Raw genomic sequence first — 144,179 nt, 5'->3', positions numbered from 1 at the left:
GAATGCGCGATAATGCGAATGATAAATTAGGATTCAATCCGTCAAGTCTGCAATTATGAACTCGTTGGGAATTTCAATTAAACGATTTTATGTCTAAAGAAAGGGGAAGCCTGTGGTGAACCCATTTCTTTATATTAGGTCACTCTGTGAAAAATGAAATAGCATGCTAAGTTTCCGCAATCAAAAGTCGTAAAGCTTTTGTTTTGCCCTTTTTCACACTACTTGGTCATGTGCTATAATGTGAATGATAAATTAGAATTCAATCCGTCAAGTCTGCGAATGCGAAATCGTTAGGAATTTCAATTAAACGATTTTATGTCTAAAGAAAAGGGAAGCCCTGTGGTGAAGCCATTGTTTTATATTAGGTCACTATGTGAAAAATAAAATTGCATACTGAGTTTACTCAATCAAAAGTCGTAAAGTTTTTGTTTTGCCCTTTTTCACACTACTTGTTCACAGTTCGACATAATTGATCGCGAGGCGTGGACATCGGTATATATATTGTGATTTAGTACTGTTTGGAAGTATAGTGTTTGTTTAAAACTGGAAAAGGAATGTCTGGTACTAGTTGCGCAGGTATCCCTATTAACCGTTAACTGTTATTTAGAAGAATAAGTATAGGTGTATTAAATAAAAAATCTTATTAAATTCTAAGCAAATATTGAGCATCGGTGGTAGAGTAGTGTATTTTTTGGTACTTTGTTTTAATTAATATGTTTCAGATTTTTGGTTCAAGTAAGGCACTGCGAATAATATTAATGCAATCAGTGTACCTCAAATGTATATTATATTACTTACTTTTTTTATGAACGTTTCGTTTTGCGGTATTATAATCCTTGTTACGTAGTTTTGAACGACAAATTTAGCGTGAGAAATTCTCATAAGAGTTTGTTTTATTGAATCAAAGTTGATGGAAGAAACACACGATCGGAGTAACATTTCATTTTAATTTGAAGTCGTCGATTGTTAATAAATCTTGTTGAATCTCTATTCAATTGTAAATTTACCAAAAATGTTATCATTACAGTTGGTTGAAAACCTCTCTATCTATTATAACGGAAAAGAGTAAGTGAAGTACATATTTTGGGCAGTCATAGTTTGTTTAATTGAAATAATATATTTTGAATATATTTTAAAAAGTAAAACCAGCTATGAGTAAGAACAATTTGTGCTGCGAGTGAGTTTCATTTAAACTTGAATGAACGTTTTAAGATTTTGTAGTAAGTGATCTAATCTATATTTTGAATATAACTAAGTAATGCAACCAGGGATGAATAATAACAATTCTTGCTGCGAGTGAGTTTCATTCAAATTACAAATAAATGGAATCTTTTCCTTACATATGTACAGATTTGAGAAAAACTTAGAAAGAAAATTGGACGTTTTGAAATTTCAATAATCCGTTAGTAGTAAAGCAAACAAGTGTTGATTTTGTTCATTGTATTCAGTAGTAAAATCGACACAAGGCTGTAAGCCATGACATATGATATTTGAAATATTAATTATAATCTATTATATAAAATGGAAGTTTGGCATGGAATATTCGGAATAAGCAGTTAAACCCGTTAATGTCGGCTATAATTTATTGTCAATACGCAGATAGTGTTTTCGAATATGATAAACTGTTAAATAAAAGAATTATAAAGTGATCAAACTAAATGAGAACGTCGGCGCTGGAATGTGTGTAATCTATTTAATATTCTTATTAAGGCATAAAAGAATATTAGGAGGTCGCGATATTCGATAACATACTGCTATACATACGTCGATCTTTCATTGCAAGTCAATGAAGTATTTTCTTTACATATGTACAGATTTGAAAAATATTTAGAAAATAAATTGAGCGTTTTAAAATTTAATAAACCGTTAGTATGAAATTCAACATGTGTTTATTGCGTTCATTGTCTTTAGTGATGAAGTTTAACAAGATAACTGAATTTTTACCCGTACCCAAAGCTTTTAAAAACTTTGGAAAATCCACTCAAGTCTGTCAGTCATAAATATACGAACCGTAAGAAATGTAAATATGAATGACATATTTGGTATAATTGCAATTAGTAGTTTTTTTGATTCCAAAGTAATTCTTACTTTGCTCGCGAAACTTTGCGTAAATTCAAAGTAACGACAATGTTATAATGCGATCATCGGATTTATTAAATAAGTGAACGTAATAAACAGATGCCCATCCACCAACGATCACTAACTAAACTCGGGGTGAAATCAGTTAATGAGATTTACATGCTGGAAATACATGATAACAATTGCATAATATATCCGATCATGACGTCTTCGGAGTGCTATAAGTACTTCAAGTAGGCGATGATTTGAACCCGTCAATGTATGCTACTATTTATATCCACGACGCAGATCTGAGGCATAGTTGAAATGTAAAAATAAGCAGTTTTAGTGTGTATTATTAATTTAAAACAGGATGAACATATTTGTCGTTTCTCTTGCTTCCGACCTCGGTAAGACGAAACTTTGCAGAAACACATTAGTTTTAGTGTGCACATAAATTCTGAATTTAATTAACAGAAAATTTCAATAATATGTTGTTTAATTGGATTGAAATCAGTTTAGTATACACCTGATCGAAGCATCTTTATGTGTATCTTAAAATAAGTTTTATGAAGGTTGAAAGTATAACTAAAATAATGGTATTGTATGGCATTCTCAAAAAATGTTCTAATTTGATTTGGCGATTTTGAACTCCTTTAGCTATTTCGGACGGAAGCAGCTATGAAATGGAAAAATTGTAGGAAGTCATAGCATGTGTAAGCAAGAAAATATTTTTACATTACGAATATGAAATCATCACGGTAGCAACATATACTCGTATAAGGAAAATTAAACGAAATCCTAACAAAATTGCGGTTGAAAAGGTCTAAGGGACGAAAAGTGGGCGTTGGGAGTGATATATCAACTATTTTTATACTCATTCAGTAAAACAGTTAAACAGTACTTTTAATATCTTGGGATAACAGCGTTGTTAGCGTTGTAGTCTACATGAGCTTCATTTACTAGACTTTGTTACATTGTTTTTCATTTCATGTTCGGGGATGCAGGCGGTGTTTTTGAGTACTAATTATATTTTATCGTAATTAGACGCAACCGCAGGTGACATTGCACACAACAGAGTTAAAGAAATATGGCTAATGATTGAACATTTGTAAAATGTACTGATTGAGATTTGAACGCCGATACTTTTGTAATGGGGATATTTTGCTTAAAATAATTTTAAGTGCTGAAAGATGAAATAAATTTTTGAAGAATTCAGGAGCGCAAAAACACGAAAATAATATATTTATGTTTGGCAGTTTATTTATGGTATTTTGGAATAGTAATCTTTCATTTGAGTGATCTTCGAGACGAATAGCTACGAACGCAATTATATTATTACGCTAATGCATTTCAACTGCCCGCATCGTCATTAGATTGAACTTTTATGCGAATGCGTTTTGTTGATAAATGACGCAGGGCAAACCGCATTCAAATACTCACAACAAACATGTATTATAATGTGGCTTAGCCTAAGCCCTGATCTTGATATGAAGCTCCGTCTATAAGACGACACTAACCCGCTAGCATAGGGACAGTGACGTCGCAATAAGTTCATTGATGATATGTATGCAGAAGGATAGAATGTTTGTTTTATTCAGATTTGAAGGCGACATATAATCGATTATCCGTTCTGGGATTGTTTAATATTTTGAATTTTTCACACGTCGAAAACTAACACACAACTAAGCGAGCAATAACTGGCGTGATTGGCATATAAAGTCTAATATTGATAGTAAGATGTATCATTACCATTGTTGAACGTGCAACATTCAATATATTTGTGATGTTTGTTAATTTACAATATTCCATATATGAATAGGGTAAGTTGACAATAATGGAGTTGGCAACATATGTAGTAGGAGCAGATATTAATTCGGTAGGAATGTAAATTCGTCGCATAATAAAATGGCGGTGTCATTTTGCGTAGACTTTTCTGCAATGATATAGGGATTGAAGAAATATTAAGGAAATGTTAGGAAGAAACGTATTTGATTGAAAAATGAAATGCGTACATATAGATCTAGCATTAGGATACGGTTTCAGAGTTGTTTTGATTTAACAGCATTTTGAAAACGCGGTTTCATATAAATAAGGGTTTTGATTTTTTAAAGATATCTTAACAAGTTATGGTGCTGTTAATATTTTTGTTAATTGAAATCTCTTCATTTTGTGGTGTGATAATATGTTATTTTTAATTCATCGATGTAATGTCTCCAGGAGGACATCGTATTAAAACTCGTAGTGAAGTTTGTTCGTATGTTCTAGGTATGCATAAATTTGAATGAGGGAATGAAATAATTTAGCTATAAAATGTTGTCAACCCGCTTTTAAGAAATAAAACCGAATGATGTTAGTAATGTACGACATAAAAGAAATGCATTAAAAATGAACTGAAGTTTTGTAGGTGTCGCACATATTAAAATAATAATAAAAATGTGCATGTTACACCTATAAAAAAAACTAAAGCGCTACATGTCGCGTTCAAACTGAAATAGTTTAATATTATTATAATGACTGGTTTCAGTTAAGAGAAAACGTAAGATTTTCTTGAAAAATCAGAATTAACATATTGTGACACAAAGGAAATAGTGTGTATGTTTACTTATAAATTGATTAGGTTTATTGTATGATATGCGTTAGAAAATATTTAGAATACCCTAGTTAATTAGATGAAGTTGGTCAAAAATATAATTAAATGTTTGCGATATTGACGCTTCATTGAAAGAAAAAGTGAAAGTTTGGCGTGGGAATCAAAAAGTTTTAATTGCGTCACGGGAATGCGCGATAATGCAAATGATAAATTAGGATTCAATCCGTCAAGTCTGCAATTATGAAATAGTTAGGAATTTAAATTAAACGATTTTATGTAGATTTTTCTTCAATTAAAATGGAAGCCATGTGATGAAGCCATTGTTTTATATTAGGTCACTCTGTGAAATATGAAATAGCATGCTGAGGTTACTCATCAAAAGTCGTAAAGTTTTTGTTTAGCCCTTTTTCACACTACTTGTTCACGCGCGATAATGTGAATGATAAATTAGGATTCAATCCGTCAAGTCTGCAATTATGAAATCGTTTCAAATAATATTTCAATTTATCTTAGTTTACATAAGTTGTCGCAAGTCAATCCATTCAATTTCAAAGATAGGTAAATTATAAAAATTGAAGAAGCCACTTGTTTAGCGAAATATTTCAATGAATTTTTCGTCAACTTATCGACTAATATAAAGCAATGTTTCAATGAATTAACGACCGACCTATTCGTTTATATTTAATGAACGTGTTTTTTGAAATGGAAAGATTTTATAATAATCCAATCAAAATTATGCTAAACTCTTGTCACGATCTCATGTAAGCACGTGTTTGCAATACATTGGCTTAATCGGATAGCAAGAACGTGAAAGGCGATACGATAACTAAAATTTTGACAATTTCAACTTGATCTGCAAAAGGTAACCGACGGCAGAAGCATGGAAATGTATATATAATGTAGGCGAAGAGATACAACACCATGATCAACAAGGTGAAATGGTAAACAGCGAATAAATACATCTTTTGAGTATTGATCTGGATATCAGTGCTGATTGCACTCAATTTTGCCGTGCTCGTCTCTGTCTTCAAAGTCGTTTGTTAACTTATACTATTTTTTCAATAGATTTTCGTAGAAAACCTAAACAACTTACCTAACTATGTCTGTACTAATTAGAGAATTGGACGTTAATGACTTTGAGCACTTGCAGCGTATAGTTGAAAACGATTATGAAGAAAAAGTGATTGAGGAGATTGAAAATTGCCAAGTGGTTATGGAAGAAGGTTTCAAAATGATAGGAGAACTTCTTCATACAAAGAAACCAAATAGAGCTGCAATGACAACCAATGTTCAAACGAAGAATCTTGGCAAAAGATCGAATCACGGTAACATAACGGTAAATTACTACCGAATGATGTACATCAGATTTGGCACAAGAATGTCAGTGTTAATGGTAGAAGCTAAGATGGAGGCTATTGTTCTGCGATTGGAAAACAGGCTCCAAATGGGACAACATGTAACAGTGATCGATCCAACATGTCGGAGCGAATGGCGAGGTCTGCCCGTCATTAAGACAATACATCCTATCGTACCTGCAACAGCTCCTCGGGTCCCAAATATTATGAAACTGCCAGAAGGGTTACTGGAAACGACCACAATGCAATCATTCTGTTTTGAAGTGGACCACATAAGAGTGGTACACGCCAATTTTGTGGAAAGCTGCGATCACAGGTATTGCGACGGACGTTACGGAATTGAATGTCCAGCCAGTACCGTTGACATGAAAATGTGTGTTGTAAGAATTGGGATTGACATTCCGGGACTTGACGTGGAATGGGAGCCTTACAGTAGCAGAACGATCGCTCTTGCCGTTTTCGATCAGTCATTCCTGAAGGTGACTCCAAGTAGATTGAATTATATTGAAATGTTGCGGTTTTTGAAGAATGCATTGCGACTACACAAAAGATTCCGTGTATTAGGTTGGTTCAGGCCGGGAAAAAGTGGATCCGACACTCTGACAAGCAGTTTCAAACTGCACATAAGCGAACTTAAAATACTTGGTGCCAAATTGCCACGGTGGGGAAGCGGAGACCTTGTGTTGTCGGAGGGCCATAATGCGCCTCCCAAAAGAGCACGAACCAATGAACAATCTAGTTCTAGTTCTTTGAAAATGTACCATGCTTTATTTCTCATTTAAAAATTTTATTTTCTCCGTGTGATTTGTGTCGAATCTACGTATGCCAGCATAATACAACTTATACAAATTTGTACTCGCATTACTTATATATAAAATAGAAGTGGTTTTATGTGCAAAAAGAGCTTTCGTTATTGATGTGTAATTCGTGACAGTGGACTGGTCTTTTCGTTTTGTGCTAGTGGCGTTTTGAAGTCCTGAGTGAGTAATATTTACAGGTTATTTCCATTGCGACTCTCATTAAGGTACATCCGAGATTCAAAAAAATTTGAAGTGTCTGACAAGCCAGTTTGACAGCGTTTAAGCATTTCAAGCTATCATTTTTTAATAAGTCTAGAAAATTAAAAATTCGAGTCATACACTGAAAACGCGTTCCATGTTTGGCCTATACAAGGTAATTGAAGTGAAGATCACGACAAAAAATGTTCGTCACGGTGGAGTGAACACGGGCCCTAAAATTGCTAGAAGTCGATATCCATCAAGAATTGTCAGTTTATGATGTGTTATTTAAACTACTTAATGAACTAAAGTGGCTGGGGGCCACGCGCCGGACGAATTTCCGCCATTCGTCCGGCGCAACGACCCTGGTGCTTCCATCAAACTCATAATGAAACATCCGCTTGTTTATACTCATATCTCTTCCTTACATTTCCCCTCGCGGGTAGCGTAGCGACCTTCCCCTGGATGTTGCAGCACCGTTTGTCACACAAACGCGCCGTCAGGCGCGAACATGCGATCGTTGTCGGTGCACGTGTAACGTGCGTAGTGTAGTTGGGTTGTACGTTAGCGAAACGGGTGCCGCAGCGACTATTGAGATAACCGCAAGTCGTAGAGACTCGCCCGAGGTGTCTAAAGAGAGCTGACGGTCCCCCCAGAAACAGAGAAATTTTTCAGAACGATCCCGCCACGGGAAGGGCCCGAAAAACGGCCCGAAAGCCCAAAAGTGCCTTTCTCTTTCAATGCGTAGGTCACATGACGTTCCATATAAGGTAATCCTCTGATTTCTTGCCGTTTCCAGGGGTTACCGGGCCGCACAAGGCGAGAGGGACTTTACTAAAATTATTTTGAATATTTTCAAGGCGGGGGGGTTTCCCCTCCCCGCCCCAGATAGCGAAAACGGGATTTCTTAGTTTTTAAAACCTGGCAACACCATTTCGGCAGTCTGGTATGTGTCGTTATCGGAAATAAGGGTTCCGGTGTAGGCAGAGGGCTCATACTTGGAAAACGTGTATAACTAAACTAATTAACCACTCAAAAAAAATTTGAGACGGATCCGGCCACCTTGTGGTCAAATATTGAAATCGCTAAATTTCGGCTTCTGCGATAGATAGAGTCTTCAAAATCGGTCAGTGGAAAGCTTCGGTGATACTCTTTCTTAGTTTGGGGACTCCACCACACCCGTGCTCCCACTAGTGGACAAATCGCGAAAATCTATATCTCGAGTTCTGCGATAGATAGAGTCCTCAAACTCGGTCAGTAAGAAGCTTTGGTAGTACTCTTCCTTAGTTTCAAGTCTCTACCGCACCCGAGCTCCCACTAGTGATCAAATCGCAAAAATCTGTATCTCGAGTTCTGTAGTTAGTAGAACCTGTAAACCTTGCCGACACGTTGTACTAACAACACTCATTCTTAATTTCATGAATTGGAGTCCTCAACACGCCCCCTAGTGGTAAAACGCCTATAGATCGATTAAACTTGATAAACATTTCAAATTTGGGGGGCTTGCGCCGATCGAATTTCCGCGATTCGATCGGCGCGACTTGAGGCGGTGATAGAGACGCGAGTGCTACGTTTTTAAGCAAGCGTCAAGCGTTTTATATTTGCGCCTTAGCGCTTTTCCCCCTCGTTGGGAGGCCAAAGGCCGCACCTGTGATCACCACTGGATGTTGCAGCACGGTTTGTCAAACCGACCGCGCCGTGAGGCGCGAATAGGTGATAGATTTCGGTGCACGTGTAACGTGCTATGTGGTTGGGAAGTGACTTTCGAAAGTCGGGGTCAGCGAGTATTTTGGAGAAAACCGCAAGTCCTAGAGACACGCCCGAGGTGTCTGTAGAGAGCTGACGGTCCCCCCATGAGCAGAGAAATTTTTCAGAACGATCCCGCCACGGGAAGGGCCCGAAAAACGGCCCGAAAGACCGAAAGTGCCTTTCTCTTTCACTACGTTGGTCACATGACGATCCATATAAGGTAATCCTTTGATTTCTTGCCGTTTCCCGGGGTTACCGGGCCGCGCGAGGCGACAGGGACCTTGCTAAAATTATTTCGAATATTTTCAAGGCGGGGGGGTTTCCCCTCCCCGCCCCAGATAACGAGAAAGGGATTTCTTAGTTTTTAAAACCTGGCAACACCATTTCGGCAGTCTGGTCTGTGTCGTTATCGGAAATAAGGGTTCCCGTGTAGGCAGAGGGCTCATACTTGGAAAACGTGTATAACTAAACTAATTACCCACTCAAAAAAAATCTGGGACGGATCCGGCCACCTTGTGGTCAAATATTGAAATCGCTAAATTCCGGCTTCTGCAATAGATGGAGTCTTCAAAGTCGGTCAGTGGAAAGCTTTTGTGTTACTCTTTCTTAGTTTGGAGACTCTACCGCACCAGAGCTCCCACTAGTGGTCAAATCGCGAAAATATATATCTCGAATTCTGCGATAGATAGAGTGTTCAAACTCGGTCAGTGGAAAGCTTTGGTGGTACTCTTTCTTAGTTTGAAGTCTCTACCGCACACGTGCTCCCACTAGTGATCATTACGCAAAAATCTGTATCTGGAGTTCTGTAGTTAGTAGAACCTGTAAACCTGGACGACACGTTGTACTAACGACACTTATTCTTTATTTCATGAACTAGAGTCCTCAACGCCCCCTAGTGGTAAAACGCCCATAGATCGATTAAACGTGGTGAACAATTCAAATTTGGGGGGCGTGCGCCGATCGAATTTCCGCGATTCGATCGGCGCCACTCACGGCGGTGATAGAGACGCGAATGCTACGTTTTTGAAGAAGCGTCGAGCTTTACAAATGTGCGCGAGAGCGCATTTCCCTCTCGTTGGGAGGCCAAAGGCCGCACCTTTGACACCACTGGATGTTGCAGCACGGTTTGTCAAACCGACAGCGCCGTGAGGCGCGAATAGGTGATAGATTTCGGTGCACGTGTAACGTGCTTTGTGGTTGGGAAGTACCTTTCGAAAGTCGGGGTCGGCGAGCCTAATAGAGAAAACCGCAAGTCCTAGAGACACGCCCGAGGTGTCTGAAGAGAGCTGACGGTCCCCCCATGAGCAGAGAAATTTTTCAGAACGATCCCCCCACGGGAAGGGCCCGAAAAACGGCCCGAAAGACCGAAAGTGCCTTTCTCTTTCACTACGTTGGTCACATGACGTTCCATATAAGGTAATCCTTTGATTTCTTGCCGTTTCTCGGGGTTTCCGGGCCGCGCGAGGCGACAGGGACCTCGCTAAAATTATTTCGAATTTTTTCGAGGCGGGGGGGTTTCCCCTCCCCGCCCCAGATAACGAGAAAGGGATTTCTTAGTTTTTAAAACCTGGCAACACCATTTCGGCAGTCTGGTCTGTGTCGTTATCGGAAATAAGGGTTCCCGTGTAGGCAGAGGGCTCATACTTGGAAAACGTGTATAACTAAACTAATTAACTACTCAAAAAAAATCTGGGACGGATCCGGCCACCTTGTGGTCAAATATTGAAATCGCTAAATCCCGGCTTCTGCGATAGATAGAGTCTTCAAAGTCGGTCAGTGGAAAGCTCTAGTGTTACTCTTTGTTAGTTTGGAGACTCTACCGCACCAGAGCTCCCACTAGTGGTCAAATCGCGAAAATATATATCTCGAGTTCTGCGATAGATAGAGTGTTCAATCTCGGTCAGTTGAAAGCTATGGTGGTACTCTTTCTTAGTTTGAAGTCTCTACCGCACACGTGCTCCCACTAGTGGTCAAATCGCAAAAATCTGTATCTCGAGTTCTGTAGTTAGTAGAACCTGTAAACCTGGACGACACGTTGTACTAACGACACTTATTCTTTATTTCATGAACTAGAGTCCTCAACGCCCCCTAGTGGTAAAACGCCTATAGATCGATTAAACGTGGTGAACAATTCAAATTTGGGGGGCGTGCGCCGATCGAATTTCCGCGATTCGATCGGCGCCACTCACGGCGGTGATAGAGACGCGAGTGCTACGTTTTTAAAGAAGCGTCGAGCTTTACAAATGTGCGCGAGAGCACTTTTCCCTCTCGTTGGGAGGCCAAAGGCCGCACCTTTGACACCACTGGATGGTTAGGCAACCCGAGAGCACTGAAAGGGCGTATGCACAGTATAGAATCAAATTTCGTTGCACGAAAGTCAATAGCTACAGCTAACTACTCTAAGCGACCGTGAATCACTATTATCTGAAGAACCACAGGGCCGACCCGGACGAAACTTTGCATGTAGCGGGGGCTAGTTACCAAACGAACACAGAAAATTTTTGGGAGCGATCGGGCCAAAGGAAGTGGGCCAAAACGGGATTTTAGTGGCCCGGAGCTGCTGATTGGTCAATCGGCTGTCTGTCAAGTCACGCGAGAGTGAGTTTGGGGTTTAGAGGCCGTTTAGCTCCGTTTCCGGGGTCGGAAAGCGTTTGCCCGAGTATTGGGAATTTTTCCAAGTATAATTGGGGGTGGGGGCAGTGCCACCGCCCCCCCAGTGGTGAGAAAACGTGTGGAAAGCCACGCCCACTTAGGTAATATCGTTTTGGGGCTATTAGGAGCACTTGGAATTGGTTTTTGGGTAAAGTGATGCATAAATATCGAAGGGACTAATTAATAGAATATATTACCACCTGAACTTTGGGAATTCCCCCTCCCAATCGCCCTCCAGTGGCGTAAGAAGGTTGCGCACCTAAAAACGAAGCTATCGAGAAATAAAATAGATAGGTATGTTGGGAAAATTTAGTTTAATGCTTTTTTCAAGAAATTTTTTTTCTCTCACTCCCCAGTCATGGTCTAGTGATTTTGGCTTATTGCAGGCCTCTGAAAGGATCTGTTGAGAAAGTAAAGGCATGGGCATGTTTAGAAAAATTATTTGAATCTATTTTGGAGAAAATTTTATTTCTCCATCTCCTCAGTCACGCTCCAGTGATTTTACGTTATATCTGGAGAATGGTAGAAGGTAAAGGTGCCATATTCGGGTCATACAAGGTAGTTGAGGTCTAGTTTATGTCAAAAAAATTTCGTCACGGTTGAGTGATCACAGACCTCAAAATTTGAAAAATTCGACTCCGGTTAGGGGTGATCAGTTTAGTACGTGGTATTTGAACTTCTTAAAGAACTGAAGGGGTCGGGGGCAGAGCGCCGGACGAATTTCCGCCATTCGTCCGGCGCAACGACCCGGGCCCTTCAACAAACTTCAAACAAACATCTGCTTCTTAATTTACTAAAAATATTTCTATACATTTACCCTCGCGGGTAGCGTAGCGACCTCCCCTGGATGTTGCCGCACCCTGTTGTCAAACAGACGCGCCGTGAGGCGCGAATAGGTGATAGATTTCGGTGCACGTGTAACGTGCTATGTGGTTGGGAAGTGACTTTCGAAAGTCGGGGTCAGCGAGTATTCTGGAGAAAACCGCAAGTCCTAGAGACACGCCCGAGGTGTCTGAAGAGAGCTGACGGTCCCCCCATGAGCAGAGAAATTTTTCAGAACGATCCCGCCACGGGAAGGGCCCGAAAAACGGCCCGAAAGACCGAAAGTGCCTTTCTCTTTCATTACGTTGGTCACATGACGTTCCATATAAGGTAATCCTTTGATTTCTTGCCGTTTCCCGGGGTTACCGGGCCGCGCGAGGCGACAGGGACCTTGCTAAAATTATTTCGAATATTTTCGAGGCGGGGGGGTTTCCCCTCCCCGCCCCAGATAACGAGAAAGGGATTTCTTAAGTTTTAAAACCTGGCAACACCATTTCGGCAGTCTGGTCTGTGTCGTTATCGGAAATAAGGGTTCCCGTGTAGGCAGAGGGCTCATACTTGGAAAACGTGTATAACTAAACTAATTACCCACTCAAAAAAAATCTGGGACGGATCCGGCCACCTTGTGGTCAAATATTGAAATCGCTAAATTCCGGCTTCTGCGATAGATGGAGTCTTCAAAGTCGGTCAGTGGAAAGCTTTTATGTTACTCTTTGTTAGTTTGGAGACTCTACCGCACCAGAGCTCCCACTAGTGGTCAAATCGCGAAAATATATATCTCGAGTTCTGCGATAGATAGAGTGTTCAAACTCGGTCAGTTGAAAGCTATGGTGGTACTCTTCCTTAGTTTGAAGTCTCTACCGCACACGTTCTCCCACTAGTGGTCAAATCGCAAAAATCTGTATCTCGAGTTCTGTAGTTAGTAGAACCTGTAAACCTGGACGACACGTTGTACTAACGACACTTATTCTTTATTTCATGAACTAGAGTCCTCAACGCCCCCTAGTGGTAAAACGCCTATAGATCGATTAAACGTGGTGAACAATTCAAATTTGGGGGGCGTGCGCCGATCGAATTTCCGCGATTCGATCGGCGCCACTCACGGCGGTGATAGAGACGCGAGTGCTACGTTTTTAAAGAAGCGTCGAGCTTTACAAATGTGCGCGAGAGCGCTTTTCCCTCTCGTTGGGAGGCCAAAGGCCGCACCTTTGACACCACTGGATGTTGCCGCACCCTGTTGTCAAACAGACGCGCCGTGAGGCGCGAATAGGTGATAGATTTCGGTGCACGTGTAACGTGCTATGTGGTTGGGAAGTGACTTTCGAAAGTCGGGGTCAGCGAGTATTTTGGAGAAAACCGCAAGTCCTAGAGACACGCCCGAGGTGTCTGAAGAGAGCTGACGGTCCCCCCATGAGCAGAGAAATTTTTCAGAACGATCCCGCCACGGGAAGGGCCCGAAAAACGGCCCGAAAGACCGAAAGTGCCTTTCTCTTTCACTACGTTGGTCACATGACGTTCCATATAAGGTAATCCTTTGATTTCTTGCCGTTTCCCGGGGTTACCGGGCCGCGCGAGGCGACAGGGACCTTGCTAAAATTATTTCGAATATTTTCAAGGCGGGGGGGTTTCCCCTCCCCGCCCCAGATAACGAGAAAGGGATTTCTTAGTTTTTAAAACCTGGCAACACCATTTCGGCAATCTGGTCTGTGTCGTTATCGGAAATAAGGGTTCCCGTGTAGGCAGAGGGCTCATACTTGGAAAACGTGTATAACTAAACTAATTACCCACTCAAAAAAAATCTGGGACGGATCCGGCCACCTTGTGGTCAAATATTGAAATCGCTAAATTCCGGCTTCTGCAATAGATGGAGTCTTCAAAGTCGGTCAGTGGAAAGCTTTTGTGTTACTCTTTCTTAGTTTGGAGACTCTACCGCACCAGAGCTCCCACTAGTGGTCAAATCGCGAAAATATATATCTCGAATTCTGCGATAGATAGAGTGTTCAAACTCGGTCAGTGGAAAGCTTTGGTGGTACTCTTTCTTAGTTTGAAGTCTCTACCGCACACGTGCTCCCACTAGTGGTCATTACGCAAAAATCTGTATCTGGAGTTCTGTAGTTAGTAGAACCTGTAAACCTGGACGACACGTTGTACTAACGACACTTATTCTTTATTTCATGAACTAGAGTCCTCAACGCCCCCTAGTGGTAAAACGCCTATAGATCGATTAAACATGGTGAACAATTCAAATTTGGGGGGCGTGCGCCGATCGAATTTCCGCGATTCGATCGGCGCCACTCACGGCGGTGATAGAGACGCGAATGCTACGTTTTTAAAGAAGCGTCGAGCTTTACAAATGTGCGCGAGAGCGCATTTTCCTCTCGTTGGGAGGCCAAAGGCCGCACCTTTGACACCACTGGATGGTCCGGCAAGGCGAGCACTGAAGGTGCGTCAGCATTTTATTGTCGGGTAACGTTGCGCTTTTAGCGTGAGTATTGGTAGTTTCGAGTATATCTACAGCTCGGGGGTAGAACGAGCATTTCCCAGACAACTGCCGGGCCGATCGGGCCGAAACTTTGCACGGGTGCGGGGACCGTTACCAAAACGACCCAGAAAATTTTACAGACCGATCGGGTCGGAGGAAGGGGGTCAAAACGGGGGTTGAAAATCGGGGCGCGGTCACCTGTCAATATGTCGATCAATCAAGTCGCTCAGTTTGAATTCGAGTCCGTTTCGCGGCGTTTCCGGGACGGGGGAGCGTCGGTCCGAGCCCTGGCAATTTTTTCGGGTACTTTGGGCGGCGGGGGCTGGCCCCCCCGCCCTCTGCGGTGGTTAAACGTGTGCTAGACCCCGCCCACTCGAGTTTCGTTTGTTTTCGGCCGTTCGTAGGCTTTTGAACGGGTTTTCGATCAAAGTGTCACTTATTTCTCGGAGAGGATACTTGAATGAAAGTATTATCGCCGTCGAACAGGGAATTACCCCTCTCGGTCGCACGCCAGAGTCTTCGAAAGTTTTGCATATGAAAACACCACAAACGTTAGGATAGAATAGATCGATGGGTATATAAACGGAAAGCGCTTTGCGCGCAATCATTTTTATTTGTTGTCACTTTGCGAGTTTGGAAGTATACTGTGAGTCGGGCGTAAAACGAGCATTTCCAAGACAACTGTCGGGACGATCGGGCCGAAACTTTGCAAGGGTGCAGGGACCTTTACCAAAACGACCCAGAAAATTTTTCAGAGCGATCGCGTTTGGGGAAAGGGGTCGGAACGGGCTTTTAGTGGCCCGAATCGGTTATTGGCCAATCGAGCTGTCAGTCAAGGCGTGTTCGAAGCCTCGCCCATTCGGCGATGGGAGATGAAAGTATATATGTGAGTCGGGCGTAAAACGAGCATTTCCCAGACAACTGCCGGGCCGATCGGGCCGAAACTTTGCACGGGTGCAGGGACCTTTACCAAAACGACTCAGAAAATTTTTCAGAAAGATCGCGTTTTGGGAAAGGGTTCAAAACGGGCTTTTAGTGGCCCGAATCGGTTATTGGCCAATCGAGCTGTCAGTCAAGGCGTGTTTGAGGCCTCGCCCATTCGGCGATGGTATATGAAAGTATATACTGTGAGTCGGGCGTAGAACGAGCATTTCCCAGACAACTGCCGGGCCGATCGGGCCGAAACTTCGCACGGGTGCAGGGACCTTTACCAAAACGACCGAGAAAATTTTTCAGATCGATCCGATCGCAGAAAGGGGGTCAAAACGGGGGTTCTGTGGGACGGAGAGAGGTTGCAAGTTAATCAGGTCGTCAATCAAGTCACACACCACAAACGGTGGGATAAAAGTATATTGCTATTATATAAACGAAAAAGTAATATACTTATAGTGAAGAGGTCGGAGGTGGGTACCTCTGAAGAGCGTCAACAGAGTTGACGAGGCAGGTTGTCAGGCAACAGCGAGTACTTCGTGCATAAGGTTTTTTATTTCGTGAAATTTTGCGCGTCGAGCGTTAATGGTACAATTCTGAGGTATACTGTGAGTCGGGCGTAGAACGAGCATTTCCCAGACAACTGCCTGGCCGATCGGGCTGAAACTTTGCAAGGATGCAGGGACCTTTAACATATCGACCCAGAAAATTTTTCAGAGCGATCGCGTTTAGGGAAAGGGGTCAAAACGGGCTTTTAGTGGCCCGAATCGGTTATTGGCCAATCGAGCTGTCAGTCAAGGCGTGTTTGAAGCCTCGCCCATTCGGCGATGGTATATGAAAGTATATACTGTGAGTCGGGCGTAGAACGAGCATTTCCCAGACAACTGGCGGGCCGATCGGGCTGAAACTTTGCACGGGTACAGGGACCTTTACCAACACGACCGAGAAAATTTTTCAGAGCGATCACGTTGGGGGAAAGGGGTCAAAACGTGGGTTTTGTGGGACGGAGAGAGGTTGCAAGTTAATCAGGCCGTCAATCAAGTCACACACCACAAACGGTGGGATAAAAGTATATTGCTATTATATTAACGAAAAAGAAATATACTCTTAGTGAAGACGTCGGAGGTGGGTACCTCTGAAGAGCGTCAACCGAGATGATGACGCAGGCAGGCTGTCAGGCAACGGTGATCACTTCGTTCATAATATTTTTTATTTCGTGAAATTTTGCTCGTCGAGCGTTAGTGGTACAATTCTGAAGTATACTGTGAGTCTGGCGTAGAACGAGCATTTCCCAAACAACTGACGGGCCGATAAGGCCGAAACTTTGCACGAGTGCGGAGGATGTTACCAAAACGACCCAGAAAATTTTTAAGAGCGATCGTATCGCAGGAAAGGGGTCATAACTGGGGTTTTGTGGGACTGAGAGGGTTGCAAGGTAATCAAGCCGTCAATCAAGTCACACACCACAAACGTTAGGTTAGAAGAAATCGCTAGTATATGTACCAAAAGAAACAATGTTGCTATTGAGCAGCTCGGAAGTGGGTACCTCCAAATTATGTGAGTTGGCGCACTTGGACGGGGGGCCCCACGCCGGACGAATCTCCGCCATTCGTCCGGCGTGACGACGTGCCACTCGAAATAACCACCTCGACAGCACTACTTCGTTAAAAACAATTTCAAACAGACCCTCTCCTTTTCCCTCGCGGGTAGCGTAGCGACCTCTTCTGGATGGTCAGGCAACCTGAGAGCACTGAAAGTGCGTATGCACAGTATGGATCAGAATTCGTTGCACGAAAGACTAAAGCTGGAAGTACATTAACAGCCGCCGCTGGTAAACACCATTTCCCAGAAAACTGGCGGGCCAATCGGGCCGAAACTTGGCATGTAGCGGGAGGTAGTTACCAAACGAACACAGAAAATTTTTGGGAGCGATCGGGCCAAAGGAAGTGGGCCAAAACGGGATTTTAGGGGCCCAAGGCTGCTGATTGGTCAATCGGCTGTCCATCAAGTCACGCAAGAGTGAGTTTGGGGTTTAGAGGCCGTTTAGCTCCGTTTCCGGGGCCAGAAAGCGTTTGGCCGAGTATTGGGAATTTTTCCAAGTATAATTGGGGGTGGGGGCAGTGCCACCACCCCCCCAGTGGTGAGAAAACGTGTGGAAAGCCACGCCCACTTAGGTAATATGGTTTTTGGGCTATTAGGAGCACTTGGAATTGGTTTTGGGGCAAAGTGATGCCTAAATATCAAAGGGACTAATTAATAGAATATATTACCACCCGAACTTTGGGGATTCCCCTTCCCCGTAACGGTCCAGTGAGTTCGGAATGTTGCGCTTATGATTTGAGATATTTAGAAAAAAAAATACATAGGTAGGTTGAGAAAATTTAGTTTAATACTTTTTTAGGAAAATTTTTTTGCTCCCATGCCTCCGTCACGGTCTAGTGACTTTGGCCTTTTGCCGGCTTCTGGGAGGTCTTATCAATAATCTAAAGGCATGGGCATGATCAGAAAAGTTATTCCAATCACGTATCAGCGGAATTTTTTTTCTAGTAGCCTTCAGTCACGGTCCAGTGATTTTCTGCCATATCTCGAGAACGGTAATAGATGGGGGTCTCATATTTGGGGTGTACAAGGTAGTTGGAGTGAAGTTTATGCCTAAAAAATTTCGTCACGGTCCAGTGATCACGGACCTTAAAATTGATGAAAATCGACATCCATCGAGAGCGATCAGTTTATGACGTGTTATTTAAACTACTTAATGAACTAAAGTCGCTGGGGGCTACGCGCCGGACGAATTTCCGCCATTCGTCCGGCGCAACGACCCTGGTGCATCCAACAAACTCATAATGGAACATCCGCTCTTTCATACTCAAATCTCTTTCTTACATTTCCCCTCGCGGGTAGCGAAGCGACCGACCCTGGATGGTCAGGCAAGGAAAAGCACTGAAAGTGCGTATGCACAGTATATATCAAAATTCGTTGCACGAAAGTTAATAGCTAAACTATAACCTCTGAGCGTATATGATTAAGCATTTCCCAGACAACTGGCGGGCCAATCCGGGCGAAACTTGGCATGTAGCTGGGGGCTGTTACCAAACGAACACAGAAAATTTTTGGGAACGATCGGGCCAAGGGAAGTGTGCCAAAACGGACATTTAGTGGCCCTGGTGTGGCTACCTGTCAATCAAGCTGTCCTTCAAGTCACGCAAGAGTGATTTTGGGGTTTAGAGGCCGTTTAGCTCCGTTACCGGGGCCAGAAAGCGTTTGCCCGAGTATTGGGAATTTATCCAAGTAATATTGGGGGTGGGGGCACCGCCACCGCCCCCTCAGTGGTGAGAAAACGTGTGGAAAGCCACGCCCACTTAGGTAATATGGTTTTTGGGCGATTAGGAGCACTTGGAATCGGTTTTCGGGCAAAGTGATGCCTAAATATCAAAGGGACTAATTAATAGAATATATTACCACCCGAACTTTGGGGATTCCCCTTCCCCGTAACGGTCCAGTGAGTTCGGAATGTTGCGCTTAAGATTTGAGATATTGAGAAAAAAAAATACATAGGTAGGTTGAGAAAATTTAGTTTAATACTTTTTTCAAGAAATTTTTTTGCTCCCGTGCCTCCGTCACGGTCTAGTGATTTTGGCCTTTTGCCGGCTTCAGAGAGGTCTTATCAAGAATCTAAAGGCATGGGCATGATCAGAAAAATCATTCCAATCACGTATCAGCGAAATTTTTTTTCTAGTACCCTTCAGTCACGGTCCAGTGATTTTCTTCCCTATCTCGAGAACGGTAATAGATGGGGGTCTCATATTTGGGGTGTACAAGGTAGTTGGAGTGAAGTTTATGCCTAAAAAAATTCGTCACGGTCGAGTGATCACGGACCTTAAAATTGATAAAAATCGACATCCATCAAGAGTGATCAGTTTATGACTTGTTATTTAAACTACTGAATGAACTAAAGTGGCTGGGGGCTACGCGCCGGACGAATTCCCGCCATTCGTCCGGCGCAACGACTCTGGCGAATCCAACAAACTCATAATGAAACATACGCTCATTTATACTCAAATATCTTCCTTACATTTCCCCTCGCGGGTAGCGCAGCGACCGTCCCTGGATGTTGTAGCACCCTGTTGTCAAACCGACGCGCCGTGAGGCGCGAATAGGTGATAGATTTCGGTGCACGTGTAACGTGCTATGTGGTTGGGAAGTGACTTGCGAAAGTCGGGGTAAATAAGGCTAATAGAGAAAACCGCAAGTGCTAGAGACACGCCCGAGGTGTCTGAAGAGAGCTGACGGTCCCCCCATGAGCAGAGAAATTTTTCAGAACGATCCCGCCACGGGAAGGGCCCGAAAAACGGCCCGAAAGACCGAAAGTGCCTTTCTCTTTCACTACGTTGGTCACATGACGTTCCATATAAGGTAATCCTTTGATTTCCTGCCGTTTCCCGGGGTTTCCGGGCCGCGCGAGGCGACAGGGACCTCGCTAAAATTATTTCGAATATTTTCGAGGCGGGGGGGTTTCCCCTCCCCGCCCCAGATAACGAGAAAGGGATTTCTTAGTTTTTAAAACCTGGCAACACCGTTTCGGCAGTCTGATCTGTGTCGTTATCGGAAATAAGGGTTCCCGTGTAGGCAGAGGGCTCATACTTGGAAAACGTGTATAACTAAACTAATTAACCACTCAAAAAAAATCTGGGACGGATCCGGCCACCTTGTGGTCAAATATTGAAATCGCTAAATTCCGGCTTCTGCGATAGATAGAGTCTTCAAAGTCGGTCAGTGGAAAGCTCTAGTGTTACTCTTTCTTAGTTTGGGGACCCAAACGCACCCGAGCTCCCACTAGTGGTCAAATCGCAAAAATCTATATCTCGAGTTCTGCGATAGATAGAGTGTTCAAACTCGGTCAGTGAGAAGCTTTGGTGGTACTCTTTCTTAGTTTGGAGTCTCTACCCCACACGTGTTCCCACTAGTGGTCAAATCGAAAAAATCTGTATCTCGAGTTCTGTAGTTAGTAGAATCTGTAAACCTGGCCGACAGGTTGTACCAACAACACTCATTCTTTATATCATGAACTGGAGTCCTAAACACGCCCCCTAGTGGTAAAACGCCTATAGTTCGATTAAACTTGGTAAACAATGCAAATTTGGGGGGCGTGCGCCGATCGAATTTCCGCGATTCGATCGGCGCGACCTACGGCGGTGATAGAGACGCGAGTGCTACGTTGTTAAAGAAGCGTCGAGCGTTATAAATTAGCGCTTTTCCCTCTCGTTGGGAGGCCGAAGGCCGCACCTTTGACCACCACTGGATGTTGCAGCACGGTTTGTCAAACCGACCGCGCCGTGAGGCGCGAATAGGTGATAGATTTCGGTGCACGTGTAACGTGCTATGTGGTTGGGAAGTGACTTTCGAAAGTCGGGGTCAGCGAGTATTTTGGAGAAAACCGCAAGTCCTAGAGACACGCCCGAGGTGTCTGAAGAGAGCTGACGGTCCCCCCATGAGCAGAGAAATTTTTCAGAACGATCCCGCCACGGGAAGTGCCCGAAAAACGGCCCGAAAGACCGAAAGTGCCTTTCTCTTTCACTACGTTGGTCACATGACAATCCATATAAGGTAATCCTTTGATTTCTTGCCGTTTCCCGGGGTTACCAGGCCGCGCGAGGCGACAGGGACCTTGCTAAAATTATTTCGAACATTTTCAAGGCGGGGGGGTTTCCCCTCCCCGCCCCAGATAACGAGAAAGGGATTTCTTAGTTTTTAAAACCTGGCAACACCATTTCGGCAGTCTGGTCTGTGTCGTTATCGGAAATAGGGGTTCCCGTGTAGGCAGAGGGCTCATACTTGGAAAACGTGTATAACTAAACTAATTACCCACTCAAAAAAAATCTGGGACTGATCCGGCCACCTTGTGGTCAAATATTGAAATCGCTAAATTCCGGCTTCTGCAATAGATGGAGTCTTCAAAGTCGGTCAGTGGAAAGCTTTTGTGTTACTCTTTCTTAGTTTGGAGACTCTACCGCACCAGAGCTCCCACTAGTGGTCAAATCGCAAAAATATATATCTCGAATTCTGCGATAGATAGAGTGTTCAAACTCGGTCAGTGGAAAGCTTTGGTGATACTCTTTCTTAGTTTGAAGTCTCTACCGCACACGTGCTCCCACTAGTGGTCATTACGCAAAAATCTGTATATGGAGTTCTGTAGTTAGTAGAACCTGTAAACCTGGACGACACGTTGTACTAACGACACTTATTCTTTATTTCATGAACTAGAGTCCTCAACGCCCCCTAGTGGTAAAACGCCTATAGATCGATTAAACGTGGTGAACAATTCAAATTTGGGGGGCGTGCGCCGATCGAATTTCCGCGATTCGATCGGCGCCACTCACGGCGGTGATAGAGACGCGAATGCTACGTTTTTAAAGAAGCGTCGAGCTTTACAAATGTGCGCGAGAGCGCTTTTCCCTCTCGTTGGGAGGCCAAAGGCCGCACCTTTGACACCACTGGATGTTGCCGCACCCTGTTGTCAAACAGACGCGCCGTGAGGCGCGAATAGGTGATAGATTTCGGTGCACGTGTAACGTGCTATGTGGTTGGGAAGTGACTTTCGAAAGTCGGGGTCAGCGAGTATTCTGGAGAAAACCGCAAGTCCTAGAGACACGCCCGAGGTGTCTGAAGAGAGCTGACGGTCCCCCCATGAGCAGAGAAATTTTTCAGAACGATCCCGCCACGGGAAGGGCCCGAAAAACGGCCCGAAAGAACGAAAGTGCCTTTCTCTTTCACTACGTTGGTCACATGACGTTCCATATAAGGTAATCCTTTGATTTCTTGCCGTTTCCCGGGGTTACCGGGCCGCGCGAGGCGACAGGGACCTGGCTAAAATTATTTCGAATATTTTCGAGGCGGGGGGGTTTCCCCTCCCCGCCCCAGATAACGAGAAAGGGATTTCTTAAGTTTTAAAACCTGGCAACACCATTTCGGCAGTCTGGTCTGTGTCGTTATCGGAAATAAGGGTTCCCGTGTAGGCAGAGGGCTCATACTTGGAAAACGTGTATAACTAAACTAATTACCCACTCAAAAAAAATCTGGGACGGATCCGGCCACCTTGTGGTCAAATATTGAAATCGCTAAATTCCGGCTTCTGCGATAGATGGAGTCTTCAAAGTCGGTCAGTGGAAAGCTTTTATGTTACTCTTTGTTAGTTTGGAGACTCTACCGCACCAGAGCTCCCACTAGTGGTCAAATCGCGAAAATATATATCTCGAGTTCTGCGATAGATAGAGTGTTCAAACTCGGTCAGTTGAAAGCTATGGTGGTACTCTTTCTTAGTTTGAAGTCTCTACCGCACACGTGCTCCCACTAGTGGTAAAATCGCAAAAATCTGTATCTCGAGTTCTGTAGTTAGTAGAACCTGTAAACCTGGACGACACGTTGTACTAACGACACTTATTCTTTATTTCATGAACTAGAGTCCTCAACGCCCCCTAGTGGTAAAACGCCTATAGATCGAATAAACGTGGTGAACAATTCAAATTTGGGGGGCGTGCGCCGATCGAATTTCCGCGATTCGATCGGCGCCACTCACGGCGGTGATAGAGACGCGAGTGCTACGTTTTTAAAGAAGCGTCGAGCTTTACAAATGTGCGCGAGAGCGCTTTTCCCTCTCGTTGGGAGGCCAAAGGCCGCACCTTTGACACCACTGGATGTTGCCGCACCCTGTTGTCAAACAGACGCGCCGTGAGGCGCGAATAGGTGATAGATTTCGGTGCACGTGTAACGTGCTATGTGGTTGGGAAGTGACTTTCGAAAGTCGGGGTCAGCGAGTATTCTGGAGAAAACCGCAAGTCCTAGAGACACGCCCGAGGTGTCTGAAGAGAGCTGACGGTCCCCCCATGAGCAGAGAAATTTTTCAGAACGATCCCGCCACGGGAAGGGCCCGAAAAACGGCCCGAAAGACCGAAAGTGCCTTTCTCTTTCATTACGTTGGTCACATGACGTTCCATATAAGGTAATCCTTTGATTTCTTGCCGTTTCCCGGGGTTACCGGGCCGCGCGAGGCGACAGGGACCTCGCTAAAATTATTTCGAATATTTTCGAGGCGGGGGGGTTTCCCCTCCCCGCCCCAGATAACGAGAAAGGGATTTCTTAAGTTTTAAAACCTGGCAACACCATTTCGGCAGTCTGGTCTGTGTCGTTATCGGAAATAAGGGTTCCCGTGTAGGCAGAGGGCTCATACTTGGAAAACGTGTATAACTAAACTAATTACCCACTCAAAAAAAATCTGGGACGGATCCGGCCACCTTGTGGTCAAATATTGAAATCGCTAAATTCCGGCTTCTGCGATAGATGGAGTCTTCAAAGTCGGTCAGTGGAAAGCTTTTATGTTACTCTTTGTTAGTTTGGAGACTCTACCGCACCAGAGCTCCCACTAGTGGTCAAATCGCGAAAATATATATCTCGAGTTCTGCGATAGATAGAGTGTTCAAACTCGGTCAGTTGAAAGCTATGGTGGTACTCTTCCTTAGTTTGAAGTCTCTACCGCACACGTTCTCCCACTAGTGGTCAAATCGCAAAAATCTGTATCTCGAGTTCTGTAGTTAGTAGAACCTGTAAACCTGGACGACACGTTGTACTAACGACACTTATTCTTTATTTCATGAACTAGAGTCCTCAACGCCCCCTAGTGGTAAAACGCCTATAGATCGATTAAACGTGGTGAACAATTCAAATTTGGGGGGCGTGCGCCGATCGAATTTCCGCGATTCGATCGGCGCCACTCACGGCGGTGATAGAGACGCGAGTGCTACGTTTTTAAAGAAGCGTCGAGCTTTACAAATGTGCGCGAGAGCGCTTTTCCCTCTCGTTGGGAGGCCAAAGGCCGCACCTTTGACACCACTGGATGTTGCCGCACCCTGTTGTCAAACAGACGCGCCGTGAGGCGCGAATAGGTGATAGATTTCGGTGCACGTGTAACGTGCTATGTGGTTGGGAAGTACCTTTCGAAAGTCGGGGTCGGCGAGCCTAATAGAGAAAACCGCAAGTCCTAGAGACACGCCCGAGGTGTCTGAAGAGAGCTGACGGTCCCCCCATGAGCAGAGAAATTTTTCAGAACGATCCCGCCACGGGAAGGGCCCGAAAAACGGCCCGAAAGACCGAAAGTGCCTTTCTCTTTCACTACGTTGGTCACATGACGTTCCATATAAGGTAATCCTTTGATTTCTTGCCGTTTCCCGGGGTTACCGGGCCGCGCGAGGCGACAGGGACCTCGCTAAAATTATTTCGAATATTTTCGAGGCGGGGGGGTTTCCCCTCCCCGCCCCAGATAACAAGAAAGGGATTTCTTAGTTTTTAAAACCTGGCAACACCATTTCGGCAGTATGGTCTGTGTCGTTATCGGAAATGAGGGTTCCCGTGTAGGCAGAGGGCTCATACTTGGAAAACGTGTATAACTAAACTAATTAACCACTCAAAAAAAATCTGGGACCGATCCGGCCACCTTGTGGTCAAATATTGAAATCGCTAAATTTCGGCTTATGCGATAGATGGAGTCTTCAAAGTCGGTCAGTGGAAAGCTTTTGTGTTACTCTTTCTTAGTTTGGAGACTCTACCGCACCCGTGCTCCCACTAGTGGTCAAATCGCAAAAATCTATATCTCGAGTTCTGTGATAGATAGAATCTCCAAACTCGGTCAGTGGAAAGCTTTGGTGGTACTCTTTCTTAGTTTGAAGTCTCTACCGCACACGTGCTCCCACTAGTGGTCAAATCGCAAAAATCTGTATCTCGAGTTCTGTAGTTAGTAGAACCTGTAAACCTGGCCGACACGTTGTACTAACGACACTCTTTATTTATTTCATGAACTAGAGTCCTCAACACGCCCCCTAGTGGTGAAACGCCTGTAGATCGATTAAACTTGGTAAACATTTCAAATTTGGGGGGCGTGCGCCGATCGAATTTCTGCGATTCGATCGGCGCGACTTACGGCGGTGATAGACACGCGAGTGCTACGTTTTTAAAAAAGCGTCGAGCGTTATAAATGTGCGCTTTAGCGCTTTTCCCTCTCGTTGGGAGGCCGAAGGCCGCACCTTTGACCACCACTGGATGTTGTAGCACCCTGTTGTCAAACCGACGCGCCGTGAGGCGCGAATAGGTGATAGATTTCGGTGCACGTGTAACGTGCTATGTGGTTGGGAAGTGACTTGCGAAAGTCGGGGTAAATAAGGCTAATAGAGAAAACCGCAAGTCCTAGAGACACGCCCGAGGTGTCTGAAGAGAGCTGACGGTCCCCCCATTACCGAGAAAATTTTTCAGAACGATCCCGCCACGGGAAGGGCCCGAAAAACGGCCCGAAAGACCGAAAGTGCCTTTCTCTTTCACTACGTTGGTCACATGACGTTCCATATAAGGTAATCCTTTGATTTCTTGCCGTTTCCCGGGGTTTCCGGGCCGCGCGAGGCGACAGGGACCTCGCTAAAATTATTTCGAATTTTTTCGAGGCGGGGGGGTTTCCCCTCCCCGCCCCAGATAACGAGAAAGGGATTTCTTAGTTTTTAAAACCTGGCAACACCATTTCGGCAGTCTGGTCTGTGTCGTTATCGGAAATAAGGGTTCCCGTGTAGGCAGAGGGCTCATACTTGGAAAACGTGTATAACTAAACTAATTAACTACTCAAAAAAAATCTGGGACGGATCCGGCCACCTTGTGGTCAAATATTGAAATCGCTAACTTCCGGCTTCTGCGATAGGTAGAGTCTTCAAAGTCGGTCAGTGGAAAGCTCTAGTGTTACTCTTTCTTAGTTTGGGGACCCAAACGCACCCGAGCTCCCACTAGTGGTCAAATCGCAAAAATCTATATCTCGAGTTCTGCGATAGATAGAGTGTTCAATCTCGGTCAGTAAGAAGCTTTTGTGGTACTCTTTCTTAGTTTGAAGTCTCCACCCCACACGTGTTCCCACTAGTGGTCAAATCGAAAAAATCTGTATCTCCAGTTCTGTAGTTAGTAGAACCTGTAAACCTGGCCGACACGTTGTACTAACGACACTCTTTCTTTATTTCATGAACTAGAGTCCCCCACACGCCCCCTAGTGGTAAAACGCCTATATGTCGAATAAACTTGATAAACATTTCAAATTTGGGGGGCGTGCGCCGATCGAATTTCCGCGATTCGATCGGCGCAACTTACGGCGGTGATAGAGACGCGAGTGCTACGTTTTTAAACAAGCGTCAAGCTTTACAAATGTTCGCGAGAGCGCATTTCCCTCTCGTTGGGAGGCCGAAGGCCGCACCTTTGACACCACTGGATGGTCAGGCAACATAGAGCACTAAAAGTGCGAATGCAAAGTTGAAGTCAGAATTCGTTGCACGAAAGTCATTGGTACGAAGTATCTTAGGTGAGAGCACTTGAATTACCATTTCCCAGAGAACTGGCGGGCCGATCCTGACGAAATTTGACATGAAGCGGGGGGTAGTTACCAAACTAACACAGAAAATTTTTGGGAGCGATCGGGCCAAAGGAAGTGGGCCAAAACGGGATTTTAGTGGCCCGGAGCTGCTTATTGGTCAATCGACTGTCAGTCAAGTCACGCAAGAGTGAGTTTGGGGTTTAGAGGCCGTTTGCCTCTGTTTCCGGGGCCAGAAAGTGTTTGCCCGAGTATTGGAAATTTTTCCAAGTATTTTTGGGGGTGGGGGCACCGCCACCGCCCCCTCAGTGGTGAGAAAACGTGTGGAAAGCCACGCCCACTTAGGTAATATGGTTTTTGGGCGATTAGGAGCACTTGGAATCGGTTTTCGGGCAAAGTGATGCCTAAATATCAAAGGGACTAATTAATAGAATATATTACCACCCGAACTTTGGGGATTCCCCTTCCCCGTAACGGCCCAGTGAGTTCGGAATGTTGCGCTTAAGATTTGAGATATTGAGAAAAAAAAATACATAGGTAGGTTGAGAAAATTTAGTTTAATACTTTTTTAAGAAAATTTTTTTGCTCCCATGCCTCCGTCACGGTCTAGTGATTTTGGCCTTTTGCCGGCTTCTGGAAGGTCTTATCAATAATCTAAAGGCATGGGCATGATCAGAAAAATTATTCCAATCGCGTATCAGCGGAATTTTTTTTCTAGTAGCCTTCAGTCACGGTCCAGTGATTTTCTGCCATATCTCGAGAACGGTAATAGTTGGGGGTCTCATATTTGGGGTGTACAAGGTAGTTGGAGTGAAGTTTATGCCTAAAAAATTTCGTCACGGTCGAGTGATCACGGACCTTAAAATTGATAAAAATCGACATTCATCAAGAGTGATCAGTTTATGACGTGTTGTTTAAACTACTTAATGAACCAAAGTGGCTGGGGGCTACGCGCCGGACGAATTTCCGCCATTCGTCCGGCGCAACGACCCTGATGCATCCAACAAACTCATAATGAAACATATGCTCCTTTATACTCAAATCTCTTTCTTACATTTCCCCTCGCGGGTAGCGCAGCGACCGTCCCTGGATGTTCTCCCGCCCACGTCTCGTGATGGGTGGCGATAGCCACAACAAAAAACAAAAGCCAGCGGCCAGAGATATTAATGGAAGGTCTATTACACGAAGCGTTTCATCAGGGTATGTTACGGAGAACCGCAAGTCCTAGAGACAAGCGGGTGGTATCAAAAGATAGCTGAGGGTCCCAATATACCAAAGAAAATTTTTCAGAAAAATCGGGCCAGAGGAAGTGGGCCAAATCGAGATTTTAGTGGCCCAAAAGTGTGGATGTGCGACATTGCCATTTCTAGGCTGTCAATCAGGTCACGCAACAGTGATTTTGGGGTTTAGAAGCCGTTTAGCTGCGTTTCCGGGCCGGGAAACGGTTTGCCCGGGTATTGGGAATTTTTCCAAACATGTTTGGGGGTGGGGGAAGTGCCCCCACCCCCCCAGTGACGAGAAAACGTGTAGAAAGCCACGCCCACTTAGGTAATATGGTTTTTGGACGATTAGGAGTCTTTGGAATCGGTTTTGGGGCAAAGTGACGCATATTTATGGAAGGGACTAATTAATAGAATATATTACCACCGCAACTTTGGGGATTCCCCTTCCCCGTAACGGTCCAGTGAGCTCGGAATGTTGCGCTTAAGATTTGAGATATTGAGAAAAAAAAATACATAGGTAGGTTGAGAAAGTTTAGTTTAATACTTTTTTCAAGGAATTTTTTTGCTCCCGGGCCTCCGTCACGGTCTAGTGATTTTGGCCTTTTGTCGGCTAATGAAAGGTTTTATAGAGAATCTAAAGGCATGGGCATGATCAGAAAAATTATTCCAATCACGTATCAGCGGAATTTTTTTTCCCGTAGGCTTCAGTTACGGTCCAGTGATTTTAGGCCATATCTCGAGAACGGTAATAGACAGGGGTCTCGTATTTGGGTTATAGAAGGTAGTTGGAGTGTAGTTTATGCCTATAAAATTTCGTCACGGTCGAGTGATCACAGACCCTAAAATTGATAAAAACAGACTAAAATTCAGAAATCAAAAATCGACATTGCGACAAACTATCTAATTAGCATAACAACCCTAATACTTTTTTGTCGCACTGTCGAAAATTCAACAACTAAAAATCGACATTGCGACAAACTATATAATTTGCATAACAACCCTAATCTGGTATGAAAAATTGACAATGTGACATTCTTAGACGGAAAATTCGACATTGCTACAAAATTGTCGCAATGTCGAAATTTCAATCAGGAAAGATAGAATTTTGGACAATGCGACCTATTTTGGTATGAACCGTCCATACGGATAAAACTGTTTATGTCAGGGGGGGCCGATGGCGTCGGTCGGATCACGCCGCGATCCGTCCGACGCAACAGATGGCGGCCCGAGCGTCGTAGACACAACCGTCATGGTCCCAACCGACCGTTTGTGCGCCCGCGGCCCCCCTCGTCGTGTGCCGCAGGCAGACGTTTTTTTCTGGATGGTCAGGCAAACTTGTAGCACTTTAGTGCGAAAGCACAGTAATGGTCGAAAGCCTTTGCTCGTAGAGCAAAAATAATGTGACGAAGTCTAGTGGCTAAGGCCCTATGAATTACCATTTCCCAGAAAACTGGCGGGCCGATCGGGACGAAACTTGGCATGTAGCGGGAGGTGGTTACCAAACGAACACAGAAAATTTTTGGGAGCGATCGGGCCAAAGGAAGTGGGCCAAAACGGGATTTTAGTGGCCCGGAGCTGCTTATTGGTCAATCAGCTGTCAGTCAAGTCACGCAAGAGTGAGTTTGGGGTTTAGAGGCCGTTTGACTCTGTTTCCGGGGCCAGAAAGCGTTTGCCCGAGTATTGGGAATTTTTTCAAGTATTTTTGGCGGTGGGGGCCGTGCCCCCACGCCTCTGTGGTGAGAAAACTCGTGCAAAGCCACGCCCACTAAGGTTCTATTGTTTTTAGGCAATTCTGAGGCATGTGAATGGGATTTCGGGCAAAGTATTGCCTAATTCTCGAAGAATATAACTAATTGTAATTTTCTTTACCCAATAATCGGTGCTTCCCCCTCCCAATCGCCCTCCAGTGGCGTAAGAAGGTTGCGTACCTAAAATTGAAGCTAGCGAGAAATAAAATAGATAGGCATGGTTGGAAAAATTAGTTTAACATTTTTTGGAAGAAATTATTTTTCTCCTACTCCCCAGTCACGCTTTAGTGATTTTGGCTTATTGCAGGCTTCTGAAGGGACTTATTAAGAAAGTAAAGGCATGGGCATGTTTAGAAAAATTATTTGAAGCCGTTTTAGAAGAAATTTTTTTTCTCCAGTACCTCAGTCACGCTCCAGTGATTTTACGTTATATCTCGAGAATGGTATAAGGTAGAGATGTCATATTTGGGTCATACAAGGTAGTTGAGGTCTAGTTTGTGTCAAAAAAATTTCGTCACGGTTGAGTGATCACGGACCTTAAAATTGGAAAAATGCGACTCCGGTTAGGGGTGATCAGTTGATTACGTGGTATTTGTACTTTTTAATGGACTAGAGGTGTCGGGGGCAGAGCGCCGGACGAATTTCCGTCATTCGTCCGGCGCAACGACCCGGGTCCTTCAACAAACTTCAAACAAACATCTGCTTCTTAATTTACTAAAAATATTTCTATACATTTCCCCTCGCGGGTAGCGTAGCGACCTCCCCTGGATGGTTAGGCAACCCGAGAGCACTGAAAGGGCGTATGCACAGTATAGAATCAAATTTCGTTGCACGAAAGTCAATAGCTACAGCTAACTACTCTAAGCGACCGTGAATCACTATTATCTGAAGAACCACAGGGCCGACCCGGACGAAACTTTGCATGTAGCGGGGGCTAGTTACCAAACGAACACAGAAAATTTTTGGGAGCGATCGGGCCAAAGGAAGTGGGCCAAAACGGGATTTTAGTGGCCCGGAGCTGCTGATTGGTCAATCGGCTGTCTGTCAAGTCACGCGAGAGTGAGTTTGGGGTTTAGAGGCCGTTTAGCTCCGTTTCCGGGGTCGGAAAGCGTTTGCCCGAGTATTGGGAATTTTTCCAAGTATAATTGGGGGTGGGGGCAGTGCCACCGCCCCCCCAGTGGTGAGAAAACGTGTGGAAAGCCACGCCCACTTAGGTAATATCGTTTTGGGGCTATTAGGAGCACTTGGAATTGGTTTTTGGGTAAAGTGATGCATAAATATCGAAGGGACTAATTAATAGAATATATTACCACCTGAACTTTGGGAATTCCCCCTCCCAATCGCCCTCCAGTGGCGTAAGAAGGTTGCGCACCTAAAAACGAAGCTATCGAGAAATAAAATAGATAGGTATGTTGGGAAAATTTAGTTTAATGCTTTTTTCAAGAAATTTTTTTTCTCTCACTCCCCAGTCATGGTCTAGTGATTTTGGCTTATTGCAGGCCTCTGAAAGGATCTGTTGAGAAAGTAAAGGCATGGGCATGTTTAGAAAAATTATTTGAATCTATTTTGGAGAAAATTTTATTTCTCCATCTCCTCAGTCACGCTCCAGTGATTTTACGTTATATCTGGAGAATGGTAGAAGGTAAAGGTGCCATATTCGGGTCATACAAGGTAGTTGAGGTCTAGTTTATGTCAAAAAAATTTCGTCACGGTTGAGTGATCACAGACCTCAAAATTTGAAAAATTCGACTCCGGTTAGGGGTGATCAGTTTAGTACGTGGTATTTGAACTTCTTAAAGAACTGAAGGGGTCGGGGGCAGAGCGCCGGACGAATTTCCGCCATTCGTCCGGCGCAACGACCCGGGCCCTTCAACAAACTTCAAACAAACATCTGCTTCTTAATTTACTAAAAATATTTCTATACATTTACCCTCGCGGGTAGCGTAGCGACCTCCCCTGGATGGTCCGGCAAGGCGAGCACTGAAGGTGCGTCAGCATTTTATTGTCGGAGAACGTTGCGCTTTTAGCGTGAGTATTGGTAGTTTCGAGTATATCTACAGCTCGGGGGTAGAACGAGCATTTCCCAGACAACTGCCGGGCCGATCGGGCCGAAACTTTGCACGGGTGCGGGGACCGTTACCAAAACGACCCAGAAAATTTTACAGACCGATCGGGTCGGAGGAAGGGGGTCAAAACGGGGGTTGAAAATCGGGGCGCGGTCACCTGTCAATATGTCGATCAATCAAGTCGCTCAGTTTGAATTCGAGACCGTTTCGCGGCGTTTCCGGGACGGGGGAGCGACGGTCCGAGCCCTGGCAATTTTTTCGGGTACTTTGGGCGGCGGGGGCTGGCCCCCCCGCCCTCTGCGGTGGTTAAACGTGTGCCAGACCCCGCCCACTCGAGTTTCGTTTGTTTTCGGCCGTTCGTAGGCTTTTGAACGGGTTTTCGATCGAAGTGTCACTTATTTCTCGAAGAGGATACTTGAATGAAAGTATTGTCGCCGTCGAACAGGGAATTACCCCTCTCGGTCGCACGCCAGAGTCTTCGAAAGTTTTGCGTACGAAAACACCACAAACGTTAGGATAGAATAGATCGATGGGTATATAAACGAAAAGCGCTTTGCGCGCAATCATTTTTATATTTTGTCACTTTGCGAGTTTGGAAGTATACTGTGAGTCGGGCGTAAAACGAGCATTTCCCAGACAACTGCCGGGCCGATCGGGCCGAAACTTTGCACGAGTGCGGGAACCGTTACCAAAACGACCCAGAAAATTTTACAGAGCGATCGCGTTTCGGGAAAGGGGTCAAAACGGGCTTTTAGTGGCCCGAATCGGTTATTGGCCAATCGAGCTGTCAGTCAAGGCGTGTTCGAAGCCTCGCCCATTCGGCGATGGGAGATGAAAGTATATATGTGAGTCGGGCGTAGAACGAGCATTTCCCAGACAACTGCCGGGCCGATCCGGCTGAAAATTTGCACGGGCGCGGGGATCTTTACCAAAACGACCCAGAAAATTTTTCAGAGCGATCGCCTTTGTGGAAAGGGGTCAAAACGGGCTTTTAGTGGCCCGAATCGGTTATTGGCCAATCGAGCTGTCAGTCAAGGCGTGTTTGAAGCCTCGCCCATTCGGCGATGGTATATGAAAGTATATACTGTGAGTCGGGCGTAGAACGAGCATTTCCCAGACAACTGCCGGGCCGATCGGGCCGAAACTTTGCACGGGTGCAGGGATCTTTACCAAAACGACCCAGAAAATTTTGCAGAGAGATCGCGTTTTGGGAAAGGGTACAAAACGGGCTTTTAGTGGCCCGAATCGGTTATTGGCCAATCGAGCTGTCAGTCAAGGCGTGTTTGAGGCCTCGCCCATTCGGCGATGGTATATGGAAGTATGCACTGTGAGTCGGGCGTAGAACGAGCATTTCCCAGACAACTGCCGGGCCGATCGGGCCGAAACTTCGCACGGGTGCAGGGACCTTTACCAAAACGACCGAGAAAATTTTTCAGATCTATCCGATCGCAGAAAGGGGGTCAAAACGGGGGTTCTGTGGGACGGAGAGAGGTTGCAAGTTAATCAGGTCGTCAATCAAGTCACACACCACAAACGGTGGGATAAAAGTATATTGCTATTATATAAACGAAAAAGAAATATACCTATAGTGAAGAGGTCGGAGGTAGGTACCTCTGAAGAGCGTCAACCGAGTTGACGAGGCAGGTTGTCAGGCAACAGCAAGTACTTCGTGCATAAGGTTTTTTATTTCGTGAAATTTTGCGCGTCGAGCGGTAATGGTACAATTCTGAGGTATACTGTGAGTCGGGCGTAGAACGAGCATTTCCCAGACAACTGCCGGGCCGATCGGGCTGAAACTTTGCAAGGATGCAGGGACCTTTAACATATCGACCCAGAAAAATTTTCAGAGCGATCGCGTTTATAGTGGCCCGAATCGGTTATTGGCCAATCGAGCTGTCAGTCAAGGCGTGTTCGAAGCCTCGCCCATTCGGCGATGGGAGATGAAAGTATATATGTGAGTCGGGCGTAGAACGAGCATTTCCCAGACAACTGCCGGGCCGATCGGGCTGAAACTTTGCACGGGTGCAGGGACCTTTACCAAAACGAACCAGAAAATTTTTCAGATCGATCGGAACGCAGGAAGGGGAATAAAACGGGGGTTTTGTGGGACGGAAAGAGGTTGCAAGGTAATCAAGCCGTCAATCAATTCACACACCACAAACGTTAGGTTAGAATAAATCGCTAGGATATAAACCAAAAGAAACAATGTTGCTATTGAGCAACTCGGAAGTGGGTACCTCCAAATTATGCGAGTTGGCGCACACCGACGGGGGGCCCTACGCCGGACGAATCTCCGTCATTCGTCCGGCGTGACGACGTGCCACTCGAAATAACCACCTCGACAGCACTACTTCGTTAACAACAATTTCAAACAGACATCCCCTTTTCCCTCGCGGGTAGCGTAGCGACCTCCCCTGGATGTTCTCCCGCCCACGTCTCGTGATGGGTGGCGATAGCCACAACAAAAAACAAAAGCCAGCGGCCAGAGATATTAATGGAAGGTCTATTACACGAAGCGTTTCATCGGGGTATGTTACGGAGAACCGCAAGTCCTAGAGACAAGCGGGTGGTGTCAAAAGATAGCTGAGGGTCCCAATATACCAAAGAAAATTTTTCAGAAAAATCGGGCCAGAGGAAGTGGGCCAAATCGAGATTTTAGTGGCCCAAAAGTGAGGATGTGCGACATTGCTATTTCTAGGCTGTCAATCAGGTCACGCAACAGTGATTTTGGGGTTTAGAAGCCGTTTAGCTGCGTTTCCGGGCCGGGAAACGGTTTGCCCGGGTATTGGGAATTTTTCCAAACATGTTTGGGGGTGGGGGAAGTGCCCCCACCCCCCCAGTGACGAGAAAACGTGTAGAAAGCCACGCCCACTTAGGTAATATGGTTTTTGGGCGATTAGGAGCACTTGGAATCGGTTTTTGGGCAAAGTGATGTTTAAATATGGAAGGGACTAATTAATAGAATATATTACCACCCGAACTTTGGGGATTCCCCTTCCCCGTAACGGTCCAGTGAGCTCGGAATGTTGCGCTTAAGATTTGAGATATTGAGGAAAAAAAATACATAGGCAGGTTGAGAAAATTTAGTTTAATACTTTTTTCAAGGAATTTTTTTGCTCCCGGGCCTCCGTCACGGTCTAGTGATTTTGGCCTTTTGCCGGCTAATGAAGGGTTTTATCGAGAATCTAAAGGCATGGGCATGGTCAGAAAAATTATTCCAATCACGTATCAGCGGAATTTTTTTTCCCGAAGGCTTCAGTTACGGTCCAGTGATTTTAGGCCATATCTCGAGAACGGTAATAGATAGGGGTCTCGTATTTGGGTTATACAAGGTAGTTGGAGTGTAGTTTATGCCTATAAAATTTCGTCACGGTCGAGTGATCACAGACCCTAAAATTGATAAAAATAGACTCCAGTCCATACAGACAGTACTGTTTATGTTAGGGGGGGTCAATGGCGTCGGTCGGATCATGCCGCGATCCGTCCGACGCAACGAATGGCGGCCAGAGCGTCACGGACATACCCGGCTTGGGCCGAACCGACCGTTTGTGCGCCCGCGGCCCCCCTCGTCGTGTGCCGCAGGCAGACGTTTTTTTCTGGATGCTGTTCCGCCCACGTCAGTGCATATGGCAACGATAGTTGCAACAGAAATCGAAAGCCGGCGGCCAAGTGTGTGATATGTGGGTAATATAGGCGACGGCTCTAGTAGTGAGTGTTTTCGGAGAACCGCAAATGGTAGAGACACGCCCGAGGTGTCAAAAGATGGGGGACAGGGGGAAACTAACAAAGAAAATTTTTCGGAACGATCGGGCTAGGGCAAGTGGGCCAAAACTGGCTTTTAGTGGCCCAAAGCTGCTGATTGGTCAATGGGCTGTCAGTCAAGTCACGCAAGAGTGATTTTGGGGTTTAGAAGCCGTTTGGCTGCGTTTCCGGGCCGGGAAACGGTTCGCCCGGGCATTGGGAATTTTTCCAAACATGTTTGGGGGTGGGGGAAGTGCCCCCGCCCCCCCAGTGGTGAGAAAACGTGTGGAAAGCCACGCCCACTTGGGTAATATGGTTTTTGGACGATTAGGAGTCTTTGGAATCGGTTTTCGGGCAAAGTGATGCATATTTATGGAAGGGACTAATTAATAGAATATATTACCACCTCAACTTTGGGGATTCCCCTTCCCCGTAACGGTCCAGTGAGTTCGGAATGTTGCGCTTAAGATTTGAGATATTGAGGAAAAAAAATACATAGGTAGGTTGAGAAAGTTTAGTTTAATACTTTTTTCAAGAAAATTTTTTGCTCCCGTGCCTCCGTCACGGTCTAGTGATTTTGGCCTTTTGCCGGCTTCTGAGAGGTCATATCAAGAATCTAAAGGCATGGGCATGATCAGAAAAATTATTCCAATCACGTATCAGCAAAATTTTTTTTCTATTAGCCTTCAGTCACGGTCCAGTGATTTTAGGCCATATCTCGAGAACGGTAATAGATAGGGGTCTCGTATTTGGGGTATACGAGGTAGTTGGAGGAGAGTTTATGCCTATAAAATTTCGTCATGGTCGAGTGATCACGGACCTTAAAATTGATAAAAATATACTCCAGTCCGTACCGTTGAAACTCTTTATGTTAGGGGGGGGCGATGGCGTCGGTCGGATCATGCCGCGATCCGTCCGACGCAACGGATGGCGGCCCGAGCGTCGTAGACAAAACCGGCCTGAGCCCAACCAACCATTTGTGCGCCCGCGGCCCCCCTCGTCGTGTGCCGCAGGCAGACGTTTATTCTGGATGGTCAGGCAAGGAAAAGCACTTTAGTGCGTATGCACAGTATATATCAAAATTCGTTGCACGAAAGTTAATAGCTAAACTATAACCTCTGAGCGTATATGATTAAGCATTTCCCAGACAACTGGCGGGCCAATCCGGGCGAAACTTGGCATGTAGCTGGGGGCTGTTACCAAACGAACACAGAAAATTTTTGGGAACGATCGGGCCAAGGGAAGTGTGCCAAAACGGGCATTTAGTGGCCCTGGCGTGGCTACCTGTCAATCAAGCTGTCCTTCAAGTCACGCAAGAGTGATTTTGGGGTTTAGAGGCCGTTTAGCTCCGTTACCGGGGCCAGAAAGCGTTTGCCCGAGTATTGGGAATTTATCCAAGTGATATTGGGGGTGGGGGCACCGCCACCGCCCCCTCAGTGGTGAGAAAACGTGTGGAAAGCCACGCCCACTTAAGTAATATGGTTTTTGGGCGATTAGGAGCACTTGGAATCGGTTTTCGGGCAAAGTGATGCCTAAATATCAAAGGGACTAATTAATAGAATATATTACCACCCGAACTTTGGGGATTCCCCTTCCCCGTAACGGTCCAGTGAGTTCGGAATGTTGCGCTTAAGATTTGAGATATTGAGAAAAAAAAATACATAGGTAGGTTGAGAAAATTTAGTTTAATACTTTTTTCAAGAAATTTTTTTGCTCCCGTGCCTCCGTCACGGTCTAGTGATTTTGGCCTTTTGCCGGCTTCAGAGAGGTCTTATCAAGAATCTAAAGGCATGGGCATGATCAGAAAAATCATTCCAATCACGTATCAGCGAAATTTTTTTTCTAGTAGGCTTCAGTCACGGTCCAGTGATTTTCTGCCCTATCTCGAGAACGGTAATAGATGGGGGTCTCATATTTGGGGTGTACAAGGTAGTTGGAGTGAAGTTTATGCCTAAAAAATTTCGTCACGGTCGAGTGATCACGGACCTTAAAATTGGTAAAAATCGACATCCATCAAGAGTGATCAATTTATGACTTGTTATTTAAACTACTGAATGAACTAAAGTGGCTGGGGGCTACGCGCCGGACGAATTCCCGCCATTCGTCCGGCGCAACGACTCTGGTGAATCCAACAAACTCATAATGAAACATACGCTCATTTATACTCAAATATCTTCCTTACATTTCCCCTCGCGGGTAGCGCAGCGACCGTCCCTGGATGTTGCCGCACCCTGTTGTCAAACAGACGCGCCGTGAGGCGCGAATAGGTGATAGATTTCGGTGCACGTGTAACGTGCTATGTGGTTGGGAAGTGACTTTCGAAAGTCGGGGTCAGCGAGTATTCTGGAGAAAACCGCAAGTCCTAGAGACACGCCCGAGGTGTCTGAAGAGAGCTGACGGTCCCCCCATGAGCAGAGAAATTTTTCAGAACGATCCCGCCACGGGAAGGGCCCGAAAAACGGCCCGAAAGACCGAAAGTGCCTTTCTCTTTCATTACGTTGGTCACATGACGTTCCATATAAGGTAATCCTTTGATTTCTTGCCGTTTCCCGGGGTTACCGGGCCGCGCGAGGCGACAGGGACCTTGCTAAAATTATTTCGAATATTTTCGAGGCGGGGGGGTTTCCCCTCCCCGCCCCAGATAACGAGAAAGGGATTTCTTAAGTTTTAAAACCTGGCAACACCATTTCGGCAGTCTGGTCTGTGTCGTTATCGGAAATAAGGGTTCCCGTGTAGGCAGAGGGCTCATACTTGGAAAACGTGTATAACTAAACTAATTACCCACTCAAAAAAAATCTGGGACGGATCCGGCCACCTTGTGGTCAAATATTGAAATCGCTAAATTCCGGCTTCTGCGATAGATGGAGTCTTCAAAGTCGGTCAGTGGAAAGCTTTTATGTTACTCTTTGTTAGTTTGGAGACTCTACCGCACCAGAGCTCCCACTAGTGGTCAAATCGCGAAAATATATATCTCGAGTTCTGCGATAGATAGAGTGTTCAAACTCGGTCAGTTGAAAGCTATGGTGGTACTCTTCCTTAGTTTGAAGTCTCTACCGCACACGTTCTCCCACTAGTGGTCAAATCGCAAAAATCTGTATCTCGAGTTCTGTAGTTAGTAGAACCTGTAAACCTGGACGACACGTTGTACTAACGACACTTATTCTTTATTTCATGAACTAGAGTCCTCAACGCCCCCTAGTGGTAAAACGCCTATAGATCGATTAAACGTGGTGAACAATTCAAATTTGGGGGGCGTGCGCCGATCGAATTTCCGCGATTCGATCGGCGCCACTCACGGCGGTGATAGAGACGCGAGTGCTACGTTTTTAAAGAAGCGTCGAGCTTTACAAATGTGCGCGAGAGCGCTTTTCCCTCTCGTTGGGAGGCCAAAGGCCGCACCTTTGACACCACTGGATGTTGCAGCACGGTTTGTCAAACCCCCCGCGCCGTGAGGCGCGTACATGCGATCGTTTTCGGTGCACGTGTAACGTGCGTAGTGTGGTTGGGTTGTAACTTTACCGAGAGGGGTGCAGCGAGCATTATGGAGATAACCGCAAGTCGTAGAGACGCGCCCGAGGTGTCTAAAGAGAGCTGACGGTCCCCCCAGAAACAGAGAAATTTTTCAGAACGATCCCGCCACGGGAAGGGCCCGAAAAACGGCCCGAAAGCCAAAAAGTGCCTTTCTCCTTCCATACGTCGGTCACATGACGTTCCATATAAGGTAATCCTTTGATTTTTTGCCGTTTCCCGGGGTTACCGGTCCGCGCAAGGCGATAGGGACCTTGCTAAAATTATTTTGAATATTTTCAAGGCGGGGGGGTTTCCCCTCCCCGCCCCAGATGAGAAGGAAGGGATTTCTTAGTTTTTAAAACCTGGCAACACCGTTTCGGCAGTCTGGTCTGTGTCGTTATCGGAAATAAGGGTTCCCGTGTAGGCAGAGGGCTCATACTTGGAAAACGTGTATAACTAAACTAATTAACCACTCAAAAAAAATCTGGGACTGATCCGGCCACCTTGTGGTCAAACGTTGAAATCGCTAAATTTCGGCTTCTGCGATAGATGGAGTCTTCAAAGTCGGTCAGTGGAAAGCTTTTGTGTTACTCTTTCTTAGTTTGAAGACTCTACCGCACCCGAGCTCCCACTAGTGGTCAAATCGCAAAAATCTATATCTCGAGTTCTGCGATAGATAGAGTCTTCAAACTCGGTCAGTGGAAAGCTTTGGTGGTACTCTTTCTTAGTTTGAAGTTTCTACCGCACACGTGCTCCCACTAGTGGTCAAATCGCAAAAATCTGAAAAGTGGTATTATGCCTGTAGATCGATTAAAGTTGGTAAACATTTCAAATTTGGGGGGCGTGCGCCGATCGAATTTCCGCTATTCGATCGGCGCGACTTACGGCGGTGATAGACACGCGAGTGCTACGTTTTTAAAAAAGCGTCGAGCGTTATAAATGTGCGCTTTAGCGCTTTTCCCTCTCGTTGGGAGGCCGAAGGCCGCACCTTTGACCACCACTGGATGGTCAGGCAACCTGAGAGCACTGAAAGTGCGTATGCACAGTATAGATCAGAATTCGTTGCACGAAAGACTAAAGCTGGAAGTACATTAACAGCCGCCGCTGGTAAACACCATTTCCCAGAAAACTGGCGGGCCAATCGGGCCGAAACTTGGCATGTAGCGGGAGGTAGTTACCAAACAAACACAGAAAATTTTTGGGAGCGATCGGGCCAAAGGAAGTGGGCCAAAACGGGATTTTAGGGGTCCAAGGCTGCTGATTGGTCAATCGGCTGTCCATCAAGTCACGCAAGAGTGAGTTTGGGGTTTAGAGGCCGTTCAGCTCTGTTTCCGGGGTCAGAAAGCGTTTGCCCGAGTATTGGGAATTTTTCCAAGTATAATTGGGGGTGGGGGCAGTGCCACCACCCCCCCAGTGGTGAGAAAACGTGTGGAAAGCCACGCCCACTTAGGTAATATGGTTTTTGGGCGATTAGGAGCACTTGGAATCGGTTTTCGGGCAAAGTGATGCCTACATATCAAAGGGACTAATTAATAGAATATATAACCACCCGAACTTTGGGGATTCCCCTTCCCCGTAACGGTCCAGTGAGTTCGGAATGTTGCGCTTAAGATTTGAGATATTGAGAAAAAAAAATACATAGGTAGGTTGAGAAAATTTAGTTTAATACTTTTTTAAGAAAATTTTTTTGCTCCCATGTCTCCGTCACGGTCTAGTGATTTTGGCCTTTTGCCGGCTTCTGGAAGGTCTTATCAATAATCTAAAGGCATGGGCATGATCAGAAAAATTATTCCAATCACGTATCAGCGGAATTTTTTTTCTAGTAGCCTTCAGTCACGGTCCAGTGATTTTCTGCCATATCTCGAGAACGGTAATAGATGGGGGTCTCATATTTGGGGTGTACAAGGTAGTTGGAGTGAAGTTTATGCCTAAAAAATTTCGTCACGGTCGAGTGATCACGGACCTTAAAATTGATAAAAATCGACATCCATAGAGAGCGATCAGTTTATGACGTGTTATTTAAACTACTTAATGAACTAAAGTGGCTGGGGGCTACGCGCCGGACGAATTTCCGCCATTCGTCCGGCGCAACGACCCTGGTGCATCCAACAAACTCATAATGAAACATCCGCTCTTTTATACTCAAATCTCTTTCTTACATTTCCCCTCGCGGGTAGCGAAGCGACCGACCCTGGATGGTCAGGCAAGGAAAAGCACTTTAGTGCGTATGCACAATATATATCAAAATTCGTTGCACGAAAGTTAATAGCTAAACTATAACCTCTGAGCGTATATGATTAAGCATTTCCCAGACAACTGGCGGGCCAATCCGGGCGAAACTTGGCATGTAGCTGGGGGCTGTTACCAAACGAACACAGAAAATTTTTGGGAACGATCGGGCCAAGGGAAGTGTGCCAAAACGGGCATTTAGTGGCCCTGGCGTGGCTACCTGTCAATCAAGCTGTCCTTCAAGTCACGCAAGAGTGATTTTGGGGTTTAGAGGCCGTTTAGCTCCGTTACCGGGGCCAGAAAGCGTTTGCCCGAGTATTGGGAATTTATCCAAGTAATATTTGGGGTGGGGGCACCGCCACCGCCCCCTCAGTGGTGAGAAAACGTGTGGAAAGCCACGCCCACTTAGGTAATATGGTTTTTGGGCGATTAGGAGCACTTGGAATCGGTTTTCGGGCAAAGTGATGCCTAAATATCAAAGGGACTAATTAATAGAATATATTACCACCCGAACTTTGGGGATTCCCCTTCCCCGTAACGGTCCAGTGAGTTCGGAATGTTGCGCTTAAGATTTGAGATATTGAAAAAAAAAAATACTTAGGTAGGTTGAGAAAATTTAGTTTAATACTTTTTTAAGAAAATTTTTTCGCTCCCATGCCTCCGTCACGGTCTAGTGATTTTGGCCTTTTGCCGGCTGCTGGAAGGTCTTATCAATAATCTAAAGGCATGGGCATGATCAGAAAAATTATTCCAATCACGTATCAGCGGAATTTTTTTTCTAGTAGCCTTCAGTCACGGTCCAGTGATTTTCTGCCCTATCTCGAGAACGGTAATAGATGGGAGTCTCATATTTGGGGTGTACAAGGTGGTTGGAGTGAAGTTTATGCCTAAAAAAATTCGTCACGGTAGAGTGATCACAGACCTTAAAATTGATAAAAATCGACATCCATCAAGAGTGATCAGTTTATGACATGTTATTTAAACTACTGAATGAACTAAAGTGGCTGGGGGCTACGCGCCGGACGAATTCCCGCCATTCGTCCGGCGCAACGACTCTGGTGAATCCAACAAACTCATAATGAAACATACGCTCATTTATACTCAAATATCTTCCTTACATTTCCCCTCGCGGGTAGCGCAGCGACCGTCCCTGGATGAGCTGATGTAGAATGATGCGGTCGGGTTTACTAAACAATAGGTATAATGAACAAACCACTGGCTGTCCTAATCTCGACGTGGTAGTCAATCGTCTACGTACTTCCTCCCAGATTTAGATATTCGATTGATGCGTAATGATATATCACGGAAAAACAAATTTTTATGGATTCGATTGAACATAAATAGTAATATGCCAATAAATTCTGCTGATAAAGGATTAGCCAATAAGCTGATGTAGATGCAGAATAATGCGGTCGGGTTAATGAACTATAGGAATGCTGGTTTAAATTCTATTAGTTTCGTTAATGAGATATGTATGAGCAGAAATTATTGTATTTTGAAACCATATTTCAATAATATATGAAATCTTCGTAAAAAACTAGCGTGCACTACAAACAAAGAATTAGCAAAACTTTACCAAAGAGGCAATAAGAATGTAGATCGATTCCCAACTCATGTATATATAAATATTCGAAAACAATTGCAACTGTCATAGTGAGATAATTAAGTTCTGAATATAGTACTGCTTTGCTGATAATAACTCTTAGTATATATATACATTCTTATTAGATAATTTTTAACAAATGGAGATCAATTACTCAATTTTATGTTTAATTCTTCTCCGATGTTTGCCTATAATTGGGCCTACCATATTTCTGAAGCAAAATAAACGGGACGGCGCGGATTGAACAAGCCAACTTTGATTCGATTCCAGGGGCTTGGTGATAGTTTCAATGTTTTTCATACCTTTGTGGGTAGATTACGGACATCAAAATGAGCTGTAAATCCTATTAAAATATCTTCTATTGGTCTTCGCTTCGAATATTGAAATTGTTCAACTCATTATAAAACTTGCACTTTGTTTCCGGCATTTTCATGATACAACGACAGAACAGATGAGTGTTGAATAGCATGGCCAACTTTGGTTCGATTCCAGGGGCTTAGTAATAGTTTGAACGTTTTCCATAGTATTGTGGGTAGATAACGGGCATTAAAAATGAACTGTAAATCGTATCAAAATATCACAACTATGACAACAATTTTTCTCGCTATCTTAACTAGTTAGTGAAGTGTGACGCAAATCAGTGGCTGCCTCCGTTAAAACAAAAATTTCTGTTATAGATTCAAATGGAAAAATTATTTATGTCTGCTATACTGCAAAACCGGGACATTTAAGTCCATCACCGGAATAGCGTAAAAACATGCTAAAACCAGGACGACTGTCCCGGTAGGGTAAGCTTACCTATAATACATTGACTTATCGGGAGTCGGTATTTGTTTGCGTAACCTCAAAGAAACGCTGTGAAGATTTAACAGGAAAAAGAAATATTTGTAGTTGTTGAGGTTCGAACATAAAGCAAGAGCAAACAAAGGGGAAAAGGGTAATAATGGGTGTACAATGATTGGTTACACGCCAGCGCACGATGCACTGCATTAAAGTTGCAAAATGTACGACAAAACTGTAAACAAAGTACGTTTACAACGTAACATGTCACCGTGACATCGTGTTCAATCGAAAACAATAAACATGCGCACGGTACAATTAGGACTGGGCATTTCAAATCGAATGGTAAATTATTCGAATCGGGTCAGAGCAAAATTTCGAATCGCCGCCATCTTCTTTTTTTTTCGCAAATGGTTGAGGTGAATTTGACAATATTTTTCACCGAAGCCATATTTGTAAACGCAATTCTGACATATGACTTCTGTGGTGATTTATTGATAAAATCGTGTTTTGTTATTCTGTGGGAACGTTCAATCTGTCTGAGTGATGTATGTTTTCAGTAATTTGTGTGTTTACAGGACCAATTACAATTACACATTTCTAATTGACTCCCATGTATTCGAAATTCAATTCGAAAAAAATATTCGATTCGATTCTGAAATCATCAGGTATTCGGAAATGCCCAGCCCTGAGTACAATACTTATAATTAAAAAAAGAAACAAAGTCGGGTATTTGTACCACATATATTGGGCTTTATGTATACGCGATGTTTGTACAATAATGTATATTACTTTTGATGTTTGTATATATTCAAGTTTTTCAGTTTATCGCTTATGTTCAATGAAGTGAAGTAAATAATAAAGACGATTAGAATAAGTCCCAGTAGTTGCTGCCTAGTTTCGTGCTCAATTCAGAATTTTGCAAAATGTCCGAAGAAGAAATACCCAGTGAACGGCGACGCGTACTTGACGAGAGAGACATCTCTGGCAAGATGCACGCTAAAGTGTTATACAACAAAATATTTTTACATTGCGCTCGACCAGTAGACTTGAACCGCAGACAGCTGATCATTCCGAAAATAATAAAGAATATTTCAAGGATTCCATGTTTGGTACACATATAACTTGTACCAGATTCCGCCATGGTCTTGATTTTGTTTACTTTCTATAGACAAAAAAAACAAAACATATCTTCAATTTTCCCTTTTCATTTCCAAAACCAATAAGCCACTCGAAAGCAACGAACTACGTATGTTGAAAACGTGTTTTGAAAACCTTCTTGTTTTCATGCTTCTTGTTCCAAAGCTCCCACACCATTTCAAAATTAAAAATGACCAATAAAAACTATTATGCAATACTTGCATAATGCGTTTGTTATTACATTTCGCAACTTAGTTCACGAGTCAATTGTCTACGTACTTCCTTCAAACCTAGATGAGCTGATGTAGAATGATGCGGTCGGGTTTACTAAACAATAGGTATAATGAACAAACCACTGGCTGTCCTAATCTCGACGTGGTAGTCAATCGTCTACGTACTTCCTCCCAGATTTAGATATTCGATTGATGCGTAATGATATATCACGGAAAAACAAATTTTTATGGATTCGATTGAACATAAATAGTAATATGCCAATAAATTCTGCTGATAAAGGATTAGCCAATAAGCTGATGTAGATGCAGAATAATGCGGTCGGGTTAATAAACTATAGGAATGCTGGTTTAAATTCTATTAGTTTCGTTAATGAGATATGTATGAGCAGAAATTATTGTATTTTGAAACCATATTTCAATAATATATGAAATCTTCGTAAAAAACTAGCGTGCACTACAAACAAAGAATTAGCAAAACTTTACCAAAGAGGCAATAAGAATGTAGATCGATTCCCAACTCATGTATATATAAATATTCGAAAACAATTGCAACTGTCATAGTGAGATAATTAAGTTCTGAATATAGTACTGCTTTGCTGATAATAACTCTTAGTATATATATACATTCTTATTAGATAATTTTTAACAAATGGAGATCAATTACTCAATTTTATGTTTAATTCTTCTCCGATGTTTGCCTATAATTGGGCCTACCATATTTCTGAAGCAAAATAAACGGGACGGCGCGGATTGAACAAGCCAACTTTGATTCGATTCCAGGGGCTTGGTGATAGTTTCAATGTTTTTCATACCTTTGTGGGTAGATTACGGACATCAAAATGAGCTGTAAATCCTATTAAAATATCTTCTATTGGTCTTCGCTTCGAATATTGAAATTGTTCAACTCATTATAAAACTTGCACTTTGTTTCCGGCATTTTCATGATACAACGACAGAACAGATGAGTGTTGAATAGCATGGCCAACTTTGGTTCGATTCCAGGGGCTTAGTAATAGTTTGAACGTTTTCCATAGTATTGTGGGTAGATAACGGGCATTAAAAATGAACTGTAAATCGTATCAAAATATCACAACTATGACAACAATTTTTCTCGCTATCTTAACTAGTTAGTGAAGTGTGACGCAAATCAGTGGCTGCCTCCGTTAAAACAAAAATTTCTGTTATAGATTCAAATGGAAAATTTATTTATGTCTGCTATACTGCAAAACCGGGACATTTAAGTCCATCACCGGAATAGCGTAAAAACATGCTAAAACCAGGACGACTGTCCCGGTAGGGTAAGCTTACCTATAATACATTGACTTATCGGGAGTCGGTATTTGTTTGCGTAACCTCAAAGAAACGCTGTGAAGATTTAACAGGAAAAAGAAATATTTGTAGTTGTTGAGGTTCGAACATAAAGCAAGAGCAAACAAAGGGGAAAAGGGTAATAATGGGTGTACAATGATTGGTTACACGCCAGCGCACGATGCACTGCATTAAAGTTGCAAAATGTACGACAAAACTGTAAACAAAGTACGTTTACAACGTAACATGTCACCGTGACATCGTGTTCAATCGAAAACAATAAACATGCGCACGGTACAATTAGGACTGGGCATTTCAAATCGAATGGTAAATTATTCGAATCGGGTCAGAGCAAAATTTCGAATCGCCGCCATCTTCTTTTTTTTTCGCAAATGGTTGAGGTGAATTTGACAATATTTTTCACCGAAGCCATATTTGTAAACGCAATTCTGACATATGACTTCTGTGGTGATTTATTGATAAAATCGTGTTTTGTTATTCTGTGGAAACGTTCAATCTGTCTGAGTGATGTATGTTTTCAGTAATTTGTGTGTTTACAGGACCAATTACAATTACACATTTCTAATTGACTCCCATGTATTCGAAATTCAATTCGAAAAAAATATTCGATTCGATTCTGAAATCATCAGGTATTCGGAAATGCCCAGCCCTGAGTACAATACTTATAATTAAAAAAAGAAACAAAGTCGGGTATTTGTACCACATATATTGGGCTTTATGTATACGCGATGTTTGTACAATAATGTATATTACTTTTTGATGTTTGTATATATTCAAGTTTTTCAGTTTATCGCTTATGTTCAATGAAGTGAAGTAAATAATAAAGACGATTAGAATAAGTCCCAGTAGTTGCTGCCTAGTTTCGTGCTCAATTCAGAATTTTGCAAAATGTCCGAAGAAGAAATACCCAGTGAACGGCGACGCGTACTTGACGAGAGAGACATCTCTGGCAAGATGCACGCTAAAGTGTTATACAACAAAATATTTTTACATTGCGCTCGACCAGTAGACTTGAACCGCTACGGATATCCAAGACCAGATGAACAACACCCTGAAAGAGCTAAATTCAGCAAACTTTCATCAGTTCAACCTTTCAACGATTCAGACAACAAGACATGCGTAAGGTGCGAAAAATCTTTTCTACTGACTGAATCAATAGAAAACACCTCCGACAAGAAATGCGTTTATCACAAGCGGCGTTCGTATCAGGGAAAGCCACATGATTGCTGTGGCAAGCGAAAGGGTTCAAGAGGTTGTCGTACTGCTGATAACCATGTACACAATGATAACTTGAGAGATCCTTCCAACTATATCGCAACCATCAAAAAAACGATTCCTGCTGATGGAAGTCCTGGCATATATTCAATTGATGGAGAAATGTCGTACACTGTCAAAGGGAGAGAACTTACCAAATTCACGGTTGTTGATCATAATGGTATAGTAATTTACAACGAATTTTTGAAACCAGAAAGCCAAATTATTGATTACAATACAGAATTCAGTGGAATCACAAAATCAGATATTGATGGTACAACAACGACATTGAAAGACGTTCAAAATTTTTGCTTAGAGAAGTTTTCGTCAGATACAATCTTGATTGGACACGCTGTTGAATGCAACCTTATCGCCTTGAGACTGATTCACGATACTATCGTAGATACAGCTATAGTATTTCCACACCCGAGAGGACTCCCACACAAGAGAGCATTGCGAACCTTAGCCATGAATCGACTTGGGCGCCACATTCAGAGCGGTACTCACAACAGCAAAGAGGGTGCAGTGGCATGTATGGATATTATTTTACGACATGTGAAATGAAGAATAAGGAGATCGCAAATGTTTAGGATGAACGTATCAACGTCTTGTCATCCGCCAATCTAATTTCAGAATTCAAAAGTGATTTCACGTTGCTAATTTTTCTATAACTCGTAAAATCAGAATATCTTAAAAAAAATAAAATATAACATATATATATATTCCTGCTGAGTGATTTCTCAGCATATTTTCTGCTTTTCAAATGTTAGGCTATATATGAATAAAATTTAATTGAGAAATATATCCCGACTAATAACAAAGTATATTATTTTCTCTGTGTAACGAAGATTTCTGGGGCGTCCGCAGTTACTCTTCTCGACTCAATAAAACTCGTAGTGTCATTCTGTAGGTAACAAGCTAAAACAATGGAGGCAACTAGACAAAAGATGTAGGCGAAGCTCGGCCAGTGATATTCTGCAGCATTAAGGTCTTCGTTCTCATCATCATTATAATTGAAGTAAATTTGCAGAAATATAAAAATTGTAGAAACACTCCAACAAATAATATAAATAAGCCATCACGGCAAAAGTTCGACCCGATGAACATGCTTGGGATGATTCGCATTGATAGCCTTCAAGAGCCAAAAGAGAAAACGTAACAGTTCTGAGGAAGAAAACAGCACCTGTTGCCGTATCTGTATACAATATATATAACTTTTTAGTGGCGTGAATATATATACCTATATAATTAAATGAGTTATGCACAACTTTATAATATGAGATCAATATAAAAAAATTGGATTGTATTGAAATAATTCTTACATTTAGGGCTGGAAGAATGTTCTCTATGCGTGTAGATTTCTGCAAAAGTACAGCGTGGCGGTTATGAATCGCTGCAATTTTGACCTTCCGTACAATGATAGACAGAAAGCAACATACTGGCAGATATGCAGAGCGTAAAAGTACAAAAGAACAGCAGGAGTCAATTTTCTGGAATAAACGTTTCAGTTTCAATAAATGTAGAAGTATAAAACAATATCAAACGTTCAGAAAACACAACTTTCTAGTAGTTTATCTGAAATTCCGCATCCCAAATCAGAACTTCGCTACACTCCAACTTTACGTCCATTAGCGTCATCTCATGGATCAGAGGCACGGTCGCATATATCGACTTTTTGATCTGAAAATTCTAACACAGCCCGTGTCACACTCAATGATGTGCAATTTACTCCCAAGAAGAATCGTATGCGAGTAAAATGTTAAAAGGCGTGGTTTGTGTGATTCGAGGATTCCAGTAAATCAACCATCATTTAGGAGTAGTCTTGCACAAACTCGCAATACCATTGTAATTACAGATCCTCCAAATAAAGGGACCGTATCTATTCAAGAAACACAATAACTTTTAGTGTAGATGACATTGATAAGTTATTATTGAATTAATTTATTTACTGTGTAATACATTTGTACCTTCTTCGTATTGGCCATACTCAAATATGGTTATAAACTAAATACACTCGATATCTGGAATGATAACAATGAATTGGATTGATAGTTCGAAAGAATCTGCTACAAAAATCGAGTCCAGACTGTTTTTCCCGCTTCTAATCTGCAATTAGAATTTCGTTCTATCTTCCATTTTTTTAATCCAAAAATGATGTACGGCAACAGTTCAGCAATAAACTATAAACATGCACTTTTGTTGTGCAAATATACTTGACATTCAATTTTTTTTAATTGCATCATAATGTTAATCTGGAAGAACCTGAACACGGAAGACCTAACTAATTCATGTGCAATGTCTAAAAGCATCGCATTGCAACAGTTTCCGAAAGATTCAATCAGTAAATAGGTTTTACTAAAGAACATTATACAAAAAGCCAGATTATTTTTCTCCTGAATATTGTGTCATGTAAATATTATTTTATCATATCGACATACAGATTCAAATGATATTGTAGCCTAACCAGACAATGAGAAAGTCAGCCCGTCCCGCTCTCTGACTCAATTTTATATAAACAAGTAGGCAGGTCAATCTTAACTACAGTTTCTTTAATTCTATTCGTCCCGTCACCATGACAAAGTAATCAATCGAGAACAATAAACACCCGAACAGTACAATACAAATCATTGAAAGATGAACAAAGTCGGGTATTTGTACTATTATATTGGTCTTTATATATACGCGATGTTTATGCAATATTGTATATTACTTTCCGATGTTTGTATATATTCAAGTGTTTCAGTTTACCGTATATGTTCAGTGAAGAGCGGCAAATAATAAAGACGTATAGAATAAGTCCCAGTAGTTGCTGCCTAGTTTCGTGCTTAATACAGAAATTTGCAAAATGTCAGAAGAAGAAATACCCAGTTAACGGCGACGCGTACTCGACCAGAAGGACATCTCCAGCAAGGTGAACGCTAAAGTGTTATACAACAAAATATTATTACATCGCGGCCAGTGTCTTGGACCGCTACGGATATCCAAGACCAGATGAACAACACCCTGAGAAGGCTAAATTTAGCAATCTTTCGTCAGTTCAACCTTTTAACGATTCAGACAATAAGACATGCGTAAGGTGCGAAAATTCTTTTCTACTGACTGAATCAATATAAAAACACCTCCGACAAGAAATGCGTTCATCACAAGCGGCGTTCGTATCAGGGAAAGCCACATGATTGCTGTGGCAGGCGAAGGGGTTCAAGAGGTTGTCGTACTGCTGATAACCATGTACACAATGATAACTTGCGAGATCCTTTCAACTATATCGCAACCATCAAAAAAACGATTCCTGATGATGGAAGTTCTGGCATATATTCAATTGATGGAGAAATGTCGTACACTGTCAAAGGGAGAGAACTTACTAAATTCACGGTTGTTGATCATAATGGTATAGTAATTTACAACGAATTTGTAAACCCAGGATGCCAAATTATTGATTACAATACAGAATTCAGTGGAATCACAAAATCAGATATTGATGGTACAACAACGACATTGAAAGACGTTCAAAATTTTTGCTTAGAGAAGTTTTCGTCAGATACAATCTTGATTGGACACGCTGTTGAATGCAACCTTATTGCCTTGAGTCTGATTCACGATACTATCGTAGATACAGCTATAGTATTTTCATACCCGAGAGAACTCCCACACAAGAGAGCATTGCGAACCTTAGCCATGAATCGTCTTGGGCGCCACATTCAGAGCGGTACTCACAACAGCAAAGAGGGTGCAGTGGCATGTATGGATATTATTTTACGACATGTGAAATGAAGAATAAGGAGATCGCAAATGTTCAGGATGAACGTATCAACGTCTTGTCATCCGCCAATCTCATGTCAGAAGTCAAAAGTGACTTCACGTTGCTAATTTTTCTATAACTCGTAAAATCTAAAGTTCTTAAAAAAAATAAAATATAACATATATATATATTCCTGTTGAGTGATTTCTTAGCATATTTTCTGCTTCTCAAATGTATAGACTATATAAGAATAAAATTTAATTGAGAAATATATTCCGACTAATAACAAAGTATATTATTTTCTCTGTGTAACAAAGATTTCTGGGGCGTGGCATCGTTTGGCTATTCGTTTCAGTCGCCTCTCTAACTCAAAACCTTTTTGCTGTGGCAACATATCTACTTTAGTCTCAATATTACTAGAAAACCATTATTTTGTGTTCAAAAACTTAACGAACATTATACAATTTCCAGGACGACTTTTCCCAACGGCACTACGAACAAGGCTATGTGCAGCCAATAATACCTAAAAAGAAACTACTTTTAAAGGCGGATGTTTTCACGGTTTGCCATTACCGACCCAATTCCTTTCCTCCTGAGTGAGTAAGTGGGTGCGGAAGCACTCCGACTTTAACCTCAAAAGTGGCACAAAAGTATCAAAAATTGCTGGCTTCTACTGACTTTTTATCCGCCTTCTTAGTCATTTCATCAAGTCCTAGCTTTTAGAATACTGTTTTATACTATAATGTTGATCATATGTAAATTGTATTGCGCGATGCTGGTCGTTTAACTATCGATTAGATGGTTAGCTTCCAAGTGTTCCAACAATCAAGTTACTAAAACTGGCCAATGTGTATTTAGATATCTGAACCTTAGGCGTCGCTGCTTGATAATCAGATTTGGTTCCCCGCAGCTTCCCTTTCTTCAGTGAAATGTGTATTTATAATTATTCTTCGTAATATTGCTTGTTAATTTTTTTTACTGGATGGAAAAAATAAACTCGACTCTGACTTCTAAAAAAAATACATGAAAAATCAATGTGTGTCGAATTTATATATATATATTCACCATATTAAACTTTTATTATAAAATATTAATAAAAACAATATTATAAGACACTACTTAATTATACAATATTTCAAATCATTTATGTGTACTATAGATTGTAGAATATAAACAAACAACAGTTTGGCCACTGTTATTCCATATATTGAACGTTTCTTTGCTGTGCCCAGTTAGTCTCCCACATTTTCGTTACTTCGTTTCAGTAAAACTGCTTGTACTAAATAAGCTGTGGAAGTAATAAATCCGAATACATCCGCAGTTACTCTTCTCGACCCACTCCAACTCGTGGTGTCACTCTGGAGGTTACAAGCTAAAACTATGGAGGCAATAAGACAAAAGATGAAGGCGAAGCTCGACCAGTGATATTCTGCAGCATTAAGGTCTTCGTTCTCATCATCATCGTATTTGAAATAAATTTGCAGAATTGTGAAAATTGTAGAAACACTCCAACAAATAATATAAGCCACCAAGGCAAAAGTTCGACCCGACGTACATGCCTGGGATGATTTGCATTGATAGCCTCCATTAGCCAAAAGAGAAAACGTAACAATACCGAGGACGAAAACACCACCTGTTGCCATATCTGTATACAATAGAACTTTTTGGCGTTATTATATATATATATATATATATATAATTGAATGTTATGCACAATTTAATTAAATTATGAGATCAATATAAAAATTGCATTTGAATTAAAATGATTCTTACATTTAGGCTTCGGAGAATTTTTTTTATGCATGTATATTTCTACAAAGTACAACCCGGCAGTTACGAATCCGAACCAAATTGCTGCGTTTCTTTCTCCGCAATCAGGACCTTTCGCACAAGTATAGACAGAAAGCAACATAGTAGCAGACATGCAGAACGTAAATAGTATAAGCGAACAACAGAAGTCATCTTTCTGAAAAAAAAATGGATTTGGTAAATTAAACTAGTAGTGTAATAATTTGTTTGCCACGTAGCTTTGAAATTGTTCATTTTTTGAATAACTGAATCTAAAAAAATGATAATAAATCAGAAATGAACCAATATTGCCATAATCTGAAAGATTGCAAATAGTGGCGCAACACATTTTTTCACTCAGCAATTCCTTATTTTGCAAGAAAGCAGCGAATTCTCTTAATAAAAACAAAACCATATAAATTCATTTTTTACTTCGTGTGGTCGGCAATACAACCCACTTTTTGCAAAGGTGGCCATTTTTAATTGGAGTTGAAAAAATATATTATTCTCGCATATATATGAGTGTAAAATCGATAAAACCCATAACTCAATGAGGTCTTGAGCTTGCTGTCTTTGATTTGGTTAAAATTAAATAGACGCTCAGCATCTGGTCAATAAAACATACATAGCCATACCCTGAGAAGACTTCCAATATCATCCACGCACGTCATGGTGCTGTAAATAGTGAGCGATATTATCCACGAAATCAGAAAAGCAGCAAAAGGCCACCCAAGCGGACCTCGGAAACCAGACGAAGCAACAAGTGAGAAGCTGATTATTCCAAAAATAATCACAAACATTTTGAGAAGTCCATGTTTGTTACACATATAGTCTGTACCAGATTCCGCCATGGTATTAGGTTTTTTACTTTTTATAAGAAAAGAAAAAAAAAACAATAAATATTTTTCAAATTTTCCTTTCATTTCTAAGACCAATAAGCCACTCGAGAGCAACAGACTACATCTTAAAAAATGTGTTTTATTAACCTCCCTGTTGTTTTGCCTTATACTTTAAAGCAGGGCTACTCAACACTATTTTTACCGGGGATCCATATACAAAACTTGAAAATTATTTGGGTCCGGTCTTTCAAGAAACTATATTTCGGCATTCTTAAACGCGCACTTCCTCGGCCGGCTAATGGTTTTTAGCAAATCAAGGTTGTTTATTATGGTGATATAGTTCTTTTCATATATATTCAAAACCATAAAAGTCATTTTATAAAAGAAAACTTGAAAAGTGGGGCTAGCTAATGATCCAAAATAAAGTATTAGGTGCGGTCCGAATCCAATACTCGAAGGATCCGGAGGTCCGCTTGAGTAGCCCTGCTTTAAAGCGCCCACAGTATTTCATCATCAATATTGTTAACAACGTTCTAGACCAGAGGCGTGCAACATACGGCCCGCGGTACCTATTTACTTCATACTTCGTAGCCTATTAATTTAACTTTAACCTGAATTAACTTTTTCTGAATTGTAACGGCATTATTGACTACATCACACTGCAATTTAATTCCGTCTACAGCAGTGGTTCTCAACCTTTTTGTCTCTGCCCTTCTGGTGCTCTCAAAGCGGTCGCGGACCCCTCAAAAGTTTTTTATTTGAAATTTAGTTTATAGCTTAAACAGCAACCTAATGTTCCATACAGATTCAACCAAGTCAAAAACTAGAATTCGGTTGGAAACCGAAGACTTATCGATCGAAGGTTAGGGGATCCCCCAAAACAGTGGTCTTACTCCATAGTGACACCGTGTGTCCCATCATTAATTAATTAATAACTCGCTAATTATACGACATAATCTATCCAAAATCGATAGGCTTCTGATCCGAGATAAGATGAATCCACATGCAAAATTTGGAGCAGATTGAAAATCTCACTTTCGTGAGATATCGCGTGCATCTAACACACAGACATACAGACAAACAGACAGACAAATACCCATCAACATACTTACCGATCAAGATCGATAAGTAACAAGATCGATAAGTAATAACACTAAACTAGTGGACATTTTCATTTATTTTGTCAAATCGAATACACTTAATAGGATTTCTGCTGTTGTATATCAAAAGCAAGTCTTGAAATACGTGGTCTTGTTTTTGATAACGATAGACGCATATCGTCGTCGACGTTTAGTTGGTTACGAGCCTTGGATTTGATATGAACGAGAGCAGAAAATCCACTTTCACAAAGGTATGTGAAGGCGAATGGAACAATAACACGTAATGCTTCAATTGATACTTTTGGGTACGACGGCAAAATGGCGCACCAAAACTGAGAAAGTGATCACTGTATCTGCGTTCTCGTTTTATCATTGTCATGTAATAACTCGTATTTGTCACAATAGGTCTACGGGAGATAAATAAATCAAAATAGTTTTTGTAGGCTATTGTCACATTGTCATAGGCAGTAAATGTTCGATCGTATCACAAAAAAACGATATTAAACTGCAAACAATTCCCTAAAATCTAAATTTAATCGCGGACCCCTGGAAATGCTTCGCGGACCACCGGGGGTCCGCGGACCCCCGGTTGAGAACCACTGGTCTACAGTACTGTGACGACCCCCTATTGTTGCAGCATAATGTGCATTGTATGAAAACTGCCTTGTTCTGGAAGTGGTACGTGATCTTACTTTATGGTTGCAAGTTATTATACAAAAAAGTTCAAATGTCTACCAGTAAGAAAAGTTGATTATGAAAGGCGCAAGTTCAACAATGAGTGGTGTGTGAAATACTTCATTGTGCAACAGAATCAAGATGTAATTTGCCTGATTTGCCAAAGCGCTATAGCAGTAATGAAGGAGTACAATATCAAGCGACACTATTGTAGAAAACACTCTGCTAGCTACGACAGCATTGTGGGTCAATCACGAGTTGACAAAATGCAGCAATTGAAAAAATCTTTGAGCAAACAGCAAGAGGTATTTCATGGTTACAAGAAGGACACGAGGACAAGAAGCAATTGTGGAAAAAGGAAAGCCGTATATCGATGGTAAATTCATTAAGAATTGTTTGGGTATATTCATCAAAAGTGTATTCACAGAGAAGAAAAATTTAGTGGAGCAAATAAGTCTGCCTCGTTTTACAGTGACTCGACAAATAGACGATCTATCGGAAAACATCGAGGTTTCTCTAAAAGACAGGATAAGCAAATGCTCCGCTTTTAATATCGCTTTGGATTGTTGCATGAGTTGTTCGTTGTCTGGCCCCCGGTATCACTATACTTGTAGTTTGTGGCCCATTGCGCTAAACAGTGGCACGTCCCTGTTCTAGACCCTGAGTGAACAACAAAATGATAAATCCCTGAAGATAAAACCAAACGTGCTTTTGCTATTACAGTTCGCAACTGAGTTCACGAGTCAATTATCTACGTACTTCTTTCCAGATTTAGATATTCGATTGATGCGTAACCACAACATACAATAACATACCACAAAAAACAAGTTCATGTGGATTCGATTGAATATAGATAGTAATATATATGTCAACAAATTTTGATAAAGGATCAACCGGTAAGCGGATATAGATGCAAAATAATGCGGCCGGGTTAATAAACCAAGTGAAATGGTATAAATTCTATCTATTCTATACTCTATTTATATGAGCAGAGTTTAGTATATTTTGAAACAATATTCCAGTAGTGTATTTAATGAAATATTTGTAGGAAAAGTAGCGTGCACTACTAACAAAGAATTAGCAAAACTTTACCAATGAGGCAATAACAACATAGATCCACTCCTAACTGATGCATAAATATTCAAAAACATCTTTATCTGTTACAGGGAGATCTTTGAATCCTGACTAAAGTAGGCTACTTCTTTGCTTTACCGAAAATAACTCATAGTTCATACATTCTTAATATGTAATTTTTAACAAATGCAAGTCAATTACTCAAAACTGCTCAGCAAAAATACAATTAAGATATAATATGTGATAGGCCTTTAAATACAATATTTACTTTTGATGTTTAAGTCTTCCTCGATGTTTGCCTATAATACGTGGGCTTATCAGGAGTCGGTATTTGTTTGCGTAGCTATAATGAAAGGCTGTGAAGATTTAACAGGGAAGAGAAATATTTGTAGTTGAAGAGGTTCGCACATAAAACAAGATCGCAAGGCTGAAATGAATTTACACAAAGGTCACGTACATCGGTACCCGTACGCGGGGCGTTCCAAATTTTCTGCTGCCCGGAGCGACTTTCTAACAATAATGATGACATGCAGCCCGCGTGTTGGAGAACCCTGGTCTAGCCCAGCGGTTCCCAACCTTTCTACCTTGGCGGACCGGTAAAATTAGATTAAATGTATTCGCGGACCGGCAAAAATTTAAATGGCCGGAACAGAAAAGAATAACATATATTTGCGTAATATAATGCAATGTCAGGCACTCAATATGCTTCTAGACAAAAAAAACACACTTAAAAACATTTCACACAGAGAAAAACTATAAAATAATGTGCCGACCAGAAACTAAGAATGGGTGAAACCTAAAACGAGAATATCGGTCGGAGACCGAAGACTTATCGATCTTAGATCGGTAATTAGTTAATAACTCGCTAATTATACGACATAATTAACCCAAAGTCTATAGGCTTCTGGTCCGAGGTAAGATGCATGCACATGCAAAATTTGGAGCACATTCAACAACGCGTTCGTGAGATATCGCGTTCATCTAACAGACACACAGACAGACAGACATACAGACAAATACCTATCAATATACTTACCGATCTTAAGATCGATAAGTAATAATACCATATATTTGCGTAATGAAATGCAGTGCTGGGCACCCATTATGCGTAAGAAAGGCACGCATAGAATATCTCAAATTACAAACATGTACAAACACAATTAACTCATGTGAGAATTTTGCTGATGTTTCGTTTCCAATATAAGATTGCAAACGACGCCTCGAAGAAGTTTTTGCAACACGGAGATCTGCAGCCGCGTGCAGCCGACCGGCAATGGTCCGCGGACCGGCGGTTGGGAACCACTGGTCGAGACTATGTTCAGATAGACTATAGTGGTTTCTGGATTTTCAATGGCAGTAGTTACACAATAGTAATGTTAGTTTATACATATTAGAATTGACACACCAAGCCAATATTTGAAATCTACCCAACACCAGATTCCATTTGAGATTCCGATATAATACAATCTGATTCATTAAAAAAATAGTTCAGCTGCATTGCATAATGACGAGATTTTCATATTTATGCGTTGAATTCATACATGCGAATCCACCCTTTATCATATTTCAATTTCTGTTGACAATATACCAAGATAAGAGGGCTTATAATATTAACACGAAGGTCAAATAAATACCGTAATGTAAGCAACATTTTATCCGTATATTAAAGTGAATTGTACCAAAACTCAGGTTACACAAAATTGGGGACCGCGGGTGCCAGTTCTTCTTGTCCGAGACGTCAATACCGAAGTTTCTGGTATACCAGCGATCAATCACCGGGGAAGAACTTCTTTTGTAGCATTTTTTAATGACTTTTAGTGCTTTTTTACCGTCCCAATACTGAAATCTAAATATAAGCATGTAATAATCAACCTAAAATAAAACTGATCTGATATATATACAACCTGCAAACACATGAAATATGAGGCCTCTCGGTAAAAGTTATTAACTTGTCATCTGTAAGTATCCATATTTTGAATTATATATAGGCCTATATATTGGTCCATTTTTGCGAAAGAACGATTTTCACAACAACAGCCCCCAAAACATCAACGAGAACAACAATAATTTTGTGATTCGGAAGCAGAACACCTATTGTCATGAAAATATGTGCGTTCATTGGGAAGCTTGTGGCCAACGAGGTTTTGTGCTAAAATCAACTGCTGTCCAATAATACTTGTATGCTCTGACTTTATTGATATATAGGCTATAGAACATTGTACCAAGTTGATGTCTCTGATATATGTCTAGATTTTCTGCGGCGCGGCTCATCGTGCTGAGCGTTAGGAATACGCTCGCCACCGCACCTCCAATTACTCTGCGTAGGTTCGCAGGTTCGAATCCCATGCGGGATGGTTATGTGCGGGAGGATTGCTGGACTCCTCGCCGACGTAGGATGGTTCACGTAACCGCTCGTCGGTTACGGCTCCCTCTACCATCAAGTCCGTGCTTCCGAAAACAAATACACGTTAGACCAGAGCGAATCAGTCCTTACCGGTACCTTTGACGCTACCGGTACCCTCAAAAAAGTTCTGAATTTCCAGTAGCAAGAATTTTGCAGAATCAAAACGTACAGCCAGTCATGACACTGACTAAAATCCGTGTTCCCATGGATAAAAAATAATACAGCAAAATTTTAGACGAAATATCAAATTTCATAGAATTCACGCAAAACTTTGAAATAAATAAAAGTAATAGCCTTCTAGCGAAAAAATTATTCTTTAACCACTGAAAATTTCAAAGCAATTGGTCCAGTATTCGAAGAGAAAAGCGACTTTTTAAAAACGTGTCAAAGAACAAGAACAACAACAACATAATATTGAAACGATCGTTATGGCCACTAAACGTGTCCAACAAGAGAGCTATGCTCAAATATATGGACACGTAGCGCCACCCAATGGCAATAATTTTGATGACGTCATAGCGAAAAAAAAGTAATAGCCTTCTGGAGAAAAATTTTATCTTTAACCACTGAAAATTTCAAAGCAATTGGTCCAGTATTCGAAGAGAAAAGCGACTTTTTAAAAACGTGTCGAAGAACAAGAACAACAACAACAACAACAACATAATATTGAAACGATCGTTATGTCCACTACGTGTCCAATAAACATAGTTTATTTTATCTACAAGTCAAACACACAAATGAAAGTAAAACAAGAGAGCAATGCTCAAATATATGGACACGCAGAACAATTCCCCAAAAATCATATGCGGTGACCAACGACTAACATACCGGCGGTGACTTACCAGTACCTGTATCGGGGTACCGTGACGATACAGGGACTGTCATAGATATTTTAGGTCCTGTGACAATTGAAACATCAGTTGAAATATCTCGTGATATGAGTCAATTATGTACCGTATTATCGGATCAGGTACCGAACCACAGTCAAACATTTCACATAAAAACGTTACTAAATAACATGCGTCAACTTAACACCACCCGAATCGGGGTACAATTTTTGGTACAGTGACTGTCATAGCCGTTTAGGGCTGATGGACAATTCGACTACACGGACAACTCACCAGGCCTAGGGTGGTGTAGCCAGTCTGCGGACAATTTCATTCAAACCGCTATAAAACAAAAACCAATATATCTGACCCGTTAATTTTTTTCACCGTGGGTGCATTGGCGGCATTTATTCTACACCCTGAACCTCGTATTAACTTTCTACGACAAAGGGTTAAAGCTATACAAATCCCCAAAGTACGGCACTCGAAAGACGTATTTGCGACCAGTGTGCGACCACGGATTTCAAGTCTTGATCATCGTTTCTGCTGCGTCGAGATTATCGCATACGCAGCCATACAGCAATTAAACAGACAAAACACGGTGGTCGCAAATTGGTTGACAAAGATATTATCGGCGTATTAGGATAGGATTTACATATTTATCCCGGGGGAGAGAAGTAACTATCAAAGATGGTTAACACAACTCTACCCACCTGCCAAGTTTCATCTTTTTATCTCTTATATTTGTATGGATTTTCAAGCTTTTGACAGCTACGAGTTAGTTCAGTGTCACCGCGCTGTGTTACGGTACCAGAACTACTCTATCTTTAGAAGTTCCTGTCTTGTGACAGCGTGAAAACATTGGGCTTCTAATTGCATTTCTGACCGTCATATATTTCAAGAACACGGTTATTTCGAACAAAACTCGTTAAATTATAAACAAAGCACCACATCACAGCAATCAAACAGACGAAAACACGGTGGTCGCAAATTGGTTGACAAAGATATTATCGACGTATCGGAAATGCACACCCCCTATTCCCCCTCCTTCAAATGTAGAAACGCGAAACCTTCAAATATGGTTAAAAGAAACACAACTCTACCCACCTGCCAAGTTTCATCTTTTTATCTCTTATATTTGTATGGATTTTCAAGCTTTTGACAGCTACGAGTTAGTTCAGTGTCACCGCGCTGTGTTACGGTACCAGAACTTCTCTATCTTTATAAGGTCCTGTCTTGTGACAGCGTGAATTGAAATTGCAAGATGATCCGTTGGACACAAAATGGCGTCCGATAATCCTAGAACGTTTAGTGACGTCATAGCAAACAAAAACAAATCTTACAGAGCTAACAGAAATATTTGAAATAAATAAAAGTAATAGCCTTCTGGAGAAAAATTTCATCTTCAACCACTGAAAATTTCAAAGCAATTAGTCCAGTAATCAAAGAGAAAAGCGACTTTTTAAAAACGTGTCAAAGAACAAGAATAAGAACAAGAACAAGAACAACAACAACAACATAATATTGAAACGATCGTTATGTCCACTACGTGTCCAAAAACTCAGAGAAATACCTGAAAGCGAACAGAATCTATAATGAGTCTTTTGATGCAGTATGATACCAGCCAATAAAAACCGACATGTACATGTATGTACACGCATTGTACGTAAAATTCTTACACGCGTCCAATCACCACACCACACACAACGTCGATTTTGGGCCATATCATATCATAAAACCAGAATGATCAAAATCGACTCATGTACAAACCATTGATAAATATATACAAATTCTTTTTTTCGATTGTTTTTGAAGGTTTCATAAACTCTATTACGTTAAATGTTTTTGTTAATCCACTACTTTCTTCGGGGACTATAACATTTCAACTTTGATTGCCATATTTTATGGGGTAAAGTTAAAAGCCCACAGACGTTTCAGTTTTCTAGCGTTCCTACTTACCTACTAACCCGTCAGAAAAATTTTTCGACAATCTTGTGAAGAAATTCTTTAAAAAAGGTTTTACGTTTTAACGTTTACTCCTTTTGTGTTATTTTCAGTAGATTTAAAAGTTATAATTTCGGTTCCGTATGGACCTTTCCCCGAGCATCGACTTTCTTGTTTACTTCGTGACATTGGCCAATCAGCAAGATGCAAAAGGTGACGTAACAATGCTCCCTTTTCGCTTCCGCTCAGACACTTTTCTCACTCAGACCAATGACATTTAACAACATGATGCGCAACTCCGGCATTTTTGTCCGAAGATCGTATTCGATAGCACGCTCCAATGCACATACTTGACGAGACGAAAACGAGCGGATGTGTGCTGCTTTCAAGGCGTAGCACAAATGGTGTTCGTGCCTGCTTTGACAGTTGTTGTCGATTTTAATGATATTTTGGAAAATTGAAGGTAAAAAGAAATCGGAAAAAGGTAAGGTAAATACTATTGTTGTATATCACACCCGGACATAGCACTGTTAAATACATGTGGGAAAGCCAGCTTTTGTCAAATACTACGAAGTTATCAAATCAATACGGTACGTAGTTGCCCATTTGCCGAAATTGCATATTTACTTACCCTTTATGGTTTCAAATAGTTCATGCACCTCCATTTAGATTTTTCTAATCAGTGTAGAAATATATACTCATTGCTGTAGCATACTATGCTCATTCACTTTTATTTGCGTATTGAATCAAAGGGTTAACAAGTTCACCTAACATTTTACTCATACCGGTCTATATTGTATAGTATGATCTCTCAAGTATTTGGAGCCACGAATGCTTGTAATTTTCTGACTAAACCCTTTTATTAGTTGATTTATATACCAAATTCAGTAAAACATTTTTTACATTAAACATGAGATATTGGATTTATTAGCTTTTCCATTCTAAGTCATATAGACTGCTTTATTTATTCTTAGCGAAAATCAATAAATCTCCTCTCTTTCTTCAGATGTGAAAGTTGTGGACAAACCTGTCTAAGCATTGTGAGACTCCTGCAGCACAAGAGGCAATAGCAAAAATAGTAAGTATATTAATCAAAAAATTAAGCCGACATAAAGCAAAACTTTCAACTATTCCTCTAATCTCAATTTCCTATTATTTATTCACAGGACAACCGTTGCAGAAGGGGAGATATCAGAAGAAGTCTGGCGAGATATCAGTGACAGTGTGATTCCAAGAAATATAATTAGAATACTCCATAAATGTTTGCAATAGAAGAACAACCTATGAAGGCATGCAAAAGCATTTGACCCTCCGGTAGAGTTGTGTATGGCCCCTACATCCTGCAAGGCTTGAGGAAAATAACTAAAAATTCCAATGCTTAAGATTGCATAAGCGGTCTTCTTTGTGAAAAAGCATAAAACATGCCAGGCATACTTAAAACAGCTTTGAAAAATGAGGATTACGGGTCAGGGTATAATCATGATTCATGATAAAATACTGGTATATATTTTGGACAACTTCAATCTAGACCAAACTCGCGGCCCCAGAGAACTTCCAGTGCGGCCTCGAAAGCTTAACAATAATTGTAAAAGTATTTTGGAATTTTTTTTTATCTAAATGTAACAGATTTTTCAAACTTTTTAAAGTGAAATTGAATATTCACACAGAAAACAATTTACTAAAAGTAGTTTTAAAAAATTAATTTTTTTTGTTCACATTTTAACCCATTTAAGAATACACATCAAGCTAGCAAAAGAATACTTGAATAGAACACTTGAGTTATTAAATTAAACGCAAAGTACATGAAGAAGGTAGCATTTCCGAAGAAAATGGGAGTTGCAATATTTCTGCATTTCACAAAATTCTCTGAAGCACATTGTTTAATTTGTCATATTTCCATCAGTACAATGAAAAACACAATAAGCTCAGCAGTCAATATGACAAATTCGAAGACTAACTTCGAACAGAAAATTTTCATGTGTTTGTATATTAATATAATTATACAACTTTTTTGTTACTAAATATCAATAATAATTCAAGCAATTCTATGCCATGCAATGTGGCGCGAAATGTCTTGTCGAAAAAAATCTGTCATTTGTTTTTTTACTGATCTATACATGAAATGAGTAACTTTTTTGCATTACTGGAATTAATTAAACATTCGCAAAGATCCAGATTAACCCATGATCATGTGACCTCGTTAGTTAGAGTTGGTACTATAAAATTATTTCATCCTGGCTTTAGTATGCTGGTGACACAAAAAAGATGCCAAACGTCAGGACAAATGTAATTAAAAAACATTGAGTTTATATTGTAGTATTTTTGTTAATTTTAGGTCCATATATTTAGATTAAGTCATTTTTTTAGTGTATGTATTATTCTTTCCTTATCCAAAGCTTGTTCAAAAATGATTTTGATGGTTGTACATAAAATTTTATGATTTTTTGTAATAAATACAGTAACTTGCAATAATAGTGGAATGCAAATATTAACATGAAATTGCATTTGAAAAAAAAGAAAATAATAAAACTTAATCCAACTGTTTAGTTGCATCCTGATATATGTCACAAACTAAAACTATCTTGAAAATATCTTTCAAGTATACATTATCAAAAACTGTTTGCGGCACTTTTTACAATTTCCAACATGCAATGCGGCTCTCGAAAACCCATGAGTTTGACACCACTGATCTATTCTAGACAATTCAAGCATTGCTTTGGGAAATAATATCACTTCAATTAAATTTGCCGTATTAAATACGAAATCGTTGCTATCATAAAGGTAAACCAATTCAGCCACTGGGAATATATTGGCCTTCACAAAGCAATGGGGGCAAAATTGAGAGTTCATGGGCTATGAACTTTTGTTCTTTTCTTTGTCTTGAATTTTTTATACTCCACAGCCCCTATTAATTTTTTTTTAAATTTCAATTACCATGTGATGGTCATACATATCTTTAACTTGTATTTTCTGTAATGATGTATTATCTCAATGTGTCAAACTCTTAATTAGTCTGCATATTTTGCTTCCAGATGACATAAATGTATTGTCTTGTTCATTACCTCAGCTTGGAGTATTGACAAGAAAAAGGTGCCAGTAAATTCTTTGTTATAATCAGAATTCACAATTAATAGGAATTATAAACAGCCACCAATCAATGAGAATTACATGCGAAATTCCTCACAATAAATTTGTCTAATAATGTCTAATAAATTCACCTACTAAAGCAAGTTCGATAGGTGCAAACTTTGTGTTATGGAATTGTATCACAGCATCGTTAAGAGAAGTAAAAACAGTTTTGCTGTTTTGTATGACACCCTCTTTAAATGAAATTTCAATGTTTAAGCGCAAACTTTAAAATTACTAACTTTGAACTTTGTCATTATCTGCAAAATGTCCCACACAAATCTTTACTCTATCGCGTTTGTAATCTTCTCTGATAAAAAAAAGTCTATGATGTCCAGAATTACTCTTTACAGCTTGTATGTCATTCCAGCTTTCCAAGTGAGCAAAACTTCTTAGATATAGAGATTATTTTCTTTCGTTACAGGCGCAAAAAGGCAGGTACTAAACGTAAAGAGGACGCCGGTTAGCAAAAGCAAGCGGAAAACGGTCGCGAAAGGCGACGAGAAATATGTGCATTGGAGCGTATCATGAAATACAATCTTTCGCATGTAGTCTTATGGAGTGACGTCAGAGTTGCCTATCATGTTGTTTAATGTCATTGCTCAGACAGATTTTCAAGCGTGGTCGTAAACATTACCTCGTTTTTGAACTCTCATCGTTGGTTTTCAGTTTTGTTTCGGAAACTTAAATATAAATCAGATAATTCAATGATCACTCTGTCTTCCTAGGAGTTTTAATTTAATTGCAGTATGGAAAAATTAGTGTAGAAATAGCTGTGAAAGACTAGGCTAAATTTCTTCACCGGTACTTTTAAAAAACGGATTGTTGTATGCGATGAATCGTAATGATGGGTTGAAAAACACACCCCATTTTACAGGCGTCAACTCGCAGAAGCACTCTTAAAATAGCCCCGAAAATTTTGCAATGGTAAAGTACAGGAAGAATTTTTCGGTGATCAAAGGTCGGGGGAAGGTCCATATCTTGAGCGCGACAAATTGACCGTTAGGTGAAGCCAAGGGTGAAGCTATGATAAAACAAGGGAAATCCCCACTGTTTTCGCGCGCGTGTGGGTCACTGGAATGGACGTGGCATCTGGTTACCGTTTCCCTAGAAAACTTTCCCTCATTCAGGTTTTACAGTTGTCCCTTTCGAGCTGAAGTAATGATACTGGACATGTATTGAGGTAGTGACTGAGTCAACACGATATTAATGATTCAAAACTTCATGCTGCTTTTCAAACATGTAGCCTATTTATTTATCTGTCTTGCACATTTGATAGTTTTTTGGTGATTTTTTGCATTTCTGACAGCAAGCGATACCGGTATCTCCCATAAATTTTGACTTGTATATTTCTATGCTATATAGGAATCTCAGACTCAAAATTTACAGAATTCGAGAGAGATCAGCTTTATTTATATATATTTACTGCAAGGCTAATCCCAGAATCCTGGCGATTTCTCAGCTACCATAATCGTATAAGAACATTTGAAACATTTATCAGAAACGGAGGAGGTGGTTGGGATTCTATTACATTTAGTTTTATCTACTTGAATCTTGCTGTCTTATTTCAAGCGCAACTCTTATTTTACTCCATGTAAATTATTCACTGATTCAAACAATTATTTGGCTTTTATCATTTTAAATTGAGTTATAAGCACTGCCCGATTTTGAATCGTGTCCATATTTTTTGTATACTCGTATTATTCCTATTTTATTTTTTGGTGGGTGGGCTCGTACTTGTACGTTTTTTAACTTTATTTTAAGTTATGCTCGCCTTCCAGGTATCTCTGTATTTGTTGTCTGTTTACTTTTTTGTATTGTCCCGTTTTAGTCAGAGAGCCGAAATAAAATGATTGATTGATTGATTCTAGTGATAAACTCTCACTTCATCTTCATAATCATTTTTTTTTTTTTTGCAATTATTTTATTGTTATGCTGATTATGGAGTTGAAATGAAGGGTCTAGTATAGTTTAATACCACAAATACTTCCGGTGGACGTATTATAACGAATTTTGCATATGTTATTCCTAACCCCCACCTGACTATGCCATCCAAAAATTACGTCACTATCACGCCATAGGGCCTGACAAAGTAAAATTCCCATCGCCCGAAATGGCATCAGCGCCAACTCGCCAACGCTGACAATCTCTCTCCTATCGTGATCGTTGTGACGAGAAACGAGAGAAATGGTTGCTCGATTTTGGATGATTGTCTGCGCGCTTTGGACAACCATCCGCATACTTTGGTGGGCCTTATTACAGCACTGTGACGTCGGAATGACGTATTTTTTCAATGGCGTAGTCAGGTGGGGGTTAGGATTGACATATGCAAAAATTGTTGAGCCAGGCCAAGTAGAAGTACATGTGGTACTGAACTATACCAGACCCGAAATACCTATACTTATCTGATTGCTTTTAGTTTAATGCACTACTGACCACTGTTCATAGTTTTCATTAATTTCCGGATATTGATTTAGACTACTTTTCAACTTAATTCATAGTTAGCTAAGCTTTACTCGCCAAACTCACCCAAGTAGGCCTATTTGTTTGTAGATTTTGTATTTCTGTTCTGAATATTCTAATATTGCAGTAGTCATTGATTGATTTATTCTGATCCAGTCCGGATTTTATGGCGTTTTCCATGAGAAATACAGAAATTGGGCATGCAATCAGTGACTAGTTTCAGAGTTTAAGAACCACACCACTCTCCGACTTTCAGTACCCATCGTCTGTAATATACACTGCTGACAAATTCGAATAGGTCCTATTATAAACTGCCTAATTATTGATAACACGTATCTTTCATCATCTTCCCACAAGCTCACCAAAACCCATGTCAATTAACAACTATACGAGTCTATCCTCCAAACACAAGTTTTTTTGTAACCTGTATCTCGATACTCACAATTGTACATTAACACAGAACTTTCTGATGAACTTGGTCGCTGATTAATTGATCTTTGACCTTTGCGAATGCAATGTCGCAGCCGGTTTTCGAAGCTTGAACCTCTGTCGGCCAAAGCAGTAGTCCAGTCCTTTTTACAAATAAGCCTACTCTTTCAGTCTCAGATGTTCAGCGTGTGTGGTCTCTGATTGTAAATGTTAAACTATTTTTTTATATCCAACATCTGAACATAGGCTATGCAAAAAGCTGTAATGAACATTGAAAGTAGGTAAATTCAAACATGTTTACTTGACTAAACCCAAATTCTAGTTTTTTATTACAGATGCACTAATAAAAACTATTTCTGCATCATGCTTCAGATAAAATACTTCCAAACCAGCATATTTTAATTTTGTAAATAGCTGAAAATGAATAAAAAACATGAAAAGTTTCTCTTGATATAGTTCTATCATTTTTTGTTTGATTATTAGACTCATGGTTTTTGATTCTCACTATTTGAATATTCATGATCTTGGTATGGTGGTAATTTTTAAAACAATTTCGCTTTGATCATCCTGATCTTCTTTCGTTTCATATGCTCAGTTATAGTGTCTATAAATTTGTACTTCATAACCATAAACCAATCATAATAAATCATGTCTGATGTACAAAGCGAAAATGTAACTGCCACCATTGCTCCTGAGAAGAAAGTGGATGAACATGTTGAAGAAAAAGTTGAGAAGACGGAGGAACTGACTGCAGATTCTCAAAGTGATGGGGAAGAAGAGGAATTTGCAGAAACTAACTTTGAAGCAGACGATAATTCTGAAGATTTTATTCCTAATGAAGAAGTTGACGAAAATGAGGAAGAAGATTCTTGCTCAAGTGGAGAAGAAGAAGTTGGGGTCGATGTAAAATTAATTGAACTCGGAGGTCAGAAGTTCCTCCAACTAAAATATGAGAATGATGAACAGCGGCGAAAGGAATTACAAGCTAAAATGAAAGCAGAAGATAGTGAAAATGAAGAAGAAGAAGAAGTCAGTAATGAAAAGCAGGAGGACAAAGATTCTGATAAAAAAGAAGGTAAAGATTCTTTCAAATACTACAGAACAGCTACAATATTAGATGAAGATATGGATAAGGAATATAAATCTGACGAAGATGAATATTTCGACCCCATGGAAGGGGGTACCCTCACTGATATTGAGTATTCCAGTGGAGATGAGAGAGACACTGAAAGTGAACCGGAAACTGAAACATTAGAAGGAAAACACAAGAAAACTGGTGAAGCATTGACGTGTATTAAAATGATTGAACAACTTCAAATTCCACCTCGTGACCAGACCTGTTTACCAACAGAATTTGCTAGTGCTCAAGTTTCTGATCAGCCAATGGAATGCTCATAAGTTGTATGTGTACTGAGAATCAAAAAAATTATTAGAACTTAAAAGGTGTTACCCCTGACTCTTGGACAACATTGGACACAACTGATTATTTCATATCATTTTGTTGCTAAGGTCAATTCTATATGTTTTGTACTTGAATATTTGGCCACTTTCTTTCTGGTATTTTGATATGCCCAGTTGTTGTTCCATCACTGCTTTATTTCTCTCACTGCCGATTTTCATTCTAAGACTGTGCCTTTTTCACTATCGTAAGTTTTTCATTATTTTCGGTTATTTCAGAACATAGATTTAAATATTAATTGTTATTGGGACACTTCAAAATTCTTCAAACATTTTTTCAAAACATGGATGAAAGGAATGGATCATATATTGGTAGTCGTAGGTAAGCGAATAAATTGTTGCCAATGTTTTTTTCACACCTATATTATTTTTATTACTTCAATAATAAAATTTACTTCAATGTTGGTGATTGTTCAGTTTTTACTTATCGATCTTAAGATCGTTAAGTATGTTGATAGGTATTTGTCTGTCCGTATGTTTGTTTGTCTGTTAGATGAACGCGATATCTCACGAAGGCGAGGTTGAATCTGCTCCAAATTGCATGTGCATTCATCATACCTCGGACCAGAAGCCTATTGATTTTGGATGAATTATGTCCTATAATTAGCGAGTTATTAATTAATTAGTGATGGGACACGCTGTGTCACTATAGAGTCGTGAATCGAAACCGCATTTTCGATTGATAAGTCTTCGGTCTCCGACCGATATTCTCGTTTGTGCATTAAGTGCTCTGTTGGACAGACATGCCAGCAAGATATAATAGCCCTTTTTTGATACGTCTTCCAAGTAATTTCCTAAAATTGAAAATAAGTTTCTTCCTAAGGTGTTCAATATTCTGTGATAGTCTCGGTATCCTAAATGCATATGCTTATCTCTTATGTTTCAGAACTCGAGGTTTGAACGCAAGTGGATTGATTAATTCACCATCAACAATGAGAGACGCAAGAAGTATGCAAAGAAGATCAAGGATGACACCACAACAATATCAAAGTATTTTCAGAATATAATTTTTTAAAACTTGATTATGAGGTATTCCTCTTCACTCCCCTCTATATCAGATTTTTTGTCATCCTTTGGTAAAAAATTAAGCAGCACTAGGTGTATTACTGAACCAAAGTAATAAATGCAAATCAGATATAACAAGTATCTTCAGATATACAGTCAACATTAGTTTCTTTCATGATTTGTTGTGGACTGGGTGGCTATCCCATTTTTGGTGGATAAAAGAGGAAAACTTTGGAGTGTGCTTACTTGGCATATAAATGCTTGCTTAATTATAAACTTAATACAAGTTTTAACTTTCAGGTCTTCAACAACTGGATGAGAGTATAGTTCAAGAGAATCCTGCGTTTCTTGAAGCAATTACTCCAATTTCTGGACCTAGCTCAAATAGCCGAGGTATTTCTATGAGATGAATTGAATTGAATAATATTAAATTATTCTTCAGGTCGCTACTTCTATATTGGCATTTTATAATTTGCTAGACTTTGTTATTAAGTTTTGGAAACCATACACATTGTAACTAGCCACAAAATTATGCCAAATTATAATCTCTAATCTACTTGTTTCTAAGGGTATAATCATGATAAGGGTTGTGTGCACATTTACATAGAATTATCTTAAAAAAATTTGTTTATCATCTATCATCAATTTGCAAGCTATTCTATGTGATTCAAGAACATGTTGCACATTAGCACTCTTACATTATGGAGATACTAATCTATTAGCTCAATAAAAGTAGGATAAGTAAGTAATCAGTTTCACAGAAACCCGAAGAATAGAACTTTTGTTGTCTTGAATCTAGTTCACTTAAAAATAAAGTTTGAATGCTTGCAGGAATGACAAATTATGATTTTACCAGTCAGCAATTTCCTAGAACAATGATGGCCAGACAAGAAGCAGAATATTCCATGGTGAGATTATGTGTATGTGACTTTCTAAAGCATATCGACGCATGAAATCCAAATTGGGCTAAGTCCATTTTTCTAGTTTTGAGAAAAACGTTTTTTTTTTTGTTTCATTTTTTTATTTCTCTAATACCTTACATTGAGGATGTCTAGTTTTTATGGTCCACCAAAGTTACAATGAAGGCCATATTTAGATGGTATAAAAAAATTTGTGCTCCGCCCCAATTTTTTTTGGGGTTTTTTTTTGGACTTAACCCTTTTTGGCTCTCAATTTTCTGGACCAAAAACAATTTTATTGGACTTAGGGCCCCTTTATTATGTTATTATAGAGGCTGGTATGGACTTAGCGCTTTGTATTATATTTTTTGAGAGGAGCTATGTCCAAAAAACGGACTTAGCGCTTTGTATTATATTTTTTGAGAGGAGCTATGTCCAAAAAACGGACTTAGCCCCAACTTACAATGCAGTTATCCAGAGCTAAGTCCACTATAGTAGACACAGGTCTGTTTAGTTCTCAAATGCCCTAAAAAAAGCAGGGTTATGTCCATAGCTGTCTTGAGATCTAGAGCACCTAGAGATAAGGCAAATAGACCAAAATGTAGAGCTAAGTCCAGGAAAATCAGCAATTGAAAAATGTCATTTTTTGGAAAAGTGGACTTAGCACTGTTTGGTTTTGAGGTGTCGATATTTTTGCGTATCTGTTTGTAAATTATACCAAACTTTTCCAACTCATTTTCTTCTAATATTTATTGATTAAACCAAATCCCATCTTGGCTGAGAAGTGCAAACTGAGTGAAATATATATTTTTTTCAATTGCTGTAGTATATCATACTAATTTGTCTAAAGTAAATTCGGCATTTTACAGTTCACAAATTGTGAGTAGTTTGGTCTTCAAAATTTACCAGTAAATATTTTTGTTATGTTGACATATGTATATGCAAGAACCTAATTAACCCAATCGTGTAATTTGGTACTATCATTAATAATAATATTTGTTGTTATGCTTCTTTCAATTGAAAACTAATATAAATCAGTTAATTTGAAATGTTCCCCTTTGGAATAAATTCTTTCTTTTGTTATTTGGTTAAATTTATAGCATTTTGACACATGGCTAATAGTCTTGTACAAGATTTCTGTTATATTTCATCATCTGTAGTTTCTGTACAGAAAAATTCTGAAGAATATTAATATTCAAGAGTTATTTTTAGCTTGACATTTCTGATGAAAATTTCGAACTTGATGCAACGAGAAATCTTCTTGAACCTAAAACTCCATCTGGCTTCACTCAACATATGACAACATTACAGTGTATTCCTGATGAAGATCCAGGACTGGCAGGTAATGAATAACTCATTGTAACATATAGAGCTCGACCGATATATCGGCCAACCGATATATCGGGCCGATATTGCGTGTTTGCCGATATATCATATCGGCCCAACCGGCCGATATATCTGGCCGATATATATCAGCGTTAGTCGCTTTTCCACGTTCTAAAAAATGAGTCTTTTTCCCTGGGAAATATCTGCGGCCGAGCGTTTTCTTTTTTTTGCTTCTCTCATTTTGCCTCACAATGAACAGAGAGTTCTCTTTTATATTTCTCTCTTTTATCTCTTCGTGCGGCGCAAAATCCTCGCCTTCGAATATCTTGCGTCCCCACTAGACTTGCACGTAATCGACAAAAATCAATTTTGTAATTGCAGCAAAATCGATTACGTAATGACCCCGTAAGTGCGATATTTTTTCACGCATTTAAACCTATCATAAAAACCATTTGAAACCACTTCTTTTCCGAACGGGACATCGAAGTTTGGTTTTCATATCACCAACAGTACTACACGCCGGCGACAGATGTTAAAGACAAATACCAAGGAGTGAATTCAAATTGTATTTATTCTGATTTTTATCTTTTGTGTTGATTTGGTTTTCCTTTATCACCTCCGCAAATTAATCGTCCCAATTTTATGCGATCAATTTTATCATTACCAACACTGGTATACCGATATTTATGAAACAATAGTTGCCTTTTTTTTAAATCGACTTTCGTATTGGATAAAAATGTCAGGTTTCCAAGTTATTAATCAACGACGAGCGTATTCTTTCGTTTGATTATACCTGCGCTTGCCTCGCGACGAAGACTTGTTATTGCTCCGTTTTTTACATTATCCGACTTTGCTACCTAGTTAGCATTTTGCAATAATTATTAATGCTGAATTATTGACGATATTCCGATTACCAAGCTTCATTTTATATCAAATCATTTCGCGGCCTAAATGTTATAACATTATTTGTGATAAATTTAGATCACATATTAATTATTTAGCCGGCGGTAAATTCTTACCCGTAAATCGTTGTAAATTAATGCTAATAAATTCTATTTTGTTTTTTAATGTTCTGTAATTTGTATTAATAAAAGTGATTGAGTCGGGAAAATAAAGTAGCCTTCTCTCCCTTTGCTCCATAGCGGCGATAAAATTCGTTTCATGTCTGTTTCACGGAGAAAAAGGAAAATACGTCTTCCGGAATTACAATCAACTATCACACATTCTTATTTATCGTTATCAGCGCCAAATAAAAAAGATACCAAATCGTGAAGACAAAAAAGTCTGTCGGTGTTAATTGCGTTACGGTGATAACGCTCATAATAATATCATTTTGATCGTGAAACCAAACGCTCAAACGGGATGGCGACTTTACGTAATTTGTAACTTCCTTTCCGTAACTCGAAATAATTACGTAATTCCCTAAATTACGTGCAAGCCTAGTCCCCACCTACTACTGTATGGATCAAAGTGGACTTCTATAAGCATTTCACTGATTGCCCTTTTTCTTTTGTGCTTGGTTTTTTCAAACTTTGCCTTCTGTTTTGTGCATTAATGTGTGTTCTTATTAATTGCTGTGAAACTTTTATCAATGATGCAAGCACTGTGTAGGACTGCTTTATTTTTCAACATAAACTTTTGATTGACTGAAACTGAATTTTTCTTTCTGTTTGTATTTATCGCGGGTTCAGGTTGTAGATATCGGTATGTCGATATCGGTTATCGGTCACTAGTTGGCCGATATATCGTTATCGGTATCGGTGCCAAAAAGTGATATCGGTCGAGCTCTAGTAACATATTACTGATATGTTATGATCAGGGGCGCAGCCAGGATTTTTCCAACGGTGGGGTTACGGTGAAATTGAAACATTACACCAAAAGTGCTATTCACGACGACGTAATAATGTGTTTAATAAACTAAAATGCTTGGTTGTTCACAGCGAAATTCCACAGTTACATGTAGCCCGCCTCTCTTTGCCTGCTAGTGTTTGGTGAATATTTTGCAAGTCCTATTTCAAACATCGACCATTAATTCGTAGTCAGCGGGTACCAGCATTTAGAAATAAAACAATAAAATCGCGAAAATTAATTTTGGAGAGAACTATAACTCGCAGATGTCAGTAGCGTCATGATGGTTTATATGTACAAAAAACACGCTCGCATGTAGCGCATGTAGATCAAATGCATGAAATGTGAAACTATTACTTGGAATTTATTGTTTATCAAGTTGATTTTTTATTGTCATTCAATGATTATTAACATGCGCTGTGATTAGTGGCGGGTAAAATCGTATTTTTTATTAGAGTTATTCGAATATTTTTAACGAACACCGAATAATAAGTATTGTCATTTTAAACATTAATTTGGATGTCGACCACCGAAACAATCGCCGTGACAATAAATTTTTTTTTTTTCGGATTTTACTGGAAGACTGAAAAGTCCGTAACAATGCAGCTTTGTCACCGCGATTGTTTCGGCGGCCGACATTCCAATTAATGTTGTTAAGTTATATTAAAGCACTTTTTTATTCCAATATTAATTCTCACGCAACGGCGAATATCGTAGTTTGGTTTTTATATTTCGGACAGAATTGTGAGTTCACATCGGCGAAGATGTTAGAGACAACTATTAAGGAGTGCATTCACAACACAAATCCATTTTATTCTCATTTTTATCTTCTGTGTGGGATTTGTATCACAGTTTGTAATTCACGGTCCCAATTTTGAGCGAACAATATTATCATTACTGACCCCGGGATGCGATATTTGTGAAGCGGATAGTTGACATTTTTATGCTTTTCATTTTAGATCATGTCCATGTTACTTTCGTATTACATGATAAATAAAAGCTCTGCAAATTGGTAATCTCTTGAATACTCAGTGTTGAGTATTTACGTAACTCAGCTTAGGAATAAAACACTGATACTAAACACATGAGTAAATCGGTAATAATGGCATTTCTACGTGGTCAAAATAATATATATTTCTTCTCAATATCTCGAGAAATTTCCATAAAATACAGTAGATCTTTAAGGTTCTCTATACTTTACCCTGGGTCAAGAACAAGTGAATGTTTAATCAAAAATCTCATATATGTTTTCCAGCCACGTCCAGTCTCTTCACAGACTTCAAACACTGTTTTCAGCGACATGAATCCGCATCAGACGTTTTTGACTTACTTTCCAGTTATGAAGAAGTTTGCTCAGATCATGAGGCATTACTCAGAAAAATTTTGGGAGTTGCTCGACCCGACCCTGCGTGAGTTTGAATTTTTGATGAGTATATTTTTCAATAATGTGTCAGTGATCTTATTTATATTTTCATAAATTTCACAGTCTCAATTCTGTGAATCTGTTGGCGATGGTGAGAGATGAAAAAAGAACATGGAGGTTAATTGCATGTCTATACAAGTATGTATTCTCAAGTGTGCTTTGCTAAAATTTCTATCATTTATCAATAAATATATTTGGAGAATGAGAGTAGTTATGAATCGGTACAATCTCTACAGGTAATGTATGAATACAAAATGTAAATTGCTCGGAAAATCAACTTTTTTACCTGACTTGATCAAGCTCTATAGTTGAATGAATGTTGACTCTATCATTGTTTATTCACAGCGATCGTCTGAAAACTGAGGCTATGGAAAGCAGCATGGTTGTGGATGACATGGTAAGATTTGAATACTCTTACTGTCATGTTCAAACGCATTTAGGCTTATTGTGAACAGACTCATTCTTTCTCTTATCCATTTTTTCTGGTTGATCCAGTTTTTGAAACTTCTTATTCCAAGAATGACTTTCTGGTACTTGTGAGAAATATGTGATATTACTGATCTATGTAACATTCATGTAAGAAGCAAAATGTGTGACACTATGTAGTAAAGAAGCAAAATACAAATAGGCTACTGCTACTCCATTATTTTGATCATTTGAACATGCAGTTGCAACATATTTTTCATCATCAAATTTCAATCTCTCATCATTCTAATATATTGAGTAATATAAAAAGGGTAACAATGATGTTTGTTTGATATTAATATACCTTTTAAACTAGAAGCGAGCAAGAAAAATTTGTTGAGCAGGTGCACTACGTTCAGCTTATCTGAATGACACCAGTGCCTTCCTATTCATATAATTGTGCGTTTCATTTTATATTGATTCATTTCCCAGACGGAGCATACTAGCGAAAAGAAAGTAGTGAACAATCTCTTCAAGGAGAACGCTGATATAAGACAAGCACAGGTACTGTAAATCTATCTGGAGAATAAGACAAGGCCAATTTTCAGCACTAAAATGTCTTTTTCAATGTCCAATAAGGCATTGAGTAAAAATATGTTGCTTCGTTTCTCTGTTTGTCAATTAAGCACCAATGCTCACTATATTTTTATAGATTTTATGTTACTCGTTTTTTCATAAGTCTGTTTGAACTAGATCATGTTTATTTCGGAAGAATCATGGTATAATGTTGTTATCGTTATTAATATGAATATTGTGTTGTACTCTAATATCTTCTCTGGTTAATCCATGAATGCCCTGTCTCACAATCGTGTCGCTCACTGTTCATATATACTTATATTTTTTTATAGATCGTTATTGATTGGCTCGAAAGAAATGCAGCAGATGATTTAGATGACGAAGTTGTTGATAAAGTTCAACATTATTCTGAAAATGTTTGCTGGTCAGATGAAATTTTGTTCTCGCCTTATTTTTAACAATTCTTATGTGATGGTTGTGTCACTTGTGTTAACATAACCGCTGGGATATGTACTACATTGCAATGGCTATGTTTACATTCACACATTTTCTTTAATCTTTTGGTGGAAATATGTTGGTCCAATTTGTTCGGCTTTTAGGAGTTTAATAGTAGTTTCAGTAAAGTTGTCATGGCTTCCATGAAAAAAAAATCTTTTTTTCATTCCTTCATTTTAACTTCGACCTCCACCATTCCAAAAACTTTTTTAACTGAGACTTTTGTGCTGTTAACATGAGTTCCAACAAGCCGTCAGTGGGCAGCAGAGGTGTACTGGTTTGTAGTTGGTAAGTCACCAACTCCTTTCATTTTAATCATCCAAGTGCACAATATCAACCCAGCAAATATGAGTTTTGTTATAGAAATACACCAGCATGAAAAGTGTTCACTTGCTCAATATTATAGTCAGAATGTTTATTGAATAATTTAATACCGTATTTCAAATATCTCAAAATAAACTGTTAAAATACTTCTATTCAACCTATGTATTTCCACTTGCGCAGGGAGAACACACTTCATTATCTCTCACAGAGAAAATTAAGAGGAGAAAAGGGAACTGGTGACAAACATATGGTTTCTCAGATGGTAAGTTTCAATCATTTCTTGGTGTTTGTTGCATATTTTATCATCCCTAGTCACCAGTTCCTAACAAATTTTTTCCCGCCTTCTCGGAATAAGATTTTGATCGTTTATGAACTATTTTATAGATTGTTTTCTTTGTTCTACTTAAAATTGCTGACCTTTCAGGGACGCTTCAATACTAAAAATATATTAGATACTTGTGTGTAGATTAGACATTCAATATGAACATTTTTTTTTTTGCTGAGAATTATGAATCTTGGTTCTTGGTGTCATGGGATATATTAATGGCGTCATGGTGCAGTTAGGATTTTTTAACAGGGGGTTACATAAGATTAAACACAAAAGTAAAAAATTCAAAACAAGCGGTTGCGACTTCTGTAGCTCCAACAGTGGGTATGTCTTCGTGTCATATGGTTAAGCTATGGTGTGAATATCCCATATTGTCAAATTTTCTCCTATATAAAATTGTAAGGGTTGGATTGGATCCAGCCAAAATGGACCGACCGTACATGCATAACGTTTAAGTCATACCGCTTGATGACTTGATGTCTTGGTTAAATAAACTCTGAATTAAATTTTTCAATAATCAGTTGTGTATTTGTGAATGAATATGAACAATATCTAAATTTTATTCAATTGAAAAAAAATGACATCTTTTTATTAGTATTTCAGATCCATTCATTCAAGATTTTATTTCACCTAATGTGTTGTACTGGTACTATTTTTACATCCTTTACTATTTTATATTCAATCTGTCGTGGTTGATTACATTACACTCATTTTATTTAGGACCCAGATGCACCTTCCCGACAACGTAAACCTCTGGCAGATCTAGATCAAAGTGATGAAATTCGACTCCTAAAATCAATGTTTTCATTTATAAGAGCTGGAAAAATTGAAAAGGTATACGTAGAAGTTAGTTTACAATGCATTGCAAAAATTGTGATACATGCACTCTATTTTTGGTTATATGTCGGTCAATATATCAAGAATACAAACTAAATTGTTCCTTTTGTTATAACCAGTGCTGGGAAGCTGGTTCAGAATCACTGTGGCCCTGGCCTCAGCTCTGGGAGCCACAGTATATCCAAACTTTATTTTCTGCTCCAGCTGTGGCTCCATACCCATTGAGGTTTTTAAGTGTGACCGCTACCATAAAACATCTGCCTAAATGCAGTATAAATTAAAATTTATAGAATTTTATGAGCTGAAAAGGATAGATTTTATAGTATTAGGAAATTATAAATGTTAAAAAATGATTGGATGGTTAAGAGCTGGAGCCACTAATTTCGGGTTGCTCCAGCTCCAGCTCCATCTAACATGGTAAGCTTGGCTCCAACTATACCAAAATATCACAGTTCCATGACTTTGACTCCAGCTATGGATCCTCATCCCTGATTGTAGTAACACTTGCAGATATGCTTGTCATTTTCAAATCATTTAATAGTTGGTGTCATGACTGCATAGCATAATAGGGAGACATTTCTTTTTAAAATTGGATGCATGTTTTCTAATTTGAATAAGCATTCATTAAAAGTTTAACATGACAACCGAGGCAAAGTTTTTACCATTGAATTCATCCATTTAAAAGCAGCTGACATTTAATTTTGGAATAGTTTTAAGCTCTCATTTAGCAGCATAAAGATTTTGTTCTATATTTTTTTTTTGTAAGCATACGTATCGAATCTCGGTAAATTCCAACTTTGCATTTTCAGGCACAAGATCTCTGCATGTACTGTGGCCAACCTTGGAGAGTGGTTTCGTTGGATGGGTGGCAGCTGTACCATGACTCTAACAGAGAAAATCGTGAGTCATTTTACTAGTTTGCTTCTCTATATCACAATACAAGGATTTAATTTTCATTATTTATTATCATCAAAATTATCCAAAACTAATTAAAGTTCATTTTATCAAATATGAATCACAAGATGCAAGCATAGTAGGAAAATGAAAAAATGTATGAAATGTTAAAATTTTTGGCAATTTCTGGCTATGTAGAAATGGAAAATGTAAAAATTGAATTTGGGCAAATTTCATTTTATCGAGTGAAATCATCAGGATTCCATAAGATAAAGAACCCACATTTGAGCATCATCATGTTATTCTGGGTATGAAATCAACAGCCACATGGACATGAGCTTATTCAAACAAAATGCAAATTATTTGCTCCACAAAGTAGGGTGAAAGTTAACTAAATACATCTTTCTCTTGATATGTTTACATAGAAAATGTGAATAACCGACTTAGTTTTCTTATCATGAAAAAAAAAATATTATAACTGAACCAATGAAGTGAGTAAATATAAATGAACAAACTGAACTATATAAATCAGAAAATAGCAAATAAATCCTATGGCATTTTGACCTTCAGCTGACGAGTGTTGTGGAATATAACACTCAATATTAAATATATTTTCATTATTTAATTTTCAACTCTTTGAAATGCTCATTAATTCACGACTGCCTGATGTAAATGTAAGAACATCAGCATTGTTATTCTTTGTCAAATGATATTAGATGGATTTGGCATCATGTTTAATAATTCTCTCCAGAACTTTTTCCAAGTTTCATTATCATTTGCTGTGTAAGCAGGAACAGGTATACTTGGAACCAATGACAAAAATGTTCTCACGCTGCTGGCAAGGTTTTCATCACTTGATATATCCTGTAAAATGTTTTTATATTTGTTTTGAGTTTATGTCATTACCTTGTTGTTCATTAAATTAAATTTGTACTGATATTCTATTATTGAAAACCATGGTGTTTAAGGTTAATCAATAGATTGAGCGGTAGTAATATTACTTTAAATCATCTTTAAATTATGAGTAAATTAATTAATTTATACCTCAAGAAGAAGTGAAATGAGTAGCTGACTTTTTCTTCTATGATGAAGTTCAGCTAATGCAACTTGCACTTCATACTGACACCACGGACTTGACACAAATGTTCTTGATAAGATTAAGATAATACGTTTGGATGTTCCAATGCATTCAACAATGTTGTCAGTGATACCAGCACCAGGCATAAAGTCTCTTTCATTCAGACAAAGCTTGTATCCTCGCTTGTCTTCCAGTTCCTTAACAAAGGATATTTCCTGGTTTTGACTAAATATCATATTCTAATCAAGGCTGTGCTGATATTTATTTCTATGTCGTACAATCCACATTATGAAAACAACCAATTACATTTACAAAGTTTGCAATCATATCAGTAGTGTTGCATCCTAAAATCCTAATTTAAGCAAAAGCAAAGGAATTTCAGGACAACATTGAATAAAGTTATATAACATAATTTGGTCACTTGTTACCTCTAGAAGTGTCATTACAAATTCAGCATCCGCTCCATTAGCATCATAGGAAACAAAAGCATCAAATTTCAATTCTTTTTCCAATCCCATGCCTGTTTCTGGATCTCGTTCACCTTCTTTTATTTCCTTTTCCAGTAAACCTTGGAACCCAAGCAGTATTTCTTCATGTATTTTTTTGGTTCGTTGCTGTAAACAGATTTTAATATCATTTTTCAATTGATTTTAATGCTTTATTGAGTTGGGCAAACTTTGAACTTGAAGTTGACAAGTAGATTCCATTCGGCAAATTTCAGAATTTTCCTTAGTATGTGACATGAGATAGAATACAAAAGGTGCTTATTATGCTCGTTACTCTAACAATCCCACAAACTTCCTTAGGAATTGGTAAACCACTGAAAAAAAACTAAAAAATATTTCTGATAAACAAATTCCTACTTACTCTTTGCATATAAACATGGACAATAAACACGATTATGACACAGATGAGTATGAATGATAGTATGCTAATGATGATCGTCACTACTGGTAATTCAGGACAATACTCTTCATCTTTAGTTGACATTATCTGCAATGTTCTTGCGTTTCTTCGTTGACTTGTTTTACAAGTTAATTCCTTGAAAAAAAAAATTCTCTGGTTATTAAACCAGCAAGACTCCATTGGGCTTCCACAATGTTACCTCTAGAACTCCGCATGTCACCAGACATAAAACCAACTGGATTATAATTCTCCGCTAGCTTATTCGACATGTTTATAATAAGATTGTAGGTTTACGAGTGAAACAAGCCCAAAGAAATTGATTTCAATATTTTCAATTAATATTTTGAAATGTTGTTTTAAACATTTAGAAAAAGGTGAGAATTTGGTGAAATGTTTAGAAGTACAATGGGAATGTAGTACGACCTTCTGGTAGGCTCTGTCTCTCAATGAAAATCATGCAACGGTTACCAGTTGTAGTTTTGCCACTGCTAATCGCAAGCTTCATTCAGTTACATATTTATCCTGGGGCAGAGGAAAGGCGAACCACTGATGTATGAAATATGAATCATTCTTGATCAAACTGACCTGTAACTGATGTTGACGCACCATTTTGGTGTTTTCTTTGTTCACATGAATCCATTCAACTAATGTTCTAAGTGAACAGTTGCAAATGAAAGGATTTCCGGTCAGCAATAAGGTATCTACGAACTCCAATGTTCCAACTTCCACAAAATCAAGGTGTCTATAAAATTGCAATGTTGCTTAACTTTAATTATCGATGAGTAATATTTCAAGTGTTAAGTCATGCTGGCTGACGTTTTCTCATTCAAATTAACGAAAGTAGTTTCCAAGGATACCTGCTATGAATCATATACTTGATGTCAATGCAGTTTCTTGACTGCCACTTGTTTTTTGCTATTTTTTTGTACATTTTGTAGAACAGCACTTTGTATTTTCTTTATCGTATTCATTCATTAACACATTATGAAATTTGACACCACATTTCAGTTTATTAAAAACCAACTGAACAGTAATTAAGCTTTAATAATGCTTCATCGTAGACTTTCGTAGTGAAGATATGTGTGAAATAATTGAAATTTGAATTTTTCTTGTATCTGAGAATAGGGAATTACCAGTATATATTATAAGTTATATTGTATTATAAATATATATGCAAACCTAGAAAATAAGACCAATTGGAGCAAGGTAAAATGTTTTAAATATAAGTGAGTGTGAATATGTGCATTTGTCAACGATTCGATATTATTCTGATTAACACTTACAACGATATTTGGCGGGGTCGTGGTATTTGAAAACTGCTTAAGACTATTTGGTTTGATTTGGACATTATCGCTACATACTTGATTCTGTTCTTGCTCAAATCCAGTGACTTAATCTTTGGAAAATATTTCTTGAATTCTTGTGTCGATGGCAGATGTTCGATAAAATTCCGAGATAAGTTCATAATTTGCACGGATGGACCAAATCCAGTCAGAGGTATTTGTGTGAGAGAATTTTCTAGAGAAAGAAATAATATTTTGTGTATTTTAAGCCTTATCAATCATCAAATCTTAAAAGGAAAAACAACGGTAAATTTTCTTTTGAGTGGTTCTTTGGTTTTTGAGTTGTTGCATAAGAAATTTTATGTTTATCCAATTTACCGGTATTTCATCTGAAATAAGTGGAATTTCATTTCATTTAACTTGATTGAGTGATACCTGATAAGTTGACCGACATCAACCTTGTTAGATGGCTGTATTGAATTTGGTCATCCTTCAGCATCAATCCACTTAGATCCAAACTTGTCCAATAACTGTTTTCTGGAATAACGGGAGCAATTCCTTCTTCATATGGGGGTTTGTAGGTATTAATGGAATCATCATTCTAAATACAAATATGCTTAGTTGCTATCTCTATTATTACTGGAAAATTTAGATAAGCGATTCAAGCGACTTGGGCTTTGCTATACTTGATATGTCATATGCATATTTATGTCACTTATGATATATAAAAGTGGTTTCTATAATTGCATCTTGTTACATGTTTTTTTTACATTGTTAAATTTCTCCATATTTATATTTTCTTCAAGTAATTACCAGAAAAGCCCTTGAACAATTCAGTATTGGTCGGTTGTTGCTTTTCCATTCACATCTAATTGGTGCGCATTGCACTCCATATCTGAAATAATTCTTATCATTGAGGTATAGAATAGAAGATTTTCATTTTTCTATGGTGGAAAGGAATGATTCAATATTAATTGTTTAATTAGATATTGCTAGTTATGAATATAATAGATTCATAACTTTGTTATACTCAATTTCTGCTTTGTGGTATTACTGAACTTCCGCGCCACTGCAATTCAAAGTTTATCGGTTAAGGGTTTGAGTTATTCGATTGCGGCACTGTTTAGCACTAATACTACGCTGATTCATTATATCCTATTTAATTGCTCGGTATAATGAAGCTTACATGAAATGTCCATGTAGATGGCGGATGTCCATACCTTGTTGACTTACTGGTGAACTACATTCAGGAAATGAAGGCCCGACAAACTTGTAGTCTCTTGGTGCTATGTCATTAAACCAGATAACAAAGGATTGCAGGGAACAGTCACAATGCTGTGTGATAAAGTGTGTATTAGTATCATTGAAATTATGCATGTAAAGTTTTTTTGCTTTCTTTGTAACCTTTCACAATCTTTCTTGCTGTTTTGTCTGAGGCTTTGTTTGGAGATTTAATATATTACAGAGTCAATTTATCATGTATTTTACCAGTTGATTTCTGCTCAATCCAACCCAATTCATCTCTGTCAGTCCTTCGAACTGATAAGCGTAAAGTACACTTATATTGTTGTTTTCAAGATATATTTGTCTTAAATTTGTCAAGTTCTGCAGTGCTCTCAAATCTTTTGAATTCCAGTTCCCAATCTCATTGTCTCTCAATTCAAGCATTATCAATGATTTTGGCAAACCAATTGGAATGTGGCTGATACTGTTATTGTTTAAAATTAATCTGAAAGAAAAGATTCGAAATGTTGAAGATTGCCATCATTATGTTTCCAATCGTCAAATAGTTATTTAAACATGGTCTTGCTTACTTTTTCAATTCAGTTTGTGTTTTGAATTTGTCATCGGGTATAAATGTCAGATCTGGGTTGTCTGAGATTATCACATTTTCCAAGTTTGGTGGAATTTGATCTGGCACTGATGTTAGACCCGCATCCTGACAAGTTAAATACTCGATTTCATAGATGCATTTGTCGTTTGGTGGTTGCTTGATATATTCCATGTATTCAATTGCCACATTCAGCCAGTATATATCAATACCTGCAATGGAATTTAATTACGGTAGTTTTTTGCAGATTCCCACGCCTGTCCAAGTAGTTAGTCCAATAGGCCTAACTAAGTTGGTGTTGCAGACTTGACAACTTTGAGGACTCACCTTTTATTGGAATTTTACTGCAGTAAGCAACATTTTCTGTGTCACTTTTTTCATAAAACCCTGAACTTCCTATTATGATATCGTGACTTATCAGCCAACTGAGCATTTGCAGCATTTGTGTGTTGCAATACCATGGGTTTGCTTGCAGTTGGAATATTGAACAACTTGTACAGAAGTTGTAATCACTTGGCCCGTTCACAATTGATATTTGATTGTGGGTGATCAAATATTTCTGTATTCCAGGCTGGATTCCTCTTGGCATAGATGATAGCCTTGATTGTAAAAAAGTAAAATAAAGTTATCTGCTGTTGTGTGAAAAACTAAGATTTGATCAAATTCATCTTGAAAAATTTATCCTGGTCATCACTGCAGGGGTGTTTTAGGGATGTTTAGAGCGTTATTGAAAGTTATTCTGCCAATATGTCAACGTGATTTTGTCCATACTGGGTAGTTTGTAAAGCTAATGATTGTTATTGGTTATCAAATACACTTACTTGTTATCTGACAGATCAAGTACCTCCAAGTTTTTCATTGCAATGAAAGCCTCTGGGTCACTGAATTCTATCAAATTTCCATGGAAGTATAATGTTTGTAATGTAGAAGGCATTTGTCTTGGTACCATCACCAGAAGATTATTAGATAAATCTAAAAATTTCAGGTTTGACAAATTTTCCCAGTTTTTTGGTGACACTTGGTAGATTTTGTTGTGAGACATTTGTAGGTTGATCAATGATAAGGGGAGATCTTTTGGAATGTCTTTCAAATTATTATAATTCAAGATGAGTGTATTTAATTTATTAGCTTTCTGAAATCTTTTCATTTCCGTAGATGAAATGGTATGCATTTTTGAATGGGTCAGGATCAACTTTTCTACGAAGTTTGCTGGTAATCCTGTTGGCCATTTCCCTTCATCAAGAATGCCGTTATGTATCCATATTCGTTTCAAGGAGCTGGGTGCATCTGCAAAAGCTTTAGAAAAATTTTTCATTCCACCTCCAACTATTTTTAATAGGGATATCTTTTCCGGCCATTTTACTTCAGGTTGAGTTTCATTGCTTGCAGGCATATTGTTGAGAATGAGGGTGCTAGTACTTTCGGGTATGCATTCTGGCATTCCTATAATATTTTCCCCTCTTATCTGCAATGTGATATTGTTCTTAAATCTGTGTAGTCTACATGCCATTCCCGTTTTATTTCCATCTGTGAATCCATCAAAGCCGTTTTCTGATACAGAAATATTGAATATTGTGCCTGCAAAAACAATATTTACCATAATATATTGAGGTAATTATGAACATTGAACGTTTGGCTTGATTCAATTCACACCATCATTACTTGAATGGAGCTCATTGGGTATAGAGAGTATTTATTGTGCTGATTAGAAGTATTGATAAATTACAATAAATCACAGTTTATATAAATATATATCATTTCTTTCTGTTAAAAACTACTGATAAAACTTGTAGGATTTCATATAAAGCTTACTATTCAAAAGATTTGATGTACCAGTAATAACAACATACTTGGCATACAGTTCCAATTCAGCGAAGTCATTTTTTTGTGTACAAACTTGTTTTCAATTAACGATATTCTCCTTGCATTAGTTTTCCGTAGTTCATATATTGCTGATATATTGTGAAAAGTTGATCCTGAATCAAATGTTTGAAAAATTGACATTTGTTGTCATGTTTTACTTTGCATTGAAATGTTGTATTAATATAAAACACTTACTTATAAATAAAATCGATGTTATATTTTCATGTGGTATGAGATGAAGTGGTGGATCTTCTGCTTCACTACATCTGAATCGAATACCATCCCTACTCCAGATCCTGTCACACCTGTAGTTGGCAATTATATTAAATATAAGTTAATGATGTTAATTCGACTCACCAATCACCTGTTACATTGATCCATTTAAAATGGATGTTGTATACCTGTAATTGTATTTAGGAAATTATTCGAAACCGCGTACTGTTGTTGAATCTAGTTAATTTGCAACGTTTTCTTGTAGTGTTTTGTATAAATCGAATACAGGCATGTGTATATACACGAATACAAGTGAAAAAACATTTACAAATAAGCTTTTACAATTCCTAATAAATCCAAGTGAAAATTAATCTATTTGGGCAATTAAGTTTTACAAAAGTTGTCCACTTTTCAATATTTCGTGATTTCTGCCTATTTTTCATTGAAGCCTTTGATGAGGAATGAATAGTTGCATAAAAACTAATTCAAGTTATCAGCATTTCCTGTAATATAAGAAATATTGTTTATATAGCCTTCTGTATAAATATTGCGAAATGCAAAATAACTCACACACATCCTTTTATACCCGGACATTTGTTGATTGCACCATGAAGATGAAGAATGTTGATACTTATGAACACTGCAAATATCCAAGTCCGTTTTAAAATTAATTCCATCACTGTCTATATTACAATCAAACTTTATCTGAATTAGTAAAAAAAACTAAAGCTAATTAAAGATAACATCAGAGTGATCTTAATTCTCCAGTACTCTTTCCAGTACCTTTCAAGTCTTAATTCATAACAATAAATTTCAATTTTTTGCTTCAACATATGATAAATAATTGACTTGACTGGTATATTGTTGTTTATCGTAGACATTGACTGTTATTAATGTAACTCTGCACCTTAACATATGGTTTCTATAGGGTTTCTACTGTATGAGCCATCGCATCAATGAGTCCAAGAAGTTCACTTTATCAGGAAAATGAGTCATCTGTTGTCTATTGTCGCTTAACGAAAATACTACTCAATTAGAAATGGGAATACATGATCTATAATCACTCGTGATTTGAAACAATAGCAGGTGTAAAATTTTGCTATTAATTTTTATGTGAATTTTCTTATGAGCTTAGTTTATATTTGTATCTAAAATTTTGATAAATTCAAAAAAAATTTAAATTCCATTCAGTGTGACATGAAAATATTTAACTTTATTATAAGGGCCTGAAAGTTTTTCCAGACTATATTTTGATATCGTACATGTACAACAAAGTTGTTCAAAAGTCTTACTAGAAACTATCACCTTTTTCTTTGCTAATTCTTATCACAATCGAAGTGTGTCACCATCACTGCTATTTAGAAGGGAAATTAGGTTTACTATTACTTCCTGCTCGCGCTTTCCCATTTAATCTAGTTTCTATACGATGAAACCTGATCTTATGGCAATAGTAAAACCTGCAACTGTAGGAGCACAACATTTCAATTCGAACTATGATTTTTTCTTGTTTGTTAGGTTGAACACCTCAACACCCTATAGTCAACGCAACATTTTAGAGATCATTTTCACTCAGCTATTTTCCTGACAGTGTTGCCTTGTATAGTTTCAAGTATTGTATCTACAAACAATATTTACTGAGAACTAAATATATATATATACTGGTATTTACTTCTAGGTGTGTCAGAGTTTCTATCCTCATACCAGTGATCATTTTGCAGTCAGTTGGGTTTTTGTTATCTTTGGTTAAAAAAACTCGCAAAAACTTCCAAGATCATATTTATTAATATCAATATACAACTCTTGTATCCAATGCTTTATTGCTAATATTTTAACACATACAAATTGTTTCCGGTATATGATATTGTTATATGGTTTGAAAATAGAAAAGATGGACAAACAATCTTGGTTTATAAAAAAAAATCTTCTTTTCAATTATTTGAAAAATTAATGGGCGGAACTTTTTTGCTGTGCAATAATACATTTGGGTCCCATTTCTTTTGATAACTAATACTCTTTTTTGCGTATATTTTTCTATATTGCTATAATCTTTTTATATATATATATCAGACCATTTCAAGAAGCCTTGTATAACAATTGAATATTTTTTGTTTAATTTATCGTTTCATTATGTTATTCTTCAACTTTTACTGACAATATTAGCCATGTAAGTTTGCCAATAATGAATAAAAGTATATTCCATGCTATATTACTTAGAAATCAACATCTGAATACTGAATAGTGGCAGATTGTGTTCGATGTAATGTTACTCTTAGCGTGCATGGACCCTTTTTTCCTGTGGATATTAGTTATTCTTGCGGTGCTGAAGTGAAAGCAGTCTCTTTTCAACCATCTTCAATATATTAGAAATTTGTTTTCTTTTTTGATACAGCTGCATACTTTTTTTCTTCAATTTTCTGTAACATTGAATAATGTGAATATTGTGATGTACAGTAGGCTACATAGGGAGGCTATACAGGGAATTGGTATTCTAATTTTAAGCACCTACCTAATTATCTGTTGTGAGGTCAATTTCATCCATGACTTATTCTTTGTTTTGGGAGCATTTGCAATTGGGTTACCATTCATTTGAACATTCTTAATACTTTTTGGCAATCCTTCAACTGGTATTTTCGTCAAGTCATTGTCTGTAAAGGTATTAAAGATTTGAATTATTTTTGTAAATTGTGTGGTGTGATTAATACTTCATAGTTCTGTATGCTTTCTTACCTGATAAATTTATCGTTTTCAGCTGTGTGAGATGTTCGTATTGAATCTGGCTATTATTTAGTTTCAGTCCACTCAAATTCAATGAAGTCCATTGTGAGCTTGGTGGAATTACTGGTGCATGATGAAAATTTGCCTTTGGTTTTGACTTTAAGATTGTCTTCGTAGTTACCTAGGTTAAATTAATTTGATGATATTTGGCATAGGTAATATTTAAATCCATGCAGTATTCTTAGTTGCCGAAGAAATATATGTCAAAATTTTGGATTCAAATTTAGACAAAGATTTCAATTTTGACTAACTTGATATTCTGCAGAACAGTCCAATAATCCTGATTGTCCATCCCAACTGCATTCAGAAGGCACACATTGTAACTTATATCTTAATGAAAAAATAGGTACTTGATAACTTTTTGTTAGTTGTCTTATAATATGCAATATCCCTTGTGTATTTGATTTACTGATTGTTGTTTGTTCATTTTTGTTCATATACTTTAAAGTTTAAATGTCTTCATACTCACAAATAGTATCCATAAAGCTGGCGTATATCCTTCCCTTTGACATCAGCAGGTAATGAGCAAGTTGGGTAACTCATAGTAATTTGGTTCGTTCCTCTTGGCGCCATTTTTCCATACCATGTCACAAATGATAGAAGGTTGCAATCACATATCTGAATACATTTATGATTTCATGAAACTCTCATGCAATGTTGTATAACAATGATATCTACAGGGAGTATTTAATGTAGAAGCAAAAAATAAAATTATGTGATTTAGGATTTACCAACTGGTTTTCAGCCAACTCAATCCACTGTAAGTTTGGCAAAGCTTCGAATTGCCAGGCATGCAATGTTTTGATACGATTGTTTTTGATGTTGAGGAATTGCAAGGATGTTAAATTGTTCAATGTGGCCAAGTCTCTTTGTGTGAAATCCCCGATTCTGTTTCCGATCATACTAAGCTTGACAAGTTGGCTAGGAAGCCCAAATGGCAGATTTGTGAGGTTGTTGTGGTCCAAAAATAACCTAGAATAGATTTAAGTAACTGAATGTTAATGCCTTTTATTTAAAATTATAAGTAGGCCTACAGCTCAGCAAAAGATATACTAAAGCATTGATCAAGAAGGATGGAGAGGGATGTAATAAAATTACAGTATCACTGTTGGATTGTGATTGAATATTTTGAATATAACCCTCCCTCTTCTTTTATGTATTACACTAAAATTATTACCGTACTTACTCTTTTAGTTTATTCTGTGCATAAAACAAATTATCTGGAAATTGGGACAAGTTTGGATTCCCAGTGATGCTGATTTTGTTGAGATGAGCTGGCAATGTATCTGGAGCTTTGTTCAGTCCTGCATTGACACATTTCAACGAGTCCACAGTGTATGAACAATTGCTGTTGAATTTGCTGATGTACTTCAGATACTCCATTGTTTCGTAAATAAAATGTTCGTCCAATTCTTAGTAACAATAGATTCCATGTTAATCATGATTATTTGGATTATAAAAGTATTCACAGTTAACAACATTCAATGGTAAATAATCACTTAACCTTACCTCCAGGTTGTGGTTTGCAAATTTGACTTCTTGTTGATAAATATCCTGTGTTGATTTCATGCATTTTCAACCATGAGAACATCAGTATGGTTTGAACATTGCAAATCCAAGGATTGTTGTCTAAAGCCATTATCTTACAGTATTTGCAGAAATTATATTTCTGTGGATTGTTGACTGTATAAATTCTGTTATTTTGAAGAAACAAAACTTGTATTCCTTGTGTAATTCCTTCCGGCAATGTTTCCAACCTGACAAGTATATTGTACGAGAATTTACAATAGTGTATGCATATAATAGTGCACGACCACGTGTCATGAAAAGTAGAATCAGATATCTATGCTCAATTAACCAGGGATCGGGGAAAGACATTTGGAATACATTTATTTTTATACAATGTTGTGAATCTTTCAAAGTTAGAAATTATTTAAATGTAGATTTGTCATTTGAGTAGTTGAATATGCAGGATTCAAAATATCTTCCATGTAAGTGCTCTAGGTTGAGGAGTGCTAGGGTGTTGGATTTGTTGTGGCTCTCACCACAAGGATGCCTGAACTAGGTAGTAATAAACTGATAAATGAGAATAACATAATCATCTCTTTTCACGAAATAGCAAAGATATTTGTAGGCTTTCGTTAAATTGTAGATTGTAGTTTTTTAGATGAAACAAGATATAACTCCTAAGATAAGTTATATTGGCCACTCCTAGTCTTAACAAATGTGAAAATATAAAGGAAATTCAGAAAATAAATATTTTTCTATTTTAACGTTTGTATTTTAATATCAAAGGTTACTCACATGTTGTTAGACAAATCCAAAGAAGTGAGATTGTACATTGAGCTGAAAGCTGAAGAAAGACTGTATTCTATTTGATTGTATCCGAGATCGATATTCTGAAGTGTTGACGGCATTCCAACTGGTACTACTGACAATCGATTGTGTCTCAGATTCAGCTGCTTTAAATTCGGGAATTCTTTCCAAACAGTTTCGTCCACATTAGATATTTCGTTGTATGAAATAATAAGCTGCTCGATTGACGTTGAAAGTAAACTTGGTAATTGCTTGAATTGATTTCTACTAAGTGATAAATACTTCAAGTTTACTGCATTTTTCATTAAAGGAATCAGTACAGAGGATGTTTCCCTTAACCTACAATTTTGTAAGGTTAAGCTTGTTAACTGATGTGATGGAAAATGCTCTGCCCAACTAATATTATTAATGTTTACTTCTTTGAATATCATCGTCTTCAATGTGCTTGGGATTGATTGGAAAAGATGTTTATGCTTATGATCCAATGTGATTCTACTCATCAACAATATGCTCATATTTCTCGGCCATTCCGTCATCTCTATTGTTTCCTGTTTTCCACTGTGTTGTATATTAGAAATTGATAGCTTTGTTGTACTTTCAGGTAAGCACAATGATAATAATGAAATTTTTTCATCTGATATGTGTATCGTCAAATTATTCTTCATTCTTGTAAAGTTGCAATCCTCTTCACCATTCGCAAAATTTATGAATCCATTTCTTGATAATGAAATAGTTGTAATCGAATCTGAAAGTATGAAAATATTGGTGGTTTTGGTCTGAAAGACTTCTAAAATATAGAATTATATCGGAATGCTCACAGTATCCTTAATATTTTTTTGTTGCCTTATATGTACATAACACTTGGTTAAAATTTTGTGCATCTCTTGGCGGTAAATGAATAATGATTTACTTGAACAAAATTTGTTTCCAAATTCATTCATGATGATAATGGTAGTTTGGTACCTGGTATCCATTTCCAAGTGAAGACTGCAGTTTCTCCAAAATTGTTTCGATAAAGACTAAGTTTGTTGAGCTTTGTTTTACGTAGTTCATCCAGGATAGATAAGTTAGCAATTGTTACTCCTGTAAACATATTTGAACCGCATTGTTTTTATATTAGTCAAATTTTGTCATTATATCTATATATTATGGTAACATACTAGGGTGTATGCAGTAAGTTGAAAATAAAATGGATAGAACCAACTTACTGGACAGAATGAGCTGTGTGATGTTTTCATGCGGCATGAGATGCAGTTTAGGATCTGTCACACTTGAACAACTTATCTTCATTGTTCCGTCTGCTGTATCTGTTTCACCGTAAGATGTAGAATCCTTTGAGCATCTGAAACAAATTGGCAATCATTTGAGTTGAATTTGCAAATTTTTCACCACCTCTGAATGAATAACTGGATACTCACCGGCATCCTTGTATCTCCGGACACAAGCTCGCAGCCTGCAGATCTTTCAGGTTGATTAATAAAAATAAAGCAACAGCATAAACTTGTATACAGGTTTTTGATACTGAGATTTTCATTGAGTTTAACATTTATTATAAATTGAAAATATGCTTTAAAAAATTACAAAACAAATCAAAGGTTAATGTGTGAAGTAATATATAAATAATAGGTTATAATAAAGAACTCAATTCAAATTTTTGGAACTTTAGACTCCAATTCACTACATTTATGAATGATATTTAATATCAGCTAAAGTAAAGGAATTTCATGTATTTGTAGGCAATAATAAATTCCTTCATAATCTTGATATTTCTGCACATTCCCTCTTATATAGAGTTCTGGGTTACAATTTTGCACAATGGTTGCCAGGCTGCTCGCAACTTACAGGAAATATCTATTAATAGCACATGATTGTAGTCACAAATTGAGTAAGGACAGTTTTTGAACAACATAGTGCATAAGTCGTGTGATCAGCAATTGATAGAACTTGAAGGCTTTTATAAGCTTCATATATATTAGTGAATTTATTTTGCATATTTACATCACTTAAGTATCATATGTGTAAAGTGCACCTATCAATTCTGAAACGTGATGTATTATAGATTTTTTCTGAATTTACTCATGCGTCCGCTTCCAGTTGCCATGCTCACTTTCGTCTAATCCTTGATCTAACCATATTTGGAATTCATCATATTGCCAGTCATCTTCACCTACTTAATATTTTAAATATGCACTACTGTTTGTTCATCTACAAACTCGTTTTAGTGGTTCGCCTTTTCTGTCCTATCATAGATAAATTACTTCCTAATACTTGGCTAAAATTTCAAGTTAGTGTTTAGTTTACAAATATGTATCGATAAGCCAGTAAACAGAGTGGGTATTAGCTTAATAAGTTAGAATGGCCTAGGGGAAGGGATAGGAACCCTTTTTGGTCCACATTTCTCCACTATGATTCATACTGGATTTTTATACCATTCCTGAATCCAGGTATATCGAATAAAAACCATTCCTACCACATTACTTGATATTTTTTGTCTTGGAAACGCTAAAAAATTATTTACCTCTCAACCAAATGCTACTTGGCAGAGATTACAGTATCCCCAACCAAATCCTAATATTGATATCTGTAACTTGTTCTAGTGAATTAATATTATTTTCAGATGCATTTTGATAAAACGTTTTAATTGTATTTGTTTCAAAGAAACTTCAAACTTTTTAATAAATTGTATAATTGTTTCATAATATTTCTATCATCATTGTGTGATTGACACTAGCTTTTTTTCAAAAATTTCGAAATATTTTACATCAGTTTTTATTATTCTGGTAAAGACGTTCATTTCTTTGACCCCTCATCTATTTATTCAGCACAAGTACACTCTAATGTGTTGCAATTACCTAAAAACTCTTTTACTTGTGGAAAAATGAGTCTATCTAGATTTCTTCCATATTGCACAATACCTGTTTTTTCCTAATCCATATAGTGGTTGTCGAAATTTCATTGTATGACTGTGAAACTTTTCAGTAAAATAATAATCAGAAATAACTACTTTTCCAACAGCGTGGTTATATACAATATAATTATTTTTTTAAATCTACCATCTAGCCTGTCATCACAATTTCATAAAAGTGTAGATTTAGGTATGAGTATTCCATAATGATTATACCTTATAAGAATCATTCAGGATAAAATACGACTGAAACAATTGCCAGGTAAATTTCATCATCAGAAATTGAATTTTTAGACTAAAGTTTTATGCTTTTTGTTTTGCATGCTGAAAATGAAAACTAGATTCTATCCTCGGACTGATTTTCTAGTCTATAGCACTTTTTTTTAATTGTTGAAAATAGGTCTTAAGCACTTTTAATATCAAGTTTTATTGCTTGTTCAGAATAGATAGGAACAAGATAGGAATAAATTAAATTGCATCATTATAGACATTTGAAAAGATATGTGATTAATATTATTATGCATTCAGTAAGTTTTCGAATGTTTTCCAAAACTTTTCCCATTCTCTTTGAGGTGCGTTCAGAGCAGGTGCTTTGGTTGGTGGAATTGTAGATATAAATGACTTCACTGCTCCCTGTATGTTGTCTTTCAATGTCCAGTCCTAAAATATGATGATCAAAACATTAGCTTTTGATTTAGTTAGAAATAGGAATGGATGTATGGTGACAATATTAGGGACATTGCTGCTTTGATTTTCCAGTTTGCTGCTCAAAATTAGACTGCTAATCAAGAGAACATTTGGTAATGACTAACTATAAATATTAGATGTTATCCAGAAACAATTTTTCAATACCGTTATCAAAATCGGCACAAGCAGTTTTCTTTGTCTTTCATGGAGTTCAGTCAATGCGACTTGGACCTCGTACTGACACCATGGGCTTGAAATAAAGCTTTTGGACAACAGCAAGATGATACACTTCGATGAACCGATGCATCTGACAATATTTTCTGCTATGTCTTCTCCTGGTGGGAAATCTCTATGTGCGATACAAAGGGTGTAACCTCGTTTTTCTTCAAGTTCCTATGAATGTAACATTATAACATGCTTTCGTTACTGTTTTATTCTATTAACTAGTACTGAGTGAGTAGTACATATTAGTATATTATTCTATGCAATATAAATTCCCCAAAATATGGGAAATATGTGATCAACAAATTAAGTATTAGAAAGATTAGAATATTTGGCCAATACTAACTTGAATTATTTTTTCTAAATATTTATTGTCGTGTTCTGTATCTTCACTGGCAACAAAACAATCAAATACAAATGTTTCATTGTCTTTTCCAAATGTTTCTTGTTTCATATATAAGGTATTTTCTTGTTGTAGAAGCTTTTGAAAACCATTCAATATCTGAGCTTTGTAGTCGCGTCGTCTTTTCTAAAAGTAAAGATTTGTATAGTTTTCTTAGTCTGATTCCACAAATTTTGTTTTGTTCCTATCCACGATAATCGTGTTCGGCGATCGCTTTTTACAGCTATTGTGCGGTCAAAAATTGTTGAAACAAAAGTCAATAAGTTCATTTTCCTCACCATATACAGAAAAACTACTATAAGTAGCGTTAAAATTATTACAGCCACCATCGCAGAAATTCCTGCTTTGAGAATTATTGAGGCACTACTCTGACACACATCTTCTGAGGAAATATCTTGAATTCTTTGATCCATTATTTCTTTTGGACTGTCACACCGAAGTTCCTGTTTGTAGATAAATGCATTTGATAATGTATTCGCTGCACTTTAGTAAAATTACTTTGATACCATTTACCTGAATGTCATATTTTCCATTCTGGCTGAGAGAACTTCCGTTTGCTTTTACCCATGTGATGAAATGATTGAGAGTGCAGTTGCACACAAAAGGATTTCCTCGCATAAATACAGAACCAATCACTGGGAGCAGCTGGACCTCTTTAACACTAAGTATTCTGTTAATAAAAAATGGCATTTGGTGTAAGTTGTGATTTCTAATATACAAAAACAGTCTTTAGAGCAATGTGAATTGTTCTTCTTAAAAGTGCAGCTTGCTTTTGTTACCGCAATAAATTCTAACCATCGTTAATAATATTACTTGATTTTGTTATTCCTGAGATTCACGAGCCGCAGTTTTGGTACGTTCTGTAGTATATTTTCTTTTGTGGGTAAGTTTGTGATATAATTTTTATTCAACTGCAATTCTTCCACATTGGTTGGTAAATTTTCTATTGGCAATCTTGTCAGTTGATTTTCTAGAAGTTAAATCGAAAAAAGGGATATCTTTAACTGAACTGCTTGATTGTGTTGAATGTAGATTACCAGCTATTGTCATTACGTTTCTTACCTGAAATGTCAACGTGGATCAGATTTTTTAGATGTTTCAGCTGAATGTCGTCATCATTTAATTTTAGACCACTAATAATCAAAGACTTCCAAAGCTTGTTTCGAGGTATATTTGGCAGGGCTCCTATGACAGGATCTGGTTTGGAGAACATGTAATATTTTTCTTCCTGTTGAAATATTATACGATTTATTATATATTTGAATTTTAGCATGTGCAACCATTGTAAAATAGGATTCCCTTTTTGTGTATAATAATATTTAAAAGTTATTACATATCGAAAGGAAATCCAGAGTATGAGGGTATATCATATCCACTGGGCTATAGATCTCATACTTCTTATCTTTCTAGTTACTTTCCAACCTTTTGTGCAGCAATTGAACAGTTAAGAATATCGTCCATCTCGAGTTCTTTCCATTTGCATGATGGTGGTCTGCATTGTAATTCATACCTGTTAAGCAGAAATATATATATATATAGTTCTGTCGTCATTAAGAAATAAAATCAAAATGAAAATCTAGGGAGTACACTCACTCGTATATCCAATGCATTTTCCTAATGTCACGATCATTCCACCTTGTAGGATATTTACATCTCGCATATCTTGCAAGCTTACTCCCATAATGAAGCACTGGAATTAACTTTTGGTACCACTCTATAAGGGATTGCAGAGAGCAGTCACAAACCTATTGCAAATGAAATTGTTAAATTGTTTGTAATTGCAAAGCAGCATAGATCATATATTTGGCAAAAAAATTTAATCGTTCGAAATTAAATAAAGTAATGCAAAATAAAGTGCTTTGTGAAATCAAAGAAATTGTTTCTGCGTTTAGTTAAATATAAACAAAAAAGCTCTGAGAACAGCATGGCAATTATTTTTATCTGATCAACTCACCAATTCATTTGATTCTAATCCTATCCAACGTAGTTTTGTCAGGTATTTGAACTGATTACTATATAAAGTTCTAATTTTGTTGCCCTCCAGATATAATTCTTTCAAGTCTTTCAAAAAACTGAAAGCTTCCACATCTCGGCTTGATAGTTCCGTGATGTTGTTGTATTGTAAACTGAGGTGCATTATCATTGAAGGAAGCCCATATGGAATTCTTTTCAGGTTATTTTCATTCAATTCCAGTCTTAAAATGATTTTGTTATATCTGTTAACTTTTGGACTTTTGCAATTTGGGTTTCTGAGTCATTATGTACACTTACCCTTTCAAAGTAGTTTGTGCTGAAAATATATAGTCTGGAGTTTCCTTAAGATTTTTGTTTCCTTTAATTACCACCTTTTTTAGACCATCCGGAGGTGAATTCGGAAAATTATCGAGATTGGCATTAGTACAGTTGAGTATTTTCTGTGACTCATAACTAAAATATAATCTTTGTATTATCATATTTTCAGATTATTATTGAAAACAAGTATTAAAGCTCATTAGGCGACTGAATATGTAGCCATCATGATCGATTCACCAACCCTCAAAGTGTCGATAGTTATTTGGCCATCAATTATTGTGATTTTTCAATATCAGTAGTCAATACTGTATTTATTCATGTGAATGCTTATATAAGCAGTAACCGAGCCCTTTAGGAATCTTTTTATTCCAACAAAGGTTTTAATTATTCTCAAAGATTTTGCTATTTATTCCACATACTCACCGGCAATTGGCAAATGGTATGATTTTAAGTTGTTGCATGAAGGTTTTGGCGTGTTCCAAATATTTTTTCGTCAAAGCTGTTGAAAAAAGTTTCATCAGAATCTTCTTATTTTCATTCGAATTTAATAATCAACTTACCATTTTTGGGCAAACTTGTACATTCGCCATGCGAGAATGAATGCAAATTCAAGTAAAACGTTTTTATCACATCATTGTCAGCATTTGTCACTATCCATAACATCATTTCAAAAAATTTATCATCACAAAGCCATTTGTTGTTTCCAAATCCAAATTGTCTACATTGTGTGCAGAAATTGTAGGCTTGTGAACCTGGTACAAGGCTTATAAGGTTGTAACTAATGCTGTAGTCAAGTAGTCCAGGATGAATTCCGAGAGGCATTGTGAGCAACCTGAAAACATTGTTTTTATATTTATTACAAAAATCTCTGCTTATTCATAATATTATTCTTTCTTCAAAACACAAAAAATAACATAAAATTTGTAAACTTAATTTCCTTATTGTATTGATTATTTACCTATTATGAGATAAATCCAGTATTTTCAATCTGCTCAAGTGGTGGAAAGCTTCTATAGGACAGTTGCTGATTTGATTATATGCTAAATTGAGGTCTTCTATTGTGTTTGGCAGACCCAGTGGCATTGACTCTAGATGGTTTTGGTTTAAATATAGTATTTTCAGACTTGAATTTAGCCATTGATTTTTTGATATTTCTGTAATCTCATTAAACGATAATAACAAGGTTTTAACTGTTAGTGGTAGCTTGGCATAAAACCTGGATATTCTGTTACTCTTCATATTTACTGTGTGCAGTTTCTTAAATTTAAGTAAAGATTCTGGTTGGATTGAATGCAAGTTACATGATAGGATCATCAAATGTTTCAGAGTACTTTCACTTCCAATATGTGGAATATTTCCCTCTCGAAGTGGAATAGATGTTAACCAAACCAATGTCAAATTTTTCATTTGCTGAAGTGAGTTTTGTGGCATACTTCCTTTTCCGTAGAATGTTATTTTCAATTGTGCTAATGATTTTGGCCATGCCGTGCCATTTGTGATGTTGATATCTACCAATAAAATTTTGGAAACTGAATCTGGAATGCATGGAATTGTTTTTTGAAGTTTGGTGAGTGTTAATTTCGTCAGATTTTTAAGTCTGACTTTTTCGTTCTTGCATAGACTTGAATTTCTATTTTGTGGAATGAATTGGTCGATCTTTACTTCTTTGATTGTTAATTCTTTTATCATATCTGTAATAAAATGAATATTGGTTTTGAATGGTGAGTTTTTAGAGTATTTCCTAATCATAAACCTAGAACAGAAAAATAAAATCCAAACCTGGTAGCCATCGCATGTCAAAATATTGCAAACTACCACCAGATAGACTCAACTTTTTCAGTTGCGTTGTTTTGTTTCGTAAATTCCTCAAAGATTCTGTTGTGCTTGAAGATACTGAAAAAGAATGCATTCCAATCGAATAGTAAATGAGTGTCTTGCTGAAAGTTCCTCTGGTACTCACCATATTTAAATTGAAGAATACTTATATTCATCACAGGTAGAAGGTCCATTATCCTAATGTCATATTTGTCACATGATACAAACAGTTGGTTTTCTGCTGTAACCTTGTCGGTGTCAAGTTTGTAGCAACTAAAAATTTCATAAATTGGGATAGGAATTACCTACTATAAAGTTTCTCAAATATTGGTATGAATTTTAAAATTTTCATTCCACATTTTAAAAATTTTTGTCATCAGTGTTTGTTTAAATAATTAAAGAGGCAAACATCAGAAATGCTACAAATTTGTTTCAGTCAAAAAGGTTTTTAGTATAATCAAAAAATATTTGATACCAGTACATATAGCAATGCAATTATAGTGTGTTCGAATAGAGAAATGTCATAAGCTCAAAATTTCCACTTGCATGCTGATGTTGCCTCAATAGCAGCTACTGGTGATATTGTCAATACTAATAACTTATACAAATATTTCAATATATCTCTGCTACTCACTAGCAATCAGTGACATCCGCACACCAGTTCTTTTTCAGGAAGTTTGCTCTAACAGTGCAAAATCCAAATGCGCACAAAAGTAATATAAACATCCCAATCTTTTCTGAATTATCATTGTTGAACATCATTGATTATCCTGATCATAATATATCTAATCTGATTGTTATCCCATTGCCTTTGAAACAACTTTCTTGAACTGACTCGTATTCCCTTTTTTGTAACTAGTCATGATATTGCTCATTCATTGTAATTAGTCACTGTTTCAATACGTGCTATGGAAAGAATTTCAGTATAGTAATCACGAGCTACTTTAACATTGTTTAATGTGAGAGTACTGTAACATGCAAGGAAATTCCCACTCTTTGAATATACCTAATTCTAATCAGTTGCTTGTAATAAAAAGAGGTTTCTAATAATTGACTGCACTCTAGCAATGGACTTATTTTTTTATTAATACGAGGAGGCCATCTTATTGAATTGTATATTTTCTAAGTATTCCATAGTTTGACTTGGCAGGCTCTCTCTTATTTCACATTTTATGTCATATCTTATTTCAGAGTATATTACTGATGACCAGTGTTGTCAAACTTTCCTATTTCCACACAGTTCAATCCTTGAACCTATATTTTTGATGGCTTTTTGGATAACCCTATTTTCCATTGGCCAAATGTACCAATGAGTTTTGGTTCAACTTTAAATTTTCCCCTTCAAATCTATATTGCAGCAACCTTTGAATCTTGCTCAGCTTCTAGAATTTGATTCTAATGCTTGCGTAGATGAAGGCAGACTCCAACTGTGTAAAATTGTTCCTGTTCCGCCTGTTCGTTCTCCCCCTACTCAGTTTTTTTTTATCAAATTAGCTTGGGGGTACAGCGGGTGGCCTCTTGTGCAGGTATTTTTTTAAGGCTGAGCTTTTTCAAGACAGTGACTAATGTGCCAGAGAATGACCAAAAAATAATAAAATTTTGAAGATGTTTCAATACACTGATGTATAGAAGAAACCTTCCTTTCTTTCGAATAAACAGTATTTTTATATATAATGCACAACATGCATTGAAATCATTTTGTGAATTATGAGTTAGACCAGTTGTTCTTAAAATTTTTAAGCTGCGCCCCACCTCAAAAATACCTACGGTAGCTAAAAATAAGCTACAAATAACGAATAGTAAAGGGAAAGTATGTTTTATTCAAAAAACATGTTGAAAATGCAGGGATGGAAAGTAAATAATAAAATATATGGAAAGTTTTGAAATGTAAATGTCCAAAATAAGGCTGGCAAGATCAAATCTAACAAATATTTTTATTTTTTATTTGGTTTACACCACTCAAAAAATTCTTTACGCATATGAGGCGCACCCCACTTTTTGAGAACCATTGAGTTAGACACACAAGATATCGAATTCCATTGTTTTCCATTTTTATTCCAAGTTTTTATGGGATTTCTTCAGTCTCTAAGTGTGCTTCTGCAGAACCCATTAGCATGCTCTCATTTTATGAGTTGCTGCCAATTTCTCTCTCATACAATGCTATCTTGAATTGGTTCTTCTGGCATTGCTTCTTTAATTTCATTCCAGAACACAGTCCACTGAGAATGACTCTGGTTATGTGGTATTCTTATACCTTTTATCAATGATAAAAACGTTTTTACACTTCCTTCTACTTTTCCATCCAGTTCCTGAAAGTGAAATTATGCAGCAAAGAGTAAATAAGATAACTTTCTGTAGATACTTGTTTTTAGAATCATTAAAAATAGTATTTTTAACTAAGTTTTATCTCAGTTCTGTATTCCAACAGTAATCGAGAATCAGGTTTTTACTGGAATGTAATGGATTTTTCTTGAATATTAAGCTTCACTGAATAGCTTTTGAGGATTTGCAATGTTAAGAATATTATCAAATTCTTATTGGGTTTACAATCATACGTACCTCCAGCAAAATAGGTACAAGAAGTTTGCTTTTCCTCTTTTGATGGAGCTCTGTAAGTGCGATTTGAACTTCATATTGACACCATGGACTTGTTACAAAATGGTTTGATAAAATTAGAATAATGCGCTTTGATGCACCGATACATTCCACAATGTTATCTGCTATACCAGTTCCTGGGACAAAATCCCTCTCATGTACACATAGCTTATAGTTCTGTTCAATCTCCAACTCCTGAAATAATTTTATTTTGAATTTTATGAGTTTTCTCTGTAAAGTTTTGTGTGAGTATATTGAATTTTTTGTGGAGTAAAATAGTATATTCTTGTTGGTTGTAGTCAAAGTAATTATAAATATAATTCAAGAATAAACAATTAATTCAGATGTGAGCTTTCATCCGAATAATAATTGGTTATCAGTACCAAGCTTTGTTTTAAACATATGACTTTTTGTGATTTTATGAAAGGCGGCATACACAAAAAAATGTATGTATGTTTATTCGTTTCGTAATAGTGATAAATAAATAAATTGACAAATATTATTATTTAAGACGGGATGCATGCACAAGACCTATTGGCCTAAAACACAAATGTGCTGCATGCACCCCTTTTGCCAAATATAAAACAAAAAACATTAGATATGTATAATATAGCTAATATGGTTCCATTACATTTGAACCCATGTACATTTGAACCCACGTACATTTGAACTCACGACAATTGCACCTGCATATTAGTGCACCTATGAAAATTTTTTCTGTTTTACGGATATTTGAACCCATCCTAACCCTAACCCATGGGTTTTAGCACCCGCATATAGATTGAACCCGCGGATATACACATGGGTTCAAATGTTCGTGGGTTCGAATGTACGGTCACCAGTTAATATATATGTATATAGCTAAATATAGCAAGCCTATGCACTCCGCAGGGACCTCACTTCAAGCAAACTTGATGAAATAAATTTGAAACTAGCAAAATTCTGACTGTTATTGATATGAAATAAACAATTGTATACAGAAACAACCAAAAAACATAAAATTGGGTTTTTTGTGGCGGTGTTAAATATTATACATTGCAAGTGAGAAGTGAGACATAATGCTCTCAAGATAAATTAATAATTTCTATTATATACTACTTCTACTATATACACTTGACTAAAGCAATCTTTGTACATAGCCAATAAATCTTTTGAAATGGATGTATTGTATTCATACTTTTCATTACTGTATTTGTGAACTATTACTCACATCCAGAAGCCACATTGCAAATTCTGTGTCTTCTTCATGTGGTGCATAAGATACGAATGCATCATACTTAAATCTTGTAGGTTCAATCATGTTCACCCCAGTTTCAGGATCGGTGTCATCAAATCCAGCTTCCTGCTGTAATAATTCTCGAAAACCTTGCAATATGGCTTCTTTTTCTCGAATCTTGCATTTCTCGAAAAATAGTTGTTATTGATATAATCCACATTTTTTAAATTTCCCATTGTTTATTAACATTTTGAATAACTGTCAGTTATCTGCTTTTTTTTTCAGAAAACATAAAAAATAGCTCTAGATTTATCATCATTTATACATTATAAGAATAATTCAGCTTACTCTGTGCATGTATATATTGCATGCAATTGCTAGGACAATGAGAAACAACACTCCAGCAACCAATCCACCACTTATCACACCAACGTTGACATCTGGACAATATTTCGCTTCTGTAAGATTCATGATTAAGTCACCTGCTAAGTTCCATGGAGCATAGCATGTCAGTCTCTGCCAAAATAAATAATATAGGTTTTAGGTATGATTTGGGGTTTCAATTTGATTAGTTCTCAGTAGTATGTTGCAAGCCATAGGAACAAGTTTTTTGAGAGAATCTACTGGAAACAAAGTGAAAACCATTTGAAAACCAAGTGAACAATTTGGATACTGCAAGATAAAATAATAGCAGACAACATTTTGCAATTCGTTTTAAATCAGCAAAGTATCACATACCATATTTTTTTACCGTAAGACGATTTTCTGGACTCAATATTTGGACCTGATTTTCAGGGGTCATTTTATTGGTTGACTTGGGCCTGTGTTTTTTTCTGTGGTTAGCTTTTTTTTTTGCATTAGCCTTCTCTAGCTTAATTATCTCTGAGTAGGATATATTTTAAAATGTATTCGATGCTAAACGGTCTTCCAATAGCTACTGGTATTTGACTTTATACTGTGTTTTGACTTCATTCTTTTTAAAAGAATATTGCAACGCTCCAAGCTACCCTTTTAATGCTGAATATGGCTTTGTTAGGCAGAATAGTGAATTCCATGGAAATGATTTTACAAGAGATGAAATAAACATGATTTTACTTACAAAATAGCCATATTAAATTATAAGCGCATATTGGTGCTCTGACAAACGGAAAAACAAAGTAACCAATTTTTTCTGCCCTGACTTGTTCGACGATAATATAGAAAAACCCTGATATTTAGTTTTACAAATTGACCTCTACTTATAGACCTATTACTTGGAAAATACGGTATTTGTGTCACTGCGAATATGCTGAACCTTTTGCATCCATTCTATCTGATGCCTTATTATTGAAAATTTCCCCATAAAGATTTTCAGAACAAAAGTTATTTATTGTCCGTGTGCTCCCAATTACCTCTAATTCATGACTTCTCATAACACTGGGATTGTCATGGTTTGCTGCAATCCATGCCACAAACGGTCTTAGTTTGCAGTCACAAACCAGTGGATTTTGATGTAACAGAAATTTCGTTAGCAGCGGGAACAATTGGACATCGTGTTCATTCAATGATCTGTGTAAACAAGACATTCCGGATTATAAAACTTTAATGTGAAAATATAGTATTATACATTGTTTTAAGTTTTTATTTTCCAATACATACGTTAATTTGTTCTTCTGCAGATCAAGATATTTCAAATCTGGCAGATGCCGCTTTATGCCTTCAATACTTGGCAGTGAGCTTATGTTATTGTTCTTTAAAGTCAGATTTTGCACAGTACCAGGTAATCCAACAAGAGGAAAACTGTTCAATGAATTATCTGAAAAAGTTAGCAGTGCTTATTATTTTTTATGTTGAATTGATTAAAGTCACAATCCTTCCGAGGCAAGCCTTCAAAGTAAGATGCAATTCATTCAGCTAAAAACTCCTGACAAAATATGAGTGGCATGTAACTTTGTCACTTTCTGGAGGCATTTGATATTGAAATGAAAACTGGTTAAGTCAAATGAAACAAACTCCTATTTCTTCAGTCAAGTTTAGTTTTCTAGTGACACATGAACATAGTTTTCCAAAATGCTAATATTTGCTTGCAGTACTGTTTAATTACGCAATTACGCTGTTGGGAATCATTTGAGATGACACTCAATCAGTCAGCACCCTGAAAGAAAAACTAAAAATAAATGTGTTCAACGAAAATCTAAATATATGAAACATAACTCTCACAATAATAAGGTATAAGACGAATTTTTAGAAAAAAGAATTCGGGCAAAAATTCATTATATTATTCGACTTGAGATTTAATATCCTTTCCTTGAAAGACACTGAAATTGTGTCCAATTTCGATAATTGATAAATTTTAGTGTGAAAAAATAGTGGAATAATATAAGCTAATGGGTTACTTGACAAGTTGATGTTTATCAAACCATACAAATGATTCAATCTTATTTTTGTATTTTGCAATCCCAGCCCACTCAATTTAATTTTCTTCCAATATCCGCTTCGTGCTATAGCCGGCAATTGACCCATTATATCTGTGTAGTTTTTGGAGATTTCCTAAAAAATATATTTGAGTTTATAACCAATGTTATATCAAATTTATATTAATGGGGCAAATTGAAGTATAAATACAAGGAAGTACCATTGCTTTGCCGTATGAACAATCCAAGTCTGGATATTTTCTGTCCCATTCACAGGTATGCTGAATACATGGTTTTTCATACCTATGAAGAATATATGTATAACTGATTCAGAATAATGTTAGGCAATTATCAACATATTTTAATGTTATCAATAGTTTGGAAATGTACCAGAAATAATTTTTTAAAAATGTGATATCAGTTCCAATCTTATCCATGGGTGCATGACATGTACCATGTTGATTTATTTCTCCATTGTTCTCTAATCTTTCCTGGTGTTCCTTCTCATATAGCCAAACAATGAAGGGCCATAATTCACAGTTGCATATCTGTAACAAAATTATAGTGACTCAATTGTATACGGGAAGATTGTTTGTTCAGATGTAAGCAGATATGAGTGAGCTTCTGAGAAAAAAACTCAAAGCCAAGACGAGTGGGGTTAGGGAACTTTTTATTTCGAGGTTCGGTTCAACTGCTGACATAATTTTTTATGAATTTTTTTCATGTCTCTACTTTTAACAATCATCTGGACAACTGACTTCCCAGTTCAGCATTGGCTATAGTGGTACACGGAGGGTTTGAATCACCCTGCAGTGCCAACATAATCATATCCAACTCTTTAACAAATTTCACTTTGCAATATGAGTAACACAGTTTTGTTGAAACAGCGATTGAAACTTGAAATAAACATTCATTCTGGAGCTGTTGTATTATTGTTATATTTTTTAATTAGATAGCGATGGTAAATGATGAAGAATGTTCTTGAATGTGTTTGTAAGAATAAGTGAAATGACATACCAATGGATTTCCAAACAGGTCTACCATCTCTAAGTAGGATAACGATAGTATGTGATTCATTGGCATTGTAAATAGTTTATTGTTCTTCAGGTTTATTTCTCGAACATTTGTTAGATTCTTCAAAGCTTCTCCATCTTTTTCAGAAAGACTTGATATTTTGTTGTTTGCCAAGCTCAGGTATAATATACTTTCTGGTAAACCTCTCGGTATCCAAAATAATCCAATATTTTCAAGTTGAACTCTAAAAGCGAAGTTGTTAACAGTTTTAAATTAATTATTAATTTAGCATACGTCTCCAGTACATGTTGAAATTTAATAGTGTGCCAAATTTTATATCCTTCTTCCAAATATGATAAGTTTATTATTATCCAAATGTATTTCAGTCAAATTATCAGAACTTACCTTGTTAAGGATTTTTGTCCATAAAATACATAATCAGTTCCATTCATAGGCAATGCATTATTGACAATTATAGCCTTCTTCAAATTATTTTCGATTCTTGGGATTGTCTCCATTTTGCTTGATGTACAATTCAGAACTGCCACATTATAGAAGCAACCAAGCTTTTGAAATATTATCAAAGTGCTCATAATTTTCTCCAAAATCATATCATTCAGACCTGCAATAGTATTTATGGTAATACAAATAAGAACATTTTGCACAATCTCAATGTTTATTTCAAACACAATTATTGTAGCTTTTTTGTAAAAAAGTTTGAAAGCCATATTAAGTATTTATACTAATCACCACATATCTCAATGATATTAATATCCTTGAGCGCAAAAAATGCTATGGTGAAATTTTCTAAAACAAGCTTATATGATTATATTTTTCCTATTGATATGCAAATTGTAAGTCAATTTTCGCCATACAATTGGCTTTAAAATGAGTAATAATAGTAGAAAATAATACCTGGCATTCCAGTTTCACATTCCACATATTTATTTATGTCAGATGATATTGTTTTACTGATATTGGGTTTACTTATCCAGACTAAAAATTTTATCATATTTGAATTACAAGCCCATGGGTTATCAAAAATGTTAAACACTTTGCAGTTGGCACAGAATTCATAGTTCGAATGTGGTCCAATCTCTGATATTTGATTTCCTTGCACATCGAAATGTAAAATACCATGCGAAATACCTGTGGGAATGTTCATCAACCTGAATTGTGTAATAGTTCTCATTAATATGGGGTAATTTGAGATTGAAATTGGTATTCAGATTAATATTAGTAATAAATGCTTCCCAGAGCATAGACTTTCTTGTTTACTTCCGTAACATTGGCTAATCAACAAGATGCAAAAACTGACGTAATAACAATAGACGTTTTAGCAGCCGCTCAGACACATTTGTCACTCAGACAGATATTTAGGCATGGTTGTAAACATTTTTGCATGCTATTTGTTAGATTGTAGTTGTGTTTTGTAAATTATGAATCAAATAACTCAATGATAATTTTATTTTCCTTTGAGTTTTAGTTTAATTACAGCAATCAAAAATGCTGGTTCAAAACATATAAACCATTTTATAGCGCCAATTCGCGAAACTTCTCTTAAAATAAGCATCAAAAATTTTGCAATGGTAAAGTATAGGAAGAATTTTTCTGAAGTCTAAAGGTCGGGGAAAAAGCGTTTGGTTATGGTAAACCCATGGAATGATTTTAAAACATGATTTTGAATCGATAGCAGTTGAATTTTCAAGTAATACAAATTGAAAAAAAAATTGAGAATTGAATTAGAAATTCATGAATTCAGGAAATAAGTTTCAACAGATTGAGCAGAGTAGTTGGATTTCAACCTTCAAGTATCAGATCTATTATTTTTTTTAAATGTTTGAATAATTGATGCATTATGACAAATTTACAAAACTTTCAATTTAGTTTTCATTTCTTTTGTTTTTCATTACACTTTTATAGGTTTGATAAGGTATACTTTAACTTCAATCTGAACTAATTGTGATCAAATATAAAAAATACACCTGTTGTTGGATAGGTTGAGAGTAGTTAAGTTTTTAAGTTCAATAAATGCTTCAGTGTGACAAGAGAGAATTTGGTTGTGTGGAAGCTGGATATCTTCTAAACTTTTTGGAAGTCCAACGGATATAAATTTCAGCAAGTTTCTCTTTAATCCAATATACTTGAGATTTGTCAAGTCCTTCACTGCCATTGGATCTATTACTTTGATCTTATTGTCTTCTAAATGAAGACTTGAAACTGATGTTGGTATGCCCATAGGTATTGCTACCAGATTGCAGTACGTTATCGCAAGATGTTGTAGTATGTTTTCTTTTCGAAATTTTTCAAAATGCCTCCCAAAAATTGATGCAATTGGTGCACTTTGGAGTCTTAGATTTAAAAGTGTGGAAGCTGGCAGTTTAAGTAAAAAAGCTCCATTCATTATAGGCTGATTTCGAAATATGATCCGAGTTAAACTTTGCGGGGAATTAGCAAATACTCTATCTGCAAGAGTTGTAATGTTATTATCTGAAAATTGCAATATCTTCAAAGATTCAGGCCATATAATTGTGGTTCTGCCATCGTCATCCCTGTCTTCGCCAAGACTTGACAAATCTGCGCTTTTGAATGACAATCTTGCCAGTGTTGGGGGTAGGCATGGAGGAATTGTTCTCATTTCTTCCTGTCTCAGCAGATACAGGGCAGTAATATTCTGAAAATTATCAACAAAATATCTTATTCTGAAACATAAAAAGTGGCCCACGATAAAAGCGTAGGAAGTTGAAATTGAAATCAAATAAATTGATCATCCTAATTTGCCAAATTAGGATGATCAATTTATTCGATTTCAATTTCGGTTAGCCAAGGATCAATATGGAGTGTGAGCTTTTCAGTTGTTTAATGATTGGAAGATAGATGGGGAATATTGGGGTACAGATTGTACTATGCTCATCTTCTTAAATTGTTGGGGTTGTTGTGGAAATATGCTTTTCTATGCTACCAATGTACAAATTCATTCACTGAAATGGAAGAAGGCACTGGAAATCTTAATTTTTTTTTCATATTTTATATGAGTCCCAGGGGTCATTATATTTCGTCCCTAAATTTGATAGTTTTTTGCTTACTGTTCAACCATGGTATTTCTTCAGGCTAGTTCTTCATTGTTTCGGCAAACCAGAATTTTGATTTCTGCTATAATGTTATTGACTCTTTAATTTGAAGCTTTTGATTTATTTAACAGCTTTTAGAAACAATAGTTTATTAGGCTTCCCGCTGCTTGTCAGCAGGGAACCTATTGTATTCCTGTGTTTTATTATTATTATTATTTATTTATTATTATTATTTTTTCAAATTGGTCCTACAAACTTGAAATTCACCTCAAATGTGCAGAAGTTCTCAGCTAGCAATAAAATGCAAATTTTTTTTTACGCGGGAAGCCTGTTAAAGCTGCACGCAGCTCTAGTTTATATTGTAGATATTTTTTTGTGTAAATCCAGATAATCACTCACCTTTATATGCTGCATCCCACATTCATATATGAAAGTTCCATCTGGTTTCAGTTCTTTGCTTGAAAATATATTTTTTGTTTTTGTTTTACCAAGAGTTATCTTCATAATGTTGTCTGAAATTAATGATGAATGTAAACTAGAGTGATAGAAAAATATATTAGAGCTGTCATTACTTATTTGACTTCAAGCAACTAGAATTTTATATTACAATACCAAGTCTTTAGATATTATCAGAAATAGATTTTTCCTTTTTGTAATGTTTTCTTCCTCCATAATTCTAACCTGGCATATATTCCCAAGAAAAATGACTAATCTCGGTGGCAAACACTGTAATATTCTTCATTGTATTTAATGTGCTTTTTCGTAATATTCCAATGTCCGCGGGGTCTTGGAAAGTGGAGTCTGAATGAGAAAAAAAATCACAGATTTCTAGTATTTCAGCTATTTTTATATTATCTTATTGTGACAACTTGAGTATCACTGAAAATAATAACATATTATACCTTTCCTCGATTTAACATGTTAATATAAAATAAGTACCGACAGTTAAATAACTCTATTATCAGAAAAATAATTTATATTATAGACTTGACACTTGACAGTATACCTATTATAGTTATTCTGGTCATGTTTTCCAGTGGCAATTTTTGTAGATCATTGGTGGTGATGTTCTTACATGATATTACAATTCCTCCCTCAATTTTTGAATCCTCTGTACAGCTGTTAATATATTACATTTGAATATTCAAACACTGTTTCATGTTATGTAAGTTACAGTTGGGATAATACCAATGATTTTGGCAATTGGATTGGTTTAAGCATTTGTACCACTCATTAGCATACTATGTTGGGTCTAATCTTGTAGAAGATGACTATGTGTGAGTGCAGGGGCGCAGCCAGAATTTTCTAACGGGGTTACGGTGAAATTAAAACAGTGCACCAAAAGTGCAATTCACGACGACGTAAGGCGTTTAATAAACTGAAAAGTATGCGTCCTTCACAGCGAAATTCCACAGTTACCTGTAGACCGCCTCTCTTTGCCTGGTGGTGTTTGGTGAATATTTTGCAAGTCCTATTTCAAACATCGACCATTTATCTGTAGTCAGTGGGTACCCGCATTTAAAAATAAAACATTAAAAATCGCGAAAACTAATTTTGGAGAGAACTTATAACTAGCGTCATAACGGTTTATACTTACAAAAACACCCTCGCATGTAGCGCCGAGCAAATTCGTGAAATGTGAAACTATTACTTGGAATTTATTGTCAATGAAGTTGATTTTTTATTGCCATCCAATGATTATTTACATGCGCCGTGATTAGTGGCGGGCAAAATCGTAATCGAGGTATTCGAATTCGAAACGAACATCGAATAATGAGTATTGTCATTTTAAACAACATTAATTGGGATGTCGGCCGCCGAAACGATCGCCGTGACAATACATATTTTTTTCGGATTTTACTATACTGAAAACTCCGTTTGTGGCGTTTTTTATTTCATAATTTTGTCATAATCAAAGGCTGCAGTAAATTTTTTGTCATCGCGATCGTTTCGGCGGCCGACACTTCAATTAATGTTGTTACACTATATTAAACAACTTTTTTTTAACCACTAGCAAATATTAATTTTCACTCAACGGCGGATATCGTAGTTTGGTTTTTATATTTCGGACAAAATTGTGAGTTCGGCGAAAATGTTAAAGACAACTATTAAGGAGTGCATTCACAACACAAATTAAACACAAATCTCCTTTTGAGCGCTCACATCGGCGGTTGACCTCGTTTCATGGAGAGAAAGGAAAATACGCCTCACCGAATTGCAATCAACAATTACACATTCTCATTTATCATTATCAGCGCCAACTAAAAAAGATAACATATCGTAAGGACGATAAAATTCTGGCGGTGCTAACTGCGCTACATAGATAACACACAGAATAATATTGTTTTGACCGCAAAACCACGATGCGCGACAGTAAAACGTCGCTGTTGCTCTTTTGTAGAAAAAAATTCAGCTCAAAATATTTTTCTCAAACGGGGGGGTTACGACCCATACAACCCCCCGGCTGTCTGCGCCCCTGTGTGAGTGTATTACTGGACTCCTCGCTATTGTGAAGTGATGGTTTCCGAACTTCTCTCTGCCTAATTCTCAAATTCCAAGCATGTGTACCCCAAACTTTGTGCTGTTATCTTATATCCAATCTTGCCTTATAACAAGACTGGACAAGTCCCGATAGTTAGCCATAGAACTAAGCCCTTTAATCAATTTTTATTCCTTCTGATATTGTAAATTGCTGAAAATATCATGGTTCTCCAGTGGCAAGGTGTGAGAAAGATGAACAATAACTAATACAATCAGCATTGGTAGTATAATTCGTATGTTACAAAAGTTACCCGCAACGTTTGATCAAAGGACATTCATTGTAGACCAGTAGTTCAAAAGAATTCGTAAGTGTAGTCCATGTCACCATAAAGCTCATGATGTTTTCCCAGCATATCTTCATTTTCTATATCCAAATTATGATTGCATTATGTACAATAAATAATACCCCATGAGCATGGGTGGTGCTAATGATGACTGCTTAGAAATAATTCAAATCAGTCAGTCTCTCTGGCTCAGGGATCGGTGAATTATGGCCCTGGGCCGGATCCGGCTCACCGCTGTGTTCAAACTGGCCCACTCGTGCCTGCTAAAATTATGTCCATAGTTTTTATGGATATAAATTTTCGTTGCAAATATTGATGGGAATAAGAAATCATTGGCTAAAATAAATACTGTAACTGAACTGCCCACATATTATTCACAACCGAATATATTTTGCAAAACGAGCCTCATATACCTCAAAGTCATCCATCCAAATTATTTATGTGATTGTAAAAACTCTAGCGTCTCTGCCCAGAATAGCGTCTCTACTTGTGTTAAGCCTACAAATGACGTTTTTTCAGAGATCTACTCCCAAAAACCTTTTTCGTGTAGCTGTGAATGCTTCAAGAGTTTTTTCCCTCTTGTCCCGTACATCAATTATTGCCCTACATCAGTGAAACGAGCAGCAGACGAATGTTATTGACGCTATTTATTTATAAGTAAACTGTTTTTTATTCATAGTGTTATATTGAGATTTAAATCCTCTGGCCAAATAACCTAGTCTATTTTTTTGGCCTACTTAAGAAAGTAACTCCTGCTCTAAGTCCACTAAATGCTGATTGCGAATATAAGTGTGGCAAAATTTTATATACATTTCACAAAATATACTAAATACTAAACTGAAATTCGACTTGAGCTAATTATTCCCTTCAACATTAAATTATGTATTTAGTGAAGATTTATTAAATCATAGAAAGTATCTTCTGAAACTATTCATCTCGTATTTCGCGATCACTACATATGCGTAAGCGTCTTTCACGTGTTGTAACAATTCCAGGAAGTAATAATCTACGCACATCCATCTGCTAAACCTTGGCCAGACTGAATAATAGGTCTCAGTACAATCCCTATTTTTTGTATGATGAATTTCCAAACTGCATGTTGTAATCAAATCTGTTCACTGTGAAGCTGGGTCTCTTATCTGCCTTCTGTTTCAATGAGTTTCTTAATTAAGTACAACTTTAAAACTACTGAAGTGTTAACACGCATCTCACACTACTATTGCAAAATGTGCGTGATTTCTCTCTATAGTTTGCATGGTTTATTTGTAAAAAAAAAAGTTCTACTCTATATTATCTCACCCTACAATATTCATTTTCCTTAGATTTCTCATAGGAATTACCGACCGTACTTAGCATCTGTCATAGGAATTACTTAGCATCTTACATATCACATAGTCATCGCGAAGTTTGTTGTTTCCACAAGTAGTGGTACTGACATGACTAATATACAGAACGAAAACATGGGATGTGTGATATGAATTACCAATTGTCTGACTACTTGCATTTTGAAACTTGAATGGGAGAGGATTCCAAACCATGAAGTTGTCAGCTTATTAGCCAAGTCTTAATATTCAACAAGAAATTTATTTAGGTGTTAAAATTTTGCATAGTTAAAAACTTCATATTTCTCAATTACTTCTGTTTCGTCTGCGCTGAAGTTTACAATATGTGAAGTTGGCCTCATAGTGGACATGGAAAAAATGTATTCAATTCTTGGGTATTCAAGACATTTTGGTCTTAACCATCCACGAAATGGTATCCGTTGTGGTAGCAAAACGTGTATGAATATGATTTAATATACGAATATTTTATCATACTGTGACAAAACGTGTATACTTATATTGATATTTAAAAGTCAGAGAAGTTAGCATTTTGTAATGTTTTTGGCATTGCTTGGGCACTATTAAATCGAATGTTATTTAGGTTCGGGACTCACATGCTCACATGTTATATACCTTTCATTGTTTCAGCCATGCGCTGCAGGGTGTGTATACTATTGGTTGACAAAATTAAGATTTGTTTATGTGCTTTAAATATTGTCATATAACGCTATATAATTTATCCGCATGATAAATATAAGGTAAATTTTAGTTTTTCGTGAAATATACTATAAACAACGATGAGATATGTTATAGCGGATTTAATTGCAAAATGATTTTCCGGCAAAGGATAGGATTTACATATTTATCCTGGGGGAGAGGAAAAGCGATAAGACGCTTTATCAATATGGCGAACCACGGCCTCTCGTCCGGTTACCAGTTCATGTCAGGTATGGGATTAGTTAGCCAGTTATTCGTTCTCGGAAGCATGGACTTGATATTTGAACTAGTTTGATATGTTAAAATAAGAAATTTCTAATCACATATCATATACTTTACCCTCATGAGCACCAAAATCATAAGCGTATACTTGTTGTACGTCATAACAAAATTTTTTGCTGTTTCCGATTTGTTGGCATCTATTTGTTGAATATTGAGCATTTGTGATCAGCAATTTATTTCTTACATATTCTTGTAAATTTCTTCAAACATGTCTCAGCACAATTTATTAAAGTACCAATACATAGACATTTAACAAATAAATTGAAGTTACACACAATACCAATGGCAAAGATTAGAGAAGAAACATATATTCCGAATGTATAGTTACTTTCACATAATACGATTATTAAGATTCAGTAAAATATGAACTAAATAATGTCCATTCTATATAAAAAAGTAACTGAAATGTATAAATAAATCTAAAAATCTTGAACGAGGTGGGTAAAATATCCATACATTACATAAATCACTGCACAGCATACAATAGTCAATATAGCTTTGGTTTTATTGTCTATCAAATAAAAATAATTAAAAATGAACAATATTGCAAACGAATTTGGGAAAGGTGTCAAATGTTGTGCCTCTCCAAACTTTTGTTTAGAAACTGATATGTTCTGGATGATTTTTGAACTCTTGCTATCGACAAAGGTTGTCAAAATATTTTCCTGTTTTTATGCATTTCAATGTTTCGGCCGTAAGTTACCGAGTGCTTTGTGTTTGTGTTCAAAGATTTAATTATTCTCTTTGAATAAAATTTTCAGTTTATAGCAGTCAAGTCCACCTTGAATTTTTTATTTCCTTGGAAAATAATGACGCTTTGGATGTGCGCAGGTAGCTTCAATGTCAGACTGTCGTCTTCATCAATTGTTGAAGCATTATTATTGCTGTTTTCTTCCATCATTTTGGGTCGCTGCTGCAGAGTTGTGCTTAAGCTTGGCGATGGGATTGGCAATATTTTGTTGTCAGTGGCGTAATTGATAACGCTTCTTGTTGGAGACAATTGTTCCTGGGCGCTGCCGTCTGATGGTCGCCGATTGTCATTGCTGTATTGTCGTGCCATTTCCAAACACGATCCTTGTCCGCTGCTAGCATTGCTGTTTGGGCTGTGTTCAAACTTCAATATTGATCTAGGATCGTCTTCGCCAGAGTATAATCGCAAACTATGTTGCATACCTGTTCAACACGAGATAATATGTATTTAGTGTTGGTTTTGCTTGAATCATCTGCCGTTCATAATAAGAAAGTGTCATATGTCATATTCGTTTGACTAGATCAGTTTGGCGTCGACATAAATGGTATAAGAAATCGTGTATGCCTAATGGGAAAGATGCCGAATTCAGGGCCTTGTTCGCAGCGAAAGCGAAATTTGGTTAATAATGTATATCATACCATATTTGCATTTTAACGTTGCTGTAAGATTTAAAATTATTGCAATTTCCAAACTGATTCACCGCGCACTGAGGACATATGTATACCACGATGTCGAATCAGAGGCAAATTACGGTATACCAAGTAAACAAATAAATGCCAATACCTTCTCTGTCGTCGTCTTCTTCCATACTAGGTAGATGTGCACCTGATCTTCTGCCTCCAAATAACATCTTGAATGTTTCCCGAAGTTTGTTTATGCCAACTGGGTTGAAACTGAAGCGTAGTTCGGAGCTGTCAGCTATAAAAAAAAATGCATAATTGAACAAATGCGTGTCACGTTTGCGTGATGTGCACCATCCGCTTTGCTGTATTGACACTAGGGGCAGTAGAGGTCCTCCTGTGATTTATATTAGTAGGTATGTGAAGCTAAGAAATCCATACTGAATTTTTTGGCATTTTATTTTTGAATTTACTGGTACGATGAACATCCCTCATTTTCATACATGAGCGGAATGCTTGTTTTAATAATAGCAGATTGTCGCTTTTCTTTGATTTAGTAATTAGTAACATTGGGAGGAATCCAACTTCTTATAATAATAATTTGTCTCACAGCCTGTAAAATTGGGATTTCGAACTGCGTGGTGTCTCCTTTGTATCTGTGCTGTCGAGGCTATTAGCTGAATACTCAACAAACTGCATTTTGTGGCAAATTACCCCCAACCCCCCCCCCCCCCCCCCTTTCATTGTTTTGATATTCACATATGTTTTCTAATGTAGCTTACATGATTGCAATGGTCGTTTGTATAGCAAGCCGTTGGATGGTATATGCTGAAAATATTTCTTGAAAACTTTGACAATGCATCTTTCGTCGAATAGTGCTGACATTTTGCGTGTAATTTGCCTGTAATATAAGAATTTAATATCGTTAATTGTAAGTTTATATAGCTGGCATCTTATATGGTACTCACATCTCGACTTAGAGACAGTTTTCACTTTGATCAAATTCAAACCCATCTTGAATATTGCTTTGTGTAAAATTATTTAAGACATTTTTAGAAAATCGGATAAATGCAATATTACATACTGGAATTAATGTGCGTAAAAGTGTCGTAAATGTATGTTTTGATTGTGATTAGTTTGTGAAATGATAGGCATGAAATTCTTGCTTATCGTTGTTTCCGAACATTCAGAATATCGACAGAAATCAACTGAATTTACCCGTTCTCCCTTGTAAATTCGAGATACTCTTGCTTTGTAATTTCATCAAAACCAATTCGAAATTGTGACACAAGAAGTGAATGATGTTCCTCCATGCTTGTGATCTGAAATTGAAAAATAAAGTTTATTTTAAAAGAAACGTTTTAGGAGACTCCATTGCCAGATTTATTGAGAAGGAAGCCAGTGCCATGGTTTGTCAAAATTATATGAGAAACTTCCTAAATATGACAAAAATGCATTATAAATAGCGGATGATCGATCGGAAGAATTTCTTTCCACTGGCTGGCTACAAATGTGATATAGTTGCTATTTTAATACAATTTGAAATTGAGTGCAACATGTGAATTGGCTATCCTGAACCGGAAAAGTCCTGTTTATTCCAGAATGTGGTAGCCCCATCCTTGCCAATTTTGTCCCGAGTCCTGTTCTCCGTGGTGAAAGTCTGAAATACTTCTTAACAGCTTTTGTATTTTCGTTTCCGTGCTCCCTCATTTATTCAGTCCCAACCAAGATAATATGGCTTCTCATTTGTAAATCTAGTATATCTATTGTGTTGTCAATTTATGGTATAATCCTGTTTATTACTTACATGAAAACTCAAACAGGTGTGGTAAAATATTGCACGAAACAGTCCTTTCGCAGAATTTAGATTAAACAATGAGCTTGGCCACGACTCGCTTCCAAGGTCGTTATTCTCTGGTGAAGATTCTTGATCGATTCCTAAAATAATCAAGAACGTTTTTATTTATAGAAATGTTGTGGTAGCAGCAACGACTTTGATTGCCGTATATATATATATATATATATATATACTTTTGAGCTTGAGGTATAGGGTTGCCAAGCAACTCGATCAATTGATAGTATTTTAAGAGCGAGAAGTATTCATGTCAAAATTAAAATATCCGCTACGGCGAAGTTGTTGCTGTCGGTAAATGAACGAACCGGAAGCTAAGTTTATAATACTTTTACAAAGCAACTAATTCAGATGCGGTATCAGTTTGTAAGACGCAGAACACCGGAAAACATATAATATTATATCGGAACTAGTTTTATCAGTGGTTTCCTTATTAATTTCCTGCAGCGAAATTGTGTCATATAGCTTGTCATATTTTGATAGGCTGTCATTTTTGCTTTTTCCATTATCAGACCTTTAGTTCTGATTACGTGAACACCACGGACTTTATTGCTCATATATACAAGGCTTAAACTTACCACTACGCCTTATGGTCGATATTTGAGAATTTATTGCGTCCGACCGCGCCTTTAGGGCTTCTCGGAATTCAGCAAACGTTGGTGAATATTTATCAAAAAATGTTATATCAGATCTTCCAGAAACGTGCCTCAGATGACGTTGAAGGCCAGATGCAATTTGCATCAAGGTGTCCGGTGGGTACGCTCTTTTATCTCGACGTCTAACCTTTAAACAAAATATATATTTAATATTTCTGCGAGTTTTCCTAGGTCAATATGGCCAAGTTGGAAGTAAATTGATATATAACACACAAATTTTGGGTGTTTCACTGAACTTCCATATATATAATATATACGCTTACAAAATGAATTTGCAAGGCTGAGTTATCTACTTTTAGGAATTTTCACTTCAACTAGCTCAAAGCCCGAGCTGAATTTTACAAGAACTTCATAAGCGATTAATTGAATGTTCGATGTGCCGTAAGCCTAACAACACAGCGCATTAGGATAAGGCTTGAAAGTTTAAGCACTGTCCAAATACTTTCATTTACCTCGGTGATAAACTTTGGGAGCCAGTAACTCATCACATCAACAGTGGCATCTTTGATATCCATCGGAACTATCTGAAGTGGTCCAGTCTTTCCGGTCAAGTTCGCATTGGAATTTCGTTCAATCGCCCAATCTCTCCAAACCTATAAGAAGAAGAAGATTTGTTATGCATTTCGCACGTGAATGGTTGTTTCGCAAAATCAACAGGGTACGTTACCCACCTTCACAGCCCAGTTGTTTTGTCGCATTGTTCTTTCTGGAATTGCATTGGTGGACGCCGGTGAAGTTGCATATATATTAGAGGTACTTAATTTCGTCTCATATTCATTCCCATTCTGAGCATTTCCATTCAGTCCTGTCGCTGTTGCAAAAGTCGGTGATCTCCGTTGAATGTCGGATACTTCATTATTCTTTGCTCTAGCTATTGCGTTTGCTGCCATTGCACTCCAGACGTCCATAAGATTGTTAGTGTTTGCTCTTGCTGCTAATTGTCGGCTCATTGCGGCGTTGTATTCCAACGCGTACATGTTTTTATCAAGTAGTGTGGGAGATACGTTACCGTTGTTTATTGTGGCTTGTAAATTATATAGAGAGCGTAATCTTTCGAATGTTTCTGGTTGAGGTTTGTATGCTTCGGTCGGAAATTTTTGGTCTTCATCGCCTTGATTGAGCGCCTCGGTGTTCGGTCGACCGTCGATTCCATTCTGGTCTGCTTTTCGTCGTATGAAAGAATAAAAATGCTTCAGAATGCTAGTTTTAGATTTTTCGTCATCTTCATTTTCTTCTACCTCGTCCGATTGTTGTTCATTTTCCTGCTTTTCCTCGTCATCAGTGATGTCATTCTCTCTACGTGGCCGTTTAATAACGCCATCTTGTATGGTTTCGCTATTCATCAGGCTTTCGATTGCACGTTTTTTGCTCAACATTGACAAGTTCAATGGGCTTGTTTTAATTATGGACACGTCGAGTCTTTCGTCCTTGCTCAGTTTTGTGCACACCTCTGCCATTGTCGTGATGTCTTGACGTCTTCTATTTGTTGGAAAATATTGATGTATGATCTATTTATATTTCGACAATGCGTATAGTCTTTATATGGATTTTAGGCTAGTTCCATTCTGGAATAACACAAATAATCCTATATGAACACATGTAATAAATACACAATATGAAGTCAATTTATCTGGCACGGCAATACATTAAACACAAACATCAAAATAATGCTTGACATTAGACTTGACTTGCGTTGCATTAGATTTACATCGTTGTGGCGGTCACTCAAATTGTCGAAGACAATTATGCTAACTTTATGACGTATGCTAGCTTTATGACGAAACCTCGCAACCCTTCAGTGGTGTGGAATGAGATTCTAGTCTATGTTTGCTATAACCTCTCGACTTGCGTAAAGTTCAAACTTTTCCATATTCGTTCTACCTGTTAATGACGAAACAACTGGGACTTGCTATATGTTTTCCATAATATAGCATTTATTGCAACGTTTAAAGTATAACATACGTTTGGGACGGAAGCTTTGTGCTCTACTTTTCTCAGTATCAATCAAATCTGTTGCGACTTTAAATCCACCTGATTTCCTACATCCGATTTATGCTTAACGTCAGACTGCCTCAAATCCTCAAATAAGTAGTAACGATATGGCTTGTATAGTTTGATTATTATAAACTATTTAGTGTGCTACATGACTTTAAACGAGGCACAATCGAAGATTATTGCTACTATCTTGAAAATAGACGCCAGCGATTTAATTAAATGGCGCTGGTGTTGTGAAGGATAAGCAATGGTTGCAATGGAATTAACATGATTTGGTGAAGTACCGGTATCAGAAGACTATCGAACCCACGAATGTTACATTGCCGAAAATTAGTTTGAAATGCACGCATCGAAATTAAAATTTCTGCTATTATGAACTTCGTTGACAACTAAATATCTTGTACCGGTACTCGAGATCAATAGGATTAGAATATCGAATATTTTGACCATTGCCCAAACATTGTCATATAGACTTGAGAAACTATTGCTGCATTACTACTTATCCTTGAACTGGTAATATATACATCCAATCTTCACCGCGCACCTGATAGGAATCAGCATTATATTCATGTATAACTAGCAAACAGTGTACTTAGCAAACATAAAAACTCAAAGTCGGAACATCTTTCCCTTAACATTGTCTCGTTATTTTACTGCGCTAACCCTCAAGACAAACTGACAATATCGCAATAAATCATTGTACTTCCAACTTCATATTTGTCTATTTTATGTCTGTTAGCTTATGCGAAAATAGAAAACATAGGTTCTGGCAATTTCCCTAGCTTTCTATTTCATTCTAAAGTTAAGGGATGTCGTAAAAGTAAAGCTATGTTACTCTTCATGGCGCTATTGATATTATACATCTCGTTATCGGAATAGACGAAACTAGCGCTAAAGTCCGATAATGAACGAACGCTTACATAATTGGAAATATCTTCGAGCAGAGTAATGCACAATACGATAGAGAAAACTCAATACTGATAAGACTAGCCGATACAACATTGTGCGTAAAATAACAATAAAGTCAGAACAAAAGGATCTCTAAAACTTTTTCGCTGCTGGCATCCTTTTAGTCTTTTGTTTTTTCTTTTTTGTTCGTTTGTATTTATTAATTTTTATTATTGTTATTATTTACGCAGCAGTCCTTCCAAATTCCGATAGATGTAAATTAGGTTAAAAGCTCAAAAGAAAAAAAGATATTTGAGAGAATGCTAAATTAGGCATCTGGGAATACGCTTTTCATGCATGCGCCACGGATACATAATCATTGAATTTTAATTTTGCCAAGGCCCGTGTTTGTCGACCTCTTTATACCGCCGAAACATTGTCATGACTGCAACATAAGTATCCCGCTGTTTAATAGCGATATTAAATATTGGATTCGTCGTGTACGCCCTGATTCACGGCTATTGTCAAGCGTAAGTTTTATGTGTTTAGAAATGAAAGGGGCATCGTGACCGCAATTTTAAGTTATAAAATAGATTAAAATGGGGTTTATTACCACGCTATATAACCAAGGAGGTCAAATTATACATATTTTCCCACATCAAACCCCAGTCGTTTATTATCCAATTATTTTACTTCTTGAATTAAAGGAACCGATACCGATGCACGTACTTGTAACTGCTTATTCAAAAGTATGACCTACCTTAGATTATTCTAACATGTAATCTGTAATACTCTCCGGCTCTACTACATCAATTCTATCAATTTATGTAATTGGCAACAAACAAAACCCTAGTTTCTACTAATATTTCTAACGTAATATTCGGTCTACAAAACTACGCACTAAATATGCAACATCGCCTTGTACTACACAGTTGAAACATTAAATTCATATTCTTCTCCGCGTTTGGCGTTTTTTATTTCTTAAATTTACCATGACAGAGGTAGCTTTATTCCACTTCGTCTATATATTTAATGTAATATTATTGGCAGATTTTTGCAACGCTCGTTAAATTTAGACATTTATTGCGTGTGAATGAATTTAATTTTGAGTCTTCATAGACAATATATTGCCTCTTTTGTGCTTTTAATTTTCTTGGCACCGTGGGTGTGCAGTGCGGTACAATTTTAATAGTCTAATACAAAATAAACGAGAAAATGATGAAAAAACTTCCATGAATTTAAACTGAAATGCGCTGTGTATTAACGGCTTTTCCGCTGTCAAGTTTTTAGTGAAACGAGTATAATAATGGAAAGAGTAATATACAATAAAATATTACCCAAGAGAGCTTTCAAATTCGGACGTATCAATCAGCGAAAATATGCGCTCGCTTCATCTAAATATTTGTACCTAGCTTTAAACTCATTCAAGCATGGATCAGCTATAAATTATAAATCAATGCTTTACTTGAAGCTGGTCCATGTTTTATCGGAGTCAAAGTTCCGTTTAATAACGTCACACATGTAAAAAATCGCTAAATTTTAACGGGTTCAGTGTGGTTCACGCAATATCTCAAAAACATAGATAGTCTATCTGTCTCAATTTCGCGCCTACAGCTATAAATCGCGCCACAGATATTCTATTTTCTATATCTTTAATGTTTTTATCATAACTAAGTTATTTATTACGCCAAAATCTCCCGATAATGATCGAATAACTGCGTCTGTTTAGATGGCGGTATACGAAACCGTATATATCCTTTCAAGCAACAACAAAAAAACGAAATTTGTCCAGTTAACTGATAGTGCTATAATTTGATCAAGCAGCCATGTTGGTACATTTCTGGTGTGCCCAAAGTGTTAAATACAGAAACTGGAATAGTGGAATACACAAATGAAATCTATGTTGCTATATTTAGTGTTAGATTAATTTATTGTACATCGATATGTGTTTTTTGCTGAAACATATTTAAGTCAATGTGATTAAGTTGGTTCTGGTAAATAATTTTTATTGGAAATTGCGCAAAGATTGTCCCGTGTAGCGAATATTCAAATTAAGTGGCGTTTAGGGTAAATTGTCACCTTTTCGACCTGGTATTTTCCATCACACATTCACTTTTCCTACCAACGATTTGACATGTTTTTCGGTCGATTTAAGTCGCTCAAAACGATTATTGGTCGTGCGTAAATATGTCAGAAATTGACCCCTTCTTTCAAAGTAATGTTGAATTGCGTCATGAAGCCAATCAATAGCAACAAGTAGTCACGAAAATAAACAATGGAATCTTTAATTTAATGTAATAGTCATTTTTTACTTTTACGCCGATCGAGATAAATGTATAGGTTTAGACTAATTGGAATAAATAATTACTAAACTAAATTCGTTATAATAATTAAATATGGCCGTTCAATTATTTAAAAGCATAAGCCGCTGAGGTAGAATATTGACAAATTTGATAGAGTTTCTTGGATGTTACTTTCGTAATCTTACATTATAGCGCCATTAAAATTATCGAACGATACAATTTTGTTATCTTAACTATCACATCTTGAATAATTGTTAATTTTGTAGTTTTCCTGCCTTCTTTTTACCGAACACAACGTTCTCTTGTCTTAAGTTGACAAATACTTCTTCTTAGAAAATCTTACCACACAAGAACGTATTTTATAGATTAATGGAATATTTACACGAAGTTTTCCGATGAAATTCATTTTTAATCCACATTATCCTGCACGTTGACGTGTTTAAGACAAAATAATACAGAATTGTACTCGCTTTCGCATGGAAAATAAAATGAAATACTGTCAAATAGATGTTCATGTTATGGCGTAGTTTGTAAACAACCAAATCAAAAGCTTTGTATTTTTGCTCGACTTTAATTAAAAACCAGCATGAGCAAATGCTAATTTAAATACAGCAAATTGTGGATTTAATGCTGCTTCAGATATGCAATTGTGATTTACAGGCAAGCGCTTGGATTTTATCAAAATTGAAAGATAAAGTGCACCCGAATCGTTTTTTTTTTATAAATGGGACCGATTATAATGCGACCTGGTAAAATATAATACGCGCTTCACAATTGCTGTTAAAACTCATCAGACAATATTAAAACGGCTATGCTGCACACTATAAATGAGTGTTGTGTTATTTTCTACAGACTCCCGTAGGAAGGCAACGGCCTTAACACTTAAAAAAAAACATAATATAGGACTGTTCGAAAAATCAATGAACCTCACTAAAATGAATAAATATTTTTCGACTGATAAAGATCGTGATTGTCGATATTTTGAAGAATAATGTCGATTTTTGAAATTGCCCTAGCTTCCAGTTATGGGCTATTCCAAGTGACACTACAGGACAATTCCAGAAATTTTTCATGTTGTTAGATGCAATATATTTTTACATTTTCAGCTACATGTTTTGTTTCATTGTTCAAACAGTTGCTTTGTTGAATATGGAAAAAAGTGCACAAAAGTTAAACCCAAGACATACTTAGTGGATATAAAAAATATAGTAAAATATAGCGTGACACTACAGGACGGTAAATCCACCATGCATTAACAGTACATTATGTTGTGCTGTGAATCTTCGCGATGGTACAGCAGGAGCCCATAATATTTTCTGGTGCAGTAGATGAACGACCCCTCTATGTGTTGCTCAATTCACCTAATGTAACACTGTAAATCCATGCCAATAATGTGCTTATTGTATGTGACACTACAGGACGTGACCACTACAGGACATTTTCCACTTCGGAACTGCGGCCTCTATCATCTCTCAAAATTCTGGTAATAAATCGTTAAATGGGTGAAAAAATGTCCTACAAACACTTTATTAACTTAAATTCAGTGCATCCATTTCATATGAAATAACTGTATCACACAATCAAACACTTTGGGTCCCGAATCATCACAAAATATGTCAATTATACCAAAATTTCTACATTTCAGGCCGTTTTTTAAAAACCATCAAAAACCTGGGTGAAATTTTAACTTTTTCGGTGAAAGGAATGCAGTCCAGTAAAATTCCAATGTCATTTGATATAAAAAACACAAAAAAGAATACTTTCCCTACACTTTTAAAAAAATTGATGGAATTCAACTTTTGCTTGGAATGGCCCTTATGCATCTCGCACAGTATTATAGTTAGTTTGACTAATTTCGAAATGAAGTTGAAACTGAATTTCCATATGCCGTGATTAGCGATGCCGATTAGAAATCCTAATGGCCTTGTTAGAAGCGAGTTGGTCTATAATAAAGAAACTAAAGGACAAGATAGTGAGCCGAGCGCAACGGATTTCCATTAAGAAAAAAGATCAATGTCATATGCGTGAATAATGACGTTTAATTATCGACGAAATGACGTTTTCGTTGGGGGGTAATTATACCACTTGGAAAATTAATTTAATAAATAAAAAGTTTTTGCGACCTCTGTAATATATGAAGGCATAATTACCAAGACCGCACAGACGCGACTGCGACAAACAGGCCTTTGTTCAGTACTTTTTTCTTAGATTCTGTTGTTCAACATAGGAACTGATGCGGATCAAGCTTGGGCACTCTTGTAAAAATTATACAAATCACCCGATGCATTACTGTATTTAAAATATTATTCAGTTAAAAGTATGTTGGTTTTCCATGGGACCAACTGCTTATCCTTCTATTGCAAGAGTATAGAAGATAAATGTTCTTATTGCAGATTCTGTCTGCACACTAAAAAAGTATTCTTAGAAAATCTGACTTAACGGAAAAAAACTGTTGAATCCCCTAAAACATTTTAACTTGAAATTTGAAAGAGATCTAATTGCTTAATTGGGTACTCCCGTAGTATGTCTACCAGGTTAGGGTTAGGCCATAAATTTATTCCGATTTTCCTTATTTTAGTTCTATCACGAGATCGGGGCTGTCTGTGTCAGCCAAGTGAATATCCCCCTGCCCACGGGTTTCATTCCCTTTACACAAATTGATGTAAAATAGGCGAACAAAATTAGTTACCTCCATATTGGTACACACACTTCTGGAGCGCCCTTAATTGTTGTTTATATGTGTTAGTCGTAAATTGGCAATACTCACAAAAAAGGTATTTCCCGACATATACCGAGGAAGAAATGTTCCATTTATACTCACAGCTCGGCGGCTGCAATTTAATAAAATAAAATGTAAATGAAAAATCCATGTATATGCATTAATCTTTGCAGTGGTATTTCTGCTGCTTCCGCCATAAAATATTTTAAATTGATGCCTGATTATGTAAAGTTTTCATTATGCAATATAGATAATACTTTTCTTATGATCAGCAGGATGCCAGAAGTTGTTTTAAATCCCACACTGTACAGAACCATCGGATGCTACATGATTTATCAATTTAAAATGAAATGTTTATATATCTAAATTTAAATTAATATTTTTAAAAATTCCACTAAACTTGATGCCTTTACAAATCAACCTCATTTATATTATACTACCATACATAACGAGTCTGACAAAACTCGTTATTGCTGTACTAAAATAAACTTTTTACTTCTTATGTATGATTTCACTTTGTTTCTGAGACTTTTTAAACAAAACACTGGCAGAGTTATTCTGTTGTATCTTAGACGTCCTTATTTCAACTTCAAATACCACAAAAATATCAACAATTTCCAACGTGGTAATGAGCCGCGTGCGTCACTTAGAGCGTATTTTGCGGTCAACAATTTATAATTTACTTTTGAAATGAGGTTTCTATTACATTTATTATTGATACGATAAAATATTATACTATTTCTCAAGTATATTCATACATACATTTTAAATGATCAAACTGAATACTTAATCTAAATATCTACGATATAATATGTGCATTTGTATTTAATATTGGAAGGATAACTTTAATACCGTATAAAGCGAATTAACAGGGAGGGTAGTAACCTAAACCGGTTTGACGTAAAATATCTTAATAATAAAAATAAACAAAAAATATTTTGGCACACAGAGTAAAATAAGATATAAACATAACAGATATAATTACCTTCAGTGAATACCATGCCGCGGTCACGCATTCGGGATTTGATATTGGAACATGTCTGCTCTATGAACGATTTTCACTTTTTTTTATTTTAGTAGTCTACTGTGGTTTTTAATTAAACTGTTTTATTTTATTAACATTTAGGATTAAAATGCTTTTAAGAAAAATAGCAAATACGTTTACTACTTCTCCAAATAAAGATCGCATCCAATCTCATCGGTATTCGCCATTTTTGAAATTGAACATTCTTGTACATTTACGAAAAAGCATGAATAAGATCCCACAACACACACATGAAACCAGATACATAAATTTACCTAATAGTCAAATAAACAACTTTCTTCTCACATTTTAACAACAAGTACATGGTATTTCAATAATTATTTCTCAGCTGTTCGGCATGTGCTTACGTTTTGCTCACTAAACAAGAATGAAAATATTCTGTAATGGTAATAATAAAAATTATAGCAATAAGATTTATCTTCGATGTTATCTAACCTTGTGTTGTATTATAAACACGCGATCAAGTCCTAGTGTTATATTTCATTTAGTATATATATCACTATAGAGTATAGATAACGATTATTTACAGGGGATTGTGCACAGATGGTTGCCATGCATCATCGTCACCTATTCCCCTACCCAATTTAGACGCGTTTTTCCTTTTCTGGGGTTTACATTTCAAAATTATTCGCCTTTAAGTGGTAGCTCTATTACTATTTATTTTTTTAGTTAATTTTTAGGTGTTATGTCGCCAAGTTTAATCACAAACCATGTTTTATTCGTATAAGATAAAAATGTAATGTCGGTAAAATTTGAAGAATTGCAAAAAAAAAATTTTCTAATTATAAAATGTGTTTTGTAATCTTGTACTGATATTCCTGGTCATATAATCCCGATTAGTGTTCATATACACATTATTATCGCAAAACAAAAATAATAAAGTTGTGAACAACTTCAATTTTGATAATATTGCGTCCACGCTAGAATATGTTAAACCGATCTCAGGTTCAATTTCTTGCTTAACGTTCTTCCTTTTATCAAAATTATATTTTTATTCTATTTTCCTGTCTATTTTCCTGTCTATTTTCCATCTAAGACTATAACCTTACACGAATCTATAATCCATGCTGAACAATAAATGATTAAAAATATGTGAGATTCATATGTCTCTGGGGGCGTGTACACCATCTGCGCATGCGTTTCCATTAGATACAATATTTTTTTGCGATTACGCAAGACTCTGAACCCGGAAACGAACGTCCTACCTACATGCGAGGACCATAAAAGTTTGATTCTAATTTGAAATAAAGTTTAAATTATTATAATACCACTCCCTGTCTCATATTTATCCCTTTTCTATGTGCCTAATTTTTATGCCCGCAAACGTCTTTGCAATCTATATCATTTTTTGCAGCTTGTTCTGTGTTTTTATTACACATGATGTATCGATATTTTATATTTTGCCATTTTGAGATTACGTCGATCATAAACCTCTAGAAGATTGTGGCATATCTAATTACAGCATTCCAGTAAATTCTAAGTAATTTTGCGCTTTTTTGAACGCGCGACTTAAGAAACGAAGATTAAAAACCGATGTCACGAAATGAGGCAGGCATTTATGATACGCGGTGCATTAGAACCATTTGCAGTACATATAGTATCTCTAATACGGATTTATTATTCATGAAGTAAGGCTGATTTTGAATGATATTGCTAATATTTTTGTCAAAAAAACAACTAAAGTATTTTATTCACGAACTTTAATTTTTTGATTTACATTTTGTTTTTGTCGTGAACGGGTAGACCTTGTCATGTCGCTAAATTTAAGTTCGAGTACATGTACGGACGACATGGACCAGCTTGAGCGTTGCGTATATGCCGCATATTTCGTTCGCAAAATCTGTCGCTGTTTAGGCCTGCCAATCGCGAGGCACGGAACGAACCTTAGTTGGACTGCAAACATTTTAACGATCTATAATGCTCTTAAATGTAGAGTAAAATGACTATTTTGTGACACTTTAATTCGTTGAAATTTGCGTATGTTTTTTTTGCAAAAATTGAAGGCTGTCTTAATCTGTCAGAAAAACTACCCATCATTTTACACCAAGGAACATACATCACATGGCCCCATAAATCCTTTTTTTATATTATCGCATTGTCAATTTGTCCTAAGATATATGGATTGCAGGGTTTTTGGAGGCCCTCAAAAATTTTCCCTTGTCGCAGAGGCGGGCATAGTTGATGCTGTATATTTGATATCTGTCTATTGCCTAATGTTTGCATTTCTAAACCAAGTCGACAAATCTCCCTCTTATTAAAAACAAAACAATCATTCATTCCCAACATCACATTCTCAATACAAAATGCACAAAACTCGTATGCTGTAACAGTTGCCCTTCGGCTCTTATAAATTCATATTCACCATATATCACATACGTTTGAAAATTCCTTATGTCTTTTCTAGTATTTCAGTTCTACTGCTAACAAGAAATATATCACACCGTCAAAATTGTAACACTTTAACAACACAAAACACATATGGAATGGTTGCAACAATTATGACAATATACAAAATACAGTAATTGTTATATACATATGTTATTATATACCTAAAGTCCTGTGGCAATATTCATCTGCAAACATATTGATATCATAAAACACATGAAATAATTCTTTGTTTTTCCCCTTAGCAATTAATCCACTTGCCACTAAAATATTTTTAAATTTATACATTTTTTCAGCTCACTGTTATTCTTCTAGGTTTCTTCATTGAAGAAATATAAAATAGGATTAAAATATCAACTAAGCATTAGCTGAATCAACTCATATTGTGAATGAATATTATATTTCTATATAAGGTTGTAAATTATTTGTTGTTTTCAGTGACTGAAGACGGACCTGGTCAAATTGAAGGTAATCCATTGAGAGATTTGTGGAAGCTTGCTAGTTGGTCAATATCTCAAGATGTAAGTTATCAATCATATTTACATGTCTAAATTCTTTTATGCCTAATTTATCCAACCACATGTCTGAACGTATTCTTCGTCTGAATGTCCATATTTCAGTCTTATTTCATGCTTCTGTATCATTTATCAAAGGCATAAAATTTCCACAGGGATTGGCGGAACTATACAAACCCTTACTTTAGGTTTAAAATGGATTCGATCAAATCGACTTTAATAAAGCAATGGCGAATGTTTTATTTTGGATTTTAGGTCGGTTGGTTTAAGCATCGAAAACTGTTTTAGAATAGATAAATATTCCTCTGGTTACTTTAGTATCATTTTTATAAATAATCTGGCAGTGTTGCCAGAGCATTGTGGCCGAACTGTGCCAAGTTTAATCAGAAGTTGTTTATTTATGCTATTGTTAATATCCTTCAATTAAAAATTTTCCGGTATTGGATTAGATTTATTATTCTCACAAATTCAATGTTGATAGTTGATTAATTTTCATATTACATCTATATCTTGCGGCCCACACTGGGTTCATCCAAATCCAACTGTCATAATTTTGTTATTTCCTCCTGTCTTCTTGCAATCACATTTTTTTACAATTCAGGAAACTGTTCATACTTTCGAAAGAGCGATATATGGATCACTATGTGGGAACCTAAAAGCGGTGAGACATAGTTTTATAATATCCGATGCCTTCTAATTTAATGTTTTTATTTTTGCTTTATATCCCAAGTATGAGCTAGTAAGATATGTAACGATTTGTATGAAAATGTAATGATTTATCCAGTAATTGTCAATAGTATAATAATATTAATTTATCACCAATATTAGAAAATTTGAAATAAATCATATATGATTCACTCTTTAAGATTACTATGTAATTAGTGAATTACTTTGTGTACCTAATTCAACATTAAAAATATCTCACTTAACCATTACTGAAATATAAGAATTCAGGAGTGATCTGTGTCTTCCAATCCCCTCTATTTCATCAAAACATCCATTAGAATTATTCTATAGCTAAACACTGTTATATTTCTTTATAGCATGAGGTAACCTTCATACCATATTAAAAAAGTTCTCATGTGGTTCAGTCAAGTTTTGTAGATAATGTGTACATTAGTCCGTGGAAGCTCCCATTATCCAAACTCTGTGTATGAAATCGGGGAAAATTCATGAACTTTAATCTATACAGTTTGTATTAATAATAATCAAAGTGAATTGTACTAAAACAAACAAAATGTTATACATATAGACATAATACCTTACTTTTGGCAAATATATGTTTTCAATAAGGATTCAAAGGAATAATTTGTGTTTGACGCAACACCCAAAGTCTATTAACATATTTATTGTTATATTGAAATACACTAATTGTCTGCGTAAATGTGATTCACAATGAACAATACAGGAAGGAAAATGTGTTTCATATCTCACGTCAATACCAACTAATTCATTATTTTAAAAAATCTAAGAATTCTGTTTGTTTTAACTTAACTATTAGTCAAATTGAAATTATTTTTTTACGTTTCATCATCTACTCATTTCACACATTACAAATTAATTTTGGTCAGCAACATTAGTGAACATTGACTCACAGTTAAAATAGTTTGTGACTTTTCAAATACAAACGTTAGTTTTTTTATCACTCAAGTTTTTACTTCTTTCAAAATATATTTTCAAAGGTTCTATTTGTAAAGAATCAATATACAAACAATGAAATTTTCAAGTACATCTTATCCATTATAATTATTGCATTTGCAGTCAATTCGCTAACCTAAATCTCATTTTTACTCTATAGCTTTTTGAAAGATAGCAAATGGAAACGATTTACTTTTAGTTATTTATATATTTTTCCTCCAACTGGTAATTAGAGAATTAAACACTATAAATCTGTCTCATGCCACACGCTCAATTATAAATCAGATCAGAATATGTAACATAAAGAAAACAAGAAAAATGACATTTTTCGAAGTTTATTCCATGATATCAAAAATGTTTATTAAGTCAAATCATTTTTTGTTTTCTTTGGCACAACGTCAATAAATGTGAGAAGTATGTGGTGCTTTGACGTTAAAAGTGATATTTTTCACCACACATTTTTGTATGTGATTATTTGTTTTATAACAAACAATGCATACAACTCCACTATAATTTTTACCTACAAATACAAATGTCAAAAAGTCGTTGTGTTTAGATAATGCAAATATATTTTCTTGATGTCATGGTTAATCTGCGTGGTGTAATTTTTGTTGTGTTTGGTTCAATAGAAACTATGATGATTGTAATATTTTTCCGGCCTATTCAATGTAATTAAAAAGTATTTGTGGGTGTATTTTATCACAGGTTAATTGAAAGTTTCATTTACGAGTATATGCTGATGTTGCATAAAGCATCAGATTGCAGAAAAAGATTTGAGCATGGGCATTTGTAACTACAATCCATGCTACTTGAAGTCATAGATATTACATTCACTCCGAAATTTCACATCCTTGCAAATAGACTAATGAACTCGAATCTCACTAGATCATGTTTCTTGTGCTTTTCCCTGTAAAAATTCCGCAGTTGTGCATAATATCTGTCCTAAATGTAATTGCATTCTTTGAATTCAAGAAGTTTGTCATCCTTCCCATTTTGCACAGCAATAATTTTTTACGAGTTCAAATTCTTGTCTCATAATATGTATGCACATGTTTGTTCTGTATTTTTCTGTAATAATTAACCAGATCTATTATATATATCATATTATAAAATATGATAGAGGTTAAATCATATCATACATATTTAAGCATATTCATATGTATGTTAAGTGTGGGTCATAGAAGGATCAAGTAAATATATAATGAACAGACCTGATTTGAGTATAAATTTAACTAGACTTAAAATCAACACTTAGCAATGTATGTGTGGTAAGCATGGTTTTGATCTTAATTTTGAAGTTTTAGACTCACTTTTATAATACTCATTTATTACTGAATAACAACTGCTACCTTCAAGTATCATCTTGTCATTGGTGACTTTGCAAAATATAATCATTCTACCCATTAAGGTCTTACTCTTGAGTGCAAGGTCCACCATAATGTTGACATATCTAAAGATTTACTATATAGTTAAGTTTAGATAACCTATACAATGTCTACAATACCTTACATATTTCAAGTAAGATAAAATGTACGGTCATGTGTCACCTTCGTTTGTTCAGACTGTAAAGCTGACAAAGTTCTATAGATTGTGATTCATTTAATAAATGAACCTTCTTTCATTTTGTTTAACTTGGCAGTTTGCTTCTTGTGGTAAGCATTAGTATCATACTTGCAGTGTATCTGCTGCTTACCCACCACAAATTTCATATGTAAGAATATTTGGGCTGATTGTGTGCAAAATAGACTCTATAAAGCACAATGCAGTCTGCCATTCTCTGGAAGATAAGGTTTCCTCTACCAAACTCCATGACACAGATATCAAACATACTGATTGAAACTAAGCATTTACAACAGTGCTTGGAGCATCGTGCTTTGAGCGCTAGGAATAAGCTAGCAAATGCAACTCTGATTACAGACGTGGTTTTGTAGATTTCTCCTCTGGTTGGTTACGGCTTCCTCCACAATCAAGTCCATGTGAAACAAATGACTGGTTAATTAATCGGTAATCCCATAGCCAACATAGACTAGTAACCGACTGAGAGGTCTGTATGCCATTTGATTAGGTCGTCTTCTAGGTTCACCTATTCCCTTGGATAAATATGTCTAATCCTATTCTCTGTCTGAGCATGAAAAGTCTGATAATCAAGATTATGTTTCATCTATAGATGGTCAATGTATGCAAATCATGGGAAGATTATCTTTGGGCTCACTTCAAAACTATGATAGACACCGTGGTTGAGCATGATCTGCGGCATTCTCCTACTCTTGTGGAGAGAGTCCGTCCTGAGTGTGCTGGGGGACTTGTCACTCTTCCAGAGTCATATTGGGAACAGAGAGTTGCCCTTTCCTCTTCAAAGCAGATTTTTGAGCGAATACAGGCTATTTCAAATGAGGTGAGATTTTAATGGGTGTACGTTGGAAAACCTGTATGGACTGTCAGACCTTTGTCATACTTACTATGACAATTTTTGATTTGAGGATGAAGGGGTGGCTAAATTTAATAACCTAAATAATGTTTTGCATCTTCAGGCCGCACGCCAAGAGGGTGAATTTCCATTTCATTTAGTTCAAAAATATGTCATTCTTGAAGATATTACTGGATTGATCGATGCATGTCATTCGTGGGTGACTGAGTCCATGGAAGATGACACAGAAAGCAATGTATCTAATGTTCATCCACAATTATTGAGATTTCTCTGTCATTTGATCTTGTTTTTACGGACAATTGGAGTTTCAATGGATGTAAGTTTAAAGATTTTGCATAGTTTATCAAGTAGTAAAACTCAAGTTTTAGTGATTGCCATCTGATGACATTATTATGACACTCATATATTGTGCTACAATTTTATTCATCGAAATGTGAAAATGATGTCATTCTTTTTTGAAAGATGTCATGACTTTACAATTATTTCCATACATTTTGAATCCCTTTTTCACATGCTGGAAATATTTTTTTCCTAAAACCGCATTTTCACATGAAATATTGAACACTGGTAATTCAGAATGATGCCATAAGAAAAGTTGCTGGTAATAAAAATTGTTGGAAAGAATGAATCTAGAGCATGCTTGTTCTTCGAGTTAATCAATTTTATTCATTATTTGTGAACAACAGGAATCGAAATGTGAAGTAATTCTGGAAGCGTTCGTTCGATATCTTGCTTCTGAAGAAAAGTCTTTTCACTTAGTTGCAAATTATACAGCTGCCTTGCGATCAGAAAAACAGATCGAGGTTTATTCAGACTTTTTGAAAACTATTGAAGATAAGGAGCAGAGACAAGAATATTTGAAGATGGCGCATGAAGCTGGTATCGTTATATTTGTATTTACTAGTAGTTTGTATGTTTGCTGTCGATGTAATTTTGTACTTGCTGTTCATGAATTTCATATTTATATATATTTTCATCTGGCACTTTTTTCACGTATTCTATTTTGGTATGCCAGTGTCAATGGATGACCTTTGATAATAATCCAATACTAACTTCGTATTCATACCATCATCCTTCTCTATACCAGGGATGCCCAACCACTGGCCCGCGCCACCGAGTTTTATTCGTGACATGCCAAGGCACAAATGAATTTCAAAAAATGCTAACATATATATCAGTGATAAAAATTGATAAAACCGGCCTTAAATTAATCTAACAATAATTAAACTATTATGATGTACCGTCAGGGCTGCGATCGCTCATATCGCTCATTATTCAGCCATTGGCTCTGACATCAGTTATGACATAACAATGCAAAGATCCCGATAGAAGTGTTGCATAAGTCAAGCACAAAACTACACCAACACCAACAGAAGCCTTCAAGATTTTAGAAGTTATTTGTAGATACAAACATTGATTAAATATCTGTGACCCACTCGCTTCTGTTCCGTGATAAAAATATACTTTTTGATCCATTCATTGAAAAAGGTTCGCCATCCCTGCTCTATACCATCATTTTGTGTCTCTTCTACAACTATTGTAGAAGGTTAACTAAGATCCACATTTTACCTCGGGAATCTTTTTGAACTGATAATCCAACATGATTTTAAAATTTTCGACACATACAAATAACTAACTGTTTTTTAAAAACTCGCAATAATTTTATGAATGAATATTAAAGGTTTACAGCAGGACAGTCCAAAATTAAAATAAGATTGAATTAAAATACTTCAATCTTGCATGGTTTTTGAATTGTATCAAGTTATTGGCTGATATGCTTCGTTTCAATATTACCCGCTAAATACACTTTTCATTTTGTCACAGGACTCGATATACCAACAATAACAAAAACAGTTGTGGAAGATATTAGACAGCAAGGAGACGAAGATGTGACTATTTTAACGCATTCCATTGTTGGTGGTGGTGATATCACAATGTCCAGTGAAACCTTTGACCCGACCTTTGAACCTCCCATGACCCGAGATGATTGGAGGAAAATTGAGGCATTGGAATGGCTTGTGTTCGATGAATCACAAAGGGCAGAAGCAGTGAAACAGTGCAACGCACTTATGAGAACTTTTCTTGGTATGCTAAATGATTGCGCAGCTTGTTTTAGTATTTATTTACAATTATCTTTTAAAATATATCTAAAATACATTTCATGGTTGCTGCAATAGTAATATAATGATAATTGGAAAATCTTTGCATTGTAAGCATTTTGCATGTTAATTTTATACTTTAGTGGTTGACTGTAACTCCTCTCAAATCATCTTATATATTTCTGAGTGAGTGAGTTTTACCTCGCTTTGGGCAAATTCTTCAGTAAAAAAATGTTTATAGGGACATAAAAATTATTTTCTCTTGAAGCTGCTAGAAAGTTCACTGCAGCAAAAGAAGTTTTTCAAAAAATTCCTGAAGGATCCATTGAAGTGATTCACCGTCAGTGGAAAGAAAAGGTAATGTAATATGTTTTATCGTTTCTCGTTTAAAAAACTATAAAGTATGCCTTTTTTCATTTATAAATTTTCATTATAGGTCCCAGGATCTACCCCACTCCCACCAGATGATGAAAATGCAATTAGAGAATATGTTTGTATGCAGGTATATTGTGTTTATTGTACTAGAAATTTCATTTATTGCAAAGTCATGAGTACTCGCTTGATGGCATTTACTAGAATAATGAGAGCTACATAGCAATTGGATGTGAATCCTATCCTAACTACCAACAGCATTTCAAATTGAAAAAATTGCATCAGAACAGAATTCATTATAGAAGCTTTACAATCAACTTGTAAAATAGTGTGATTTCCATGTAAAATGATGAAGTGCTTTAGTCGTATGGTGAATCATATTCATCCTGGAATGCTTCGGGAAGAAATAACTAGTTCACCGTTTTGAAAGCATGTGCAAGCCCAGTGGTTAAAACAGGTAGTAACTCCTCTGGGTATGAAATTGAACATGTTTTCTACCTGAATTGTCATTTTTGGCGCACCATTGATTATGGCATTGCACTTACCTTCACTTTTTTTGAGACTTCAACTTGACTAACAAGATCAGTACGTCGGCTATTTTCTGAATAAATTAAATGAATCCTATTTTTATTTCAGGCATATCTTTCTGCAAAGCAATCATTCATGGATTGGTTTAAATATTATCATCACAATAAACCAGTAGCACCTAGTGACAGTCAAACTGGGAATGATAAAAGATTCCCGAATAGAGTCGCAAAAGGTCACAGGTAAGTGGCGTTAACCGAGTTAAAAGTTTGACTCATCAATGGTTTTGATGTTATTAATTTTCACACACATTTTCAAGAAGTATTTAAAATAAAATATTTTAATATCAGGGAAGACAAATATCAAGAGGAATTAATCAGATGGAATGAAACTTGTAAGAAGATGTGTATGACCTTACGTGACAGGATTTATAATGTTTTATTGCTCCCTAATGGTGGATGGTTAATTGATATTCAGCAGGTAAGGATTTACTTTGAATTGCACAAGTAGGATATCATATTTAACCTGTGTGAGAAGAAAGTCAATGAGATGGTTCATTCATATAGTGAACCACGGATCCTCATTCTATCGCATATCCATGGTTGGCATGGTTAGAGTAGTTGCCGGTAACCAGTTGTTTCAGATGCATGGGCTGAGTACTGAGTTATCTGTTGGGTCTGGCAGCTTTCCATATGTTCTCTGTTGCAGTTGACTGCTTATATTGTGAAAACCCACTGTCTTGTTTTATTTAGAAAGCACAAAACAGTTTGTATTTTGTGAACAAATTATAACTTTATCATCAGATGGAAGATAACGACAACACCAGACGACGTCAGCACCAACTTGATGTTTTGCGCCATTTATGCCTGCCTGCTCTCTGTCATCTTCTCGTCACAGCTTTGAAAAATACCCCTGATATGAAGGAAGAATGCCTTCATCTTGCAGATGCCATAGCTGATGAGGAATATAAAGTTTATGAGGTAGAGCATAGGTTTTCAAACTTTTGGTGTTATGAAGCCCGTGATGAGGTTGACTATTATTTACGGAGCCCCACCTAGGGATGGGCAATGTAGAATAATTTACTATTCTAGAATATTCTAGAATAGTTAAATCGAATCCAGAATACCGAATCCTATTCTATTTTCATACTTATTCAAATAGTAGGAATTTCCACATTGCTGGATTTAGATGTTAAAAAATTGCAAATGTATTACTTACTATAAATGTATTATTTGGTGACCGTACATTTGAACCCACGTACATTTGAACCCATGCGTATATTCACGGGTTCAATCTATATGCCGGTGCTAAAACCCATGGGTTAGGGTTAGTATGGGTTTAACTATCCGTGAAACAAAAAAAAAAATTCATAGGTGCAATAGCATACAGGTGCAATTGTCATGGGTTCAAATGTACGTGGGTTCAAATGTAATGGAACCGTATTATTTATTTGGAAATGTCCTGAACATTGGATTTCATTTGATACTAAACAGGCAGTTCCCAGGACAATAAAATTTAGGAATATCACAATATTTTTTGCCTTCAATTGTTCCAAATTTATGTAATCCCTAAATACTAATAAATACTGATATGTTAAATTAAGACACGCTTTAATAGTAAGTGGGTAAATACAAAAATAGACATGAAACTGTGTTAAATCATTATTAATGTAAGTCTGCCGAGTGTACTAAAACATACGGGATGAATTAATTAGATGCAGAACCATCGTGTGGCCGCTGCAACCTATGCGCTGTTGTAAAATATTAAATTTAACCACTATCAATTAAAATCAACTTTTTATTCTGTGCGAGCAAGACACGTAAAACCAAGTCCCCGTAAACGCGATTTCGTACTTAGTTATTAGGTAATAACATCTAAAGAAGAATTCATTTTCTATGATTATCGTTAGATATCATTATCTATCTCTCCAGACTTGGCCCTACTCAAATTCAATACGTCACTATCTTCGCCAGATGAGGCAACTTTTTTTAAAATTCATCGGCGAATAAAATACTACAGACACTCGATCAAACGTGCGTCTATCTTGAACGATAGAAATGTTATCATTAATATCATTATCTACCCAGACTTAGCCCTACTCAAATTCAATATGTCACTATCTTCGCCAGATGCGGCAACTTTTTTCAAAATTTATCGGCGACTAAAATACTACAGACACTCGATCAAACGTGCGTCTATCTTGAACGATAGAAACCGACCGAAAATATGTAATATTTTGAGAGTGAAATTTAAATGTGACAGATGTTCGCGTTTTGCGATATAACTCTGTATTTCGGAAAATGGTATAATAAATCTATTCGTAAATAATATTTGATCTAAATTAATCGTAAGTGATGTTATAACATTTAACGCCTGGCTTTTGGTTTACGTGCATCATTTTTTGGGGAAAACTCGTAGGTCGCGAAAAATCATTTAATTTAAAATGAAGCAAGGCACGTCTGTAAACAATTAAAGATTGTTGCATTCAGATTTCAGATCATCGGAATATCACCAGTAAGTCGGCACAAATAATTATTATTATCATACGCTAGCTAGATAGCAAAGCAGGAAAACGCAAAAATGGTGCAATAACGAGTCTTCGCCGTGAGGTTATATGCCGATTGAAATTACAGTGTTTGATGTTTACCGATTTACGGGCTCTTTGCGAGCAGACGCAAGTTTAATTAAACTTGAGAGATTTCCCCGCGAGAAAAACGCTCGTCTATAATTGATAAATTAGAAACCCGAAATACAAAAATTGACGCATGGCGCCGGAAAGGCGGAAACCGAATCCTGTTATCGGATCCCGTTGGATTCGAATCCTCCGGATTCGGTATTTTATATTGCTCATCCCTAGCCCCACCATGAATTTTCAACAATAAACACAAAAAACAAATTGCTACTAACCGATTATAATGTTCCTGGGTGAATTAAAATTACTTGATGACTCGGATGTATTTATTGCTTCTTGATGAATAATAGCTCGCTGAGCCCCTGAGTTTTTCCAACGGAGCACTGGGGGTGAGTGAAATTGTTTTGTTGTTGGGCAAACAAATGCGACAATATCTTCATAAATAACTTTGCTTTTGTGGTATACTTGTTTCTATTTCATAAAAGTTAACTAAATTATGATAAATGATGCTTATTGTTGATATTTGATAAAAGATTTGAATGGTATTACAGGTCTTCACAAAGGAAGAAGGAAGAAAATTAATGTCAAGAATTCAAGACATTGCAGTTGATTTATTGTAATTTTGCTATTGCTTCACTGCCAAATTTAAAACCACAATTTTCTGCCATTTTCATACACTTTCGATTTATAATATAAACTGATAAACACCGGCTTCGTACATGATTCAGTTATTGTATATTTGTAGTAAAGTTCCAACGCGGAAATAGTCAAGTCTAGCTTTAAGTTTTAGTATGATGTTCTCGTCTGTGTGAAAAAAAGCAAAAGGATGCTAAACCATGCAATAAGCCATGACATTGGGCCGGGTAGCCAATTCAGATTTGCAAGTTGAAGTGGCTTTTTTAACTAACTTTCTGTGAAATAAATGCAATATTCTTGAACTTCTAAAATAATATACTTCGCGATTTGCACAATATTTCTGGAGTTTGAGTACAGACATTTTTCTGAAACTCTTAATATATACTTCCGGCTCGCGCGATTTGTTCCGGTGGGAGACATCAAATATTATTGGGTGTGATGTAGTTCCGAAGTCTACTCCTAATTATACAACAGTTGTCCTATGAAGAACTTATTCAAAAGAAGCTACGGAGATTTTTTTGTCGAGGCTTCTGTCTGATATGTGCCAACTCGGCATAGCCATAGTGGATGGGACAGTATTTCTGGCAGCAGCAATTAAAGTTATTCTACGGTGCCAGAGAAGAGCAGCTGTGGCGGATTCAATCGCCCGGGAAATTGGAGAAACGCTTCAGTTCTTCCGCACATAACCGCATTAATTCATTTTATAAAACCATTTGTGATGCGCCAATGGAATATTCAGAGGAACTACCATGCGCTGAGCAGCACATACTGTGGCCTACTTTGCAAACCAACAGTTGAGACAGACAAGGTCCTATCCATTACACGCCAGACCTCAGATGTTAACAGTCTCCGGTCCCATTTACCTTAAAGCAGTAAGAATAATCTGATCTTTGGTTGTCATGTCCATAATTTTCGTTACAATGACTTGCAACCCTCTAACGATATACTGAATACTTTCTATAACAGGGTTTCCCAAACTTTCTGTTCAATGGTGCCGTTTGGAGAATTTACAGAGCAATTTTAGCAACAAGTTCATTAATATGTAGTGAAACGTTAACAACAGCTCCACGTAAATCATGCCCAGGTGTTTTGAGGTGTTATATCTATTTTGATTTAATTTCACGAAGCACTGAAAATTTTGAACTACACAACTATGGAAACAACGACCATGTGTGAATAGATAGTATACATTGTATACTAAAAATCACTGAGATATCTATCAGAGTAGTCTACACATCGCGAGCAAAGCCATCATTGCATTAATCGCTATTTGATTAAGGCAACCCTTCACTGGGCCCTCGATAGCGAAAGGATCACCGAAAGACGAAGAAAATGAACTACGCCGCCGCCGCCTCATCAACTCCTGCTCCAGCCGAAGATGCTACAACAACAACCACCCGTCCTCGAACTCTGTTCCTGAAGACCGAAGAAGACTTCAACTTCCCAGCATTGATGGACGTCCTCAACAACAACGAGTCGACCAAAGAGTTCTGCAAGAACATTGTGGGGCTCTTTGAAGGTCGCAAGGGCACCTGGATCTTGACATTTGCTGCTGCAAATGGCAACCCAGATGCAAGTTGCCGGGAGAGTTTTCTCACAGCTACAGGCGGGCAAATACAAACAACTAAGAGTACAATCGTTGTATCACTGCCCGAAAAAGCTCCAATACGGATTTCCTTAAGAGGAATTCCCGCGGAGACTTCGTATGCCAAAGCCGTTTCCAAGATGAACCAGCTCGGCTGTGGAAAAGTTCGAAATGCTATAAAGAACTGGTACCGTGGCACCACGATCTACAATGGGCACACCTCGTTTCTCATCGACGAATTTAAAAAAGACTGTCTCCCCGGGGACGTACTAATCGATGGCATGTGGTGTAAAACGTTCCTTCCAAGGGAACTTTACACGCCGACATGTGGGAAATGCCTACAATCGGGGCATGGCTACTCAGAATGCACAAACGAAGCTGTCTGCAAATACTGCAAAACACCGGGT

General features: G+C 37.5%; 8 protein-coding genes and 1 pseudogene across 9 annotated transcripts; 4 read left to right on the top strand and 5 right to left on the bottom strand.

Annotated features, from left to right (window-relative positions):
• Positions 1-47,512: 47,512 nt before the first annotated feature.
• On the top strand, positions 47,513-48,442 carry LOC120339167 (putative exonuclease GOR pseudogene; annotated as a pseudogene).
• Positions 48,443-50,983: 2,541 nt separating this feature from the next.
• On the top strand, positions 50,984-52,579 carry LOC120339706 (putative exonuclease GOR). Its single transcript, XM_039407891.2, has one exon. It carries the CDS (start codon positions 51,209-51,211, stop codon positions 51,647-51,649), a length of 441 nt encoding a protein of 146 aa, XP_039263825.2. The 5' UTR covers positions 50,984-51,208; the 3' UTR covers positions 51,650-52,579.
• Positions 52,580-52,658: 79 nt separating this feature from the next.
• LOC120339680 (uncharacterized) lies at positions 52,659-54,265 on the bottom strand. 2 transcript variants are annotated; one of them, XM_039407851.2, is made up of 3 exons: positions 54,041-54,265; positions 53,391-53,583; positions 52,659-53,262 (listed from the first exon to the last, which is right to left on the bottom strand). In XM_039407851.2, exons 1-3 carry the CDS (start codon positions 54,254-54,256, stop codon positions 52,850-52,852), a joined length of 822 nt encoding a protein of 273 aa, XP_039263785.2. In that variant the 5' UTR covers positions 54,257-54,265; the 3' UTR covers positions 52,659-52,849. The 2 variants fall into 2 exon arrangements, with proteins under 2 accessions (XP_039263785.2, XP_077972558.1); XM_078116432.1 differs by having other exon boundaries at positions 52,659-52,989.
• Positions 54,266-68,868: 14,603 nt separating this feature from the next.
• On the top strand, positions 68,869-69,965 carry LOC144427178 (uncharacterized). Its single transcript, XM_078115972.1, has one exon. It carries the CDS (start codon positions 68,935-68,937, stop codon positions 69,682-69,684), a length of 750 nt encoding a protein of 249 aa, XP_077972098.1. The 5' UTR covers positions 68,869-68,934; the 3' UTR covers positions 69,685-69,965.
• Positions 69,959-142,263, top strand: LOC120339493 (nuclear pore complex protein Nup107-like). Its single transcript, XM_039407630.2, has 25 exons — positions 69,959-70,066; positions 70,631-70,734; positions 71,050-71,142; positions 71,581-71,657; positions 72,861-72,990; positions 76,078-76,231; positions 76,309-76,383; positions 76,591-76,642; positions 77,143-77,214; positions 77,559-77,650; positions 78,226-78,307; positions 79,094-79,207; positions 80,020-80,110; positions 131,781-131,863; positions 132,459-132,518; positions 135,663-135,890; positions 136,027-136,239; positions 136,610-136,802; positions 137,748-138,008; positions 138,291-138,379; positions 138,459-138,524; positions 139,031-139,161; positions 139,270-139,399; positions 139,723-139,899; positions 142,103-142,263. The coding sequence occupies exons 1-25, from the start codon at positions 70,029-70,031 to the stop codon at positions 142,169-142,171; spliced, it is 2,874 nt and encodes a 957-aa protein (XP_039263564.2). The 5' UTR covers positions 69,959-70,028; the 3' UTR covers positions 142,172-142,263.
• LOC120339495 (uncharacterized) lies at positions 80,146-93,940 on the bottom strand. The gene is made up of 28 exons (XM_078116070.1): positions 93,788-93,940; positions 93,578-93,711; positions 93,333-93,452; positions 92,358-93,114; positions 91,563-91,810; positions 91,240-91,465; positions 90,785-91,025; positions 90,523-90,671; positions 90,305-90,383; positions 90,006-90,174; positions 89,785-89,923; positions 89,626-89,692; positions 87,849-87,961; positions 87,261-87,370; positions 87,053-87,178; positions 86,024-86,780; positions 85,530-85,801; positions 85,186-85,414; positions 84,860-85,100; positions 84,558-84,706; positions 84,185-84,266; positions 83,807-83,972; positions 83,450-83,606; positions 82,674-82,830; positions 82,050-82,223; positions 81,611-81,796; positions 81,149-81,379; positions 80,146-80,968 (listed from the first exon to the last, which is right to left on the bottom strand). The coding sequence occupies exons 1-28, from the start codon at positions 93,913-93,915 to the stop codon at positions 80,807-80,809; spliced, it is 5,769 nt and encodes a 1,922-aa protein (XP_077972196.1). The 5' UTR covers positions 93,916-93,940; the 3' UTR covers positions 80,146-80,806.
• Positions 95,666-101,593, bottom strand: LOC120339498 (uncharacterized). The gene is made up of 17 exons (XM_039407636.2): positions 101,328-101,593; positions 100,839-100,966; positions 100,658-100,771; positions 99,837-100,569; positions 99,439-99,710; positions 99,302-99,377; positions 98,858-99,013; positions 98,541-98,781; positions 98,180-98,331; positions 98,009-98,096; positions 97,649-97,814; positions 97,400-97,556; positions 97,100-97,256; positions 96,865-97,029; positions 96,530-96,712; positions 96,127-96,354; positions 95,666-95,934 (listed from the first exon to the last, which is right to left on the bottom strand). The coding sequence occupies exons 1-17, from the start codon at positions 101,453-101,455 to the stop codon at positions 95,791-95,793; spliced, it is 3,288 nt and encodes a 1,095-aa protein (XP_039263570.2). The 5' UTR covers positions 101,456-101,593; the 3' UTR covers positions 95,666-95,790.
• LOC120339494 (uncharacterized) lies at positions 102,494-114,062 on the bottom strand. The gene is made up of 17 exons (XM_039407631.2): positions 113,775-114,062; positions 111,989-112,101; positions 111,664-111,783; positions 111,382-111,494; positions 109,897-110,585; positions 108,827-109,080; positions 108,317-108,533; positions 107,915-108,155; positions 107,288-107,445; positions 107,119-107,200; positions 106,880-107,033; positions 106,143-106,299; positions 105,896-106,052; positions 104,853-105,020; positions 104,499-104,690; positions 103,253-103,483; positions 102,494-103,002 (listed from the first exon to the last, which is right to left on the bottom strand). Exons 1-17 carry the CDS (start codon positions 113,882-113,884, stop codon positions 102,844-102,846), a joined length of 3,315 nt encoding a protein of 1,104 aa, XP_039263565.2. The 5' UTR covers positions 113,885-114,062; the 3' UTR covers positions 102,494-102,843.
• On the bottom strand, positions 116,280-122,795 carry LOC144427177 (uncharacterized). Its single transcript, XM_078115971.1, has 8 exons — positions 120,679-122,795; positions 120,460-120,600; positions 119,930-120,134; positions 119,307-119,437; positions 118,718-118,821; positions 118,282-118,400; positions 117,663-117,797; positions 116,280-117,301 (listed from the first exon to the last, which is right to left on the bottom strand). Exons 1-8 carry the CDS (start codon positions 121,462-121,464, stop codon positions 116,886-116,888), a joined length of 2,037 nt encoding a protein of 678 aa, XP_077972097.1. The 5' UTR covers positions 121,465-122,795; the 3' UTR covers positions 116,280-116,885.
• Positions 142,264-144,179: the final 1,916 nt, after the last annotated feature.

This window comes from Styela clava, chromosome 9 (genome assembly GCF_964204865.1).
Source record: "Styela clava chromosome 9, kaStyClav1.hap1.2, whole genome shotgun sequence".
Classification (NCBI taxonomy): Eukaryota; Metazoa; Chordata; class Ascidiacea; order Stolidobranchia; family Styelidae; genus Styela; species Styela clava.
Note: the sequence above shows the minus strand (reverse complement) of the source record. Positions and strands in the feature narration are given on the sequence as shown.

Coding starts and splice junctions, on each gene's coding strand:
- LOC120339706 (XM_039407891.2), top strand. CDS start 51,209: ATGTCGTACACTGTCAAAGGGAGAGAACTTACTAAATTCACGGTTGTT.
- LOC120339680 (XM_039407851.2), bottom strand. CDS start 54,256: ATGGCGGAATCTGGTACAGACTATATGTGTAACAAACATGGACTTCTC. Junction 53,584..54,040: donor ATATTGGAAGTCTTCTCAGG/GTATGGCTATGT, acceptor TTTTTTTTTCAG/AAAGATGACTTCTGTTGTTC. Junction 53,263..53,390: donor AAATTCTCCGAAGCCTAAAT/GTAAGAATCATT, acceptor TATTGTATACAG/ATATGGCAACAGGTGGTGTT.
- LOC144427178 (XM_078115972.1), top strand. CDS start 68,935: ATGTCTGATGTACAAAGCGAAAATGTAACTGCCACCATTGCTCCTGAG.
- LOC120339493 (XM_039407630.2), top strand. CDS start 70,029: ATGGATGAAAGGAATGGATCATATATTGGTAGTCGTAG. Junction 71,658..72,860: donor AAGAAGCAGAATATTCCATG/GTGAGATTATGT, acceptor AGTTATTTTTAG/CTTGACATTTCTGATGAAAA. Junction 131,864..132,458: donor GTTGGTCAATATCTCAAGAT/GTAAGTTATCAA, acceptor TTTACAATTCAG/GAAACTGTTCATACTTTCGA.
- LOC120339495 (XM_078116070.1), bottom strand. CDS start 93,915: ATGTTAAACTCAATGAAAATCTCAGTATCAAAAACCTGTATACAAGTT. Junction 84,267..84,557: donor CATCTACATGGACATTTCAT/GTAAGCTTCATT, acceptor GAATTATTTCAG/ATATGGAGTGCAATGCGCAC. Junction 81,380..81,610: donor TTGTAATGACACTTCTAGAG/GTAACAAGTGAC, acceptor TCCTTTGTTAAG/GAACTGGAAGACAAGCGAGG.
- LOC120339498 (XM_039407636.2), bottom strand. CDS start 101,455: ATGATGTTCAACAATGATAATTCAGAAAAGATTGGGATGTTTATATTA. Junction 99,014..99,301: donor ATACCATTTGCCAATTGCCG/GTGAGTATGTGG, acceptor ATTATATTTTAG/TTATGAGTCACAGAAAATAC. Junction 98,097..98,179: donor AAAATGCATTGGATATACGA/GTGAGTGTACTC, acceptor TCTGCTTAACAG/GTATGAATTACAATGCAGAC.
- LOC120339494 (XM_039407631.2), bottom strand. CDS start 113,884: ATGAAGATATGCTGGGAAAACATCATGAGCTTTATGGTGACATGGACT. Junction 110,586..111,381: donor GTGGGATGCAGCATATAAAG/GTGAGTGATTAT, acceptor GATAATTTTCAG/AATATTACTGCCCTGTATCT. Junction 104,691..104,852: donor GCAATATATACATGCACAGA/GTAAGCTGAATT, acceptor CTATTTTTCGAG/AAATGCAAGATTCGAGAAAA.
- LOC144427177 (XM_078115971.1), bottom strand. CDS start 121,464: ATGGCAGAGGTGTGCACAAAACTGAGCAAGGACGAAAGACTCGACGTG. Junction 118,401..118,717: donor GAATTTACAAGGGAGAACGG/GTAAATTCAGTT, acceptor CTTATATTACAG/GCAAATTACACGCAAAATGT. Junction 117,302..117,662: donor AGAAGACGACGACAGAGAAG/GTATTGGCATTT, acceptor CGTGTTGAACAG/GTATGCAACATAGTTTGCGA.